Raw genomic sequence first — 109864 nt, 5'->3', positions numbered from 1 at the left:
TATACGATAGTCTTTCAGCTGATCATAGCCAAATGATCGAGTGGCATAGTCTATATGTTTCTTCAAAGGTATGCATATTGTATCCCTCGATTCTATTAAAGCACGTTGTAATTTCTTGTTGTGCATGGCCTGTTAGTTTCCGTTCTTAGACTGTAATTGATTGTATTCACTCGTATGAAATTTGGAACGATCTCTTCCACTGCTCATGGAAATCCTCATGCTTGATTTTCTTCAATTGGTATCAAAGCCAGGTTGTTCTGATATTCCAAATCCCATTTCATTTTTTAACTTCTTTTACAGTCGTAGTGGGTTTTAATGTTTTTGCCTCGCGTTTGAGAGTTAAATGCGTTCGTGGATGTGTTGATGAATGTTTATGGGAGAATTGCCTTTGTTTAAAGCTTTCTTTGAAATTACAAAGTGTTAATTTGTAAGGGCCCTTGTTTTTTGGCATAATTAACATGCAATTGAGTCTGTAATTCAAAGTGTTTGAGTTTGTTGAGTCGTCCGTGATGAAGTTTCGAAGCATGGAGATTCGGTTCTCATCGAGGAAGAAGACCAAAGGTTGGTCGTATCGTGTAGCCTAAGGTAAATGGACGTTGAGATTTGGCTAAACGATTGTGTTAAAAATTTCTGCCCGATCATGTAATATTTACTAAACAATTGTTTAGCTAATACTAAACGATGGGGTAAAGCGTTTACTCTATCGCATAATGTTGGTTGCCCGATCGCGTTGACGCAAGAGGTAAACGATCAATAGAGCATTTAATGCTCATCATTTAATAAAAGGTGCGCGTACTAAACGATCGTGTAGTTAGCATGCTTCATCGCATAGTCACTGACTACACGATCATGCGGTATACGATACCTTGCACTTGCTCAGTGATCCTTTAGATGGTCATGCTTCACCACATCGTTGTCATTAGTTGATCGCTCAAGGGTTGCACTGCACGATCATGTACCTCATGCTTCATTGCATAGTCAAAGGTACATGGTCATTGCTAAATGGTCGTTTAAGCTCAGGAAACGTTGGTCAACTATTGAGTAAAGAGTTTACTCTATCATGTAGGCGATCATTTGGATTTGGTACATGATCAAGGATACGCGTTTCTTTGCCCGGACGGTTCAAGACTCAGTTCACCTGTTTGAACCGACGACTCTTTGTGCTTCGAAATAATTAACTTAGTTTTTTTTTAGGATTTGAGGCTAATTATCCCTGTTCATCAACTTTTATTTAATGTACATGAGATGTATGTTGTTTATATGCCATAGTGTATGACATATAGATTTAAAACCCACCTTAGGTTATACAACTATTCATGCATCATATATTATAAGTGTTATAATATAGTCTTTGGCATGATGAAATTACAAGAGAGCATGCACATGCATCGTGAAATATAAGAGATCTTTATGCATGCAGTAAGCATATTCATGCATCATCTTTGTATTATAAGCATTATAGTATAAGGGTGTATGGGAGCATGTGTGCTTGGTTTGTTGCTTAGTTATATAATTGTTATATACAAGTAGCAATGAATGAACAATGCATGGAGCATGACACTTAGGCTAATTTATAAGCGTTATGAATGCCTTGTATGTGTAGCTTCGCATTGTATTGGTTTTAGTTGTTTCTTGTTATAAACGTTATAATGAAAATTAGAACTATAATCGATAAAGCATGTAAACTTAGGCGAACTCATGTTTTTAAAAGGGTTTTAAAATTGGATTGAGATAGACCTAAGTTCAAGGTTCTAATGGGATTAGCAACCTAAGTTTAATCTTTTGAATCAGTTTAATAGGATTAAATTGATTGGCATAAAAGATTAAATTGTATTAAATCTATCTATAAGGGACCTTTTATCTAAGGCAGGTTCTGTCTAGGTTGGGGTACTTAAGCTGAGGAAAATTGAACACCTCTACCTAGGAATCTACCTGGAAAGGTGAATTAGATAGATTTTCTGCAAGCATGCGAAAGTTGATCAAAGACTTCGTTAAAAAGTTTAATGAATGATGGTCAAAAGTTATTTCAACTTTCCAAGGTAAATGTTACTCTTGGGCAAACCTAAAAAGTCAATTAGTTAAAATCTATAGCCGTGTTTTTTCTAAGTAAACTAAACCTTAGGTTATAAAATACTCAGTGGGAGGAAGAAATATCTGATATCTCAATGATTCCACTCACGTTTCTCCCTGAATATTCACGCAGTGAGATTCATGTTTGGCTTCGTGGTGCCCTAGGAGCATCCCCCTTCGGATGGTGTTTGCATGAGTCAATATCAAAGTGGACGGAGAAAGTATTTATAGTAAGTGGGTGAAGGGTGTGTGTCAACATGTCCTGCGGTCTTCTTCATTGGATCGCACCGTGAGATCTTCTTACACTCTCTCGTGGCGCCCTGGGAGCTTCCCCCTTCGGATGAGTTTTGTGCAGTTGGTCACTATCAAGGTGAACTTCAGAAATGGATAGGGTCACTTTAGTTTTTGCCCCAATCGGATTTTTTTCCTTCGGATTGACTATTTGAGGCGAAACTTTGGGGCCTAAAATGACGGGTCACACTTACGAAAAATTGTTAAGCATGTTAATGATTTCTTGACCAAATCAATGATAGCTAGTCATTATAGGAACAAAAGTTGTTCTAGTATTAATGACTGGTTGAGAATGTCTTAATTTAGAGGAGGGATAAATTGACTACCCTTCGGTGGCTTTTGTCCTAAACCTTTAAAGTGTCATTGTGAAACTTGATGTCACACGGGGTTCATTTCAATTTTGCTAACCGTATTGGTTGGTATTTTTTCAAATGAGTATTTTCTAAACCCTAATGTAGGTCAATGTGTTTCTTTTTCAGCAACATGAAGATTTTTCGTTAGTTGCCTCTAGTTTGACCAATTACATACATTGGAAAGAGTCCATTAAAATATATTTCATGGTAAACGACCTCAAGTTTGTCATGATTGAGAAGTGTCCTCATGTCCCGACCCTTGATGCACCGCGTAGTGTTCGTAATGCATATGAGGTGTGGATGAAGGCTAACTCGTTGGCCCGACTTCACATTTTGGCTAGCATACCTGATGTTCTGGCCAAAAAGGTCGAGAACATGGTCATTGCACGTGAGATCATGGAGTCGTTGCAAAAATTGTTTGAACGCTAGTTTTCACTTTTCAAGCATAAAGGGATGGATGACAAAAAAACCAATAGTGTCAATTCCCAAGATAACCTCCAGTTAGAGAAAGCAAGTATTGCTGACTCTGATAAAGTTCATCGACGAGAAGTATTCTCTGAAATGGAATTTAGAGCTTATTTACGTTTTGATACTGATCCCACTCTCCATAAAAGGAAGAAGTCTAAAGACATTAAATGTGATTTATTGGTCTTAGAGACGTGTTTGGTAGAGAATGATGATTCTGTCTAGATACTTGATTCATGTGTTACTAACCACTTTAGTTCTTCTTACCAAGGATTTAGTTCTTGGCAAATGTTGGCACAGGAAGAGTTGACTCTTCGAGTCGATACTGTTGAGGTTGTTTTAGCTATTGTTGAAGGCAGGCTGAAGTTATTTTTGGACAAGAAACGTCATTTGTTACTGAATAATGTTTTTTTTATTTTCTCATATCAAGAGGAACTTAATATTGATTTCTTGTCTCATCGAACAAGGCTATATCATCTCCTTTTCTGAGAGTAAAGTGTTTATTTTCAAAAATGGTATAGAGATTGGTTTTGGTTTAATGGAAAATAACTTATATGTACTAAGACCGTTAGTCATAAAAGCCTTGTTTAATACTTAAATGTTCAGTACGGCGACAACAACCAAGAGACCAAAGATTTCTCGTAAAGAAAACATCCATTTTTGGCATCCACGATTAGGTCACGTCAACCTTAATAGGATTGAGAGTTTGGTGAAATGTGGACTTCTAAAGAGTTTAGAAGAAAACTCCTTGTCGGTATGTGAATCATGCCTTAAAGGAAAGATGACCAAACGACATTTTACTGGAAAAGGTTACAGAGCCGAGGCTTGGAGCTTATACATTCAGACCCCTGTGGTCCGATGAGTGTTAGAGCTCGAGGTGGGTATGAATATTTCATCTCTTTTATAGATGATTATTCAAGAAACGAGTATCTATACCTAATGCAACGTAAGTTTGAAGCCCTTGACAAGTTCAAGGAGTATAAGGCTGAAGTTGAAAACTTGTTAGGTAATAAGATAAAACACCAGATTTGATCGTGGTGGAGAGTATATGGATCTCGAATTCTATAACTATATGATAGAACATGGAATCACGTTCCAACTATCGGCCCCAGGTACACCTCAGCAGAATGGTGTATCAAAAAGGAGAAGCAAAACCATGTTGGATATGGTTTGGTCTATGATGAGTTATGCTCATCTTTCAGACTTGTTTTGGGGATTTGCAGTGGAGATTGCAGGTTATATTTTGAACAACGTTCCCTCGAAAAGTGTTTCTGAAACACCTTTTGAGCTGTGGAGAGGTCGTAAAAGTAGTTTACGCTACTTCAAGATTTTGGGATGTCTGGCCCATGTGCTTATGGCTATTCCAAATAAGTTGGAACCGTGTTTGAAAGTTTGCCTCTTTGTAGGCTACCTCAAGGAAACGGGGGGTGGATACTTTTATGATCCGAGTGAGAACAAAGTGTTTTTGTCGAAAAATGCTATCTTCTTGGAAGAATACCACATCAGGATCATAAACCACGAAGCAAGATTGTTTTATATGAGATTTCTAATGAGACTACTGAGGGTTCAACAAGAGTTGTTGGACAGACCGATATATCAACAAGAGTTGTTGATGTCGGCTCATCTAGTCAACCATCTCAAGAGTTGAGACTGCCTCGTTGTAATGGGAGGGTTATGAACCCACCAGAGCGCTACATGGATTTAACTGAAACCCAAAACATCATATCTGATGATGAGGTTGAAGATCCATTGTTTTATAAGTAAGCAATGGAGAATGTTGACAAGGATGAGTGGATTAAGGCCATGAACTAGGAAATGAAGTCTATGTACTTCAATAAAGTCTGGGAACTTGTGGATCAACCTGGGGTAAAACCTATAGGGTGTAAGTGGATCTACAAGTGAAAACGAGGTGTAGATGGAAAGGTGCAGACCTTTAAGGCTAGACTCGTGGCAAAGGGTTATACCCAGGTCGAGGGAGTGGACTATGAGGAAACTTTCTCATCTGTTGTCATGTTGAAGTCTATCAGGATACTCCTGTCCATATCCACATTTTATGATTATGAGATATGACAAATGGACATCAAGACCGCCTTTCTGAATGGTAATCTTGAGAAGACCATCTACATGGCTCAACCAGAGGGGTTCATTGTTTTAGATCAAGAGCAAAAAGTTTGCAAGATTTATAAGTCCATTTATGGGCTGAAACAAGCGTCTAGATCGTGGAATATTAGATTTGACAGTGTGATCAAATCGTTTGGCTTTGATAAGAACGTTGATCTCCTTGTGTTTAGAAGAATATCATCAACAACTCGGTAGCTTTCCTCGTACTGTATGTGGATGATATCCTACTTATTGGGAATGATGTAGGCTTTTCGACTGACATTAAGAACTGGCTAGCCACCTAATTCCAAATGAAATATTTGGGAGAGGTGCAGTATGTTCTAGGGATCTAGATTATTCCGGATCGTAAGAACAAGAGGTTGGCCTTGTCTCGAATATCGTACATTGATCAAATGTTGATCAGGTAAAGGATGCAGGATTCCAAGAGGGGTTTAATTACCCTTCAGGTATGGAATTGTTTTGTCTAAGTATCAATGTCCTAAGACACCTCAAGATGTTGAGGATATAAGACGGATTCCCTATGCTTCGACTGTTGGAAGCTTAATGTATGCAATGTATGTACTAGACTTGATATTTGCTATGCAGTAGGGATTTTCAGTCGTTATCAGTCCAATCTAAGATTAGATCACTTGACAGCGGTCAAAACGATCTTCAAGTATTTTCAGAGAACGAGAGACTACATGCTCGTGTATGGAGATAAGGATTTGATCCTTACAGGATACACAGACTCTGACTTTCAGACTGATCGAAATTCTCGAAAATCGACATCAGGGTCAGTGTTCACTTTGAATGGAGGGGCAATAGTTTGACGAAGCATAACAAATTTATTAGATAATTTAGTGCGATGGACAAAAATAGTCACCATCCAAGATGCACTTAAATATTTTTGTTATCAATATATCAAATATATGGTGAATAGTTTACTGACGGTAAATAATAATAAATAAATAAAATAATTTAATCATGGTACCAGTTTTGTGAGAACAGGTACCCTCGAGTTCGAATGGGATGAAAAATGAGAATAAATTAAGTAAATAAAATGCGTTTGGTTATGTTGTGAACGGTTCCCCAGGTGGCAGAGGAATGGCCAGCTGGCAGATACGGAAAGAGAGTGGGACCCACGAAAATGGAAAGGTAAGTTTTAATAACGTGACCGAGCTGTTACCCTAAAAAGAAACACACCATAGGCCAGGAGACATGTCATTACATCCAATTAAATACAAAACTCCGCCTTCAGTTAGTTATCCAAACACTGTTTAATAACATCACCTACCCAAAAATATGTCAATAAACGACACTTAAACTTTTATAACTATATTTTTATTTTTATTTTTATAAACTTCCATATCTTAATTATTTTCTCCTCTTTTTTTATGTTTTAAATTTCTTCCAACAGCGACATTAACGGCGTTAACTTCGCCGTCCAATGTACTATCAGGTTTTGGACAAGTCCTGGGACCCACCTAAATCAATCAGAAAATGTGTCAGAAATGAATAGACGGGACCAATTGACTTTCCCAATGTTATTTTTATTTTTTATTTTTTTACTTTTTCACTAATTTAAATCAATTTGGATTGCTTTTCTCTTTCTTCCGATTATTTTTCCTTTTTTTATTTTAAAAAAATTATTCATTTTCTCTTGTTTGAGTTGGACAATTAAAGATGGATGAATTTACTTTCGGTAAAATACCGTTTTCGTTTCTCTTACATCGAGGCCGGTTCAATTCATACTATTAAATGTTTATAGATATTTCGATATTTTCATTGATTATTTTCATATTTTTATAAATTTGATATCGATTCGATGAATGAATCGATATTTTCGTTATAACATAAGAAAATCTACGAAATATAATAATTAAGTAACAAAATATCACTAATGTAAATATGATATAAAATAGTAGACGTGTTAACTTATTTACAAGTCATAAAATGTTATTTACCTATTTAAATTTATGACCTTGATATTTTTATCAAAATTTTTCGTAAAATTAAAATTTTAATATTTTCATCGATATCGACATTTTAAACATTGGTTCAATTTAATTTATTTACTTTTAATTATATAATTTTAATTAATGTATTATTAATTAATCTGAAATTTAGTGTAAAAAAATGGTTGTTATATAGTAACCTTGTAAATACCAATTTTGAAAACAAATTCACTTATTTTGTTTTTTGAACAAAAAAAAAAAAAAGGAGTTGTGTACTTTTAAATATGTCTTGTAAATCAACGAAACGTTGAATATAATTTGAAAATTGAGAGGCTTATTATTATTTTTATTTACTTCTTTTTAATTTTTACAATTCAAATACATAGTAAGCATAACATTGAAAGTGTACATTGTTAGGAACTTTATAAAAAGATATATATGAAAAATATATACCAAACTAAACTCTACGAACCAACTTATGTGGGAGATTAAGTGAGGTTTTAATTGTTAAATTATATTTAGGTCCACATATTTGAAAAATGTTTATTCAACTAATTTTTAGGTCAAATTTTAAAAATAACTTGCATCTACGATTTTTCTTCCTTAGAGTTCAAGGTCAACAGTTGAAGGATCCTAACTTCTAACCTCTAAATTCAATAATATATATTAATTGATTATGTTTAAATTAAAGATATGTTTAGAATACATTTTTAAGTATTTAATTTAAAAATAAATCATTTCGAAATAAATTGAAGTGGTTAACAATCACTTAAAATAGTTTTTCAAGTATATCTTAATTGTTTTTTTTAATCAAAAGTATTATAATAAAAACGTTTTTTTTTTTAAAAACACTTTTTTCTAAAATCAATCCAAACGGACTCTGATATCACTTCAAATTGCTAATATAATCAACAATTGCCACAATTCTTATTCACATGACAAATATTAGAATATTGTTTTCTTTCCAATTTATGAGAGCACAAAATCATAACTTTTACATCAAGGGGCGTTTGGGTATAATTGAGTGATAATAATTTGTATTTCGAGTGTAGATTATTTTAGTTTGAATTATAATAGTATGTGTTTGAGGTGTAAACTACTTTAGTCTGAGAAAAAAAACACTGCAACAAATAATTAAAAAACCATGAAGATAAAATAGTAAAAACGCTAGAAAATAGTAAATATTATTAGTAAATAGAGGTTTCAAAATCATGTTAGTTGTAGCTAATTCAAAATTACAAAATAATATTTACTATAACAAGAGAGAGGATTGTTATAGTCTTACGAAAGCTACCAAATGGAACTAAAAGAAGTCATAATAGCTGAATTTCAAACTGAATGCTATATTTGTTTGGAAACAAAAATAAATAAATAAATAATATATTGAAGAAAAAAAATTACTATATTGGTAATTTAACCTAAAATAGATTGCTTTTCTATCTTCATGATGCTGATATAATCAATCAGGTTCTTGATGGGCCGTGGGCCCAGCTCTGGCAGATCCTCTGGCCATCCTTATCTAATGTTCCCATTTTACCCTCGTCTCTCTCTTACAATTACATGAATTAATTTTTATTTATTTTTTACTTGAAGTCAAATGTTTTTTTTTTTTTTTTTTTTTTTTTTTTTTTTTTTTTTTTTTTTTTTTTTCTGGAGTTACCATAAAATCTAAATGCTTGGTTTTGATTGGACCCTAAGTACCTCCTTAATTTAATAATAATTGTAGGCTTTTGGAAATAATTCTTTATCTTTAACTTTAGTTGATTGGAATAGAAACATCCTATTTGGTTCTTTATTATAATATTTATCTTGATTTTGACTCCATCCACTTTATTCATTCAATCAAGAAACATTTATCATATGCTCTGATTAATCAATTAAATATAATTATTGTGTTTTTTTCTACTTTAATTATTGTATACTACACAGTGCATGAGATGTTTTTCTTTGGAAAGACAAATGCTTTATTTTGCTAAAATTATATGTTTTTATAAGTGATTCATAAAAATAGTAGTAGTGTTTGAATGAATGGTATTTTTGTTTAAATGAGTTGTTTAAGGCAAATATTTGAAGTGTACCTGCAATACGAGATAAAACGCGTGTGTTTTTATTATTAGTGTTTAATCTAAGAACTGTTGTTATATGTTTTATGAATTTCAAGTCATATATGATATGTGCAACACGTCATTGGGTGTCCAAACAAAAAAACTAGCCATGGTAGATTCGAGAGATGACAATACAATGTAATGTGGGAGGTTCACTATGTTATCAATTGTGACAGATTGTTGTTTTGTGGGACTTTAAACGATGTTATTTGCATGCCATAGAGGAACATGCTTTATTTTTATCCAATAAATGAAGCAAATTGACATTCGTACGTTTTGTTGCAATGTAATCCACACAAAAACTTATAATCGGTCTAAATTTTGTATCAATAATCCATTAAAACAAAAGTGACAATTGATTCCTAGCCAATAGATTATCTTTCAACTTTTATCTAGAGATTTTTATTCATTCAAACACCCATCTCCAAATACCATAACCTTTTTAACCTAAAATACCCTACGCTTTAAAAACAAAAAAGCCAAAATATATATGGCTATTTCCAAATTAAAACATTTCATAGCATCGTACAATCTACTAACATAGCTTATAAGTTTATAATCACTAAAAAACGTATTACGTAAGTAGAAAATAGCTTAGAGATAGATATGGATAACTTTGAACCTTGTAAAAAGTAATGGACGACCTATTCATTAAACTACACTTAGATCACGAGACAATAAATCACATTAAAAAGTTGAATACATGCATGTCTACATGCACAATAAAATGCTAAAAAAGGAATAAACTTTAAAGCAATCAACGCAAAACAAGATTTCCCTCCATAATTATCATAATCTTCAAATCCTAAACTAATACAAAAGACTCTACTTTTTGGGGTATTACAAGTGGGAGGAGAGAAATAAAGAGAATTGGGACAGACAGGACAATGCAAGCAAGTAAATTCAGGTTCACTGTACAAACCATAAACTATGAACAGTGAAATAACAAAACTACAAATCATAATCATCTAATAATTTTCTTGAGTTTAAGGCTCAATTCTGCAGCGGAAGAACAGAATAGCGTCCTTGTCAGCAGCAGCACAAAAATGGGTTCCTTTCATTACCCATCTCTGCAAACAAGAAAGCGACCCCTTATTACTGAGAGCTCCCATTTGCAAATTTGTAACCAGAAACGAAGAGAGAGAGAGAGAAAGAGGAAATGGGTTTGAAGGGTTGCTGCGTAGTGTTGCAGGTTTTGTAACAGATTTATGGCAGATGGGTTTTTATCTTTATCTGCGAAATAATTCATTCCTTCATCCTCTGTAATTTCCCCAATTCTCTCTCCATTTGTCTACAGTCGTTTATTGCTCTGAGATGTGATTGAACGGCCATGGCTTTTTTCTTTCGTCTAACATAAGAATCCAGCTTACTCTAAAGGGGAATTCAAATATTTTTCCTCTTAAACTCAACAACGTCTCTCCCATTACAGCCTCTCAGCATTTTGATGTCCTTGAGATAAGAGGAGGGTTCTTTCTCTTTTTTCATTTTGGTGTTGGTTCAAAGGGGTTCTCAGGTTCTTGTTACTAGACAGCCATGGAAAGTGCAGAAGTGGTATAAAATGAAGTCTGTGAAGAAGGCAGCCATGGCATTTCCTGTTGAGCTTGTTATTTTGGCTTTTCTCGTCTGTGCTACCGTTGGTGTGGTGGATTCTGATGATGGTAAGTGACCGTTAACAAATGAGATGAAGAACTTTGAAATATGTTCTTGGTAATCAAATCAGGGTTGGATGGACATTCTTCTGTTCTCAACTCTCTGAGGGCGTGGTAGAAAGAAAAGAAGAGTATGCAAGAACATGCGTTTAATCAGAGAGTTTGGCGGTTGTTATGGACTTTTTCAAGCATTATTTGGATACCTTTTTTCAAGGAGGCTTGTGGTTTTTATAATGTTATTTCAACAGTTTCCATGCATTTCATTCATTTTTTAAAATCTAATCTTTGAAACTAGTGCTAAGGAATCTCTTGTTTTAAAACTATTGGGTTTTTCTGAAACGCTCTGCTATGTTTACATTGTCCTTTGTCTCTGATGGCTATGGAGAGTTAAGATCTTCAGTTACATGTTTTCATATGTTGAAGGGGCAACGTTGTTGGAGATAAAGAAATCATTCAGGGATGTGGATAATGTTCTTTATGATTGGACAAGCTCACCTTCATCAGACTACTGTATATGGAGAGGTGTTACCTGTGACAATGCCACTCTCAATGTTATCTCTCTGTAAGCTACATTTTCTTGTTCTTGTTAGAGTTTTTGTGGGTTGATTTCAAAATCCAGTGTAAAGGTTGTTCTAACTTGTTCATCTCCTTTTCTTCCAATGGTTTTCTTCTCTCAGTAATCTTTCAGGTCTCAGTCTGGATGGGGAAATTTCTCCTTTAATTGGGAACCTCAAGGGCCTGCAAGCTTTGTACTCCTCTCTTCTTTATACCTGTTGTCACTTTCTAAGCCTTCTAGAATTACTTCAGAACTTCTATTCCATTCTCATGAATTTCCTGGCAGAAGTAAGTTACTCAGAGAGACTCTGTCATATGATTTTGATCCCCCATTGGTAATCTTTGAACAGGGATTTGAGGGGGAATAGTCTTTCTGGGCAAATTCCAGATGAGATTGGTGACTGCTCTTCGTTAATAAATCTGTATGTCCCATTGAGTTAAAAAGTTGTTCAATATCTTTGACGTAAGCTAACTGATGGAATGCCGTTTGTAGGGATTTATCGTTTAATGAGATTTATGGAGACATACCATTTTCCATTTCAAAGTTGAAGCAACTCGAAATGCTGTAAGTTCAAATACATTTGTATAAGTTGTGTTTAACCAAAACCAAACGAAACACTAATTATCTTCTATGTTTTTCAGTGTTCTGAAAAACAATCGACTGATTGGGCCGATCCCGTCTACCTTATCTCAGATTCCAAACTTGAAGGTCTTGTAAGTTTTCATGTCATTCTTTTTCTCACTGCCTTAAAGTTCTTATTCAGATAAACTTACAACTGAAGGATTTCCATATCACACCACTGGTTCTAGAGATCTAGCACAGAATAATCTTAGTGGGGAAATACCGAGACTAATTTACTGGAATGAAGTGTTACAATATCTGTGAGTACTCTTTACTTCTATTCTTCCAGATATCAGCCAGCATTTGTTGATTCCAAATGCTTCATTTGTTATATTACTCCATCTCAGTGGTTTGCGTGGCAACAATTTGGTGGGCACACTCTCTCCAGATATGTGCCAGCTGACTGGTTTATGGTATTTGTAAGTGATCTTTACTTCCACCCAAAGACTATATCATTTTTTCCCTTTCTCCGTCTGAAACTATGTTCTCAGCCTAATAAAACTCTTTGCATTTGAAGTGATGTGAGAAACAACAGTTTAACTGGCAGCATTCCTCAAACAATAGGCAACTGCACAGCCTTCCAGGTCTTGTATGTATTATGTCCTTCTCATTGAATTCTATGTTTACTACTCTATGTGGATAACTAGCTAAAGTTTCTTTCTTATTACTTGGCAGGGACCTGTCATACAATCATCTCACTGGAGAGATACCATTTAACATTGGTTTCCTTCAAGTAGCCACACTGTACGTGTTCTTGAAGCGATTTTGCATTTTCATACTGTACCTGCTGCTATGCCTTGTGTGGGTTTCCATGAATAGTTGTTTCACTTTTGTATTGTTCCTTCAATTGTTATTGTTGTCATTTCCAGGTCCTTACAGGGTAATCAGCTATCAGGTCCCATTCCACCTGTAATTGGTTTGATGCAGGCGCTTGCTGTGCTGTAAGCAACTTTAGCTTCCTCACAACCAAGTTCATGGACTTTCTTTTCTAAGGAGGATATTTATCACATGATGTTTGCACTCTTTTCCAATTGTGGCTGTATTTCTAATTTCTTTCTCATATTGAAATCAGAGATTTGAGCTGCAACATGTTAACTGGTCCAATCCCCTCCATCTTAGGGAATCTGACTTATACTGAGAAGCTGTAAGTATACTTTTACTAGTCTCTCTCTCTGTCTGTCTGTTTTTCTCATTAGCAGCACCAAGTAAAATTCCTGTTACATAAATTTTAAAATGTGAAGTGAAGAACCTGCTAATACATATTATTAACTTGTGTTAAGTTATAACGGTACTGTAATCTAGATGGCAGCTTCTAGAATGCTTGATTCCATTGTTTTTGCTTTTTTTTTTTTTAAAAAAAATTAATTTTTAATTGTATTTTTTTGGTATCTGAGAATGTTTTACAACTTGCACATTTTATGAGATTTCTAATCCTGGTGAGTGGTCTCTGTTGGCATACAGGTACTTGCATAGTAACAAGCTCACTGGGTCCATTCCTGCAGAGCTCGGAAATATGACTAAGCTTCATTATCTGTAACATTTCTCTCCTTTGTCTTCCTATTTATGTGGAATATTGACATGCATTTAAGTATACTATTTCCTTGATGCAAAATGTAAGTCTCAGCTTTTCACTCATAAATTTGAGACATCATTTGATTATTGGTGTTTTTTTTTTTTCCTTTGCAGGGAACTGAATGATAATCATCTTACTGGGAATATTCCAGCTGAGCTTGGAAAACTCACTGATTTGTTCGATCTGTAAGCTTCGTCATCCTGTTCCACTATGAATGCCTTTTGCAAGCCCTTATTCTGTTACTTATGAAGCGTCCTTGCAGAAATGTTGCTAATAACAATCTCGGAGGACCTATCCCTGACAATCTTAGCTCTTGCACAAATCTCAACAGCCTGTAAGAAAATTAACCAAATTGTGATTCCATTTAGAAGTATATGCTATTCATAAAGACGGTTTTTGTTGGTTTCAGAAACGTGCATGGCAACAAGTTGAATGGAACTATTCCGCTGTCTTTCCAGAGGCTAGAGAGTATGACTTACTTGTAAGTTGAGTTGTTTTTGCTTCAGCATCACAATCCTAGTTGCTAAAGAGCTCTTCTCTGTTCATGAGAGTGGAAATCATATAATCTGCTTTGGCTGTCACATCTCAGGAGTAGTATATATATTTGCTTCTCATCGTATTGACCATCTGCAGGAATCTCTCATCAAATGATCTACGAGGTCCTATTCCAATCGAGCTGTCTCGTATTGGCAATTTAGATACGCTGTAAGTATATGAGATCTAATTTACACCCAGCTTTCACCATATTTCTCATGCTAACTCATAGTTTCGGCACAGAGACATTTCAAATAACAAAATTAGTGGCACAATTTCTTCATCCTTTGGCGATCTGGAACATCTCCTAAAGCTGTATGTATTGTCTTTTAACTCATTTTGGTTATCATCAATGGCACTTCTTTGGGCTGAAATCACTGTCTGACCTCTGTTTTGTAATGTCTATAGAAATTTAAGTAGGAATCATTTAACGGGATTTATTCCAGCTGAATTTGGCAATCTAAGGAGTGTAATGGAAATGTAAGTAGTTCTGAAATGTTTGTACCTTTCTTGGTTGGGGAGTGGAGATGTGTTGATCAGCAGATTTTCTTTGAATGCAGGAACTTCAGTTTTCTATTCTAATTCATTTGTCTTTATGTTGCTATACTGTAGAGATATTTCACACAACCAACTCTCTGGGTTCATTCCTCAAGAACTGAGTCAACTTCAAAATCTTCTCTCCTTGTAAGTTCTGAAACTTGTGGTGGAAATTTTCATCGATAGTTCTTACCAAAAGATAAAATGGAAACTATTATAGGTTAGTTTGTACTCATGACTTGTAGACGCCACATTTTCTCAAGTGGCTTGGTCATACCATGAAGCGATATCCTACCCCTTTTACCTTCATGTTGTTTTACTGACATTATGGCCTCAGTTCTGTCTGCTAAAATATTTGAAGTATTTAAGTATGTCTCCGACTGTCCCTTCATGGTATAACGATGAACTTGATCCAGGAGACTTGAAAACAACAATTTATCTGGGGACCTGACGTCACTGATTAGCTGCCTAAGTCTTACTGAATTGTAAGTTCGTCATCCTCCCAAACAAAGTGTTAGGATAATGTTGACTCGAGATGTCTAACTGAATCAATGTACTGGTCCTTGCAGAAACGTATCTTATAACAATCTAGCTGGTGACATTCCCACAAGCAACAACTTCTCTAGGTTTTCGTCTGACAGGTAAGAACTCTTAATTACTATACCCAGAATTTTGATCTCCCTCTCTGAATAGATTTTGAAACGAAAAGGCAGAAAAGAAATGCCGAAGGCATCCATTGGATACTCATTCATAGCTAAATCTTAGCATATATTTTCTTGTCTCCATAAACTGCACATACTTCTGATGTCAATTTACTTTTAGTTTCCTTGGAAATCTTGGCCTCTGTGGATATTGGAATAGCAACAACTACCCCTGTCATGAAGCTCATACAACTGAGCGAGGTAATTATGCTTTTTAAAAGGTTTTGATAGTTGTATTTGTAATTGTAGTAAAATTGGTCGGTTATTCTATGAGAACAGTTGAGATGCATGAATGTTGGTCCAGACATTTCCCGATATAAAAGATAGTTGTATCTGTAATGTGAGGGATTGAACAGAAAAATTTGCCATATTTTCTAATTTCCCTTTGTTGCTTTCAATGCAGTGACCATATCTAAAGCCGCTATCCTGGGAATTGCTCTTGGTGCCCTTGTAATCCTTCTAATGATCCTTCTAACAGTGTGCCGTCCGAACAACACAATACCTTTTCCAGATGGATCACTTGACAAACCAGGTACTTTTTGTTATAGTTTTTATATAAATGTAGGAGCTTATTAGTCTCGACTTTTATTGTAGTTCTACTATTCTTAGTTTAGGGCTTCCATGTATGCCTGTCGATATATGAAGCTTATCCATCGTTAGATTGTAGCTGGAGAGCATTTCTGAAAGTGGGCTATTTTGTGAGATATTTGACATGATAAATTGCTATGAATGTGGATTTTAATGTATTGAAGTTAAATAATTGAATACTAAAACATTCTATTTTGTGCCTGGTGAAAACTCAGTTACTTACTCAACTCCCAAGCTAGTGATCCTTCACATGAACATGGCCCTTCATGTTTATGAGGATATTATGAGGATGACTGAAAATTTGAGCGAAAAGTACATTATTGGATATGGAGCTTCAAGCACGGTCTACAAATGTGTACTGAAGAATTGTAAACCTGTGGCTGTTAAAAAGCTCTACTCTCACCAGCCCCATAGCATGAAGGGATTCGAGACGGAACTGGAAACCGTGGGTAGCATCAAGCACAGAAATCTAGTCAGCCTCCAAGGATACTCCTTATCCCCCTCTGGAAATCTCCTCTTCTATGACTACATGGAAAATGGCAGTCTTTGGGATCATCTACATGGTAAGATTAAGCACTCATTATTCTTAATATCGCCAATTGTATTTGCCTGTTCATATTCAGATATAGTGTTTCTGTTTTACCTTATTCTGCACTAGTGAAACTGCAGTAAGATTTATGAGTCGCCTGAACGTCCGTGACCCCTGACTATTTGAAAATCTGCATAAAATGACTGATTAATGAATTTAGATTTGTCACTAATTTAGATTATTTCAGGCTCTAGCTCTACCAAGAAAAAGAAGCTGGACTGGGACACTCGGCTCAATATTGCACATGGAGCAGCCCAGGGACTATCGTATCTACACCATGATTGTAGCCCTCGCATTATCCACAGGGATGTTAAGTCATCTAACATTCTATTAGACAAGGATTTTGAAGCCCATCTCACTGATTTCGGCATCGCCAAGAGCTTATGCACCTCAAAGTCATACACGTCCACTTACATCATGGGAACCATTGGATATATTGATCCAGAATATGCTCGGACTTCCCGACTTACTGAAAAGTCTGATGTTTACAGCTTTGGCATTGTGTTACTCGAATTGCTCACAGGAAGGAAAGCTGTGGACAATGAATCAAATCTCCACCAATTGGTCAGTACAACTTTATTGCATGATTTACTTTACTAACCGCAGTTCTTTTAAGTGCCATGACATCGAGTCATTAGTTGCGAGTTATTAATATCTCCAGTCGTAAAATACCAGGTTTCTGTATCTTTAGGTGATACCCAGTTGTGTAACATTGGTTTTTAACCCTTCCATCAATATCTTTCAGATCAATTACCAGGCGTTTTTCATTTTACTTGTTAGGTATTGGGTGACATTTTTCTAATTATTATTATTATTTTTATATTTCTCAGATCTTATCGAAAACAGCCAACAATGCTGTAATGGAGACAGTTGATCTTGAAATAACTGCAACTTGCAAGGACCTTGGAGCGGTAAAGAAGGCATTTCAGCTCGCTCTCCTTTGCACCAAGAGGCAGCCATCCGATCGACCAACAATGCACGAAGTGACACGCGTCATCGGGAGTCTTCTCCCCTCGGCCACAGCACCAAAGCAAACACCAAACATAACAGCCATGCCCCCATCTGCAAAATCCCCTTGCTACAAGGATGAATATGCAAATCTAAAGACGCCGCATGTGCTGAACTGTCCAACGATGAGCACCTCAGACGCCCAGCTCTTCCTCAAGTTTGGAGAGGTAATATCACAAAACAGTGAGTAACAAGCTAGGTAAACCTCTACAACTACGAAAAGAATGCCATCCAAGAAGGGTTGGCTTTGTGGGTAGACTTGAATTTCTGTATAAAAGATTTAACCACCACTTTGCTTTACTTTGTAGTGTAAGCTTATATAAAATTAGGGAAGCAACAAAGCATGGACATATGACATGTACTGGTAGATTTAGATGTGGAAAGTGATTTTGGGAAGGAAAGAAGTATTGTTTATCTATTAATGGGAGTGATTTTTGGGGTGTGGGACCTATTGAATTTGAAAGCATCTTGGGTCTGGCCTTTGTTTACTATGGGGTTTCATGTTCAGGGTTAGTAATTGATGAGTGAGAGGATGATGGCATTTAAAGTGTTAACAGCAAGGCAGCAATAATTCACTTGGTCTGGGCCTTGATGTTTTCCTGCAGTGTACGGTTTGTCAATTTACTTTAACTAAGGCAATGATTTCAGTGGTAATAAATCAACTTGCCAATGGTTTGGTTTCTGTGCCCTATCTTCAACTTAATCCTTTTCCCGCTTGTGAAAAGGGCAGTGTCGGTCGAGGAGTATGGTTCACCTACAGAAAAGAACATTACTTTTTGGTGTTACTTTACATGTTTTGACTTGTAGTTTTATCAGATTCAAAATTTGGAAATCTGTGAATTTTGAATGTAGATTATAGACAAGAATGTGAAATTTTAGTTCAATTTCTTCTTTGGCTTTTCAACTCTTATTTACCTCCTAAATCTTTACTCAAAGGAAATGTTGAAGGAATTAAAGGGGAAATAGCTAAGTCATCAGAGCATGTATATCTCATATCACAGGGGTTTGAACCAGAGGGACTGGTGGGGGAAAACCAAGCAAAATTGGGAAAGGGAAGACAAAAGGTATATTTTTCACAAAGACCCTTAAACAGACGAGAGAGAGCCTTTAATTGTGCCCTCCCATTGTATCTATATCCCCTCTTGAGATGTTACCGTATAAAATGGCATTCGATGTTCTAAATGAAGTTTTAAAAGGTTAATGTCTAATGCCATGAGAATACACGCTTTTGAGGTAGAGTAGTATTTTTTATAAAATTACAATTTTGATCAAGTAAGAACTAATTTAGTCCATATAGTTCTATAAAATCTTTATAGTTCAAGATTTTTATCAAACTAGAAGAACCGATTCAATTCCAATTTTATCGAGAAGCAAATTTGCAATCAAACCCCTTTTTGGGCAAGTTTAAGAGTTGAGACAAATAAATGGTTGTGTGCAGTTGGTAATAAATTGACTTAAATAGGTGGTCAAGTTCAGTATTTGTTTTTTTTAAGCGTTGAGTAGGTTGTTAACTAGGGCTAAATATAATTGTTAATCGTCCAATTGACAGATAAATAGGTCCCATCACTTCTTCCGATCTTATCTAATACTTTATACTGTACAAACGCGTCAACCGATATTAAATTTCTTGCAATATATTCTTCAAGGACGCAGTACTATTTGACTTCACCTATTGAAGATACTCGCACCTCGTGAATGAAACCAAAATAACTCCACCATGACCCAACACAAGAAAAATTCATATATACTGAACTGCAATCAGGAAAAGAAACTCATCAATGTCATTGGGAATGATGCTTACAAAATGCTCAAGCAAGGAGCAAATTACAGCACTGTGCACGTCTTACATTCTCAAGATCTAGAAGAAAGAAGCCGTAGTGAAATCCAATCATAAATGAACCTCATGGGAAAACATGAATATCAGGGAGCCAGATAGTGTCTCATACAGTATATGGGGAACCAATGTTAGGACTATAAAGTGCAGTTTAACAAATCAACTTAAGTTCTAAAGTCAATTACATGGGACTGTAGAAGGTCAGCCTATCCATTGAAGTAGTATCTTTGAAGTTACTCAACCAACCAGGGTTTTCAATCTTGGTGACCCGAAAAGAATTTGGAAGTTGTGGTTCATTGGTCAAACTAACCTTCAAGGTGGCTGTTTATGTGTAGGTGGGTAGTTGAGAATGAGATGGTTGTGTTGTCTTTGGCCAATACAGACAGGTGTTTCACAAATGTGACTCAAGTCTGCTACCTCAGCTTTCCTCTTAATTTCATATCCCCAATTTTCATTATAAACAACGAGACATGAAAGTTTTTGGATTTTAATATAGAGTACAGTAACGAGACCATAAGACCTAAAATCATATACTAGAAAAAACCTCCTATTTCAGGGTTCCTAGAATAGTTAAAAGACTCTTGCGTACCTATGCAAGAGAAGGAAATTTTCTGGGTCAGTTTAGATTGGTTAGGTTGGCCTTATTAGCAAAGGTGGCGCACTCTTGTAAATCAGCCAAGGAATATGAACGCCACGTGGAGAAAGTTCGTTGAGGTGGCGCCATGGAAGGGAAATTGCCGTTTGATGGTCTGGATTGTGGGTGTAGAGGTGGGCGAGGCGGGGGAGAGCTTGAATATGAGCTAGAATTTGAATCTTCACTGCTGTTACTTTCGGAGCTGCTCATAGCAACAGCCAAAGCCAAGGAGCTTCTGCTTGAGCTGATGGGTCTCTTTGATATACCACCACCGTTATTCTTGAGAGGAAAACTACGGTTCTTCTCCCACACAAGATTGTAAGCCATAAGATTCCTACGTTTCTTGGAATAGGCATTCTCTGGCTTTGCAATCTCCTTCATGGAGTTGACAGCGGAGGCATCGGCCAGACTTGTGAAAGACTTTGATTTTCCACTATAGAACTTTGAGATACCTTTTCTGCACGTTGTAATAATTCTTTATTAGATAAAGGAACAAATAGAATATGCGTGTGTGGGTGTGTTCTGCTGCACAATTGCATAAAAACTCGACTACATAATGGGTACTCAATCCTTTCTTCCAATCTCAGAAGTAGAGAAAGCGTTAGTGATATCATAAAAGCTAAAATCAAAAGTGGTCATTGGTCTTGCAGTGTCACAGAACAATTTTCATGACAATGCTCTATAAAGCAATGATTTCTTTCGGACTGAGCTTAAAAAGATCTCAGAAACACAATATCAACTATACAGATTGGCATGAAAGATGATAAAAGAATTCAACGATGAACTCACAATTAAAGTGCATTAAAGAAACGATGTCATTTGCTAATCTTCAGCTTCGAATTGTCTCTTCTCTCATTATTAAACCACCGAAAACATATAGTTATCTCATGTTTATCATTGCATTAATCTACAACAAATCAGCAGACATGTTTCTACAGGCCACGACTTGTTCATGCCTAAACTAATGACTCTTCCAAGAGTGGAATCTAAATATTTCATCAATTTGTCAGCAATAAATGCTAGTCACCGCCAGGATGTAAACGTAATCCCACAGTAATGAGTTCAAAATGAAGCAGAAGTAATTGATCAATAATCAAAGCATAGATCAAATGACTCCATCATTCTGCAGAGCAGATTAACTATCCACAATCCCTAATGCATTGCACTACAAGATAATTAAATTTTCAAGCTTAATCAAGCCTTCCCTAACAATTTCATCTTCTCTAAACTCATTCCAGATCATCCATCAAACTTATTTGCAATTCACAATTTCCAAACTAAGATCGCGCAAGAAAGTACGAGTTCACATCAACCAAAACAAACGAGAAACAAGATAATCAAATAGAAAGAACACCAACCTAACAGGCAAAACCTCCTCCAAGGAATCCATCATATCCAGCGGGCCTTTATAAGAGCTCTGAACCTCATCATTCTCGCCGCAATCCTCACCGTCGGACGATCTCGCGGACTGATCACTATTCCTCCCGATCGAAGAAGAGGAAGAAGTGGAAGCAGAGCTGCAAGTATTAGATTCATCAGCCTCCCCCTTTTGAAACCCTTCAACAGCGCGATCCACATCCTGAGTAACCAGCCTCTGAAACACCGATCCATAACCCAAATCCTCCGGCGAGAATCCAGAGCGTTTATCTTCAACCTGCCGAACCCTATCCAAAGTAATCGACATGACGACTTTGAATTTGAACAGTGACAACAAGGAGAGAGAGAGAGAAAAAACACAGACGAGAAGAAGAAGCAGAAGAAGGGAGAAGAAATGGGTTTTTATAAACGGAAAAATCGAGGGATTTTAGATTATAGAAAGGAAAAGAAATGGACGGACGAGATTGGAAGCACGTGGAAAACCGGCAAAGATCAGAAATTGGATGAAAGATATTAATTGGAAAAAAATTAAATAATGATGAGATTAGGAGAAAAAATGATAATAAATTGGAAAAAATAAAAGTATAAGGAGGAATAATTTAATGAGAAGGCAAGGTAAGGTGAGAGGGAAAAAAAAAAAAAAGAGCCTTATCCTCATCCACTTGCTGGTTATTTAATATTTATTATAATATTCGGATAACTTTAGTTAACATTTATGAGCTGTTTTTTATTTAAATGAAAATAAAAATCAAATGCCCACAGGATGGTGGCGACCACGGAAATTACGGTAGTTCTGGGAGCACCTGATTAAAGGGGCGATGACGTGGCGAGTCGGAAGCATAAAATCGGGTGTTGTGTTGCGAATGCTTATCCAAAAGAGAGGTGGGTGGGGACCACAGAGAGTAGATTTATAGAAATTCGGAGACGATCTTTGTCACTTCCAAATCCGGCTTCATTTGGCTCGGCTCGGCTCGGCTCGGCTGAGGAGTTTGTGGGGACAGCATCATAGGATTAATTAGGACAGGATAAGGTGATCATTTCCAACGTTAAATTGGATAGTGCCACGTCAGTAATCATCATGGGTTTTATTTTATTTTAATAAACGGGAAATTCCCAAGGGAGCACAGAGCAGCAGATTATGATGGATCAAGGAGCGACAAGTCGATCTTATCTAACAATGACTAAGACAAAACGACATGTAGTTGGGATGGAAGAGTCAGGAATCATGAATTTGGGCGTAGATTGTAGGGTGGAAATGAGGGAAAAAAAAAAGGGAAATGGATAAGAGCTTCTTTTAGGAAAATTTCGATTCTCTTAGTTTAGTTTACTACACTATATAAAATTTTCATTTAAAAAACTATTTAACGTTGTTAAACACTGCATAATTATTAAAAGAATATATTGACGACAATCTATTAATAAAAAAAAATATTGGTATACAATTGATTCAAAATCTTGTTCTAAAATAGAGTATGGACCACTTTTTACAATTTATAATTATTATTATTATTTTTTTTTTTATGTACGTAGGCTTGTCACTCTCACTCTCGTTAATATATGTTTTAGTTTTAAATTTTTTCTCTTGCCCATTCCTCTCGATATTTTTGCTCTTATTTTTGCTACTATACATTCTCACTCTCACTACTCGTACTATATTTTTCTCTTTTTGATGGAGCGAGAATAAAAAGAAAATATTAGAAATATGTTCTTGGCCAAATATATTTGTTTAAGTTTCTTGGCATTAACTCTTTGGGTTGTTTAGAAGTTGTCTCAGATTTTGTCTATGTGGGTACTTGTTTTAGAGATTGTTTTTCAAGGTGCAAACTCTGCATAATGTCTCTTTTCTTATTTAAATTATTCTGTAGAATATTTTATTTGAGATGTTTTCCTTTTTTGGTCAATCGCCGATATTATGTGAGGATTATTTCCATCATTTCGATGTGCTATTTAAGTCCAATAAATTCTCAAGCTAGGGTTGCCACACATATTATTTTGTGAGACTGTTTAGTGTATTTTACAGAAAACTTACTGCATTGAATTCAAGAAGGTTTTGTGCTTTGTTTTTTGTGGTGTATTCTCTATTGCTCTTACAATGAGGGTTTCACATTCATTCGATCTTAGGAGGAGCTTAAGACATTATTGATCAAGAAGGAGTTCTCACGCCTTAGGAGAAGCCTAAGACATTATTTATTGAGAAGGGAGTTCTCGAGACATAGAGGAGCCTAAGTTCTCACGTGAAGGAATTTATAAGCATAAGGAAAGATATCATCGAGTGAGAGGTCATCTCACGTTGGGGGAGTCTGGGTGTTACAACACTAATATAGATATACTTAGGAGGAGACTAAGATGGAGTAAGAGGGAGTCTTACATATAGGGGGACCTAGGTGTTTGGCTAAGTTGGGTTCTACACATGTTACTGTAATTTTTGTTATTTATAGATAAAAACAACGTTATAATTGCTTAGCTTTGATATATTAGTGGATTTTCTTTCTCAAACACACTGTTCCCAGACATAGGTGGTTCATCACCAAACTGGGGTTAACAATCTCTGTGTGTTTATTCTTGATCGACACTTTGTTGCTTTGTTGTTGTCTCTACCTTTGTTAGGATATATTGTATGACATCTGTATTTTGTGTGAGGAACCACATTCTAAAATTTTAACAAAGAAAAAAAGGTGAAACTCAATCCACATGCACAATATTAATTCCGATAATTTCACCACGGATATAAAAGGACTTACCCTAATGTCGTATGAATATTTTACGGCTTTGTTGAATGATTATTTCCTTGAATTTAAGAAAGGTGTGAAGAAAATTATAGAAAGAAAAAATAGGTTGTGGCAATGAAATGGTGTAAAGAAGTGGTAAAGATACGTGTAAAGTTTGTTACACTCATTTCTGCGTGCGCCCTTACTTTTCTAGGGGTGGGGGTGAATGGGTTGGATTCTTGTTTCTTGGCTCACCCTTTTCAAAAATACCATTTAAATTAATATTATATTATTACAACTTACAACTTTGCCAAAGATTTAATAAAATTATTTAGGTTTCAATTTCATTTTTAATCTCTTAAATTTTTGTTTTAATCCCGTAATTGTCGAAATGTATAGGATTCAAACCATTTTTTTATAAAGGCAAAATATATAGTGAAAACTGAACAAATAGATTAAGTACTCTTGGTTTGATATTTTTTCTTGTATATTCTTCGTCTAAAATTATATTTGATAAATTATTAAACCTTCAAATAATGTCTAATAAATCGTCTTTAAACTATAATTTATAATATATTCATAAGTTTTCTATCCGATATAAAGTAAAATTTCTGTCCGATAAAAAGTTGAGAATTTAGATTACTTTTTTTCTCTCTCTCTCTCCTTAAAGCTTTGATTAGGAATAAAAATTTCCCTTCACATTTGATGATGTTCGTTGAATTTTCGTAATAAAATAGATTGGTGAGAGAGACGTACCAAAAGATTTGAAATTCAACTCTCCTTAAAAACGGGTAATCCATTCTTCTCCGTTCAACCACCTGATTTGTATGGGTCCCACAATTATTATTTTTTTCTTCCCTGAAAAGTGGTCCCATAATCTCTTTGATAATTACTTTACAACTTTATCTATTCTCCCTCTTCAATTTCATCTCTAATATATAATGGAGAAGAAAATTTCTAATTAATTTTGATGGAACAGTTGAGATTTTGTTGAATAACGTAGCTAAAATTGAATCAAGAGACAAGGTATAAATAATGAACTATTTTCTATTATCCACACCATCCTTTGACTAAAAAATCATCAATTTTCCTTTATGTTCTTACATGGTAGACTTACATTTCATCCCAAATGCTCACTAATTATAGTTTCAGTTGAAGTTAATAATATCATTTTCTTAACTTCGAAGTAAAACTAAAGAAACTTTTAACACAGTAAGCTGAAGTATGATTTGAATTGGTAAACTCAATCAATACTCATTAAACCAAACTACAAAATTGTGTGAAAATCTAATTCATAAATAATCTAATTCTTTTTAAAAAAATAATTTTTTTAAAAAAGTAGCTAATAAGTCACTAAAATTTTTAATTGCGTAAGAATAAGTCTTAACTTTTAAAAATGTCAACAAAAAAAAAAAGAAAAGAAATCTTGAAATTTCATTTTTTTTTTTTTTGTCTAATAGGTCTCTAAATATTTAAATGTGCCTAAATAAATCATTGACAAATTCGACTTTAAAAAAAAAATTAACCAACTTACTAGAAACAAAATCGAAAATTTAAGAGTCCTATTGATTACTGAGAACTTAAATTCAAATACTTCAGACTAATTTGATTACTTGTAAAGTTTAGAGACAACCATACACTTAATAATAATAATAATAATAATTAATTTTAAACATGCCAGAAACCAAACTAGAAAAGTTGCCCAACCCAACCACAAAAACCTAAAACAAACATAAAAACATCCACATCCAACAGAAGTAAACTCTAAACATGGCCACCAATACATCAGCTAAAAAAATAATCATCATTAAATAAACTCACGCAACTACACGAATGGATCACAAAAATGCAAGCCACAGATATACTCATAAAAAAGTATATATTTGACCACTTATTCAAATAAAGAATATGGAAATTAAAATTTTATATTAAACATGACTCATAAAGCCGAGTACAATTATTTATATAAACAAAATCCTAAACTAAGTCTTCTTCGCCAACCATCTAAAAATTGTTCTAAATTTAAAACAAGAAAAAGAATAACTTTGTGTAACTCGAACTCCGACCCACTCTTTATATAACCACCATTTACTTAGGAACAAAGGCTGAGAGAAATTGATGAAAATAGATAACAAAATGAGAATAAATATAAGTGTAAAAAACCCAAAGAATGAATGCCAATCAATTTGATGCATATGCCCTAGTCGTAAAAAATTCAATGATAATTTGGTGTGGCACCTGTGTTTCCTTTTAGAATATGTACTAGATCTCAATAGCTATTGCCAGCTTGAGCGCAAAACCAAGGGATGGTCTTGTTAATGCTACAGCCTGTGCATGAAGTTCATCTCACAGCAACCGAATTGTCCGTATAAAATGGGGGACAATGGAAGCTGGAACTTTGGAACAGAGATGTTAATCAGCATCTACCAATAAGACCTGCCACATTTTTACCGATCTCTTTTTTCGTTTCCTCTGACACTGGAACATCTCCAAGGTACATATCAAAGAATGCCCCTGCAAATATGATTTTCAGGGTTGATATTTTCGAATTAATTTTTTATTGACTCAACATAAGTCTTCTGTTTTCATGTCAATTCTCGTAGAATCAGTTCAGATAGGGGATATTTCACTTACTACACAATTCCTTGCTATGAATTGCTCCAATCAGAGTGCCTCCCACTGTGCGAAAACAATCAGTTAGTTGTGCTCACAAAATGAAATCACTATAGTCTACATGAAATGAACGAATACTACTTCGAATATCAAGGCAGCAAAATGAGGTAAGTAAATGTGGAGGAAAGCAGAGGAGTTCCCAGAATAGAAGTCTCCCCCAGACTATGTTGGGAGTATTAGTGGGGTACACATACAGAATACAAAGTGCATTTTAGTTATAAATTAAGAAGTTTGCTAATGCAATGGTTGTAAATAGAGTTGGGTGGGGTGGGGTGGGGGGTTGAGGTAAGCATATTTTGAGATGAGAGGGAGGACCAAGCCTCTTTAAACGCTTGGCAATCCAACCCCTTTATAATTTCCTGATAGGGTTCCTTGCATAGTTACTAGTTATACAATAAAATGGAAGATGACATCTAGATTTCCATCAAATTCAATTCAAGAGTAAGTGGGCTGCACAATAGGATATCTACAGTACCAAACATTAATTGATCGTATAATGCTATAATTGTTCTCTCTGCTTACTTTCAGTGATTAATTGTCCATCAGCTGTCTGTCGGAAATCGATTGTTGTTCCCTACAATATTTCAATTCAAATTTTAACTATATGACACATATCAGTGTATGGAAAACAGAACACACAATAAACAAAGTACAGAATGATGCTTTCAATATAGACTTACCGCAGGTAATGGGATGTCTTTAGTGAAGAGAGAACCAAATGTCCTCACACAATGGTAATCAGTTTCTGGATTTGCCTAACCACGTATTAATTAAAAAAATTAGAAACAATAAAGAATGTTCAAAAGCAAAGATAACAGCCAGCTGTATCAGACATTTTACCTTCAACAGTCGTGCTCTAAGAGATTTCTCAAAAGCGCTGCAATAAAGAAATCAGAGGGCGATCGTCAATTAGCTTGAGCAACATATAAACATCGTGAAGATTAACCAACTAAAATATTACAATTAAGCTGTAGCATGCAAGGACACAATCCTGTCTAAATAACTCTAAATAAAATTACCACATCAAAATTACTGCTTAACAGTAAAACAAAAACTCCTTACAACCTTACTTGAACAGGATCTAGGTTGAACAACTATGTTCTTGAGTTCTAAGGAGACAAGAATCAAAGTCTCGTTGATGAATGCTACCTTGGGACTACTTCAAGAAAAGTAAAACTATAACTACTTATATACAAAACAAAGAAAATTCCAAAAGGACCTGGATGCCCTAATCCAGTCCAGTACATCCAATTATAGAACCTTCATATTGTTCAAAGACTATACTGAGAGTGGCAAATCTTCCTGTCATGTCTTTACTGAATTATATAAAGTCGGGTAGTTCACTTCTAATAATATAATTCCTATTGGAAAACCCAACTGTTAACTCATCATCTAAGAAATGAGAATCTGAAACAACTACAGTTAAGAGTCATTTATAGAAATGGTAAGCACCAAGTGGTATGGTAGTATAATCAAATTGGACATACTTAACTTAAAGTGCTAAACAAATATAATTTAAACTAGTAACGGACTTTTAAAAAGCGCAATACAGGATGTGAGACGATAAATTCTAATTAACTAAAAAAAAATATAATGTGCCCTCTATTTAAAGAAAACGGCGGCCAACATTATATGTATCCACTATCCAGCGTTCAATTCCAAAGAAAGAAACATACTCTCTTACAGTATTGATTTTAATCCCATTGCAATTAACCACGAGTCTGACAGTCATATTAATATCCTCCCTGCAGCACGGTAACATACAAAAACGAAATTAGAAACAAGGCACAAGTTAAAAGAACTCACAAGGAAAATTAAATCCAACTTTAAAAGTGGAAACAGAAAACTGTGTTTCATTCAGGCCAGGAACGTTGATAAGACAAGAAAATCCCTTGGCACAGTCTTCCCAAACATCTAAACAAGTTTCAAGTCTTTTTCACATTTCCCAGATTATTTTTTAAACTGGACCACATCTAATTGAAATGAAAAATCAAAGAAATTACATGTCAGAGCAAAAGAAAAAGTACCCCAGAAGGTCCTCATAAAAATCACGGCGCTCATTTAATTCACCTGCTGGACTAGAAGCATATTTTGGACCAAGCTTTTCACAGACAGAGTTTGGATGAACATCTATAAGGGGAAAAGGTCCAGATTTGATAGGTAAAAGATGAAGACAGGAACAAAAATATAGATTAACGATATACCCATAAACTTACAAAAGCCAAAAGCATAGACCTTCAGGGATTTAATTCTGACTATTTTCATTATTCTGGATCCAGTTCCAACAAGAACCTGCAGCAGCAGTTCATAATGATTGGCAATTAAACCCAGTGTTAGAGTAGAATAGTGTCCGAGGACAATGATAAGGACAGGTAAAAACTGGATGACAGAAATGTCAGAAAAGCATATAAACATTTAGAGGAATATTTTAAGGCTACAATCAATAAGCATTCACCTCTGAACTCAAGCTGGAATTATTTTCTGAAGATAAAATGTTATCCAGTATAATGGGAAATTCAATGCCAGTTTTGGGTTCAATTGCATGCCTTGTCCAGTTCACATCAGGAAACGTTAAGCCAGCATTTGTTCTATATGGAACTTCACAAGGTTTCTGATCCATGCATCCATACACTGGCAATTCGCTGTTTTCCAATGGAACAGCCATAATATCTTCTGATCTACTGGCCCTTGATCAAAGAAAAGGTTTGGTCAAATAATTGAAAGCAAGAGTAGAACAGAAAGGAAATTCATCCCACTCATCTCACGGAATTATAACAGCTTACAGGTTGTTAAGTGGAGGAACTAAAGCAGCTGCTACTGAGAGCAAAGGATGCAACTGCTGTCTTCCAGCTTCGTTACCCAGGAGTTTCGATGCAAAACGGCCAATCTTGCCAAGAAAAATTGGGTCGGAATATTCTTTATCCAAATTAAAGCTAAAGTGAAATCCTCTGGACCCAAGTCTACCAGAACGGATGCTTCTAACTTCAGTAAAGTTTTTAAAGCTTCTAGAATTCGAACCATGTAGATCATCTGCTATCTCCCGAGTCACGTTTGCAGTTGATGTACTCGAGCACCAGAGTAACAATGCGCCAGCTATCTTTGAAAAGCAATTAAAGGCTTCTTGAAGCGCTAAACTTCCAGCCATATACAAATTTCTGGACTGAAATAGAGAACTATCCATGAATGAACTAATATGTGAAAATAGATGACCACCTAATCCGTGAGATGTAAAGGGCTCAATCGGCAAGATATAAGGTGAGCCTCCATCAAGATCAATGAAAAACACCCAATTGTTCCTCATATTTCCTCCTTTCTAAAGTTATATGATACTAGAGACTTCAGGCTTTCTAAAGATACAAGAAACCTCCACAAATCAAATATAAATGTTGAGAACCAGCGCCAGGGAGATTCAATCAAGTTGTGAGTAACCTAAGAAAGGCACATCAACGTTCAATAGATATCAATACTCAAACCATGAATGGCACACTCTCATTTTCATTATTCCAGAGTAAACAGAAGACTGTATCAATCAGATAAAGCAAACACCAAGAAAAACAGTTCTATGGAGAAAGTTCACCAGAACAGCTCCTCAGCAATTTAAAATGAAAATCCACCAAAACGACGTCGATTCTTTCCAAAAAATCAGTTGATCACTTACACTCAGAAAATGAGAAAGAAAAAAACATGATACGATTCATACCTGATAGCAGCCTTTAATTACAACAATAAATAGTCATAAAAAACTTTCAATCGGAACCTAAGAGATCAACCATGGCAGTAAAATCACATGCAACGGCGTTAAGGTACAATGCGGAAAGAGAAGTTAATAGAATCACAATTTCGAATTCATCCGCAAGAAAAAGAAAAGGAAAAAGAAGGAGAAAACCTAACCCGAGCGAGATCCCGATGTTTAAGACGAAATGGGCTAGGGTCTGAAGGAGGTTAAAAGTCAGTAATCCATTGGGTGAGGGAAGAAGAAGGAGATGAATTGGAATGTGCGTAGAATGAGAAAAATCAAAGAAAGGGAACACGGCGATTTTGGGAGTGGTCTACGCCTTCACGGTTCCCTCGAACTCGGAGGAAATACGCGCGTAAAAAACGAGTACTTCTTTCTGTTGCTTTCTTCTACGTTTCTAATTTGGCGATCTTTGTCGTCTCCTCGTCTTTGCATGTGACGCATCCCACTTTGCCTTTTATATCTGCGTTTCCACCATTCACCGTCCCTTCTGTCGCCCACATTTTTTTATAAAAATTTTCCTCAATATACTGGCATCATAATCGGTTCATTACAAACTAAATTAAACCGATAATTGATCTTTTTATAAATAAGAAACATACATACATCATGATAATTAAAAGACTAAAAATAAAAGTCATTTGACTAGTTGGTTTTGATAATAAAAAAAAAAAAAAAAAAAAATGACGGTACCAATAGATCGCCCTCGTTTGGTTTGATTTTTCAGTTTTTAATTTTTGTTATTTTATTTCATTTTAGTCCTATACTCTCACTTTCCTAATTTTGTTTTCACAAAATGATATTTTAATGATAGGGACAAGATGTTGACAATTAGAGCTAAAAATAAACATTAAGATGCTGGTGTAGTTTGAAGAACTAAATATGTTCTAATTAAGTTGTTCAACAAAACTAATTTATTTTTTAAAGTGTAAAATATTTGAATGGTTAATTTTCAAAGTAAATTTTCATTGAATAGTTAAATTTTACTTATATCCCAAAAAACATCCCATTGATTTGACTAATGCAGAGAATGGAAGTGGTCCTTGAGAGAATCCAAAACAACTCAAAGAACGGAAAGAAAGGCTGTTGAAGCTTATGTAATTTCACAACCATTTGGAACATCGAATTACATATAGTTAAAAAGATTTCAACTTTGATAGATAGAATAGGCAAAATTTAATTTGACACAAAATGTTTTAAATCAATGAATCAGACTTGCAACTTCTTCAGCTTCAACTTTAATTACTCAAATGACAATCCAATATAAGTTTGTTCATCAAACAAGAGCAACCATTTTCCATTTTTTCTGTGTGAGGAAGATTGTTAACAAGGTCACAACAACCCAGCCTCGAAGAGATTTCGCCGCCTTAAAGTTTCATCTACGAGCTTGAATGTTTTCTTTACAAGTTTCTGATCGAGAGCAGTAGTTCTGTATACCTTAAACACCCGATCTACTCGATCTGGTGCCGTGCTCTTAAAATACAACTCCTCGAATTTTTTCTTCACAAACCTGAATTCATCAATTCTAAGGGGTCACTGTAAAGTTCTTTTAGAAAAAATGCAAACAGAGGAAAAGGCAGCAGCATTGTTCCTAGCATCCAGCTACAGAAAAGGCTCTGTTTAAGCATATTCAGAGCCAAGAACAATGCTGTTGTAATCAACAATAACGAGGGAGTGTTAGATACATACTCATAGGCATGCTCAATCTCCTGTTTTCCAGTCGAAACCGGCTGATAATCATTGAACCATTCACACACACTGAGAGGGACCTATCACAAGAAGCTAATACATGTTAATATCTCATCAATGACCTATCCAAGTGCTTTGTGATACTCTCCATCGACACTTACTTTTAGAACCTTTTTCTCGAAGATATCGAATTTGTTGAGAAAAAGCATAAATGATGTTTTCTGCACCCGGAATAGAACCAAAGAAAAATAACTATCAACTTGTGAAAAGAAAATTATCAAATTAAGTATACTCGATCATGTAAACGGTAACAATGCAGAAAGAAAACCTCAAAACACTCTTGTTTCAGAACCCACTCAAAAAGTTCCTTGGTCTCCATCATTCGGTTCTTCTGTTCATCCTCAAAAAGTGTTTGATCATACCTGAAACAGTTATCGGTTAATCCATTGCAGTAAACTTTATATAATACTTATTCTTCCAAGCAGAATAGAAGAGGGACCACAACTAACTTTATAATTTCAATTCTTTTTGTTCCATTCCAAAGAGTGAAACTGCTTAATAGCCTGACCATCCGAACAATAAGAGATATTGGAATAGGACGACGAGTCTTGTCCGTCACAACTATCTTCACATGGGTTGTTAGATCACCAGCTAGTTAAGATCTTCTTTTCCTCTATCAGTTCACACTTTTAAAATTATTATCCTTTCATTTCATTTGGACAATCAACTTAGATCACTACCTTCCAAAAGCTATTTTCCAACCTAGTCCCACCCACTCCAGAAGAAAACAAATTAAAAGAAAACAAGAGAAAAGCAGGTAGTAAAAAGCCTTTTTTCACAAAACTTTATTGCACAATTACATATTCCTAAATGGAATCCCATCAGCATCTGGGAAGCATACATGACAACCCAGTCGTTACTCCATAAACATCAATGAGAGTGCCATAGATTTTCAGATTCCAATGTCTAGACTTTTCTTTTATCATCTACGTTTATCAAGACTACCACAGGATCATAAATGGGTTAAAAGAGTGATGGTCTTACTCACTAATAGCAGCACAAAAGATTACTGCTGTAACACCTTCAAAAAGATGAATCCATTTTCTCCTCTCATTTCTCTGTCCACCAACATCAAAGAGTCTATACACTTCGCCGCTCTTTTTATTTTCACCAACGGGACTGCCAAAATCAAACCGATACCATAATTAATTACAATGCCAATATTTCATGATGAACGAAGTGTAACACACAAGAGCATTAACATGAAGACTTTTTAATACTTATCTTATAATTATGAATTATTATCATATATACATATGTATATAGACACATATGTATATTCTAACGAAAATGAACTATTTGTTCCTAGAAATAGAAACAAACTGTGAAGAGCCATGTAACAAAATATTTACCTAAACTGGATTTCAACAACACCTGTTGTACGAACTCTTGCGTAGAGCACGTCCTCCTGTGGTCGAAAGCACATAAGAAAAGGAGCCAACTGATATATATACACAAATGACTCGATCTCATTACTAATTACAGTGAAAGAGAATACTCAAACATAAGCATGATATACAATGGCAGAAGGGATATAGATTACACTAAAACTTCGTTTAGTGTAGTAAGAAAGTGAGAGATAATAATTCAATCCAAGGCAATCAAAGAGATTAATTATATTTTTAAAACACAAAATTATTTCGTCCGTAAAATAGTTGTCACAGACAATTTTTTAAGGCACCAAAATCTGTAAAGTTGGTTTTTTCCAAAATTTCAGCTCATACAATGAACTTAACTGATAAGAGCTTGCTTGAGAGCATTTTCTAACCCTTTAAGCTAGACATAACATTAAATCAAATACCTTAGTTGGAATATAATTTGCATCAGATAATCTTTGCAAATTTTCCATGAAATATTGTGTGCAATCTGGAACCTGAAGTTCATTACCACGAGCATACGTTTCCTACAAAGAGAATGTGAACACTGAGCTCACTTAATTCAGGCTTATTCAAGAAGAAAAAAAGCTGTTTTAAATAATAAGCATCATAACTGATTTCATTTTAAAGATGCCACTAGCAAATCCACATGGAGCAATGGCTACCTGAATTGCAGCATCTTTCCAAAGAGTCTCTATATCCTGTGCACGCTCCCTAGTCAATCGCGGGTAATCCAATCTACCTCCGATATCTGATAATTTCTCACCAATTTCCTGGTTTGAATCACATGGAGGGACAATAGTAAGCAGGAAAAAGTTCAGTACACGTCCCTCCAAGTGTACACATATAAGCTAGCAAAGTAAATCCAGGGGAAAAGTTCCATTTTACCCCATACTTAGCTTAGGACCTATTTTAATCCTAAGATTTCAATTTCATCAAATTAGACCCCCCAGCTTAACTAATTTCCATTTTCTATTGAAGATTGGTGGATGGATATAGGTGTTCTTCCAGCTGGACAAGGATCATGAGTATTCTTTCTTCTACCTGTGTTGGATATTTTTCAGCTTAGGTTTCAGCAATTGTTCTCCTAATTTGTGGTGTTGTGCTCTTTTACCTAATTCATTTCTTGGTTAAATGTGAGTAGTTTCATTGTTGGATTTAGGTGTTCTTTACCTGATTTTGAATATTTTGTAAATTAAAATGTATGTGATTTATCTGTTAGTTCATGGGAACTTTCCTATTTTAGACTTAGGAAGGTATTAATTACACTGCCCGATTCAAATTTAGGGTCTATGAAGTAGAAAGCTTAAAAGGTAAAAATGATCCTTGCCCCCATATTTATTATCTAATATTTCAGATAAACGGTAAGTGAAGTTCTACTACAAAAATAAAGCTGTCCCAATTTCTGTTCCTGAATCATGAACCAGAAGCCAGCTACACAATTTCTTTTTGTAACCATTGGCAATTAATTTTAAATCGTACAAGATAAAAGCTCAAGCTATGTAGGTGCCAGTTCAGCATTGAACAGATAGATACCTTATTTTCACTGGATAATACATACTTCGAGAACTCTTTGTCATTTTGAGCAAGCTCCTTCGAACCATCATGTAATACCTGAAACGTCAAGTTCAATAAGAGGTTACAGCTCTTGAATTAACAAAAAGTACAGTATCGACACACCTCACATCAAATGATCAGTACATTATGATTTAAATTTTTTGGCACTCAAAAACCAAAACACAGTATCAACATGCCTCTAATCAAAAGATTGGGGTATTATGTTTTAAAATTTTTTAACAAATTCATTTGCTCTTTAAATCATGCAGAAAGGGAAATAACCAACACACCCTTTCAAATATTGCATACTTTTATAGTCTGATACACATTTGCATGAATGACTGGAATATAGCTCTTTAGCTCTGCCTCATCAAACCCGGTTTGGAACAACAATTTTATCTGAAAAAAAAGAATGAAGCAAAAATGCAAGAAATGTTAGTGGACCAACTTCACTTCAGCATTGCAGATTATGACGGTAAAGAATAAGAGAGCTTGCCTGCTTAAAAATTGTGGATTTCCCAGACTCTCCAGCACCTAAACAATTGGGTAAATCTCAGCTTATTTGCATTGTCAAAGAAAAAATAGAAGGAATAAAAGAACCCAGCGGTCATTATCACTCAGTAGCAGACATACAGAATCTCCAATCCTTTCCACATCAGCTGTGGAGGAAATGATTGAATGTTAACTAATAAGGGAATTTTACTGTTAACTAGAAGGAATAACTAGAAGGAATAACTAATGTTAACTAATATGAAACTCACTAATTATACAACATACTAACTATTACAAATTACAAACAACCAAACATTCAATTCGCAAATCTAACTCAACGAAAGAAGGCATGAAAACATAAAACTGATGTATTTACCCTCTAAAGTTTGAAATGCTGTCTCCAACATTCAAGTACAGACAAGATTCCTCATCTATTATACCGAGAAAACAAAGGTAATGTGAGGCCAAAATACACTTACCAAGCAGAAGAAGTTTCTGTATATGTTTTTCAGCCTCTGTTTCTTGTTCAATCCGCCTCTCTATTTCCGCAGCCTGGAAAAGCAAGCACTACGATTATATCGAACTCAAGATTCAACAAATAACCCAAGATAACCAAAACACTTTATTTTTTCAACTAGTACTATTTGCAGAAGCAAAGAATCATATATTTCTGATGAAGCATGATTCACCTGCTCATTTTCTTCAGCATCTTGTTCGTTGTAATGACGATTTCTGCTGCAGAGTAAACCCATATTTCTACTCAAATGAGACAGCATAGAAGACGGCAGAACACTAGTTATACTCGCAAAGATTCATCGCAATCAAATTGGTTTCCAATTGCCTCAAAAAATGCTCGCTCATATTATAATCCTCAAAGCCAGCCTACAAATCAAAAACCCCATTTCAAGCATGCAGAAAACAAAATCAAAACCCATTTCCAATTAACTTCAAACTTGATTCAATCGCACTATTTCACTAACAACCCTCTCATTTTCACCTCCAATTCAAAGAAACAGTACACAAAGCACAAAGTACAGTAAGATAAAATGCAATCCAATCAAAACCCATGTAAAAGAAAGGCATAAAATTCCGTACAGAATACCTAAAAGAAAGAAGGAAAAAAAACTGTTGGATCAAATTGAAGAAACCCCACGAGACAGAAACACAGAAATCCCAGTTCAAAGTAAAGATCTAGAAGAAGGTTGAAAAGGGGTAGTGTGAAAAAAGAGTACCGTCGTAAAGGGGTGGCGGAATCGGAGGGTCTAGATTTGGCGGATTGGTAGAGTAGTGAAGAGAAACTCGTCGTGTTCTTGGAGTGAAGTGGGGTTTGATAAAAAAATCGTATTAAATTGATAGAAGGAATAAAAAAAAAATGAAAGGGGGGGTGGTTTGTGGGAAGAGATAAAAGTGTACGAAAAGAGAGTATAATTGAGAGCAGAAGAAGAAAAATGGGAAAATTTTGGTGAGAAAAAGAGGAAAAAATTGTACGTGTCGGCTAAATCAGGAATGAAAGAAGGAAGAAAGAACCGAAAGCTGAGAAACAAAATGCCTTTGCTTTGCTTTTGCTTCTCTTTCAATTTCAATTTCAATTTCAATTTCTCTCCTCGGTCAAAGAAAGGAAAAGACAGGATTCTGAGTTTTTTTTCTTTTTTTTTTTTGAATTCAAAGACAGAGTCTGATTAGAATAAAAAACTGTTTTTTTTTTCGGTATATGTTTTTTTAAAAATTCTTAGTAAGTATCTATAAGGTTGGTCTTGGGAAAATACTTTTTTTTTTTTTTTTTTTTGGTTTTGTTATGTATGACTGATGTGGTATGGACTGTGGACCGACGACCGTGGACCGTGGACTGTGGACTGAGCTGCCCTGTCCTTTTGTTGTGTCCCAAAGGCCAAAAGTTTTTTTTTTTTTCCCCCGATTATTTTCCTTCTAAAAGTATCATTTACTAGTTTAGAGGACGACGCACGATAAAAAGTAGAGAGTTGAGTTAGTAATTATTATTTAGAGAATTACATTGTCTGTATTCGATGTACAGAGTTGAGTTGGTAATTATTATCTGTGTTTGAGGACAAAGTTGAGTTAGTTGGGATAAGTGTGATTTTTGTAAATTAAATTTTAGTTTGTCGTCTTTTTTTTTTTTTGCTATTGTTGATTTTAATTTTCAGTTATACACACATTTTCCTAACTTTTCTAAAAAAAAAACTTCGAATTATTTTTTATTCTCAAAACATAACAAATTCTCTACAAAATATTCATATACATAACAAAATAATTTGAATTCAATTTTTTAAACACTCAAAAATCATTAATTACCGTAAAAGTTAAAAAAAAAAAAAAAAACTTAAAGAATTAGTGTCATCAAACGAAATTATTGGCATTATTTTAGATAGAAGGGATGATACTTAAATGTTACTCTTAAAAAAAACCAAAACCTTACGATTTAAATCATAAAATCAACTATTAAATAGTATTTTTAAATCAACTTGTGGAATATATATTTACTTTTTTCTAAAACTGGTGAAATGATTTTAGAAATATTTATGTCTATTTTTCTACTATTATGTTGCATCAGTGTACAAACTACCTTTAAAAAAAATTGAGCCATAATTTTAAATCTAACTATTTCGTTAGAATTATGTAATTTTTTAAAAAATCAAGAGATAGGTTGTTTAAACATATCATTGAACTTTTGTTTAATGAAATAATAATAGGACATCGTATGTAATATTTTTTAAATATAAGAAAAAATGAAATAGAGGAAAAGTAATTAAATCTAAAAAAACAACCATAGAAAGGGGAAAAAAAGAGAGAAAAGAGAATTTGAGAAATAAAAGGGAAAATAAAATCCATACGAGCCGGACAGAGAAAAAGAAGAGAGAAAGTGAGAAAGACGAATCAGAAGGCTAAAGAAGAGAGAAGATGAGAGAAATTGAGTAAATGTGAAGAGACGCATGAGAGAGATAAATGACAAAGCAATTGAGGGAGTTGGGAGAGTAATAAAAATGTGTGGGAAAATGGGTGAGAGTGAAAGTGATAAATGGTGGATAATTAAACCCACCATTTTTTCTATTAGTGGTCGTCGAAGTTGGGCACATGAATGTGGTAGTCAGAGTATGTCGTCGAAGTTGCTTATGTGAAGGTAGTCGTTGGAGTTAGTCGCTATAGTTGTCGTCGAAGGTAGTTGGTGGAGCCCAGAGTTCTTCATCAAAATTGGTCGTGCGAATGCGGAAGTCGAAATTATTTTGTACCAAGGTGGTTGTCAGAATTGATTGTTAGAATGTCGTCGGAGGTGGTTGCCGAAGCTCAGAGTTGGTCATCGGATTTGGCCATCCAAAGGTGGTCATCAGAGTATGTTGCTAGAGTGTGGTAGTGATAATCGCCAACGGAGACCAATGGGTGGAACCATTAAAAATATTAGAGGGAAAAAGAATTAGGGAGAGTTGAGGTGAGTTGGTAAAATAACCAACTTAACCCCACCAACATCTAAAGTTAGTTGTCAAATATTGAGTTGGTAAAATACCAACTCAACCCAACTTTCCTTGGGTTGTCAAACACACCCTTAGTGTGAAATGTTAGTTTTTTCAAAAAAATAATGACGATAAAGAAAATTCATAATTTGTAGATCTTATTTAGTAATTATTTGATTTTTTTTATTTTTTAAATTAAGTTTATAAACACGATAAAAATTAGATATATATTGTAACTTTTTCAAAATAATTAGGAAAACAATGTAGTTTTGAAAATAATTAGGAAAATATTGTAATTTTGGTGATTTGACGTGGAGGGAGTGTGATGACATAATGGATCGAGTGTTGAACACTCGACCTCTTTTTTTTTTTTTTTTTTTAAAATGGTCGATGTTCAACACTCTACCTCTTCTTTTTTAATTCTGTACTCTTCATTTCTTTTTTTAATTGAAAAAACATGTTTTTTTTTTTAATTTTATACTCTTTCTTTTCTTTTCCTTTTTTTTAATAAAAAAAATGTACTCTATACAAATTTATCATTCCATTTTTCAATAATAAAAAAAACTATTGTTGTTCATAATTGGAAAAATACTAAGATGTAAATTAAAATGTCATATCAATATAACAATTTAATGTCTCTTATTCATTTAAAATTAATAATAAGAAAACCAATGTGTTCTACAAGGCGGACGTCGTCGATTTCGAGCTGTTTGTCGTCTTCGACTTTGAACTCTAGGTTGCTCTAGTTCTTCTTGATGTTGCTCTGGTTCCTCTTGATCCTTCGGTGGCTCTAGTACCTCTGCAGTTGCTTCATAATATAAATATTCATTATGCTCTCTATGTCCACACCCATGTCCATGAATATATGAAGATGATGAACTGGTCTCTAAATCATAATATCTTAAACCACATGCTGACATCATCATCATCAAACTAGCATAACCAGTCTGGCTCTGCGTCTGCGTCATAGGAGGCAATTCTTCCACATTTTGGTCAACCATCAAACTCATCTTATTCTACTTTAGCATGTCCCCTAAGCCTAAGAACTAGTGAAGAAGCAATAGGTATATCATACATATAATGTATCTCTTCTATGTAGCTCTTATTATTACTACATATAGTAAAGACATGGTTTGGATCATTTACAACATCATGAAGGCTACTGTTGCTCGATCTATGAGAATTATAAAATAATTAGACAATATTTAAAATAAGTTTAAATTAAAAATATTTAAACAAAATCTAATAATGTATAAGATGACCTACAACTGCTCCCTGACGAGTAATAAAGCACCTTTAATATTATTATACCGATGGATCTAGTCTTGAGTTACATCCTTATTAAATTGCATAATTGAACCCCTGTTGCAATAAACCTTCCACGATAGTGCCATTGCACTATCAAATGTGCAACTTTTTCAAACCAGTTTGCAGTTCTTATGTCAATGTCATGTAGTAGGGGTTCGATATTGCATTCTGATGGGACATCATGTTGGAAACTAAATTGTCTGATCACCCTGTCAAGAAAAAGTCACTCGCCAATGTGAAAACATATGAAAGGACTTATCGTCCGTCATATGTCTTGGTTGTTTGTGTAGAAATTGGGAAAAGTATCCATGAAAGTTTTGTAAGACTCCCAGATAATCAGAAACATAAAATATTATATTAAAAACAAGCACATTAAAAATATGTATAAAAAATTCAATTGGGTTCAACATTCATGTACTTGATCAGGTTGAAGCAGATCAAACATGTATCTATATTGACTGATTTACACGTGTAGTTGACCTAGTTACACAAAATTGGTCTCCCCACCTATAATATTTTAGATTTTAAATTAACTATATAAGTCACATCAAAATATTTATTAAATTAAATTAAATTAAATTAAAATAACATATTGATAACCGTATGCTCGTCCAGCTAATTGATCATCATTGACATGTTAGAGTTGTGGAGCCATTGTTAGAAATCGTTCTCAAGCCTATGATTGCATAAGTATCAAATGCTTAGCGATTTCACAAACGTCAAATTTTGTTGCTTTGCATAATTGTCTATACAACCATGTCAAACATGCTCCACCCTAAGAATGTCGTTCCACTTCATAAAGGTTGGCTAACAATTGTAGAAACATCAAGTGCACGAAGTGACTTGATCTGTTAGAAAAAAGACTTCCACTCATCATTTATAGTATGTATGCTCGTGTATATCTTATGACAGCTTCCTCGTCTGCATAAGCAATAAGCTCATGAAATTGTATCTCTAACCATGTTAAACTTAATATTGATTCTTTAATTTTATCAGCAGATGGGGTCACATCGAATAACAATCAAGAAATATTCAGCCAATCATCATGCATTACTCTAGTAACAGGCTCGTTGTCATCAAGTAACCCAAACAATACTTTTATGTCCTATAAGATGATAGTGAACTCTCTAGTAGGCACATGAAACATATGCGTCTATGGCCTCCATCTCTCAATCGGTATAGTGATGAGATGGCAATCTAGCTGAATGAATCCCAATCTGGCCATTCCGTAAAATCTGGATGTACGAAGTATTGGTAGTATTCTACAGTGGAGTGGGATAATGCGATGAACAACCACCTCTCGACGTCAAAACTTCATGATCAATTGATCATGGGTTTAAAGCCATGATCTAGAGAAAAAATATATATTTCTCGAGTAAAACATACAAATAATGTAGAGCTTAATAAATTATAATAAAAATATCAATTATACAATAAAAAATTACTTACACAACAAAAATATTAATTACATAATGAGAATATTAATTACAGTATAAAAAGATTAACAATAAAATCTCTAATGGTTAGAAGCCTACCTTTATAATGAAGGACATTTCCTTCGATTGTGACCTAACTGGTTAAAAAATCCACATCGTACTTGAGCATTTGGTTCTATCCAATTCATCTCATTATGGCATCGTGAACTATTTGATCTACCAGGTTTCCTCAACAACTATGGGTCGGCATGTAAGACAAACATATTAGGATGTGATCCATTAATCTTTGTGCAGTATAGGTTGAAATTAAGAAGAGTAGCATGCAGCATACGTTGACGGTTTATAGTAGTCATAAATGAAATATTCGTAGTTCATGTTAAATCGCAAGCAACCCACCATGAAATGCGAGCATGGAATGCCAAAGCCTTTCCACTTGTTACATGAACAATACCGCCCATGCCCATTTAGCCTAAGTATTTGAACATTTTATCCATTACCATATGTTTTAAATCTTGTAGTCTGTGTAAATTTGTAAAAAAAAATTGTTTATAAATAAATAAAGTGTTTATTTAATAAAGTATTCGTACTTTATTTACATAATTCAAAATCCAATAAACTAAGATCAGAAGTTATTTATTGTAACCTAAACAGTATATAGTTGACATACAATTGGATTGTGTTCAATGAATAACCTAAAAGGTATATAGTATATGGATAAGGTTGAGTACCTTATCCTGATAACACCATGGATACGACCTACTTTGTAAATGTTAAAATAGTTGTAAGTGTTACAGAAGATTTGATCCAAATCGTTTGTGTGATAACATGCAAGTGGAGGTATTCTATACGGTGAGTCTATAAGACCGAACCACGAAATATAATCTCTTTTTATAACACCGTTAATTGAAGAGATTTATATTTCAAACAATAACCATGTAACTCGATCTCAATCCTAAATGAGTTATGAACTTCTGTTCATAAGGGTCGTTCTTTGATTTATATGGGTGAGAGTGGCCTTAGCTGTCGACTCAATATGCCTACCATTTTGGGAACGATACCGAGTGAGGAGCTGAGAACATAGCTTCGTGAGATGGAATTCACTTCCTCCCTACTTTAGGGAAAGTAGATAGATTATTCCCTTAAGTGCCAATTTCGGGGCTTGAACAACAAGGCTTCACTCTCTCACTGATTCGAGTGGGACTTTGTTTATGTTAGGACCATAAACATAATTGTTCATTAGATGACCAGTGATACTTAAGGTACAAAAGGTAACTACATAGGTAAAACGGTAAATTGATCCAGTTGTAATTATGAACAATTTTTGAATGGTTAACTTACAAAATATGTCTAATTCAATGGACACATAAATATATTGCAATTTATAGGAGTGCAACTATGAGTTTTTAGTAGAGTGCCCTATTATTAATGAATAATGATGGACTTAAGTAAAGAGTTTAATTAATTAACCATGAATCATTAGAGCTTATAACTGCAGGTCCATTAGGTCTCTCTACTAGCTCACAAACGGATTAAACAAGGATTTTAAGTAGAAAGTATTTGAAGAGTTCAAATTATTGAAAAGGGGATTGATTTTATATGATACAAAAAGATAATATAACGATTAATTGCATACGATACAATTAATATACATTATTAATTTTGAATTAGATTCAAAATTAAACGACATAATATGAGAGTATAAACATTTGACTAAGATTCAAATATTAACCTAATATAAATTAGATTTATATTAAAACTAGGTTATAATTGATATGAATAAGATTCATATTAAAACTATAGGTCATGTGAGAAATGCATATTTAGAATATGGTTGAAAGTAATTAAACTAAATATTGGATATTTAATTAATTAATTTTAATTTAATTTAATTTATTGATTAAATTCAATTTTAATTATCATGCATTACAAGAGAGTGGGAAGAGGGAAACCTTTACCCTCTCCCCCTTTGTCTATAATTTGTAGAATGGTCTGCACTTTGAAGAGCTTGACTTCACATGATTTTCTTGGGTTGTCCTCTCTCTCTCAGTCACAATCTCTCCAACCTTTATTCTCAGAGAAAGTGTTCTCTATTTTTTTTTCCTCTTTTCCACAAAGGTTCCTACCAACCTCTTTGTCCAAAGAGAATAGTAGAGAAGATCTCTTGATGGTGTCTTACTCAAGATTTCTTTTTCGTGTTATGCTGTGAAATACCAATTTCATTGGAGAGGAAGAAGAATTGGAAGAATGATCTTCAAAGATAACAATGCTTTCCTTTTCAGTTATGCAAGAGCATGTTAAATTCCTCTGTTTTATTGTTCGGTGTAAAAATTCATTCAATACGATTAAGGTAAACAACGATCACACGCTTTTGCACAATAAATTCGATTCCTACAATTGGTATCAGAGCCCAATTTTTACCTTAAATTGTTGTTCTGGATTTTACAGAATGATATGATGGGTTCTTTATGCATTTTGATATTTGAGACTGGTTTGCATAATAGATATTTCAAGATTGACACTTGTTTAAGAATTAATTTCATTGATTTGATCAATGTAAGGGTCTGATGTTTTGGACATTTATATTTTATTATCGAGTATGTAAGTCCGGGTCATGTTTTTGGTAAGAGTTGATGAAGATGGAGATCAAATTTTGAGCAAAATGGACAAAGGATCGAAGTAAAAACTTGCATTCTATGTTGGAGCGTAAGGTACGACTTAGCAATGTTGTGCTTTACGCTGCAGCATAGAACACCCAATATAGCGACGCTCGGCAGCAGCGTTGTAACACTACAAGGAGCGTAGTGTTACGCTATGAAAAACTCCTAGACCAACGTTGCTACACTCGGGAGGAACGTTGCAGCGCTTCGAACTTCTGACACGCGAGAGTAGGCGGTACCAAGATCGTGGGTTCGAGCCTTAAAGAGATTTTTTGTTGTTTTTTTTTAAATTTTGTATGATTATTTAAATTAATAATTAATTATTTAGGGGTGCCAATCTTGGTCTATTATTGTTTCACAATATAGTTTATTAATGTGCATGATATATATATATATATAACAGTATTTCATTAATTTGACATACAAGTTATATTATTTGATGAAGTAGCATGATCATGCATCATTTTGAACATAATTGTTGTATTTAATTTTGTATGTGCATGATATATGTGAGATAGTATGTATGTTATAATATTGTAATTATATTATATATATATATTTTAATATACGATTAAAATTTACATACTATATCGTTTTATTTTTTATTAATCTTTTATAATAGTTGTATTATGCTAGTTAATGAAAATAAAAGGATGCATGTTATAGACTTTTCTTCGATATAAAAAGTTATATGACATGGAATTTAAAAATCTATAATGAAGAGTTATATGTAAACATAGGATTTTAATCTACGTTTTAAATTGTTTTAAAATTGGAAATTAAAATCTTATGCTAAAATATTTCAAATAAGATTAGAAATAGGAAAATCTTTTACTTGTTTTAATAGAACTAAAATGAGTTAATAAAAGATTAAGTTTATAAATATTGGCTATAAGGGACCTTTGTCAAACGAAGGATATGCCTAAGGATTGGGGTATTTAAGTTGACGGAAACGAAAAACCCTACCTGAGAACTGACCTGGAAGGTAAATTAGTCAACATTTTATAAGCATGCAATAATGCATTAATCCATTAAAATATTTGGTGAATTAAAACATTATCTTAAACTATCCAATATAAGCGTTAGAGCAAACTTAAACATCACTCAGATAAACAGCTTAGTCTAAGTTTAATTAAGTAAAGAACTATTGGGTTGTATGTCCTAAAACTCGCAATTTGTGAAGTTAAACATATTCTGTTATCAATAAAGATGTTATTAAACATTTCTTAAATAAAGTTATTATTTAATTTGTAGATTGCACTTGTAAAGACTAAATCCAATAAACTAAGATCCATGACTATTATATGAATATTTGAACTTTATTAGAGACATAAAGATGGATCAAGTTTGAGTAAATAGCCAAAACGGTCTATAGTATACGAATAAGGTTGGGTGCTTTATTCTGGTAACACTATCGGATGCGGCCCACTCTGTAGTTGTTATAATTTGTTGTAAGGTGCTACAAACGAAGTGATCCTGATCCATTCATGCATTGGTATAAGGAGTAGGGGCGTCCTATACAATGAGTTTGCATAAGATCAGATCAAGAAATAAGTCATTCTTACTTTATAACGTTGTTTACTGTTTAAGACTGACTATTTCGCTTAGATGACCTAGATAACTCGATCTTAATCCTAAGCTAACTATGAACTCCTATTTATTCGGGATTATCTTTAGATTTGCATAGGTGAAGGTTGGCTCAACAGCGCCGACTTAATAAGCCTCCCATTTCAGGGGTAAGACCAGGTAGATAGCTGAGGACATAGGGTGCAAGACGAAATTCACGCTACCCGATTTAGGGATAGAAGGAAGGTTATTCTCTTAAGTGCTAAATCTAGGTTTTAAACAAGGAATCCCACCCTCTCATTGCCCTGAGAGGGATCCGGTTTAGTGATTGGATCACAAACCAATTATTCATTAGAGGATCAGTGGAATTTTAGAAGCAAGACGTAATTTCGGGGGTAAAACAACATATTGACCCAACTGTTATTACGAACAACTTGTGAAGGGTCGACTTACTGATTATGATTAAAGCAAGTTGACAAAAATATATCTATAATGTGGAGAGTGCAACTATCGAGCTATAGTGGTGTGATTCGATAGTTAACGAATATTGATTAATTTTGTCTAAAGAGTTTTAGCCAATTAATCTCAAATTGTTGGAGCTCATGATCTGTAGGTCCATAAGGTCCCTCTACTAGTTTGTAAAATATTAACACCTTGAATTAGTAAATTGAGTGATTTTAGAATGATTTCAATTTGAAGTGTTCAAATTGGTTTAAATTTGAATAGTTTAAATTCAAATTAGGGTTTGTATAATTATATTCGATATAATTAATTAACATTTAATTTATTGAAATTAAACAAAATTTGAGAGTTTATAATATTTAAATATTGATTTAAATATTAATCACATGAATAGGATTCATGTTTAAAATTAGGTGTGTGATTAATTTAATAATTGATATTAAATTAATTAAATTTTCTTAATTAATTAAAATCAAATAAATTTTTAAAATTCAAAATCAATTTTAGAAATTGAATATTTAATTTTATTTAATTTTGAATTAAATAAAATGAAAATTTGGAAATTAAAAGGATAGTGGATAGTGGAGTTTTCCACATTTTTGAATGGATTAACCTCCATACTTCCACCTATCCCATTAAATTAATCCAGTTGAAGTGTCAATTGGATTTTCCTTTAGTGCCTACATGTAGAAGAAGGTTAAAACCACTTTAATTTCTCAGATTATTGGGTTTGGAGTTGCTGAAAGTCAGTTTCTGTACAAAAGCTCTTCTTCACCTGAAACCCACCTGATTTCCTTCACAAATTCACTCCATTTTTTTAGTTCCACCACTCAAATTTAAGGTTGGAAATAATAAAGAAGATCTCTTGGTGGTTCATTGTAGATTTGAAGCTGAAATTATGTGAAAAGCAGCTTGGATTGGAGGAATTCTTCAAAGGTATGTGTTGTTTGAAACCCTATTTTGTAAAATATGTTTTTGCATGCTTTTAGACACTACAAGAAATAATAGATACATAGCTAACGAAAAAAACTATAATAGATCTTTTATAGCATTTTTCAAAGGTCTTGACAGTCCATGTTATTAAAAGTTGAGGACTTTTGATAGCATTTTTTGTTAGCTATGCCAAATGCTATTAAAAACTTAAAAATTATAGCATATTTACCTTGCTATGAAAATATATTATAGAGTTACTAATTAAAGCTATAAAAAGTTTCTATAGCTTATAAAGTGAGCTATTATAACTTTGCAATGACTATTTATTTATGTTATTATAAGTTTTTAGAAGCCTTTTGTATGTACTATTATGAAGATTGTATAGCCATTTCTTAATGTTATTAAACAAATTTATAGCATTTTCTCGTCAATGATAAATTACCAATTGTCATAATGGCTATTTTTAGCCAATTTTCATTATTTATAACCACATGGAAAACCATTTCACTAATATTCATCAAATTTTATGTAAATGATAACTAGAAAATATACATGGATTATATATAATAAAGTCTCGTGACACGTAAAATATTACAAGTCTCGTCTCATAATTGAAATTTTGTAATCCCTTATATGACACATTTAATTAATGTAGTACAATAAAAGAAAGTTACAAAGTAATTAATACAAAATGATTAGTAAAATATAAGATTCACCAACTTTTGAATATTTCCGTAATGAGTACAAAATTTAAGAGTTAAGTGAGTTGTCATCTTCATTCTTCCTTAATATGCAAAAATTCATTCCATCCACCTACAAAAAAATTCCAAAAAAAAAAAAAAAAAAAACATAGACACTAGTTTACTAAGGGAAGAAGACCATCAACCATCATTTCGAAGTCGCCAACCTCTTACTTTGAGTCTTAAACCACTTAAAGAGCGAATAATGTTTCAACTTTTGTAGTTGCCAAAATTTACCATTAAGAACTAAGAAACCTTCTCATTATTTGATTCAATTCCTCGATTGATATACATACATAATGTCACACCCCGCCCCAGACCACCCTTTTAGACCAGGAAAGGGCGTGACTGCAGCAGTTATCAACCCTTTGGTTGACACTTATTGCCTAATAACTCTTGCGAAAATAATTCTGATATCAATGAACAAATTCAACAACCAACTGATTAAGTCAAGGAGGCAAATTATAGCGGATTAAGTAGGCCCATCTTATATTACAATGATATAACATTCATACAACTCGAAGACTTATCTACAAAATTTACAACAAGAACTGTAAAATCCTCCGGAAGTGTAACTGTGGCATGTGGCAGACCTTGATCTTAGCAGCACCCTGGAACTCCTTACCTTTCCGCTACCTAGGAAGAAAAACATGAAATAACAGAATGAGCTTTTACAAAGCTCAGTGAGTGGTACGCAACTTCTAGAGTCTATTTCAACTCATAAATAACAAGAATATCACGAATACGAGGTTACATTCCAAACTTCCGCCTTGAGTGAGTCTATTCTCACTTCTATCTACACGCACGGTAGATAGCTAAACCGATAACTACTTAGAATAAGTATGTTGTCTACCTACACACACGGTAGATAGATAACTGCTACTAGCTACAACGCTTACTCTTTACGTTCCCTCAGTCTCCTATGTGCATATGGCTCCCTGCTTATGGGATCAGAAGCTAGGCCTGTCGGCCCTCTGACCATCCCATACGAGGATCCTCCCACAGGCTCAGGAACTAGACTTCTCGTGTCCCCTGACCATCCCGTGAGGTTTTGCTTATGGGCTCAGGCACTAGGTCTATTAACCCCCTGACCACCCCGATCACATAATCTCATTCTCACGCTAAATACTCATTCATAGCCTAAACATATACAATTTACTCTAAAAGATATGCTTTAAGACTTAAAGGAAAGTACCACTCACTTTGGTCATTTAGGAACTTTTCTCTCTAGAAATTCCTTGGTCTTCTCGGGCTTCTCTTTTGAACCCTAAATTCCAGATTCAACTTAAAGCTCAAACTACTCATAGTTCTAGGCTTTATCTCGAGTTGCTTCCTTCTACAAATATGCTCTAAAATGTCTCAGAAAGTTTACCTTAAAATATTAGCTCATAACTTCTTGTTATTTGGCCGAAAACATCAAAATATCAAGACTGGTCTAGCTTATCCGACCGCTCGACCCTTCTGTCTTTTCTTCATTCTCCAACCCGATTCCTTGGAGATTCTTCTCCAGAAACCCCATCATGAAAACTATACTCTTTTAGATTTTAGATGACATTGGAATCACATCAAACGCACGAGTATTCTAGGAGAACTTCTCGTCCCAAATTGATGCTACTTTCTGACCTTTCGTTCCGATAACATCTCCCCTTTTGGAATCTCTTGACCAACGCATGGTCTTACCATCAACGCATAGCCTCTTCCCAAAACACTCTTCCTTATGTTCTTTGAAGAGAATTGAGTTCCCATCTGAAGTCCTTAGCCTTATTTATAGGCATCTAAAGGCTCTCCAAGGTTGACACTTCCTCATCCAAGTGTTACTCTTAAAGATTGCCAACCTTCAACCCCTTCCACCTCTTGCTTGAGGTGTCTACCAACGCAAGGTTTGATCCATGCAAGTGCTGGATGTCTTTCTTCTACATTGCCAATGCATGAGGTCAAATTTTCATGTCCTTTTATGCAACCACCTCAAATGCTTAAGGCCTAAGGTTTCCTCCCAAGAAGATACATGTTTGATGTCTTCCTTTAGGTGAGCTCATCTTTCATAGGCGTCCACAACCCTTGGATGCTTAACGCATAGTGTCATCAACGCATAGTCTATAATCAACGCATAGCAAGTCTTTGTCCCACTTGGTTTTCCACTCACTACCATCGCAACCCAACTTAGCCATCGCAAGAGCCAGCCATCACCAATGCATAGGATGGCCGCTCATCCTCGACGCATGGCTCACTAGGTATCACTGCACGGCTTGCTCGGCATGGGCACTGGCCACCAATGCATGGGCGTGCTGCATAGGCGCTGGCCATCGCTCGTTTGCTCGGTCGTTCGACGCATGGACATGGGCGCTTGGCATGGCTGCTTGACGCATGGGTAGGGGCGCTTGGCTGGCAGCTTGGCATCAACGCATCGCTTGGCAGGGCTTGCTTGTTCGCTCGACGAGTGGGCGCTTCCATCGACACATGGCTGGGCGTCTGGCCGAGCCTGCTCGATGCATGGCTGGGCATTTGGCCGAGCCTGCTCGACATATGGCACCCTCCAGCACTTGTGCCATCCCAATGCCTCATCCTCAGTTGCCATCCTTCAACCGCCTACCATCCTTCAACGCATCCTTCCATTTTTCTTCCTTCACCAACGCATCCAACACATCTAACACATCCAATGCATCCATCATCCAACACATCCAATGCATCCAACGTATCCATCATCCAACGCATCCAACGCATCCAATGCATCCATTCAGCCTAATGCATTGGCTAATCTCCAAGGCATGCGTCACTCCCACTTCAACTTCTCCCTTGGCCCAAATAATCTCTCCAAGATCTTATGGCCAACGCATGGCAATGCCTAGTCTAACACTTAATCAATTTCCACCAGTTAAAGCTTAACTTAAAGCTACTCAAGGAAAATCTATTCAACACTTATAAATTTCCTTCCCTTCAACATAGAATTTAACTTTCTCCTAGTAAATCCCTTAATCACCTATTTAAGTAAGGCAAATGGAAATCCGGGTTTCACACATAAAGTATAATTGATTAGTTTTTTTGCTGAATCTAAAGTCTAAGATCGTAAGGTTTATTATATTCCAATGGTAGCAACAAACACAAAGTTGTCTACAATCAAACAACTCACATGAACCTTTCCTAAAGGCTTTCAAAGTGGTAGAAAATAGACAATCTATTCAATACATTTCTAGTATTACTTCAATTAGTAAAACAAATTGAAACCACCCCCCACACACACTAATTCGAGTATCTTCCAAGTGATATCTACCTCCACCCCCTCCAAATCTACTTTAATTTGAAGTTTCTTAATTTGGAATTTCCCACTTAAAGAACCTAAAAAATCCAAATAAAATCTCTCACTTCTATGTAAGCCATGGTTGAGAAAAAAAAAAGTTCATATTTAGAAACTTCTATAATTAACTATACCAATAGAACTTTCCATCTAAAAAAACAATGAACGATTTCTGAGTTTAAGGAACCATAGCGGCAGTCTCCTTCAAATTTTATAATATTTAAAAGTAAAAATAAAGACGAAGTGGAAGTTAAACTCCAAGACTTACAAATTAAGTGTAGTGTACAATAGAGGACCTCCATATCGCACTTAACTCTGATGCACCTCCACATCATACTTAACTCTGAGACAAGATAGCCAATGGAGATAAATTTTGATAAATAAAATATATTATGAATTATGTTTATCTCCTAAACTTAAAGAAAACATTACACAAGATGCAAAATAAAAAAATCAAAACAATGAAGGTGGCAAAAACAAATAGAAAAGAAGAAGACAACAAGGTGAAGTTAGGTTGTAATGGAGCCCATTTGGAATCTAAAAATTGTAGATGGCTAAAATGACAACATTTTTTCTTAAGTAATAAATCTGAGCATCGAATGGGGGAGCATCAAGTGGGTGAGCATCGAGTAGGTGAACATCAAGTGGGGGATCGAGGATCGAGTTCTAGACCAGATCAAGACTTGGATCGAGTTCGATCGAGGATTCAGTTCTGAACCGGATCGAGTTCTAGACTGGATCGAGTTTTGGACTAGATCAAGACTTGGATTGTAACGACCTGACACCCTAGGACTTAAGTTAGGCCATTATTAAACACATGCATGCATGCACTCGATGTTCACTTACTCGATGCTCCCCCACTCAATGTTTAGATTTATTGCTTAAGAAAAATTGGATCGAGTTCTGGACCGGATCAAGACTTGGATCGAGTTCGATCGAGGATTCAGTTCTGAACCGAATCGAGTTCTAGACTGGATTGAGTTTTGGACTAGATCAAGACTTGGATTTTGACCTGACACCCTAGGACTTAAGTTAGGCCATTATTAAACACATGCATGCATGAAACTTAAAACGACATCCTTTTTATAGAAAAATAAATGCTAAATAAATAAGGTAACTTAAAAGATCTTCATTAAATCCAAATAATAAATTCAAATATTTAAAGTCAAAGGATAAGGTACCCATAAATCACAAATGATAATAAATAGGTCTGAAAACAAATCTTAACAGTAAGTTTCAAACGTCAAAACTGAAAGTAAAAAATGAAATGAAATCTAAATATCATGAGCGGAAGAATAAAATAGGTCCCAATGGCTCGTTCATGGATTTCTCTTGTCATTCGTCGGTGCGTCCCTGCCCTTACCTAAAACAAAAACATGAGAAAGGGTGAGTATAAAATACTCAGTAAGTAACCCTACTATTGGGGTCAGGCTAGGCATCTATGTCCTCTAGATGCCTACCTCTGGTGGAACATATAAACTTCTCTAGTCCTCATAGGACATATACATACATGAATAGCTGAAGTTCATCCTAATGTAGTTAAGTATACCCACTACCTCTAGTAAGTCCCGTAGGACCCACAACCTCTGGTGAACCCCGAAGGAGGCACCACCTTTAGTGAATCCCGAAGGAAACATAACCTCTGGTGAATCCCTAAGGAAGGCACCACCTCTATTGAATCCCGGAGGAAACACAATCTCTGGTGAATCCTGAAGGAAAGCACCACCTCTAGTGAATCCCGAGGAAACACAACCTCTGGTGGATCTTGAAAAAAACCACTACCTCTAGTGAATCCCGAAGGACACACAACCTCTAGTGGACATCTAATCAGTGAGGATACTATCATGATCCCAACATCACAAGTATCATAACATGGTTCTATAACATACATATACATCTCATCATCATGGTTCTATAACATACATATAGATTTCATCATCATAGCTTTATAACATACATATACATCTCATCATCCTCAGATTCAGCAGGATCTCCAAGAATAATAATATACTCAATCATCCTAGCATTCAAACATCTCTATGTGCATCGAGTCTTTTAAATCCTCATGCCAGCAAGACATACATAAACATTAAACCATCAATATATCCTCAGTAAACCATAATTATCAATACCCGACTCTAGTCTTTTCAAACCTCAGTCAATGAAGACTTACATAAATATCATGCTAACTAATAATCCTCAATAAATCATAGTTCTCATTTTCTGGCAATAGGACAGTCTTAGTAGTAAGATTACTTACCTCGAATTACACGACGAAATTATCTCAAGAAATTTCTCCCGCCTTAGACAAGCCCAAGATTTAACTTAAGGACAACATAATTTTAACATCAGTCTTTACCAACACTTCCAAACTAAAATCCATTACTCTACTCCAAAACTCTTACCCAAACGTCTAAAGAAACGACCTCGAACGAGTTGGACAAGGAACCAAAATTCTCGAAACTTGATTCTAGCATCAAGAGATCAGGAACAAGCCAAATCTTAAATCAAAATTCAATGGTTTTTCAGAACCTCCAAAAAACCCATAAAAAGTAGCACAATCTTACCTAAGGCCCAAAATTCTTGCGACTGGCCACGGGTTCCGATTGCTGTGATGGGCTGAAGAAGAGATCACTAGCCAGGTGTGACAAGCGAAGCGAGGACGGCTGAAGTGGTGGTGTGCTTCGACGGAGATGGCAAAGACTGATAGCGCCACACGGTTGGGGCGGAGTAGATCTGGGCAGCAGCTACGGTGGATGGTCGACGAGCATAAATGGACGACCCAGTCGGCGACTGGATCTCGCAAGGACAGACGAGCGGCGAAGGTCTCTTGCGCGGCACGACTAGGTAGACAAAACAACACGAATGTGAGCGGCTGGGTGTCACGACTATGCAGATGCGAGCGATTGGGTTTCTGCAGAGGCGCGACACACGATCGGCGTTTAGCTTCCGATCAGGGCGGCGGCTGAAGGCTAGGCGGTGTGGTGGAGGCATACGGCGGCTAGGGTCTCGGCTGGAGAGAAAACACGAGGGGAGGGGGGGTTTCAGTGGAAGAAGAAAGTGGGAAGGGATGAGAAAATAAATAAAAATAAATAAACTAAAACAATATAATATATTTATTTTATTTTATTCTATTATATTGTATTTCTTCCCTTCAACACTTATTCATTTTTTCTTTTTTTTTTTTCCCCCAATAACTTCCAATTCAAAACTCAGCAACTTTTCCCCAAAATGACTTCAATTTTTGACAATAACTCCAAAATTAAGTTCAGGTGAAAAAAGTATAAATTTCACAATTTTCTCTAATTAAACAATTAAATTAAAACATCCTTTTATTAGTGATTACAACTTAGTAATCCAATTAAATTTCCAAAATTCAAAAAATGTTCTTGAATATTACAAAAATACTGAAATTACATTACAAACAAAATTCAGGATATTACATGGATCGAGTTCTAGCATAAAATTTTTAGACTAGAGTTACAGAATCATCAACCATCAGAGGAAACAAAACCCAATACATAATTGCATTCCATTTAATTAGCTCAATCTCCTTCAAGTAAAGAAACTATTATCGAATAGCAACCAAACACAAACAGTAATAAATTGCCAATGGAAAAATGCAAAAAGAAAAATACAAAATCAAATAAAAAAGAAAATGAAAATGGATCTAAGGATGAATAACAATAGTAACAATGAAAATGGATTTAAGGATGAGTAACAGTAGTAACAAAATTAAATGATATTCAAGATCAACTAACAAGACTCAAAGGAAACCAAAACCTTACCCATTGCTTAACACTGGAACTGGCGACGATTGTGACCTCTGTGAAAGGGCGGTGCGGAGAGTCAGCCGATGAAGAGTCACTGGCAACGATGAAGTGTGACAGAGGTGATGAAGAGTCAACCAATAGACTATGCACATTTTAGGGCATAAAGATAAGAGAGGTGAGAACGATAGAAATTAAAGAGAGGATCGAGAGTATATGAGAAAAAAAAATAAAACCACACTCACCAAAGTTGCTGCATCGACGGAGACGAAGGAAAATCAGCCATCGACGGTAAAATGCGGGCATACATTTTAGGGCATTGTGCGGAGTTGAGAATGATAAAGAGAGGAGTGAGAACGATATGGGTTTTAAGTGCTAAAATTTATTATTTGAGAAAATAAGGGTTGAGATTTGAGAGAAAGAAGATTGGGATTTTGTGTAGAGAGACGAAGAGAGGAAAGAAGAGAAATAGAGAAAAGGAAAATATGGGTTTTATGTGTTTGAAGAAGGGGTTAAGTGCGCGACCCCCAAAATTTTGTGTATTTGGGCGAATAACTACAAATTTTGAGCGCACCACCAACATTTGATTTTTAACATTTTCCTTTTTTTTTCCTTTCTTTCTTTTTTAGAGTTTTTATAGCTTATTTTTAAAAAGGCTATGTCTAAGAGCTATAATAAGTCATATTTGTTGTAGTGAAAATTCAAATTAAATGTAATTAGAGTGTTTATTAATGCTGATTTCTTCAGTTGCTTGCTTTTTTATCCTATCACGAACCCTAATTTGTAAAATACTCAATGGGAGGAAAATTATATTTGATATACATTTACTCTCACGTTCTTCGTTAAGAGTTTAAACCATGAGATCCATACTCGGTCTCATGGTTCCCAGGTGTATCCTCCCTTCGGAAGATGTTTGTATGGGTCAATATCAAAGTGAATCGAGAGAGTGTTTATAGTAAGTGGGAGAAGGATATGTGTCACCCTTTAAACCTACAAGGAGGTGTGACCATAGTAGTTACCAACCCTCTTTCTGGTACTTTGTGCCTACTGACCTGCTTAACCTGACTTAGAACCTTAAAATGCACAGACACATAGACACACACACACACACATATATATATATGTATGTATGCTCAATCATCAACTTGAGAACAAATGACACTCATTAAAACGAGTTATACATTACTCTTCAATAATACAACTTATACACTTTACATAAGCAGAAAGCCCACCAAACTGAATTAGTCCCTACAAGACATAATACATATACTTATTACAAAACATTCACATAAACTTCTAATATTTTGGTCTTGAGTGGCAGAGCAACAACAGAGTCGTCTTCTGGGGAGTGACCGCTACCTGTGGAGAAAACATTTAAACAGGGTAAGCTGAAAGCCCAATGAGTGACTAACCATTGAACATAAAAGACATATACATCAATTATGTCTAACAAGGAGATCATGAAATGAAAAGCGTTGCTAAGAATGAGAAATTAACCAAGCAAGTAATTACATAACACTCTTCCTACTAGAGTTTAACCATAACAAGGTGTCATAAGCCTAAACTCTGGGAGACCCATAGGCCTCATCTTCCACATTAAATATCTTTACAAGAAAGTGACTCCTATGGTCTGCTCTTATACATAACCTTACTAAACCTCAACCTGGTTGGGGGAGGGACCCTCCGACCTAACTACCACTATTACCTTAGTTGAGGTGTGTCACTTATGACCATCACTTAAACCATTAACTGTAGCTTATCGTACAGCTTCATAACACTTGAAGCATAGGCATGATAACATTCTGTGGATACTTCCTGAACCTTAGTTGAGAATGAGCATTCATCGCTCAAGCCTTAATGTCTATATCACTCTAAGAGACCCATAATTTGGCTTCTGTTACTAAAACATGGCCTGAGAGACTCACACATCGACCTCTCACTTATGGCCCAAGAGACCCATACTTGGGCCTCTTTTTCCAAACCTTTTATGTGCATGTGGAGTCATTAAGTATCGACAACACCGTAGGTACTTCCTGGACACCTTCCATGCCTTCATTGTTTGACTAACTAAAGACATATCCTTTATAAACCATCCAAAACATAGCCTTACACTTAGTATTTTGGGAAACTTAGCTACAGTCCTTAGAATGCATGCTTCACATAGGATACCTTATACAATAAGGCTATCATGTCACCTCGGCATGTGATCAACCAAACACATACTTGAGGAAGATGCTAAGCAACCTCATGTGGCTTATTTGCTTGGGACCTATGAACTTATCAACAATTATCCACGAGAGACATAGTTCATCCCCCCTTATAGTCCATGCTAACACAAAGCTAGCTCAACACATAACATTCTTCATTAATAAGTTTTACTAAAACTTGACTTCATCTCTTGGGATGTGGATCCTCTATCCATCACTTTCCTAGTCATATTGACCCTACGTGTACATAGTTAGGATTCTATCGTCAATCGTCTCTAAGCTCGGTTACCACTTCGAGGTATTGAGCTAAATATACTTTACTAGGAGTCCTTAACCTAGACCCCTCACTTAGCTTGTCTTATAGACCCAACTTTCCCTTAGCCTACGTTAACCATTCAGATTCTGTCTAGGGCAACGTACCTCATAAGCATTAGACACTAATTATTTAGAACATCTTGCCCGAACCATAACTGTCCATACTCTATAAGTTATTAATCTATAAAACATTCATAAACATAAGCAAGGTAAATAGCTAGGTGAACATTTGAGGTCGACTACCAATAAGTGACTTTTCATAAAGCATGACTTGCTAAATCATCCACAACGTTTGTAAGCATTAGAGTCATTCACTAATCCTTGGGCTTGGTTCTTCCTAAGCTTTGTAGGCCTTTCCAATGGATGTAGTTCCTACACATAAAAGAATAAGAGTTTAGTTGTTACTTGACTTCCCTTTTGAGACTACTCTTTAACTAAGCTCATACTGGGCAATGGATTGCTCAATTGTCCACATTTTTCAGATTCATCTTCTAACGTAAATAACTTGAAAACTAGAACCTATTTCATGAAAGTTCCTTTTCCAAACATGTCCATAATTTCGTTACCAACATTACCTCAAATTTTTAGCATGAAACTTCTTGTGGTTTAACCTAGGCCCTCAAATTTTTCCCGATGGCCCTAACTCTAACTTTCTGCTTGAGTAAAGATTTTAGGGTTACTTCCCAATATATATATATATAACTTGAAACCTAGACCTTTTCTTGCCAAGGTTCCTTCTACAAACTTACTTGAAAAGAAGTCCATGAGATTACCTTAAAGTTTCTTTGTCGAGTGCCTGGAAAAGCTCAAAAAATAACCTCCGACTTCTTGTTCCTTCTCTGACCTTCTTTTCGGTGAGATCTCCCTTCCAAAGGCTCGATTTCAGCAACTAGACTCGACAAGCTTTCTAATGGTTCCAAGTTCGCCTGGTTTTCTCGAGTGGAACGTCTAAAACGAACTCTTGAAGTCCTCTTTCTTTTTATACTAATGTTCAACCCTTCAACTGAAATCTCCTTAAGCTACCTCACCCATTAATAAAGATCAAGGGTTGAGATTAAGCCATCTGTCCATATAACTAAAAGAGAGGTTTGAAACTAAATGTTTAAATATGAGTGTTTTGAGCAACTCGTTACTCGCTGGGGAAACTTGATGGAAAGATGTCCTTACTTGACAGACAATTCCAGGGCTCTCTGTCAAATACTCGATGGGAGGACTCGCTACTCAATGGGGAACTCGACGCTGGGAGCTCGCTCGGCACGCACCCTTACTCGATGCTCGAACTCGATACGTGAGCCTTCCTCACTCATCGTCAACACTCGCCTCTTTCCTCGCTCACATATACTTGACACTCGGCAACATCTACTCGATGCTCGACCCTTCTTAATTACTCATACTCGAAGCTCGCCTTCTTTTCGCTCACTTATCCTTGACGCTCGGCAACATCTACTTGATGCTTACTTGGCGCTTACTCTATGTTCAAGTATCCTTCAGTTCCTTCAACACTTAGCCAAAAATTCCCCTTGTAAAGCCCGTATGATATGTAATGAGAGCTAGGTTCCCTTACTTAACCATTTTTCTCCTGTTTGCCAAAATTCATCTTTTACTTTGGGATGTACAAATCCAATCTAACTTAGATGCTTAACCCAACATTTTTCTTAACTTAACGATAAACATAGTATAAAAGGGAAAAGTAAGGTGCAGGTCTTACAATATGTGTCAACATTCCTATGGTTTCCTTCATTAGTTTGCAAAGTGAGATTTCATACTTGGCCTCGTGATGCACTGAGCGCATCTTCCCTACGGAAGGTGTTTGTACCAATATGATAGGGTCGCCTTAGTTTTTGCACCAATGTAAAGCCCGTATGATAGGGTCGCCTTAGTTTTTGCACCAATATGAGCTTTTTTGGTTGAGGTTGATACCCTAAATCTCGTGGTCTTGTAGTTTGTAATTGTATTGTACAAAAAATTTATTTATCTAATAAAATAAGAAGTATTTTATTCAACATTTAGTTGCATCAACCCACAAAAACCAATAAACTAAGATCCAAAGCTATCTTCTGCAACTTAAATATGTATGTGGAGACATGTAGGTGGATCATGTTTAAGTGATAACTTAAATGGTCTGTAGTAGATGGATAAGGCTGGGTACCTTATCCTAGTGACACTATGAATACAGTCTGCATTGTAGTTGTTACAGTTGTTATAAAGTGCTACAAATGATCTGATCCTAATCATTCATGTGGAGACATGTGAGCGAAGGTATTGTATAAAAGAGTTCGTACAATACCAGAATATGAAATGAATAGTCTCTCTATATAACACAGTTGCTAGAGGAGACTTACATTTCACTAGCATGACCATAAGTGACTTGACATGAATCCCGAGTGAGTTGTGAAATCCTACCTATGAAGGCGGTCCTTTGATCTGCATGGGTGAGAGTGACCTATTTCACTGACTCAATATGTCTACTATTTTAGGGATTTGTTTGATTGGGTAGCTGGGAATACAGCTACATAAGAAGGAATTCCCTCATTCCCTATTGCTAGAGTAAATAGAGAAATTGCACCCTTAGGGGCTGATTTTGGGGCTTAAACAATGTGACATCATATAGTGCGAAGAGTACAATCATAGTGGTACTTAAGGAGTAACTTATTGTTCATTAAAGGGATTGGTGGTACTTAAGGAGTTAAATGTAACTATAGGGGCAAAACGATAATTTTGGCCTAACTATACTTACAAGCAATTTGTGAAGGGTCAACGCACTGTCAATTAGTTATATCCAATGAAAATAGAAATATATCTATAGTGCGAAGAGTACAATCATCGGTCTTTAGTGGAGTGACTGATAGTTAATAGAAGTTGGTTAATTTAATTAAGGAGTTTAATTAATTAATCAAATATCATTGGAGTTTCAATCTACAGGTTCATAAAGTCCTCTCATTAACACAATTGGGATTAATGAGAATCGATTGTTCAAATTAATAGAGAAAATTAATTAGATAAGATATAATTAATATAAAATTAATTATATGAGATATAATTAATAGAATGTATATGATACATTATAATATAACGTTTTGTTTGAGAGAAAATAAATATTTGAATATGATTCAAATATTAATTATATAAATGTGATTCATATAGACACTATAGGTTAAAATTAATATGAATGTAAACCATATTAAATACTATAGGTTAAATGAGAGAATATTAAACAATAGATTATATTATATGTGATATAATATAAATTATAGCTTATATGTTATATATATATATATATATATATATATATATATGTATGTATATATATTGTTGGGAATGATGTCCTAAATCTCCTTATAATCATGTAGTTTGTAAACGTTGTATAAACATATTGTTGTTAATAAAATAAATGTTATTTTATCAACATATACTCAATCCAATAAACTAAGATCCGAGGTTATTTCATGTAATTTAAACAAGTATATAGAGAGACACAAGTGGAGCTTGTTTAAACAATAACCTAAACGATCTGTAGTAGATGGATAAGACTTGGATAAGGCTGAGTACCTTATCCTGGTGACACTACAGATATAACCCAGGTATTACAGGTGTTGTAAAGTGCTGCAAATGATCTGATCTTGATCATTCACGTGGAGATATGCGAGTGAGGGTATCCTATACAAAGAGTTTGTATAAGACTGGACCACGAAATGATTAGTCTCTTTATATAGCATCGTTAATAATAGAGACTTACATTTCACTAAGATGATCATAGGTGACATGACCTGAATCCTGAGTGAGTTGTGAACTCCTGCTCATGAAGGCGATCCTTTGATTGGTGAGAATGGCCAGATTGCCAACTCAACAAGCTTACCATTTTGGGGATTCGTCTGACTAGAGAGTTGGGAACACAACTACATAAGACAAAATTCACTCCTTCCCCGATGGAGAGGCAAGTAGATAAATTGTTCCCTTAAAGGCTGATTCCGGGTTTTGAACATAATGGCCATATCCTCTCCTGGCCCGAGAGAGACTTGGTCATATTGAGACTATGACTTATTGTTCATTTGAGCAATCAATGGTACTTTAGGAGTTAAATGTAGCTATAGGAGCAAAACGGTATTTTGGCCCAACTATACTTACGAGCAATTTGTGAAGGATAATTGTGCTGTTGATTGGTTATATCCAATGGACATAGAAATTTATCCATAGTGCGAAAAGTGCAGCTATCGATCTTTAGTGGAGTGACCAACAATTAACGGATGTTAGGTAATTTAATTAAAGAGTTTAATTAATTATCCGAGTACTCTTGGAGCTTCAATCAATATGTCCATAAGGTCTCATTTGTAGCTCAACAAGGATTTAATTGAGATTTAGTCTTTGGATTAATTTGAAGTGTTCAAATTAATTGAGGGAATTAATTATATATGATATAATTAATTCTAATATATTCGATACATTATAATTGAAAGAAATTTAAATATGATTCACATATCAATTATATGAATAAGATTCATGTAATTAAATATAAATATGATTTATATTGAGTTGAATTAAATATTTGGATATGATTTAAATATCATTTATATGGATGAGATTCATATGAGTGGATTAAATATAAATGTAATTTATATTAAATGCCATGTATAGTTGAGAGAATAAAATCTATAGTTTATGTTGTATTTGATGCAATATAAAACTATAGGTTATATGTTATATTTGATATAACATATAGTATATATATTTATAATAAAGTAGTTATTATATATTTATTCTATTTTATTAATTTGATTGAAAATCATAAAAGGGGAAGGAGTTATAACTCCTTCCCCCCATTCTCTCAAGTTAACTTACATGGGATTCAAGAAGTTGAATTAATCATCATCTTCCTTAATTCTCTAAGAGGAGAAGTGATCTCTCTAAGAAAAAACTCATAGAGAAAAAAAATTCTTCTCTTCTCTCTCCCTCTCTCCATTTACTTTCTCTCTTCCAAGGATTCAAACAAATCCCATAACTCTTGCTTGAATCCTCTATCCCAAGAGAATACAGAGGGTTCTCGAGTGGTGGTGTCTGTTCTTGAAGAAGAAGATCTGCGTAGAGAAGGGGTTCCATTCTTGGCTTGTATGAGGGATTTCTTGAAGAAAGGATTCTTCAAAGGTAAGGGTTTCTGAAACCCTTGGTATTTATTTTATAGCATGCTGTAATTTTAAGTAAATGGATATCTTGTTGTTTTACTGTAAAACTTTATATTCAATAAAAAAAAATTGAATTTGGGACGATCTTTGGATTCGTTCAAAGGATTTATATATATATATATAAAATTAATTAAACTGTTTTTTAATTAATCAATTATAAGGGAGGGAGCTATTTGATAACTCCCCTCCCCCCCCCCCCCCCCCCCCCCCCCTATTTCTCTCTTTTACGTGTGTAAGTGGGATGGAGAGGTTGGAGATTTTATTCTTTTCTTCTTGCATTCTCACGTGAACACAAAATACGAAAGAAGAACTCTCTATGCAATTGTTACTCTCAAGCAAAATCAATTCCCTTCCACCCTTCCAAAGATTAATATCTTAAGCCTACATACTCTCAAAGATTCTCTACCCTTCGAGAATAACAAGGTTTCCAAGTGGGTGTGTCCAGTTTTGGTTGCTGTGATCATGAGTTCGTGGGAGAAGGATCTGTACGTGAATTAGAAAGTAACGTGAAGAGATTTGGTCTTCAAGGGTGAGTATTCTTCATCATGTATTTCCTCTTCAATTTATGTATTACCTCTTCAATTTATGTATTAATAGCATGCTTAATTAGATTGTAAAAATCCTTGTTTCCGTCCTCTGTATAATTGTATGTTCTGTAAAATTGAAATTGGGACTTTGATGCTTCCACGATGCGTATTCGCATACTCTTTCAGTTGGCATCAGAGCAAGGTTTGAGTCCCAGTTTTAATTTTTGAACAAAATTCAGAGTACTGGTGGATTTATGATTCTATATTGATGAATGTTGAATTGACTTTAGATGTTTCGATGTTTTTGGGACTGACCGTTTAGAATTATATTGCATTTTATGATTTGATATGTAAACGACCCGTTGTTTTGGGCGTAATTAATTGATATTGAATATGTAATTCAAAGTTCGGGTCGTTTGTGATTGTTTTTTGACATCGGTTTGGTGGAAAACGGAGCAAAATTGGAGATTTTTGGCTGATCGGGTGAGTAGAGTAGGCTTATTACCTTAGAGCGTAAGGCTGCAACGTAACGACGCTTACCTTACGCTGCAAGGTAGTAAGCATAGCTTCGTTACACTCCAACCGCAACATAGTATTATGTTACAACTAGCAAAAAGCTAGCGTAACGATGCTGCTATCGTGCGTCATTATGCTCTGGACATGGGCATGCATGCGCGAGACTGGTCCAGAATGGCAGTTCGTGGCTTTTAGTGGTTCGAGCGACGATTCTTCTTCTTCTTCTTTTTTTAAAAATTTATTATTTGTAATGATTATGGATTTTATTTTTTTGTTTGATTAATTAAATTAATATAATTGTTATATTAATTTAATTAATGTCTTAGGAAGCCAATTCTAGTCCAAATTGTGGCTTTTAATTATGCATGTGATGTATGGTTATTTTTATTGTTATATATGCCATAATGTATGTCATATAGAAAAATCCCACCATAGGATATATATTTGTTCATACATCATTTTTAATATAAATGTTACATAATAAAATTGCATGATACATTAAGCATACTTATGCATCATATTGTATAAATGTTATAAAGTATGATTGTATGCATAAATAATATTTTCATGCATCATTTATATTATAAATGTTATAATATATAGTTTAGATGTATCATGTATGGATGAATGTTGTTTATTTTTTCATTACTCAATGCACTGTTGATTGGTTATATCCAATGAACACATAAATTTATCTATAGTGCAAAGGTGCAGTTGTTATTCTTTAGTGGAGTAACCGACAGTTAATGGAAGTTGATTAATTCAATTAAAAAGTTAACTGATTAATCAAGTACCATTGGAGCTTTAATCTATAGGTTCATAAATCCCCTCATTAGCTCAATTGAGATTATTGAGAATCAAATTAATTCTAGATTAATTTGAATTGTTCAAATTAATAGAGGAAATTAATTATATGAGAGACAATAAATATTTAAACATGATTCAAATATCAATTATATGAATGTGATTCATGTAAACATTATAGTTTAAAATTAATATGAATGTGATTCATATAGATATTATAGGTTAAATGAGAAAATATTAAACTATAGATTATATGTTATATTAGATATAACAAATGGTTTTATTATATATATATATATTAGCCAAGTTATTTTTCTAATTAATTAGTTATAATGGAAGGAATTATTTGATAACTCCCCCCCTACATGTTGAGTGGGATGGAGAGATTGAGAATTTTATTCTCTTCTTCTTGCATTGTCACGTATAACACAGAATACGAAGGAAGAATCTTTATACAATTTTTACTCTCAAGTAAAATCAATTCTCTTCTTCCCTTCCAAAGATTAATACCTTAAGCCTACACACTCTAAGAGATTCTCTACCCTTTAAGAATAATGAGGTTTTCGAGTTGTGGTGTTCGGTTTTGGGTTGTTGTGATCGTGAGTTCGTGGGAGAAGGAACTGTACGTAATTATATCTTATGTAATTAATTATTAATTTGAACAATTTAAATTAATCCAAATTAATTCGATTCTCTTTAATCCCAATTGAGCTAACGAAGGGACCTTATGGACCTATAGGTTGAAGGTCCAATGGTACTTGATTAATTAATTAAACTTTTTAATTGAATTAATCAACTTTCATTAATTGTCGATTACTCCATTAAAGACTGACAACTGCACATTCTCACTATAGATAAATTTATGTGTTCATTGGATATAACCAATCAACAGTGCATTGACCATTCACAAATTGCTCGTAATTATAGTTGGGACAAAATTACCGTTTTGTCCCTATAGTTACATCTATCTCTTTAATTACCACTGATCTCTCTAATGAACAATAAGTTATAATCTAACTATAATTGCCTCTTGGGCTAGGCGAGGGTGTGGTTCCACATTGTTCACGCCCCAAAATCAGCCCTTAAGAGAGCAATTTCTCTACTTATCCTAAGAATAGGGAATAAGTGAATTCCTTCTTGTAAAGCCGCGTTCTCAGCTCCCCAATTAGACAAATCCCTAAAATGATAGACATATTGAGTCGGCGAAATTGGTTATTCTCAACCATACAAATCAAAGGATTACCTTCATATGCAAGAGTTAACAACTCAATTAGGATTTAGGTCAAGTCACCTATGGTCATCTTGATGAAATGTAATTCTCTACTAACAATAGTGTTATATAGAGAGACTATTCATTTTGTGGTCTGGTCTTATAAAAACTTTTTGTATAGAATACCTTCGCTCCCATGTCTCCATATGAATGATCAAGATTAGATTATTTATAGCACTTTACAACAACTGTAACAACTACAAAGCGGGTCGTCTTCGTAGTGTCACTACCCAACTTTATCCATCTACTACAAACCGTTTAGGTTATTACTTAAATCTGATCCACCTATATGTCTCTACATACATGTTTACGTTACAAAAGGTAACTCTGGATCTTAGTTTATTGGTTTTCCTGGGTTGATGCAACTAAATGTCAAATAAAATACCTTTTATATTATAAGATAAATAAAGTATTTGAATAATACAATTACAAACTATAAAACCACGAGATTTAGGGCATTAACCCAACAATCTCCCACTTATCCTAAAGCTAGTGGAGTGTACATAATAAAAGTACAAACCAATACATAATATAAAAAAATAATAATAATAAATTAGGGCATATAATACACGCCTAATAAAATCTTCCACTTGCCTTAGATTAGGTATGACTTGTTTCATAGACCCAAACTCTCTAGAATAACCCTAAACACCTTAGCCATGAGAACCTTTGTAATCGGATCAACAATATTATGCTCTGAAGCGATCTTGTCACATCCCTTCGATGCACAATCTCCCAAATTAGGTGATACTTGCGCTCAATATGCTTTCCACGCTTGTGGCTCTTGGGCTCCTTGGAATTAACCACGATACCACTATTATCATAATAAATAGTGATGGACCTTGACATATTTGGAACAACTTCCAGGTCAGTTAAGAATTTCCTGAGCCAAACAGCCTCATTGGCAGCATTACAAGCTGCTACATATTCCGCCTCTATGGTGGAGTCAGTGATACACCCCTGCTTGGTTCTTCTCTAGACTATAACTTCTCCATTAAGAATAAACACTAATCTTGAAGTGGATTTCCTAAAGTTCTATTAGTCTGAAAATCAGAGTCAGTGTATCCTATAAGGATCAAATCCTTAAACCTATACACGAGCATGTAGTCCTTCGTTATCCTAAGATACTTGAGGATGGTTTTAACAACGGTCCAGTGATCTCTTAATTAGACTAATACCTATTGACTGTCTCTATTACAGAGCAAATATTAGTTTAGTACTTAACATTGCATATATCATACTGCCAACAGCCGAGGCATAGGGGATTCGTCTCATCTCCTCAACTTATTGAGGTGTCTTAAGACAATATTCCTTGGACAAGACAACTCCATACCTGAAAGTAGTAAACCTTTTTTAAAAATTTTGTATCGAATACTTGGCAAGCAGCTTGTTATGACAATGAGTCAAAGCCAACGATTTGCTCTTACTATCCTTAAAGATCTTAATACTAAGTACAAACTGCACCTCTCCCAAAATTTTCATTTGGAATTGGGGCACTAACCACCATTTTATGTTAGTTAGTGGACCTACATCATTCCTACTGAGTAGAATATCGTCTACATATAACACTAAAAAAGCCACTAAATTTTTGATGATTTTCTTGTATACACAAGGTTCATCAACATTGTGATCAAAGCCATAAGACTTGGTTGTAGTATCAAACTTAATATTCCAGGATCGAGAAGCTTGTTTCAGTCTATAAATGAACCAATTGAGCTTGAAAACCTTTTTCTCTTGACCTTGGGTTATGAATCCCTCTAGTTGTTACATATAGATGGTATCCTCAAGATTTCCTTTCTGAAAGGCAGTTTTGACATCCATTTTCCAAATTTCATAGTTATAATACGCGACAATGGACAGGAGTATCCAAATAGACTTTAACATGGTAACAGGTGAGAAAGTATCTTCATAGTCAACTTCCTCAACCTGGGTATAACCCTTTGCCACTGGTCTAGCCTTGAAGGTTTGCACCTTACCATCCACCCCCTTTTTTCTCTTATAGATCCATCTGCAATCTATAGGCTTTACTCCATCAGGTTGGTCCATAAGAACCCAGACTAAATTGAAGTACATGGACTCCATTTTGAGATCCATAGCTTTGATTCATTCATCTATATCTACCTCATCCATTGTCTGTTTATAAGACAATGGATTCTAAACTTCCCCATCAAATATGACGATTAGGGTTTCTGTTAAACCCATATAACAAACAAGTGGGTTGGTAACCCTCCCACTATGTCAAGGCTCCCTCAAAAGTTGAGGTGAATGTGACCTACTAGATGAACCAACATCAACAACTTTTGTTAATGTATTAGTCTATTTAACAACTCTTCTTGAAGTTTCAATGGTTTCACCGAAGAGTTTATTTAATGCTATCTTACTTTGTGCTCTTTGATGTGGCACTCTTCTAAAAATGTAGCATTTGTCGATACCAACACTTTATTATCTTTAGGATCCTAGAAGTAACCACCTCTCGTTCCTTTGGGTAGCCTACAAATAGGCATAATTTTGAACGTGGTTCTAATTTCTTAGGATTAGCCACAAACACTTGTGTTGGGCAACCCCAAATCTTGAAATTGCGTGAACTACCTTTGCGACCATTCTGTAATTTCAAAGGTGTTTCATAAACACTTTTGGATGGAACACAATTCAAAATATAGGTTGTAGTCTGTAGTGTATAACCCGAAAACAAATCAGGTGCGTGAGTGTAACTCATTATAGACCGAACCATATCCAACAAAGTTCGATTTCTCTGTTCTGATACACCATTCTGTTGAAGTGTACCAGGTACTGAGAGTTGGAATACAATTCCATATTCCATCAAATAGGCTTGGAATTTCAAATCTATATACTTTCTACCTCGATCAGACTGAAAGCTATTTATTGTTTTACCTAATAAATTTTCAACTTCGGCCTTATACTCCTTGAACTTTTTAAGGGCTTCAGACTTATGTTGCATTAAGTAAACATACCCATATCTTCAATAATCATAAAAAAAGGTGATGAAATATTCAAACCCTCCCTTGCCTTAACATTCATAAGACCACAGAGATCCAAATATACAAGTTCTAAGGGTTCTTTGGCCCTGTGGTATTTTCTAATAAAAAGTCTCTTAGTCATTTTTTCTTCAAGGCATGATTCACATACTGGTATTAAATTTTCTTCTAACTCACTTAAAAGTTCATTCTTAACCAACCTCTCAATCCTATTGAGATTTATGTTACCTATTCTTAGCCTCCAAAGTTGGGCATTTTCTTTAGGAGAAACTTTGTGTCTTTTGTTTTGAGTTACAACAGTTCTAAACAATTCAATATGAAGGAGGACCTTTGATGCTAATGGCCTTAACACATAAAAGTTACTCTTTAACTTTGCAGAACAAATTTCAACACCATTTTTGTAAATAAATGCTTTATTCACATTAAAACTCAAAGTGTACGATTGCATTAATAAACATTTTACAAAAATTAAGTTCCTTTTTAAATTAGAAACTACATAAACATTATCTAATAAAAGATAAGATTTCTGTAAACAAAGATGGAGTCCCCCCACTGCCACAGTTGAGACGACATGTTCTAACCCACAACGTCATCTCATCAGTCTCCAGCTACCTCCAGGAACTAATTCCCTGAAATGAAGAACAAACATGGTTAGTGGCTCTTGAATCATTTATCTAGGCAGAATCATCATTCTTTAATAAACAAGTTTTCAACATGAGTAAATTATACTTACCTTGCTTGACCTTCTTCATTTCTGCCAAATATTTGGGACAACTCCTCATCCAGTGTTCTTCCTGGTTCTAATGGAAACAGATTCCTTTTGAAGCCCTAGCCTTCTTGCCTTTTGGAGTAGTAGCGAGTTAGTTTTCCCTTGATCTCCTTTCTCATTCTTCCACTTTTTGGTGCCGGAAGAAGATAGTGCAGACTTCATTTCAGAGGTCAAATCTGATGGAATACACAAACATGTAGCGGAAACAAACAGAATCAATAAGCACTCTAATTACATTTAATTTGAGTTCTAAAGCATGAATATTCAAGTGGGTTTCAAGTTACATACCTTTCTTGATGAAATCTTCAAATCTAAGTTGCTCTTCACTCCAATTCAGCTCCAAATTAGTCCGTGAACTACTAAGAGGTCTTCTCTACTATTCTCAACCTTAAATTTGAATGATGGAACTCAAATTTGAGTGAATTTTTGTAAGTGTTTTTGTGGGTTTGAAGAGGAAGAAGAAGATGAACCAGAAACTAATTTTCCAGCCTTCAATCAAATTACTTCATCTTAGAGAAATGGAGGTGTTTTATTACTAATCAACATGCAGGCAATCTTTAAAACTTCAATGCCAGCAGCTCCTTCAATTAATTAGTAATTAAAATCAATTATTAAATTTGGTGTGATTGTGCATGAAAAACACCTCATGTTTGGAGGTGAAAGTGGGAAAAACCCACTTTGTTATTATTCCATTTAATTTCAAATTGCCAATTTTTTTAATTAATTAAAATTTGATTTAATCAATTCACAATTTGATTAAACCAAAATCCAATTTCTCAAATTGAATTAAAATTGGAATTAGAATTTATAATTAATTAAACATATTTAATTAATTAGTAATTAAAATCAATTATTAAATTAATCACACACCTAATTTTCAATATGAATCTTATTTATGTAATTAATATTTAAATATTATAAACTCTCCAATTTTGTTTAATTTCAAAAAATTAAAATTTAATTATATCAAACATAATTATGCAATTCCTAATTTGATTTTTAATTAATTCAAACTCAAAACCCTAATTTCAATTTGAACATTGTTCGAATTGAAATTCAATTTAAACAATTAAAATTGATATCATTCCAAATTCAATCAATTTAATAATTCAAGGATTTCATATTTTACGAGCTAGTAGAGGGACCTTATGAACCTACAGATCATGAACTACAAGAATTAAGATTAATTGGCTAAACTCTTTAGACCGAATTAATTAGTATTCGTTAACTATCGAGTTACACCACTATAGCTCGATAGTTTCACTCTCCTCACTGTAGATATATTTGTGTCCACATGATTTAAACATCACCAGTAAGTCGACGCTTCACAAGTTGTTCGTAATATCGAATGGGCCTATGTGTTATTTTACCCTCGATATTACATTTTGTTCCTTAAGTTACAACTGATTCTCCAATGAACAATTGGTTATGATCTAATCACTAAACTGGATCCCTCTCGAGTTACGAGAAGGTGGGGCTCTTGTTCAAGACTTGGATTCAGTACTTAAGAGAACAACCTTTCTCCTATCCCTAAATCGGGTAGGCATGAATTCCGTCTTGCATCCCGTGTCCCCAGCTATCTATCCAATCTTACCCCTGAAATGAGAAACTTATTGAACCGACGTTGTTGAGCCAACCCTCCCCCATGCAAATCTAAGGATAATCCCGAATAAACAGGAGTTCATAGTTAGCTCAGGATTAAGATTGAGGTACCTGAGTTATCTAAGTGAAATAGTCAGTCTTAAATAGTAAACAACGTTATAAAGTAAGAGTGACTTATTTCTTAGTCCAATCTTATGCAAACTCATTACATAGGACGCCCCCACTTCTCATATCCCTACATGAACGAATTAGGATCACTTCGTTTGTAGTATCCTTACAACAACTTGTAACAACTACAGAGTAGGCCGCATCCAATAGTGTTATCAAAATAAGGTACCCAACCTTAATCATATACTAGTGTAACTATAAAGGCAAAATAGTAATTTGGCCCAACTATACTTACGAGCGATTTGTGAAGGGTCATCATACTGTTGATTGATTATATCCAATAGACATAGAAATATATCTGTAGTGCGAAGAGTGCAGCTGTCAGTCTTTAGTGGAGTGTCCAACAATTAACAAATGGTGGATATTGTAATTAAAGAGTTTAATTAATTATTCACGTACAATTAGAGCTTCAAGCTACAGGTCCATAAGTTCCCTTGGTAGCTCAAAAGGATTTAGTTGAGAATTAGTTTTTGTGTTAATTCCAATTGTTTAAATTAATAAGAGGGAATTTAATTGTATATGATATAATCAAATTGATTCAATTATATATGATATAATTGACATAATGTATTTAATACATTATTGTTTAATTGGATGAATAAATATTTGAATGAGATTCAAATAGTTGTTAAATTTAATATAAATATGATTTAGATTAAATACTATAAAATAGAGAAAAAGAACTATAGTTTATATTGTATATGAAGCAATATTAAAACTATAGGTTATAAATATAATATGATAAGTTGGTTATCATATTTATTTATATTATTAATTATTCTGGATAATTAATCCATTTTTTCTCTCTAGCCACCTTAGTGGTTAGTTGGTTTTTATGGCATAATGAAATAAATGAAATATGATTTTATTATTCCAAAAGAGAGTTAAACGATTAACGCAGACCCTATATGATAGAGCTTGAACTCTACACGATTGAAAAACTTCTCTATACGATAGTGTGCTTTTTCTTCAATCGTCTTCCTCTTCCAATCTCATAAACTCCCTCATAACCAAAATAGTCAGAGCCCACCACTCCTGGGTTCTCATCCATAGAATACTGAGGTCACCAATTGGTTGTGTCTTCCTCTTTTGGTTTGTTCTTGTTGCTATTCGAAGAGTTTTTGATAGTTCGAGGGATTTACACAAACAAGAGTTCTTCAAAGATATAATCACTTAAACTCTATTTATTGGTTAAAAGCATGCTGTAATTTTACTTAGAATGCATAATCTAGTTGTTTACTGTAAATGTTTATTTTCAATCTAAATGGGATTTAGATGATCCGCTTCCGCTCAAAGGTTCTCTGTAGAACGAGTTGCTTCAATTGGTGTCAGAGCCAGGTTGTAGTTCTGATTCCAAATTCCAATTTCTGTATTGAAATCATTTATAGTTTTTTATGGGTTTTATTTTCTGCATTGTGTTTAATCATTAAATCTATGTGGATGGTTTGTTGATGGATTTTTCAGGATAGTTGTCTATGTTTTGGCTTTTTGTTTAAGTTACAAAAGTTAATTTGTAAGGGCCCCTGCGTTTCTGGACACTAATTCTTGCAATCGAGTCTATATTCATTTTGTTTTTTAAGTCGTTCGTGAAGCTTCAGCTGTGAAGATAGCAGTGCATTTCGATGGAGAAGACGAAATGATGGTCGCATCATGTAGCTACAGCTAAACAATCATTTAGATTTGGCTATGCGTTCGTGTAGAGTTTTCTACACGATTGTGTAGCATCTGCTAAACGATCGCACGGTATTTGATACTCGATGCAAGGCATGCGTGCTAAACAATCGTGTAGACTATCATGCTCATCGCATAGTTAATAGCAACACGATCGCATAGTATATGATACCTGTCACACGTTACTTGATCGTGTAGACTATCATACTCATTGCATAGTCTTTAGCTACACAATCTTATGGTATGCATTACTCGATACACGTTGCATGATCATGTAGACTTTCATGCTCATTGCATAGTTAAAAGTTACGCGATCTTATATATACGATTATTTATACTCAACGCACGTTACTCAACGATCGGGAGATTTGCTACACGATCAAGCTGTAAGGGTTCTTGGTGGAGCAGTCCAAGGCGAGTGGTTCAAGACCCAGTTCACTTGTTCCGAACCGGTGGACTTAACTTTTGTAATAGTTTAGCTATTTAATTTTCGTTTTTTAGATTAACTATCACAGTCCATCAACTTTAATTAAATGTGCATGTAATATATGTTTATGATATATGCCATAATGTATGTCATATAGTTTTAAAACCCACCATAAGTTATGCATTTAATTTCATGCATCATTTTATATTATGTGTGTTATAATAATATATTAGTATGCATGATTAAATTACATAAAGCATGCTCATGCATCATATATTAAAACCTAATATTGCATCATATACAATATAAACTATACTTATTTTTCTCTATTTTATGGCATTTAATATAAATCATATTTATATTAAAATTAACAACTATGAATCTCATTCATAGAAAATATATTTGAATCACATTCAAATATTTATCCTCCAATTAAACTGTAATGTATCAAATACATTATGTCAATTATATCATATATAAGTGAATCAATTTAATTATATCATATATAATTAAATTTTGTCTTATTAATTTGAACAATTCAAATTAACCCAAAAAATGATTCTCAACTAAATCCTTTTGAGCTACCAAGGGGACATTATGGACCTATAGCTTGAAGCTCCAACGATACGTGAACAATTAATAAACTCTTTAATCACATTATTCACCATTCATTAACTGTCAGGCACTCCTCTAAAGACCGATGGTTGCACTTTTCACACTACAAATATATTTCTATGTCCATTAGATATAACCAATCAACAGTACGATGACCCTTCATTAATTACTCATAAGTACAGCTGGGCCAAATTACCGTTTTGCCCCTATAGTTGTCTCTAACTCCTTAAGTACCATTAATTCTTCTAATGAACAATAGATCATAGTCCCACTATGACAAAACCCCTTAAGAGAGCAATTTATCTACTTATTCAAAACGAGGAGAGGGTGTGGCACCACATTATTCAAGGCCCGGAATCAACCCTTAAGAGAGCAATTTATCTACTTACCCCTGCTTCGGGGAATGAGTAAATTTGATCTTGTGTAGTTGAGTTCCTAACTCTCCAATCAGACGAATCCCTAAAATGGTAGGCTTGTTGAGTCGCCGATCTAACTACTCTCACCCATACAAATCAAATGATCGTCCTCATAGGCAAGAGTTCACAACTCACTTAGAATTAAGGTCATGTTACCTATGGTTATCCTAGTGAAATGAAAGTCTCTATTATGAATGATGTTATATAATGAGACTAAGAATTTCGTGGTCTGGTCTTATATAAACTTCTTTGTATAGAATATCCCCGCTCACATGTCTAATACATGAATAATCAGGATCAGTTTATTTGTAGCACTTTACAATATTTGTAACACCTACAAAGTGGGTCATACTCGTAATGTTACTAGGATAAGGTACCCAACCTTATTCATATACTATAGACCATTTAGGTTATCACTTAAACATGATCCATCTATATGTCTCCACATACATGTTTAAGTTACAACGATAACCAATGATGTTAGTTTATTGGTTTATGGTTAATGCAACTAAAATATCATATATTTCATAGACAAAGTGAATAAAATATCAAATATTATTAATCACATATATGTTTGTTCATACAAGGTTTACAAACTATAGGACCCTATGAGATTTAGGGCATCGACCCCAACAATCTCCCACTTGTCCTAAAGCTAGTGGGATGTACAAGATAATAAAATACTAGTACACAAAACAATAAACTAGGGCATAACATGCCCAGTACAAGATCTCCCATTTGCTCTAGTCCAGCCGTGGTCTGTCCCATAGACCCATACTCTGCAGGTGACCCTCAAACACTGTAGTTGTGAGGGCCTTCGTAAACAGATCAGCAACGTGGTGCACTGGAGCTATCTTCGTGACATCACATCTTCTCGATGCAAAATCTCTCAGACGAGATGATACTTTTGCTCTATGTGCTTGCCGCGCTTATGACTCCTAGGCTCACGGGAATTAGCCACAGTACCACTATTATCACAATAAAGTGTGATGAGCTTTGACATGTCTGGAACAACTTCCAAATAAGGCAAGAATTTCTTGAGCCAAACGGCCTCCTTGAAAGAGTTAAATAACATGCAGCGAAAGTATCAGGGTTCCATAGGCATTCAAATTCACTAATTTTGGCAGAAACTAAAGCATGCTTTTCTAAAAAGAGGATTTTAAGATCATACCTTTGAAGAACTCTCCAAGATTTTGATTGTACAGCAACAGTCTTCACAAAAGATCACAGTGAACCACCTCAAGGTCTTGCCTATTATCCTCTTGGAGCTTTAGACAGAGTTGTGGGACTCAATAATAGCTTTAATTGATGTAGAACAGTGAAGAACACACAATAGCCCAAATGGAAGAACTCTTTCTTCTCACAGAGACTCTCTCAAAATTTCTGCATTAGCTCTCCTCAAATCACTCCAAACTTCTTTATTTATTGCAGATGAACATGCAAAGAAGTGAATTGCATGGCTTGCAGCTCATGCTTGAAGTATCAATGGAGAGAATGAGATGGAGTTTGTGTGAGCATAATCAAGATGATAATGAAAATACAGTATTTTCCATTTTTGTCTGGCATGCAAAACTCATTTTTCATTTTTCTTTTAAAATCACAAAATTATTTAAAAACCATTTTGATTAATAAAATTGAAAAATGATTTTCTAAAATTAATTTCATAAATTATCATCTTCATATATTTAAATCATATTTAAATATATATTCTCTTGTTCCATTTAATTTGAACGTTTCAAATTAATTTCTCGAGCTGCTCTAAAGCTTATCCATTTACGAGCTAGTAGGTGGACCTCATGGACCTACAAATCATGGGCTCCAATGATTCGAGATTAATCGACTAAACTCATTAGTTTGATCTAACCCCCATTCGTTAACTAATGGGACACTCTTCTATAGCCCATAGTTGAACTCCCCTCACTGTAGATATATTATATCCACTTAATAACCATAATCAGTAAGTCGATCCTTCACAGGTTATTTGTAATAACAGCTAGGTCAAAAATACCATTTTATCCCTGTGAATACATCTTGTTCCTTAAGTTTCTACTGATCCTCTAATGAACAATTCTGATTCATAATCTCTATGAATAATTTTTTTTCTCTATCATGAGAAGGCGGGGCCCTGATTGTTCAAGACCTAGAATCAGTACTTAAGTGAACAACCTATCTACTAACCCTAAATAAGGTAGGAGTGAATTCCATCTTGCAAGGCTATGTCCCCAGCTATTCATCCGGTCTTATCCCCAAATTGGTAAGCTTATTGAGGAGTGCTGTTGGACTACTCTCACCGTTTGCAGATCAAAGGATAATCCCAAACAAACAAGAGTTTATAGCAAGCTCAATATTAAGATCAAGTTAACTTAGATTATATGATAAATGAAATAGTCAGTTTTAACAGTAAACAGTCGTTATAAAGAAAAGTGACTATTTTCGTGGTCCAGTTTATATGCAAACTCATTACATAGTATGCTCCCACTCACATGTCTCAACATGAACGATTTGTGGATCACATCGTTTGTAGCCCCTTACAACTTCTTATAACAACTACAGAATGGGTTGCATCCAATAGTGTTACCAGGATGAGATACCCAATTTCATCCATATACTTATTAGACCATTTAGGCTATGTCAACTCTATCTTGTTTATGTCACTACATAAAGTTACAACATCTAGACTATAGCCAATGATGCGTTTATTGGATTTCCATAATAAGATGCAAAATCAACAAGTCATTATTATTGATAAAATAGAATGTTTAACATGAACTGCAAGTTCTAAGACATTCCCAACACTCCTTACAGCTTCACAAGCCGCTACATACTCAACCTCTATGGTGGAGTCCACGATGGACTCCTGCTTGGTGCTTCGTTTTACTACAGCCCCCCTGTTAAGAGTGAACACTGATCCTGAAGTGGATTTCCAAGAATTCTTATCAGTCTGAAAATCAAAGTCCATGTATCCTATAAGGATGAAATCCTTAGAACCATACACAAACATGTAGTCCCTTGTTCTTCGTAGATACTTGTGGATGTTCTTAACGGCTGTCTAATGATCATATCCTGGATTAGATTGATATCTATTGAGTATCCCCACTACATAGTAGATGTTAGGTCTAGTACATAACATCGCGTACATCAAACTGCCCACGACATATGCATAGGGGACCTGCCTCATTTCCTCAACCTCTTGAGGTGTTTTAGGACACTGTTCCTTAGACAAAGTAACTCCGTGCCTGAACCGGAAAAGCCCCTCTTGGAGTTCTGCATCGAATACTTGATCAACATCTTGTCAATATACGATGCCTGAGACAGTGCTAGCATTTTGTTCTTTCGATCTCGAAAGATCTGAATACTAAGAAAGAAATAAACCTCTCCCAAATCTTTCATCTAGAATTGGGTCACTAGCCAGTTCTTAACTGTAGTCAGTAAAGCCTACATCATTCTCAATGAGTAGGATATCATCTACATACAACACTAGGAAAACTACTAAACTGTTGATGATCTTCTTGTAGACACAAGGCTCATCAACGGTTTGACTAAAGCCATAAGATTTGATCGTAGTATCAAACCTTATATTCCAAGATCGAGATGATTGTTTCAATCCGTAAATGGTCTCCTCAAGATTGCCATTTAGAAAACCTTTTTCTCTTGACCTTAGACTATGAATCCCTCGGTTTACACCATATAAATGGTATCCTCAAGATTGCCATTCAGAAAAGAAATCTTAACATCCATTTGCCATATCTGATAGTCATAATATAAGGCAATGGATAGGACGATCCGGATAGACTTCAGCATGGTAACAGGCGAGAAAGTCTCCTTATAGTCGACTCCCTTTACCTGGGTATAACTCTTTGTCACCAGTCTAACCTTGAACGTTTGCACCCTCTCATCAACACCTTGTTTCCTCTTGTAGATCCATTACCTATAGGTTTAACCCCATCAGGTTGATCTACAAGATCCCAAACTAAATTGAAGTACATAGACTTCATTTTGAGATCCATGGCTTTGATCCATTCATCTATGTCAACATCCTCCATTGTCTTGCTTTTCCTTCCGCTGGATTGAAAAATCATCCTTATTTCCTGGTCCACACCCGCACTCGCAGTCAAAGAACTTACTTAAACTTAGTGCTTGCTTATCCAATTTTTGGGCCAATTCCCCCTTCGTACTACCAAAAAATGAGATTCTTGCCGAATCCGAGTTTGCTGCTCCAACCATTACCAAACTAATACCTATTCTGTTTAGTACTTCAGGTGCTTCTGTTGCCCATTCTTCTTCTGGTCCAATTCCATCTGCTTGCGAACCGGAGACTGGAATCTTTTTTTTAATGAAGAATACTAGAATAAGGAGTTTGCTTAATCCAGGGGGAGTTCCCTGTAAGCTTCTTCACTATATGGAGATGAAGATGGAGAGAAATACAACTATTTACAGTGTTTTCATAAGTAACTCAGCGCATGTGTGTCAAGTAGTCCAGAGGGAAAACAAGATAAAAGGAAAGATCATGCAAGCAATGAGCCAACATAAAGAACCGCGCGTACGTACCAACCGGGGGTGCTGGATTTTTCCCATTCTGACTTGTTCCCTAGCATGTTTTTTCGGACGAAAAGTAATTATCACGGGTGGTCCAATTCTGACCGGTAATAGATACCGGGGTTGCCTAAGGCGGCAAAGATCGAAGATGATCCGAAGTAGGAAAGAAAGACCGAGCAAGTAGTATTGACTTAGACGGCCTACCTTCATACTCCTCTTAGGGGTGGTTTCAACCACTGAAGACTGTTAAACTCGGGATAAATAAAAAAAAAGTATATACCCCAGACTCGCGATTCGGGGATTTCCCTGGCTAGGATGGATGCAAAAGTCTGTCCCTGCTCAATGAATCCTCAACCTCGCCATCAACTACCATAGCTAGGATTTTAGTTAAACCCATATAGCGAACAAGTGAATCCACAACCCTCCCACTACGTCGAGGTTCCCTCAACACATAAGGTGGATTTGAGCTACTAGATGAACCTACTTCAACAACTTTTGATGAGGTATTAGACTATTCAACAACTATATTGAAGACTCGGTAGTTTCTTGGGAAAGTTCATTCAACACGATTTTGCTTCTAGGTCTGTGCTCCTTTATATGATCCTCCTTAAGAAAAGTAACATTTGTCGATACAAACACTTTGTTTATTTTAGGATCATAGAAATAACCACCTCTCGTTCCCTTGGGTAGCCTACAAATAGGCATAACCTTGAACTTGGTTCCAGTTTTTTAGGATTAGCCTCAAGCACATTGCTGGGGAACCCCAGATCCAGAATTGACGTAAACTAGCTTTACCATCATTCCATAACTCAAAAGGTGTTCTGGCAACACTTTTAGAGGGAACGCAGTTCAAGATATAAGTTGCAGTCTCTACTGTATAACCCCAAAACAAGTCAGTAAGGAAGTGTAACTCATCATAGACCGAACCATGTCCAACAGGGTTCGATTTCTCCTCTCTAGTACACCGTTCTACTGAGGTGTACCATGTGTTGAGAGTTGGGAAACTATTCCATATTCTATCAAATATTTCTAGAAAGATGAAGCCAAAAACTCTCCACCTCGATTTGATCGAAGTGTTTTAATCGTTCTATTTAATACATTTTCAACTTCAGCCTTGAATTCTTTGAACTTTTCACCCATACCTTGAATAATCATCATAAAAGTGATGAAATATTCATAAGCTCCCCTAGCTCGTACATTCATCGAACCACAAAGGTCTAAATGCACTAGCTCTAGAGGTTCTTTGGTCCTATGACCTTTTCCATTAAAAGGCCTTTTAGTCATTTTGCCTTCAAAGCATGACTCACACACAGGAAAAGAAATTTTCTTCTAACTTGTTTAAAAGTCCATTCTTCACCAACCTCTCAATCCTATTGAGATTAATGTGTCCTAATCTTAGGTGCCAAAGTTGGGCATTTTTCTTAGGAGAAATTTTAAGTCGCTTATTTTGAATTATGACAGTCTTAAACAACTTTATGTTATGGAGGGCATTTGTTGCTAACGGCCTTAATAGTTACAAATTACTTTCTAGTTGTGCAGAACATACATCAACACTAATCTTAGTAATAAATATTTTATCAAAAGAAAAATGTAGTTGATATTTACATTCTAGCAAATACTTTACAGAAACTAAGTTCCTCTTTAAATCGAGAACTACAAATACATCATTCAGAATGAGAAATTTATTCTGTAAAGTTAATCGGAGACTTCCCACTGCCACAGTTGAGACGATGTGCCCGGTTATAACTTGCATCGTCATTTCATCAGCACCAAGCTGCCGCTAGGAACTAATTCCCTGAAATGAAGAACAAACATGGTTAGTGGCACCAGAGTCAATAATACAGGCAGAATCATCATTCTCCACTAAACAAGTCTCCAAAACTAGTAAATCACATTTACCTTGTTTGGCCTTTTTCTTTTCTACCAAATATCTGAGGCAGTTTCTCTTCAAGTGCTCTTCCAGTTGCAATGGAAACATTTTTCCTTGTCAACCCTCACTGTTGCCTACCCCTTGGAGCAGCAGGTTGTGGGTTAGCAGGCGCCTTCCCCTTACCACCTTTCTTCTTCTTCCACTTTTGGTGTCGAAGGAAGAAGGTGCAGACATAGTTCTAGAGGTCGAACCTTTGTGGAACATTTTAGATGATGAAACTGAAGGAACTCTTGACGAAGAGCATCCATGAGCACGTTCGGATCTTTCTAATTTCACCATGACCAAAATACAACATAAAATTTTAACATACATGTATGCAAATTAACAGTAATTAAAGGCATGCTTTGAACAATAAAAATACAAGGAAAGAGTTCTCATATCAGTTGAAGACGCTCTTCAAGCTTTGGAACTCAAATGCAGCAAAACATCTCTATGCAATCTCTATCGCCCAGCAAACAAGTTGGCTGCAACAGCACGAACTATCATGAACAAGTGAATGCAGCGGGGACGATACCACCAACAGGAGCCCTTGGTATTCTCAGAGTGAGAATCCAAAGTGTGGTCTTTGGTGAGTTTGGTAAAGGTAGGAAGAAGAACTAATCGTGTAGACGATAAGCAAGTGGGAGAGAAAAAGAAGATATCATATAGCTAAGTGTTTATCGTTTAGAAGAAGCTACACGATCGTATAGGTTTTACTAAGCGATCGTTTAGAAAAAGGTGGACGATTGTTTAGAAAACACGACACACTATGCGATTGTTTAGGAAAGCTAAGCGATCATTTAGGGACTAGCGTGCGATCGTTTAGGCACGAGGTGTGCGATCGTTTAGGCGCTGAGCGACTATCGTATAGACTCTTGATTTATGTGATCATTTACGTTTCCACACCGATGCCAAATTTTTCGAACCTATGCAAAAATGAAACTAATTTTCATTTTATTCTTCGGTTAGCATAACCGAAGGGGCTGCTCCCACTAATGCATGTCTGAGAGGAATTTTAGGCCAATTATCATATAATTAACCAATTAAATAATTAATAAATATAATCATATTATATTCTTATCCTATAGTTTGATATCACATATCTACTATAGTAATTTCTCCTCCACATGATATAAATCATATTTATATCTAATTTTCTCTAAAATAACGTATCTCATACATTTAGTCAATTATATCATATATAATTAACCAGTCAAATTATATCATATATAATTGAACTCCCTCTTATCAATTTAAACATTTCAAACTGACCCAAACATTGATTCTCGACTTTACCCAAGCTACCCAGAGGACTTAATGGACTTATGGCTCGAAGCTCCAATGGTCTGTGAATAGCTGATTAAACTCTTTAGCCACGAGATCTACCATCCGTTAACTGTCAGGCATTCCACTAAAGACCAATAGCTGAACTCTTCTTACCATAGATATATTTCTGTGTCCATCGGATATAACCAATCATGAGTATGATGACCCTTCATAGATGCTCGTAAGTACAGTTGGGCCAAATTATCGTTTTGCCCCTATAGTGAATTCCTTCTTGTGTAGCTGAGTTCCCAGCTCCCAAATCAGATGAATCCTCAAAATGGTAGGTTTGAATTGGAGACTTGGCCACTCGCACCCATACAAATCAAAGGACCGCCCTCAATGGCAGGAGTTCCCAACACACTCAGGATTGAGGTCATGTTACCTATGGTCATCCTAGTGAAATGAAGTATCTGTCATGAACGGTGTTATATAACGAGATGTTAACACTTCGTGGTCAGATCTTATACAAACTCTTTGTATAGGATGCCCCCGGTCGCATGTCTCCAACACGAATGATCAGGATCAGATCATTTGTGACAAGTTACAACACTTGTGACCATTCCACAAAGCAGGCCACATCCGTAGCATTACCAGGATAAGGTTTCCCTCCTATATCCATATACTACAAACTATTTTGGTTATCACTCAAGACATGATCCACTTGTATGTCACCACATACATGCTTAAGTTACATACAAATAACTAGGGATTTTATATTTATTGGTTTGTGATAAAGCAAATAAAACATGCAATTGAGCAAAAAACAAGATGTGAAGTAAATATCATATATTATACAACACAAGTGTTTGTACAAGCTATTTACAAACTACAGGACACGAGACTTTAGGGCATCAACCTCAACCGAAGCAACATTTACTTCACCATTCTTCTCCTTGCTTTTTAGCAAGGATTGGAAAGTCTGCAACTCGTTGAGTAGAGTTGTAAGTTTAGAATAATGCTAACCTGGCTGGCCTCATCCATGCATGACCTATTCATCTCTATCACGTTGAAGTGGACCATCATATTGAGAATATGTTCCCGAACAGATGACCCTTTTTTCATCCGTGAGTTAAAGATGTACTTAAGAGCGTTGTGCTTGGGCTGTGCGAACAGTTTTCCGGACATCCCCCTCAAGAACTCCATGATCTCATGTGTAGTGACCATAGACTCATGCTTCTTGGCCAAAATTTTGTTAAGGTTGGCCAAGATGTACATTCGGTCCTTCTTATTCACCCGTGTCTAACGCTTATATGCTTCTTGAACATTTCGAACAGTAGTAGGAGGTGAAATAGGAGGACATTCCTCCGTAAGGACGAACCGAAGATCATTGATAATCAAAATCGTGTTAATGGTGTTTTTCCAACTAACGTAAGTTTTGCCAGTTAATTTATCAGCGACAAGCAAACTAATAGTCGCGGTAGCCATATTTAAATTGCTAGAAAAAGAACAAACTTAATTAAGTCTACTTGCATTAAACCACTTTTAGAAAACCAATCAAGTTTTAGCAAAATAGTCTAGTGTACCCTAAATGACATCTATTTTACAATGATGCTTTAGTGAAGTAGGACAAAAGTCACCATAGGGTGATCAAGTTCCCTTTCACTAAAATGAGACAATCTCAACCATTAGACAGAAACAACTCCTTGTAACTAAATTTAATAGTCATCATTTTTCGGACCAAAATTTGTTAACATCCTTAACAATTTTGTGTAAATGTAACTCCTCATTTTAGGTCCTAAGGTACCGCCCTAATAAGCCTGAAGGAAATCTAAACATAGAGATCCAGTAAGCGAAAGTGAATCGTTCTAAATCCCATTGAGAGTGAACACAAACAATTACAGTCTAAATGGAAACGATTATACATCAACTATAAATTACTACATGCTACTTATAAAAGAACAAACAAGGGATAGAGTATGCAAACCTTTTAAGAACCTTTCTTCAAGTATCCCTCGATCGTTCAACAACTCGATCAGTACATGATCTAAATGAACGGAACAACCAACAACACGAACTAATGAATCCTTGATCATTATCAAGTCCAACTTGATCCTCGAACCCTCGAACGGAACAAGAACACCACCACAAGTGTTACCTTGGTATTCTCGGTGTGAGAATCTAGGAGTTGTGGGCTCTGTGTGACTTTGGATAGAGGAAAGGAGGATCTAGACGATCTAATAAGTGGGAGATATATGAAGTCTATCATATAGACTAGATAGTCGATTGTTTAGTAAGAAGAAACCAATTGTATAGACTTTACTACTGGATTGTTTAGCAACGAATAATCAAGTAACTATCGTATAGTCACTATCGTGTAGGCTACGAGACATTGTCATTTAGTAAAATGTTTTTACTCGATAGTCCTTTCTTTTGTCAAACGACATAAAATGAATGATCCAATTATTTTGGAAAACGATTTTCCTTTTATCTCAGAATTACCATAACCTCCAATAACCTTCCACTCAATCGGTTATTAAAGAAAAATAATAATGATCATATACTTAATATATTATAAATAAATATGATAACCAATTTATCTTATTTTATTTATAACCTATAGTTTTAATATTTCATCATATAAACCATAGTACTTTTTCTATGTTATGGTATTTAATATAAATCATATTTATATTAATTCCTCCAATTAATGTATCAAATACATCATATCAATTATATCACATATAATTGAATTAATTTAATTATATCACATATAATTAAACTTCCTCTTGTTAATTTAAACACTTCAAACTAACCCAAAATCTGATTCTCAGCTTGAACTCATTGAGCTACCAAGGGGACCTTATGGACCGTAGCTTGAAGCTCCAACAGTATGTGAATAACTGACTAAACTCTTTAATCACGAGATCCACCATCCGTTAACTGTTGGTCACTCCACTAAAGACCGACAGTTTCACTCTTCACATTACAGATATATTTTTGTGTCAATTGGATATAACCAGTCAACAGTGCGATGACCCTTCACAAATCGCTCGTAAGTATAACTGAGCTAATTTACCGTTTTGCTCCTATAGTTACATCTAACTCCTTAAGTACCACTGATTCCTCTAATGAACAATAAGTCATAATCCTACTATGACTGAGTCGTCTCTTCCCAAGAGAGGGTGTGACCACTATATTTAAGACCCGAAATCAGCCCTTAAGGGAGCAATTTATCTACTTGCCTTTGCTTCGGGGAAGGAGTGAATTCCGTATTGTATAGCTGAGTTCCCAGTTCCCCAATCAGAAGAATCCCCAAAATGGTAGGCATGTTGAGTTGGCAAGCTAGCCACTCTCACCCATACAAATCAAAGGACCACCCTCACGAGCAGGAGTTCCCAACTCAACCAGGATTAAGGTTATGTCACCTATGGTCATCCTAGTGAAATGTAAGTCTCAATTATCAACGGTGTTATATAAAAAGACTAATCATTTCGTGGTCCGGTCTTATACAAACTCTTTGTATAGGATACCCTCGCTCGCATGTCTCCATATGAATGGTCTGGATTAGACCATTTGTAGTATTTTACAACACTTGTAACATCTACAAAGCGGGTAGTATCCGTAGTGTCACCAGGATAAGGAAGGTATAATCCACTTGTATGTCTCACATACATACTTAAGTTACATGAAATAACCACGGATCTTGATTTATATGATTGAGGAAATGCTTATAAAAGAACACTTATTTTATTAATAACAATATATTCACAAAGTGCTTACAAACTAGAAGAACAACATGAGAATTAGGACACTAATCCCAAGCGACAAACCTTAGGGAAAAGCTGATTAGGTCAAGAGACTAAAACAACCCTATCCAAATTTAGAGATCAAATAGAGTTGTGCAAAAATGTTGTTCTTTAGGGAGACATCCATGATTCCACAAGGCGATGCACAGAAAATTTATCCAACCTAATGAGAGAGATCAAAAAATATGTTATCACATGTCCCACTCTAACTTACTATGAACATTCTCTCAATTCACCTTGGTATTGACCTACCCAAATGCCACCCGTAGGGGGAAACTCCCATGGTGCCTCGAGACCGATGATAGATCTTACGATGTGAACTTTTAGGGAGAAACGTGTAGAGGATAAAGTAAAGTATTATATACCCCATTTACCTCTCACTGAATGTTCTACCTAAGGCTCATTAACTTAGAATATTCGGCTACTAATTTTATCTTAATGATTTGTTTAATTTGCTAAAAAAACACTTGTTTTTTATGATTAAACAACTTTAATTCAAGTCTTATTAAACTCTTTAACAATTAAGATATGTTCAGCTAAACTGGAAAATAATTTGTATGTGCTAAGCCCATTAGCAAAAAATTCCCTCCATAACATTGAGATGTTTAAAACTTCTATAACTAAAAACAAATGACTTAAAGTTTCTCCTAAAGAAAATGCCCAAATTTGGCACCTCCATTTGGAGAACATCAATCTCAATAGGATTGAGAGATTGGTGAAGAATGGACTTCTAAATGAGTTAGAGGACAATTCTTTAACTGTGTGCAAGTCATGCCTTAAAGAAAAGATGACTAAAAGACCTTTTATTGGAAAAGATTATAGAGCCAAAAAGCCTCTAAAGTTAGTGCAATCAGACCTTTGTGGTCATTTGAATGTGCGGTCCAGGGGAGGCTACGAGTATTTCATCACTTTTACTGATGATTATTCGAGGTATGGGTACGTTTATTTAATGAAACATAAGTCAGAATCATTTGAAAATTTCAAAGAGTTCAAGGCCGAAGTTGAAAATGCATTAGATAAATGGATTAAAACACTTCGATCTGATCGGGGTGGAGAGTTTTTGGATTATGAGATCTAGAACTATTTGATAAAACATGGAATCGTTTCCCAACTTTCAGCACCTGGTACACCTCAGTAGAATGGTGTATCGGAGAGGAGAAACAGAACTCTGTTGGACATGGTTTGGTCAACGATGAGTTATGCTTCCTTACTGGACTTGTTTTGGGATTTTGCAGTAAAGACTACAGCTTATATCCTCAACTGTGTTCCCTCCAAGAGTATTGTCAGAATACCTTTGGAGTTGTGGAACGAGCGTAAAGCTAGTTTGCGTCACTTCCACATCTGAGGTTACCCAACACATGTACTTGAGGCTAATACTAAGAAATTGGAACCACGTTCGAGGCTGTGCCTTTTTGTAGGCAACCCCAAAGGGACATTAGTGGGTTACTTTTATGATCCTAAGGAAAATAGGTGTTTGTGTTGACAAATGCTACGTTCCTTGAGAGGGATCAGATAAGGGAGCACAGTCCAAGAAGTAAAATCGTGTTGCGTGAGCTTTCCAAAGAAACTACTGAAACTTCAACAAGAGTTGTTGAAGAGTCTGCTACATCAACAAAAGTTATTGATGAGAGTTCATCTAGCAGGTCAAATCCACCTCAAGAGTTGAGGGAACCTCAACGTAGTGGGAGGGTTGCAAACCCACCTGTTCGCTATATGGGTTTAACTGAAATCTTGGCTATGGTAGTTGATGGCGAGGTTGAGGATTTGTTGTCTTATAAGAAGGCAATGGAGGATGTTGACAGAGATGAATAGGTCAAAGCCATGGATCACGAGATGAAGTCTATGTACTTTAACTCAGTTTGGGATCTTATAGATCAACCTGATAGGGTTAAACCTATAGGTTGTAAGTGGATCTACAAGAGAAAACAGGGTGCTGATGGAAAGGTGTAAACCTTCAAGGTTAGACTTGTGGTAAAGGGTTATACCCAGGTGGAAGGACTTGACTATGAAGAGACTTTCTCGCCTGTTGCTATGTTGAAGTCTATTTGCATCCTCCTATCCATTACCTCATATTATGACTATGAGATATGATGAATGGATGTCAAGATTGCCTTTCTGAATGGTAATCTTAAGGAGGCCATTTATATGATGCAACTCGATGGATTCATAGCCCAAGGTCAAGAGAAAAAGGTTTGCAAACTGAATCGGTCCATTTATGGACTGAAACAGGCATCTCGATCTTGGAACATAATGTTTGATACTGCGATCAAATCTCATGGCTTTGACCAAAATGTTGATGAACCTTGTGTCTACAAGAAGATAATCAACAGTTCAGTAGTTTTCCTAGTGTTGTATGTAAACGATATCCTACTCATTGGGAATGATGTAGGTTTACTGACTTAGTTAAGAATTGGCTAGCGAACCAATTCCAAATTAAATATTTGGGAGAGGCTCATTTTATTCTTGGGTTTCAGATCTTTCGGGATCGAAAGAACAAAGTGCTAGCACTGTCTTAGGTATCGTATATTGACAAGATGTTGATCAAGTACTCGTTGCAGACTTTGTAGATGTTACAAGTGTTGTAAAGTACTATAAATGGTCTTATCCTGACCATTCATGTATTAGACATGCGAGCAGGAATGCTCTATACAAAGGAGTTTGTATAAGACTGGACTACGAAATGTTTAGTTTTATTATACAACGCCGTTCATGACAGAGACTTTCATTTCACTTGGATGACCATAGGTAACATGACTTTAATCCTGAGTGAGTTGTGAACTCCTGCTTATGAGGGCGATCCTTTGATTTGCATGAGTGCGAGTGGCCAGATCGCCGACTCAAACCTACCACTTTGGGGATTCATCTGATTGGAGAGCTGGGAACTCAGCAACACAAGACGAAATTCACTTCTTCCTCGAAGCAGGGGTAAATAGATAAATTGTTCCCTTAAGGGTTGATTCCAAGGCTTGAACAATGTGGCTCCACACCTTCTATTGGCTCGAAAAGGGTTTACTTATAGTGGGATTATAGCATATTGTTCATTAGAGGAATCAGTGGTACTTAAGGAGTTAGATGTAACTACAGGGGGAAAATGGTAAATTGGTCCAACTGTACTTACAAGCGATTTGTGAAGGGTCATCGTACTATTGATTGGTTATATCTGATGGACATAGAAATATATCTGTAGTGCGAAGAGTGCAGCTATCGGTCTTTAGTGGAGTGCCCGACTGTTAACAGATAATGGATGTCGTGATTAAAGAGTTTAGTCAGTTGTTCATGTATCGTTGGAGCTTCAAGCTATAGGTCCATAAGGCCCCTTGGTAGCTCAATGAATTCATGTTGAAAATCAGTTTTTGGGTTAGTTTGAAGTGTTCAAATTAACAAGAGGATATTTGATTATATATGATATAATTAAATTGATTCAATTATATGTGATATAATTGATTTGACGTATTAGATACATTAATTGGAGGAATTAATATAAATATGATTTATATTATATGCAATAAAGGAGAAAAAGAACTATGGTTTATATGTTGCATATAATGTGATATTAAAACTATAGGTTATAAATATAATATGATAATTAGTTATTATATTTATTTATAATAAAATTAATTATGGGATAATTGATTTCGGTTATTTCTCCTAATAACCGACTTAGTGGGAAGTTGTAATCAGGTAACTATTAGATAAAATGAAAATCGTTTTCATTTTTTCATAATTGAATGCGCAAGAAGAAGCAAAAGTTACACAATAGCTTTTGAGAGAGTAAACGATCAAGGAACGAGTATCATATACGATAGCTACTCGCTACTAAACGATCAAATACCCAAGTCTATTAGATAGACTTCTTCATTCTCCCACTTATTCGATCTTCTACCAAATCATTAAGTTTCTTCTTCCCTCTACCAAATCCATACAGAGCCCATACCTCCTGGATTCTCACATCGAGAATACCAAGGTAGCCTCATGGTAGTGTCGAGTTTGCATTCAAGGGTCTAGTATCGAATTTAACTCGATTGTGATTAAGGATCTTACAACTCGTGCCGCTTACTGGTTTGCTTATGTTGCGTTCATGTTGTTCGCTTTGCTGTTGGATCGAGGAAATATTAGAAGAAGAGGTTCTTCAAGGTTATGTTCACTCGATCTCTTGTATTTTCTTTTTGAAGCATGTTGTAATTTAGTTTTAATGCATAACCGTTCTGTTGGATTTTACATGTTCATGTTCTTTCACAATGGGGTTTGGAACGATCTGCTTCCGCTCATTGGTTCTCTATTTTAAGAGTTCCTTCACTATTGACTATGCGATGAGCATGATAGTCACACGATCGTTTAACACGCATGCCTTACGTCGAATATCAAATACCGTGCAATCGTTTACTCCTCGAATGCCTACGCGATCTTATAGCCAACACAACACTATCGAGTAGACAACTCAACACGATAGTGAAGCATTAACTATGTGTTCATTTAGTATATGTTACACAATCGTATAGCAAATTCTACACGAACGCATAGCAAAATCTAAACGATTGTTTAGCTTTAGCTACACAATGCGCCTACCATTTCATCATCTCCATCAAAAGGCACTGCAACCTTCACGTCTGAAGCTTCACGAATGACTAAAAAACAAAACGAGTACAAACTCGATTGTAAGAATTAATGCCCAAAAACGTAGGGGTCCTTACAAATTAACTTTTGTAATTTAAACAGAAAGCCAAAATAGAGACAACTATCCCGAAATATCCATCAACAAAACATCCACATGCCTTTAACAGTTAAACGCAATGCAGAACTTAAAACCCACCAACTGTAAAAGATTTCAATACAGAAAATGGAATTTCTAATCAGAACTACAACTTGTCTCTGATGCCAATTGAAGGAACTCGTTTTACAGAGAATCTATGAGCGAAAGCGGATCGTTCAAATCTCATTTTCATTGAAAACAAACGTTTACAGTAAAAAAAACAAATTATGCATCTTAACTAAAAATTACAGCATGTTTTTGAATAAGAAATAGAGTTCAAAGATTATACCTTTGAAGAATACTTCTTCACGTTAATCCCTCAAACAAACACGAACTCCTTGAACAACAATGAACTCTCCAACAGGAACAAATTCAAACCAAAAGGGGAAGACACAACTACTTGGTTTCCTTAGTATTCTCAGGGTGAGAACCCAAGAGTGGTGGGCTCTGGATATTTTGGTTAGGAGGGAGTTTGTGAGTTTACAGAAGAAAGACGATTGAGGAAGAAGAAGACTATCGTATAGCTTTTTACTTCAATCGTGTTGACAAAGAGTCTATCGTATAAGCTCTCTCTCAATCTATCGTATAGAATCTACACAATTCGTGTGTCTTAGGATATGAAATAATAAAATCATATTTGAACAAAAATCAACTAACCTCCCACTAAGGTGGTTAGAAAGAAAAAGAGATTAATTATCCAAATAATTAAATAATATAAATAAATATGATAACCAACTTATCATATTATATTTATAACCTATAGTTTAAATATTACATCATATACAATATAAACTATAGTTCTTTTTCTCTATTTTATGGCATTTAATATAAATCATATTTATATTAAAATTAACAACTATGAATCTCATTCGTGGAAAATATATTTCAATCACATTCAAATATTTATTCCTCTAATTAAACTATAATGTATCAAATACATTATGTCAATTATATCATATATAATTAAATCAATTTAATTATATCATATATAATTAAATTTTGTTTTATTAATTTGAATAATTTAAATTAACCCAAAAACTGATTCTCAACTAAATCCTTCTGAGCGACTAAGGGGACTTTATAGACCTATAGCTTGAAGCTCCAACGGTACGTGAATAATTAATTAAACTCTTTAATCACATTATCCACCATCCGTTAACTATCGGGCACTCCACTAAAGACTGACAGCTGCACTCTTCGCACTATAGATATATTTATGTGTCCATTGGATATAACCAATCAACAATACGATGACCTTTCACAAATTACTCATAAGTACAACTAGGGAAAATTATCGTTTTACCCTTATAGTTACCTCTAACTTCTTAAGTACCACTGATCACTTTAATGAATAATAGATCATAGTCCCACTATGACTAAACCCCTCTCTGGCCAAGAGAAGGAGTGGCGTCACATTGTTCAAGACCCGGAATCAACCCTTAAGGGAACAATTTATCTACTTACCCCTACTTCGAGGAAGAAGTGAATTCCATAGGGAAGAAGTGAATTCCATCTTGTGTAGCTGAGTTTCAAGCTCCTTAATCCGAAAAATCCCCAAAATGGTAGGCTTGTTGAGTCGAGGATCTGGCCACTCTCACCCATACAAATCAAAGGACCGCCCTCATAGGCAAGAGTTCACAACTCACTCAGATTAAGGTCATGTTACCTATGGTCATCCTAGTGAAATGAAAGTCTCTATTATGAATGGTGTTATATAATGAGACTAAACATTTCTTGGTCTAGTCTTATACAAACTTCTTTATATAGAATATCCCCAATTGCATGTCTAATATATGAATAATCAGGATTAGATTATTTGTAGCACTTTACAATATTTGTAACACCTACAAAGCGAGCCATACTCGTAGTGTTACCAGGATAAGGTACCCAGCCTTATCCATATACTACTGACCATTTAGGTTATCACATAAACATGATCCACCTGTATGTCTCCACATACATGTTTAAGTTATAACAAGAACCATGGATGTTTGTTTATTGGTTTGCGGTTAATGCAACTAAAATATCATATATTTCATAGACAAAGTGAATAAAATATCAATTATTATTAGTCACATATATGTTTGTTCATACAAGGTTTATAAAATATAGGGCGCTACGAGATTTAGAGCATCAACCCCAATAATAAGTTGGTTATCATATTTATTTATATTATTTATTATTTTGAATAATAATCCATTTTTCTCTCTAACCACCTTAATGGGTGGTTGATTGGTTTTTTATGGCAAAAGAAATAAAAAGAAAATATTTTTCTTCTTCTTCTTAAGAGATCTACATGAAAGATAATGAGACTAAATGATTGAGAACCTTTTCTAAACAATAGAGAGCTTCTTCAATATTCTTCCTCCTCCAAACTCAACACCTTTCTTACCAAGATAGTTAGAGCCTACAACTCTCGGGTTCTAACCCCGAGTATATCGAAGGTTCCAAGTGGTGGTGTCTTCTTTTTGGTTCATGAGATTCTTGAAGAAAGTCTTCAAGGTTGCTGTGTTTGAAGTTCGTGATAGTTCGAGGGGTTTACATAAAGAAACGTTCTTCAAAGGTATAATCTCTTGAACCATTTTTCTTATTGAAAAAGCATGTTGTAATTTTAATTAGATTGCATAATCTCTATGTTTGCTGTAAATCCATATTTTCAATCTAAATGGAATTTAGACGATCTGCTTCCGCTCAAGGATCACATTAAATAGAGTTTCTATATAAATGATAACCTAAATGGTCTGTAGTAGATGGATAAGGCTAGATATCTTATCCTTGTGACACTATGAGTATGGTCCGCTTTGTAAATGTTACAATTATTATAAAGTGCTACAAATAATTTGATCCTAATTATTCATGTGGAGACATGTGAGCGGGGATATTTTATACAAAGGAGTTTGTATAAGATCGGGCCACAAAATGTTTAGTCTCATTATATAACACCGTTCATAATAGAGACTTACATTTTACCAGAATGACAATACGTAACATGACCTGAATCGTGAGTGAGTTATGAACTCCCGCCTATGAAGGCGATCCTTTGATTTGTATGGGTGAGAGCGACCAGTTCGTCGACTCCACAATCTTACCATTTCGAGGATTCGTCTGATTAGGGAGCTGGAAATACAGCTATACAAGAAAGAATTCACTTCTTCCCCAATGTCGGGGCAAGTAGATAAATTGCTCCCTTAAGGGCTGATTCCGGGGCTTGAACAATGTGATGCCACACACCCTTCTGGCCCGAGAGGGGTACTTGTCACACCCCCTCCCAGATTACCCTCTTAATCTGTAAGAAGATGTGACAGTAGTAGTTACTAGCCCTATTGCTAGCATTTACCTTAGCTCTCTAACCTGAATACCAACCTGATAAACATTAATAATGAACACAAGTAGCACGCCTCCATAAGGTTCTACATAAGTTTATATAATCACATGCAAATAGTTAAGATATGACATCCACAGGTAAAATATTTACAGTTGGGCCCAAACTTCACTAACGAATCCCTAATCCCTCTTAAAACATGTGTACATAGATGGACCATCAACCTAAATTTTTCTTAACAAGCCGGGCCTTTCAGTGGCAAGCAGCAGCAGGATCAACTTGGAAAAGGAAAACATAGAAAATCTGTGAGCCAGTAGCCCAGTGAGTGACTATAAAATCATGTTACACCACGCATTACATTATTATAAACATGTAAATATATTGATGAGCATCTCAAAACTTCCTCTAAACATAAACATTGATAAACATTCTTAAACATCATTACTCCTTAGTTGAGAACGAGCATACATTGCTCTAGCTTCCAACGTCTGTCACCAGCCAATAGACCCATATTTCGATCTCTCTTTGTTGGTATATGGCCTAGGAGACCCATACTTCGGCCTCTCATTCAAAACTACCTACGTGCACATGGAGTTTTCTAAGTACCGTCAACACCTTAGGTACTATTAAGCAGATACCTTCTCCGTGTTCTTTAGTACCGGGTTATTTCCTAGCATAAAATTAAGCTTAATTGCATACCATTTACACAAAGACTCATTCTATCATAGCCTTCCTCCAAAAACGCATGTTTCATCATAGGAACTTACTTTTGTAATGAATTCACAATATACCTTGACATGCGTTTAAACATATACAAGTTGGAAAAGAAAAACTATGCAATTCATTAAATATTTGTTACTTAAGAAAGTATAAATACATAAACTTTTAAAGCATTTAGTTCATTTTAGTCACTCACATCTCGTCGGGACTCTTAACGGGTTATATGCCTCTCCTAGCTCCTCTTGGCCTGAAAGGACATAATTCCCGGTTAGATTCCTTAGAATTCTCATCAAAATGCTTCAAACAGTTTGCTTACTAATAAAACTTTGGTCAACAAAATCTACATTACTAGCGAGATGATCATCATGAGCGAGATCATCCTCATGACCGAGATCATTCATTTCACTAGCAAGACTTCATCACAGCGAAATTTACCACTTTCTAGCGAGATTTGCCACTTTCCAGCGAGAATCTCTTCTTCAGCGAGATTTAGCACAATATCAATGAGATTTTCATCCTTAGCGAGATCCACCTCTTCCTTCTCATTCATTTCCTTATCTCGCTCTCGCTCTCACTCATTTCCTTATCTCGCTCACTATGGTGAGTTGCTTGCTTAATCTTTCCAAGCAGCTGCCTATTTACGCATAAATTTCCTATTTCAATTTCAAAAATTCATAACTCAAAATCATAACTTTTTTCAAGAAGCTTTCTTCTAAACACTTGTTTAGAATTGAGTTACCTTTCTTACCTTAAAATCTCAGCCAAAAATTTCTTGTTGTTTGGCCTGGAGCTTCCAATCTTCACTTATGGCCTTGCTTAATCCGAGAATCTGCCTCTTCTGCAAATTCTTCATTTTTTGCTCTTTTCCTGGTGAGATATTTCTCTGGAAAAACAATCTCAAAAACTAAATTCTCCCAGCTTTCAAATGGCACCAATCTTACTTAATTTGCTTGAGTTATTTGCCAAAACCGAGCTTCTGAAGTTACTCTTTCTTTTATACTTCCTGCCATCTCCCATGTTCAAAGGTCAAACCGCCACCTCATCCAACACTTAGTGCTTCCGGTCAAACCCAACTACTTCCTCTTTAGTCCTTTCTTTCTTATTCTTTCTTCTTTTTTTCCTTCATTTGTAATTTTCCTGTAACTACACTGTAAATTTTCCGCTTATCAAATAATTAATATAATATCCTCAACTAAATATACTTATATAGGAAACATAAAATTCGGGGTTTACAGTTTGGTCATAGCTAGGCTATGATTTACTGTTCATTAGAGGGATCAGTGATACTTAAGAAGTTGATTGTAACTATATGGATAAAATGGAAATTTTGGCTTAGCTGTACTTTCGAGCAATTTGTGAAGGGTCATTATACCGTTGATTGGTTATATCCAATAGACACAGAAATATATCTGTAGTGCAAAGAGTGCAGCTGTCGATCTTTAGTGGAGTGCCCGACAGTTAAAGTGTTGATCGTTTTATATACGCTAACACTGAGATGTATGATTGATGATGTTCTATGCTCGAAATGATGCGATAGTACCGCTAGATATGCGTTAATTATTGATGTTCACGTAGTATGCCATGCGTTGTCACAAGTTTCCTTATGATGGAACCAAGTGTAATTCCACCGCAAGTTTCTCGGTGTGATCCGAGGTCGAACACGGGGACTGATTTAGGTTATTGTGGTATGTTCATGATATATGCAACCAGGTTTTCAATCTTTAAAAGTTTGGTTTGTACAGGTATATAAATTGCAATAAAGTAGAGTAAAGCAGTAAAGGTGCGATAATAAAATAAAAATACAATAAACTTAAGCTAGATGATACAAGATACAAGCTTCATGTTACAAGATGCTGGGGTCAAGCTGGCTGTGAAAGTTATGCAAAGAACGTGGAATACAGCGGCAAGTCTTATGAACACAATAGAAAGACAAAGATAAAGACAAAGAATATAACAATGCAAGTTCTAAATTGCGTTGAAGATACAAATGTTGTTCTGCTCTTCTCTTGGCGTACCCTTTCAGTGATCGACCGCGCTTCTTCTATTTCTTTGATCGCAATTTCCTCTTCTTTTCTTCTTGAAGGTTCTTCATAAATTTCTGCGATGATAGTTGCCTCCTGAGTCCCAGGGACCAGAACATCATTCTCCGTTTCTTCTTCTTCAACCACCACTTCTTCCACCACTACTACTTCATACTTCACTACTTCATCCGCCGCTACCGCCACCTCCTCCTCCGTAGGCAGTGGTTGGTTTACAACCCCTGCCTCGAGCAGTCCACCTCCTTGCTGAAAGGTACTTAGGATGTTGACAAACACCTTCGTATCATCGCGTCTCTTCCTTTTGCTTCTAGTGGAGACGGCAGGTGTTGGCATAGGCATGCTCTCGGTGCTTCCTCCTCTCTTGAACATAGGAGGCCTAACAGTCAAGGGATTTCTTTGGGATCCTCCAGCAAGTTTGGGGATGGTGTGGGCTTGGGCGGTAAGCCTGCGACTGGCAGCCAGGAATGCTGCCTCTCGCATGGCTACTTGATCAAAGGTGAAAGGTGAAGCGGATTGGTTTGGGGTTTGGTCAGCCATGGATACGAGTTTGGAAAGGTATGGTAAAAACTCGAGCTGCTGGGAGAAAGAAAGGTTTGGGATGCAAGACGCTTAGGGTTTCTGGTTTGCCAAAGTGAGGTAAAGGGTTTCCAATGAATAAGGAGGTCGTATTTATAGGTTGGGCCGTGGTGGGGCCCAATGCGATTTTTGCAGCGATTGGCCTCGAGCAGCTCAACAGGCACGTCGTTCCACCTCCCTCATTTATGGAATTTCAGAAAAAGTGTCCTTTCATCTGCCAAGTCATAATTGCTTGGGGATACAAATCAATTGGACTTCTTCACAAATTGCCAAACAAATTTTTCTTTAATATTTTATTTGAATGGACACATGAAAAAGAATAAAACATTGTGCTCACCAACGAAATTGTATCTTTGCAGAGGACGGGCAACAACGCATATATCCCCGCAGCACACCCCTTAACCAACGTATTTATGGAGGATACCTCAACATAGTGCATTTGGCTAAGGACGAGGAAAGGACATATGCGAGCGCAACACACCCCTCAACTCAATACAGTTGAGTTAGGTGAACGCAAAGCATTCCTAATTGGTTTGATATGCATTCATTGCCGCCTTGCATATTTGATAGATTTTTTGTTATTATTTTTATTATATCTTTTTCATCAACGCAAGTGTTGTGGCTTGTGACAATAGATTTTCCTTTATTACTCAATCATTTACCATTTAAAGCACAACGCATTGATTACAAAAAAGTCAAAGAATTAAAGACGAGACAGAATTAAATGCAGAGAAGTGAATGAGGAAATAAATTCATAAAGTCAAAATTGAATTAAATGAAGAATTGAAGACATAATTCAGAATTTAAAGAGATAGAAATTCAATAAAGCATTAAACATAGTATTGAGATATGGACCGAAAATTACGTTGTCCTAAGTGATCGCAATCAAAATCTCCATAGGCGGTTAGGCTTACCTACTCAATGTCTTAAGGATATTGCTCCTTCCTTGTAGATCCCAGGGCTTCTGAATTGCTGGGAAATATTCCCGATGTTCGACTTCTTAGCTCAGAGGCCAGCTGGCCCACTTGGATCTCCAGATTCCTTATAGAAGACAATTGTGCTTACATCACTGCATCATTTTTATCCATATACTACTTCAGCAGTGTCTCTAACGAGCCTCCCGAGGTGTTAGACGATGATGGTTGCTGGTTATGCGGTCTTGATTTCCCTTGATTGTGGTGAAAAGGGGGATTTCCTCTACTGCCACCTTGATGGTTCACTGGCCCCCCAGGTTGGGATTGCCTCCCCAACCAAAGTTAGGATGGCTTCTTTAGCCCAGATTATAGGTGTTGCTGAAGGGGTTGTTCTGGATAGCACATACTTACTAAAGGTTCAATGGACACACGTCAGCTCCATGAGCCCCTCGACAATTGACACAATTGATTGCGGCCACTTAAGCTGGTGCCACGGGTCGTGCTAATTGTGGGGCAATGGCTCCTTGGTTAATTGCCATTGATTGGAGGATCGACGTCACCGTGGCTATCTGTGCGGCCAACGTGGTCATTGTCTCCGCAGGGACAATGGTTGTTTCAGTTTTCCTTCTATCGGCGCCTCGGCCTCCATAACCATCGTCGATCCAGTCATCCATATTCTGCGAGATGCGGTCGAGGATGACTTTGGCCTCCGTGTCTGTCTTATCCATAAAACCTCCTGCCGCGGAGGCATCAGCAACAGCCTATGTTGCTCTGTTTAGGCCATTATAAAATGTTTCCATCAAGATGCAATCGGGAATCCCGTTATGTGGGCATTTTTTCACCAATCTCCTGAATCGCACCCAGGCAATGCTCAGGGTCTCATTCTTCTTCTGTTCAAAGTTCAACACATCCTTTCGTCGCCTTGAGTTGACGGTAGGTGGGAAGAACTTCTTCACGAATCGTTCCACCAATTGCTCCCATAAAGTGATCTCATTTGGCTCCAGTGAGTAAGCCCATCTCTTAGTCTCATCCCTCAAGGTGTAAGGGAACAGATACAATCTTATTTTTTTTTGGGTCACGCCAGGTAAGGAAAAATTGCCGCACATCTCGACAAAATTGGTCAGATGGGCATTTGGGTCTTCACCTTGCAGACCCCTGAACTGCCTAGCATTTTGAATCATCTGCAACATGACTGGCTTAATCTCAAAATGTGCATTCTCCTCCACAGTCGGCCTTAAGATTCCAGGTGAAAAATAATACAAATTGGGTGCTGCATAATTATGTATCGAGATGTTGCGATCAGCTGCCAGAAAGACAGGATCCTGAGCCGATCGAACAGCTCCTTGGTTCATAGTCGGTACCGCATTATCGTTATTGTCCGCCATTCTGGCTGCCTTCTTTCACTTAATTCGGTTCTGATATATCCTTGCGCGGAAAGTTCGCTCGATCTCAAGGTCAGCTACGAATTCCGGTTCAGCACCAGGACTCATAAACCATCAGGCTGCTCTCCACGTTGAACAGTCAGTACAATAAGATCTGTCCTGCAAAATATCAAAAACACACTCAAATAATAAACCGTTAATCAATTCCCCGGCAACGGCGCCATAAACTTGTTGACCATTTTATATACACTAACACTGAGATGTATGATTGATGATGTTCCATGCTCGAAATGATGCGATACTACCACTAGATATGCATTAATTATGGATGTTCACGTAGTATGCCATGCATTGTCACAAGTTTCCTTACAATGGAACCAAGTGAAATTCACTGCAAGTTTCTTGGTGTGATCCAAGGTCAAACACGAGGACTGATTTAGGTTATTGTGGTATGTTCATGATATATGCAACCAGGTTTTCAATCTTTAAAAGTTTGGTTTGTACAGGTATATAAATTGCAATAAAGTAGAGTAAAGCAGTAAAGGTGCGATAATAAAATAAAAATACAATAAACCTAAGCTAGATGATACAAGATACAGGCTTCAGTTACAAGATGTTGGGGTCAAGCTGGCTGTGAAAGTTATGCAACGAACGTGGAATGCAGTGGCAAGTCTTATGAACAGAATAGAAAGAGAAAGACAGAGAATATAACAACGAAAGTTCTCAATTGCGTTGAAGATACAAATGTTGTTCTGCTCTTTTCTTGGCGTACACCTTTCAGTGATCGGTCGCGCTCCCACATGTCTGTGGTGAAACAGAGACTAACGTAATGAATGCAAGGTTGCTTCCATGTCTGGAAGTACTGCTCGCTTTAGTTAACACATTCTTCTGACCTTCTCTCGATAGGTTGGAATGGCATCTTCACTTCTGCTCTCACAGGTGAAGATGTCGTCTAGCATGCCTTAGCTAAACGTATTTTATATCTTTAACACAGATTAAGTACTTGGTTAATTCATATTGCTTATCAGGGAATTAAGAAGACATCACGAAGAAAGTGATTGACGGGTGAACGGAAATAGACAGAAAGCGGTAAATGAAAGCTATTGAAACATTTAATATCTCTATTAAACGTTTGATACATGGTGTGAATGTAGAGGTAAAGAAACAGTGAAATACAATGATGAAAGAGATAGAACAGATACGAACAAGTGCCAATGTCTTGGCACTAATTCAATAGAGATCTGCTTGCCATATAGGATGGATTTGATGGCAGGAAGAGCTTCCCTCTCAGGCTTGCTCCACTGGTAGCAGGGATCTTTGCACAGAGCTTTCAATCGAGTGTTTGGCAGATTAGATATGAGATTCACCTCTCGGCCTTATCTCGTCTTCTTCCCGGATTTCTTCACTTAAGCACTCAGCTCAGCCTTTTCTCTCAACATTTTAGCAGCACTTACCCCATATCAAGTAGCCTTTTCTTTCTCTAAAATCTATGGGGTATTCATAGGTGCAAGTCTTTGACTTCGGCCTTGTGGTCCCCACTGATTGTTATGGCAGTTTCGCAGATTAAGGGATATTATTCCTTCTGTTATGCAATCAGACCGTCAATTCTGCACAACCGTTAGTTGTACACTTGTCTCAATCCTCCGCTTTTGCGTTGCTCAGCTGCATCTTTCGATCATGGGTTCGTATGCGGTGTTGTTTTCTTTACTGCATGCGGTTACAACACAGCTCTGGATCGACTGTCGCATTGCGCCGTCATTGCGGTAATCGTCTCTTCATTGTTGATTGACGGGCGTAATGTGACAGAGATGCATTGATCAGTTTCTCATGAGCCTCGAGCGCAAGCGGTGACTTGGTCTCCTGCAAAACAGAGTAAAATTCAGCTTGTCTTCCATCTTTATAGTGTTAGTGGGTGTAATTGCAAACATTTATAATTATTGTAATACTAGGCTAATTTTCATATAATAGGTGCATATTTACTATCTTCTGGCCGCAATATCCAGATAAGGAGGCATAAATAACTTGTATTTCTACAAGTTATCACAAAGATGTTGAGTTATTTAATTAAAGAGTTTAATTAATTATTCACATACTGTTGAAGCTTCAAGTACAAGTCCATAAGGTCCCCTCGGTAGCACAACACGGTTTTATGATAATCAGTTTTTTGATTAATTTGAACTATTCAAATTAATTGAGGTAATTAATTATATATGATATAATTACTATAATGTATTTGATACATTATAATATTAAGTACTTATTTGAGAGAAATTAAATAATTAAATATGATTCAAATATTAATTATGTGAATTGTATTCATATAATTAAATTTAATATAAATTAGATTTATATTGAATATCTTTGTTGAGAGAACTAAACTATAGGTTATATTGTATTGGATACAATATTGAACTACAGATTATATGTTATATTTGATATAACATATAGTTTAATATATATTATATGATTATATATATAAAAAAAAAGTTTATTATTAAAATTAAATTTTTTAATTAAAAATAATAATAAATGGTTTTAGGGAGGGAGTTGTAACTCCTTCCCCCCTATTCTCTCCACAACATGCAGGAGTGAGAATGCACACTTCGGTCTTCTTCTTCCTAAAACAAAGACACAGGTAAATGTGATTTCAAGTTCTTTTTCTTGTACTCTCTCTCAATTAATTCTATCCCTCTCAAAAACCAAAATAGCCAGAGCCCCACTCCTCTTAGGTTCTCATCCCAGAGAATAACGTGGTAGTCTTTGTGGTGCTGCCCATTTGTTCGAGAAAATTTCATTTGAAGAATCGTTCTTCAAAGATAAGGGTTTTCAAACCCATGTTATTTTTCTAGTAATTGTTAAAAGCATGTTGTAGTATTTGTTAAATGGATATTTATTGTTCTTTCTTCTGTAAAATTCTATTATGTGAAATTTTGAGAATTAGGACGTTCCGCTTTAGCTCAAGAACCCTAACAAGGTTTCTTCATAAACACGCTTAACGAAAAAAATCCCGAGCCGATGATGTGGCAAAATTTTTCTCATCAAAGTGGACCAATTGAAATGTATCACTTGGACCAATGGAGAAGTGACACATGGTGGGATTTTTTATTTTTGGATTGATTTAAAAAAAATTAATTTAATATTATTTTATGTTTATGTCTAACAGCTAATTTTGGACACATGGTAGGCATTGCTTTTTATTAGGTTTTAAAAGAAATGATTTTAAAATATATATATATTATTATATTATTTTTTGTTTGTGTCTAACGGCTAGTTAAATTTAAAATCTTCATCATTGATTTTTATTTCCCAAGATCCAATGGTACAAACTAAATGTGGTTTTCAACAACTTTTCCTCTTTATTTAAACTCATCTTCTTCTCCAAGTCATGATAACATTTTTATTATTTTGAATCCTCAATAACTCATCAATCTACCATTGTTGCTCTCTTTCCATGCTTCAATTTTCTTATTTTTGTCTTCTTGAAAGAGATATTTTATTTGCGAGGATTGATTCATTGAGTGCTAAATTTGTAAATCCACTCTTTTAGAGATTTTTTTTAGTGTGATATTTATTTTTCCGAACTATTATAAGGTTGCTCTTGATTCTGTGAAAAGAGTCATTGTAATGATTTGATCCTCAACCATGAAAAGATCGGGTTTGTTCTTGTGTCTGAAAAAAAAACGTTGTAGCAATTCGACTCTAATCCGTGGAAAGAGTCAAAGACTTCTAGTGATGTACCCAAGAGGAGCTTGGGAAGTGGACGTAGGCCAGTTGTGCCGAATCACTATGAAATTCCTGGTGTTAATTTCTCTATCCCTCCCCTATTTAATTTTGCAATTAATTTGTTAATATATTTCTTTACATAGAATTAATTGCTATAGTTTGTTCTTGAATTTGTTTATACTAATTTATTCATCTTTTTGAATCTAATGTATTTGCATAAAATTCTTGTTTAAATTACTAATTAACATAATTTGTTTAATTGGACCCACATTAGTAAAAGGTTTTTCACTAGTTTAAATAAACTATATCACCCTCCTCTAGGATTGCCATACCAATCCTACAATCGGTATTAGAGCCGGTTGCTCTCTTGTTTTTGATAAAAAATACTTCATAAATCATTTTGGATTGATACCTATTATTTGAGTTTTTCACTCCTACAATTGGTATCAGAGCAAGGAGCTCTTCCACATAAATTATTTTTAAAATATTATTAATATCTTGAAAAGTTTAATAGCCAGAGCTATGACAACTTTAAATGGTGATTTTATCAATAGATCCTCATACTTGGATGGAAATGGAAATTATGATGTATGGAAAAATAAAATGAAAATATGTATGCTACTATGGATTTTAACATTTTGTATGTCTGTGAGCATGATGAATTGTATGATGCTTTTGAAGATATGTAACGACATTTAGATAAACTTGGCTCTAAATATTTTAAATTATCAAAGAAGCATAAGATATTCATTATTGAGAATAAAACTTTGATCGTTGAAAATGCAAGCTTGAAAAATGGAGCTAATAATGTGTTGCATAATAAGGTTGATATTTGTTGTGATGAGAAAAACGACTTGAATGATAGAGTCAAGTTTCTTGAGAAAGAAAATGTTGAGCTCAAATCTTTGTCATGTGATTTGAAAATTGAAGTAAATAATTTGAAAGATAAAAATGAGAAAATTGAACATTTCTCTTTGAAAATAAATGAAGAAATTGCTATTTTGAAGAATATAATTAATGAGTTAGAAATTAGTAATAATTCTCTAGAAAAGGATAATTTTTCTCTTGTTGATAAAATTAAATTTCTTGAATACAATTGTTGAACGAGAAATTTTGGACCAATCACAAACTGCCACATCATTTACTAAATTAATGACGAAATTTCAAATCATCAAATTTGGGACCAACTAGGAAGTGACATGTGTCCCAAATTGAAGTTGAAGACAAATTTTGATGACGCCATGTGGTTTCATCATGTCCGTTGAATTGGATAAAATTAACTCGGTCTAATTTAATATTATTATTCGAGTTAAAGTCTCTAAGCCCGAAAATAGGTTAAATTGGATCCAAATCTCAAATCAAGTCCAAAACTAACTAATTGGGCCTAAAAGCCAGACCCATTGATCAACCAAGCCCAAGTCTAACTAATTGGGTCGCGCCAAGCCCATGAACCAACCAAACTCAAGTCCATGAGGCCCACCTGAGAACTCTATAAATAGAGAAGTGCTCTTCATTTGTAAGAGGTTAGCAATTCTACACTCCAAAGAGCTGAGAGAGAATTCTCTACAATCAAATGACTCATTGACTCCTAAAGTTGACCACCCTTGAAGACTGAAATCCTTTGAAGATTCAAACATTTTGAAGACCGAAGTCCTTTGAAGATATAAGCATTCTGACCGCGCTTGAAAACTGAAATCCTTTGAAGATACAAGCATTCTGAAGACTGAAGTCCTTTGAAGATACAAGCATCTTGGCCACGCTTGAAGAGTGAAGTCCTTTGAAGATACAAGCATTCTTCCAAGACTCCACGCTAAAGAACATCCACACGCTCTGCTTCTTTACATCAAGCGTACGCATTCAACCGAGAGAGAATCAAAGGATCAAGTACTAGAAATCGAACAATATCGCATCAAATCAACATCAACTTCAACACCAACTCAAGTTCAACTCCACGAAACAAGTTTCTCCGTAAGCCTCTTGTGAGCACTAATCATCCAAGAAGATCGACAAGCCCAAAGGCTAATCATTCAAGAAGATCAACAAGCCCAAAGGCCGATCATCCAAAAAGATCAACAAGCCCACAGGCTGATCGTTTAAGAAGATCAACAAGCCTAAAGGCCGATCATCCAAGAAGATCATTAAGCCCAAACGTCGATCATCCAAGAAGATCATCAAGCCCAAAGGTTGATCATCCAAGAAGATCATCAAACCCAAAGGTCGATCCTCCAAGAAGATCAACAAGACCAAAGGCCGATCGTCCAAGAAGATCATCAAACCCAAAATCTGATCCTCCAAGAAGATCGACAGGCTCAAAGGTCGATCCACCAAGAAGATCAACAGGCTCAAAGGCCGATCATTCAAGAAGATCAACCAGCTTAAAGACTATAGTTTATTGTGAAAACATCAAATATTATGCATTAGAGATTGTACTCACTTTTCCACAAAATTAATACAAGTACAAAGTTCAAGAGAAAGAATTGCTTGCTACTAAAGAGCTTGATTTTGATAACAAAGTCTATTAAGAAATTGACTATGGGTACGCAAAATTTAGATAAGATAATGACATCGGTAAATCTTGTAACAACAAAAGGGGATTAGGCTATGTAAAGCAAAATTGATCATCTACTTTTTAAGGTACTATTTTTGTTAAGCCACGCGTAATATGTCTCAAGATGGTTTATATAATGTTGAATCTAAATTAGGGACAAAACTTATAATTATTTTAGAAAAATAGGAATATAGCATAGTAAATACAAACCTCACAACTTGAGGAACCCAACTAAGAGAGAAGATTTGGGACAAAATTTATAATTATTTTAGAAAAATAGGAATATAGCAGAGCAAATGCAAACCTCACAACTTGAGCAATTCAACTAAAACAGAAGATTTATGGAGTGGAGAGGTTAAGCTATTTCGAAATAAAGAAAAAATGGAAAGACAAGTCAATAAGGAGTAAATAAAAAACCAGAAGAGAAGTTCAACAGAAAACAAAAATAGGAAGAGAAGGCAATAAGGAGTAAAGAAAAAATTGGAAGATAAATTCAACGGAAGACGCTGTTGAAAGAAAGTGTTGAAAGAGAGTTGAAAGCGTGTTGAAAAGTAGTGGGAGCGGGGGATAAAAAGGAAGTAGTCGAGAGTTCAAAACTCGACCTCCTATTGTTGGATGTGACAAGACATTAGGCAGTGGCACATGCAGGTTTCGATCAGTGTGTCTTCGATTAATGTAGTCAAACGCATAATTGGTGGGACAGAAAGTCGAGGGTTGAAGCCTCTGAAGGAACTCGTATGAGGAAAACCTTGAGCGGAAGCAGATTGACCAATTTCCATTAATTATTGAATACAAAGTTTACAACAAACATACAAATAGATATGCATGATGACACGCAAAAATGTATATCATCTTAGGCTTTTTATTTAGAATTATGAAGGCTATTAAGCAGAATGTGCAGCAATTATGTTAGGAATTCATGAGAAAAGAAGCTTGCGGCGTTCAACAAGCCCATTATTATGGGTTCAATTGTCTATTTTTGTAGCTAATGCAGGAAGTGGACGCAAACGCGGAAGCTGGACTACTGCATAGAGGACCGCATGCGGAGAAACTCTCCACCGCAAAGGAAAACGCATTCGATCAATACATGGGTGTTGCAGTAATCAGCCACATGTGTCCATCACATAGAAGTTGCGATCGTGAAGCGATTGCGATCATCGTGTAGAAGTTGTAGTATTAAGCGAATGCAGTCACTGCATGATTACGGCTACACGATAACGCATAATAGAGGGATCAACGCAAGGTTGGTGGAATGAACGCATCAACGCATCTCTCGGGAAAATCAAAAGATGATGTTGACATTTCACCTACCACGCTGTTAGCAGTAGAGATTCAGAAAAGGACTAACGCGCCGCGAATTTCAGAATCAGAGCAGTCCATTAATGTTGTCAGCAATCCAAGCTCTATAAATAGAAGCCGCTGAGCAGAATTTCAACTTATCCAGGGTTATCCCTGCGATCCAGACAAATGCATGAGAAGGAAGCTTGAGAGTTCTTCACCTTCTTCTTCCATTCCGAGCGACGATCGGAGCCTTCGACCGGAGTTAAATCTCAAGAGAGTCAGCTCCACCATCCTTCTATGGCATCACCGGAAGCCTTGACACACATCTGCTGGAAGAGAGACATTGCTTCCAGCTGGTCATTTCATTTTCTCTTCTTTTCTTATATTGTATTGTATTAAATTTTATGGTTAAGGAATTAATACATTATGTGTTCAATGTATTTCTGTGTCTCCTTCGATTCCATCTCCATCTTCTTTACTTAGTATCCTTAACTTTCATTGCATCATTTAGTGAGATTTCTAAAGTATAGCATACTTAGTCATGTGGATTAGAGATATGAAGCATGTAGCAAACCACCGAGAGGTGTGCGTTGCATGAGTGTGTGAGAAAACCTTATTTTCTTAGTGTGAAGTTGTGGCAACGCCTGTCTATAGGCGGACGCAATGCTTGTCTATGAATAAAGTCAGCAACAACTAACTGCCCAGGAGGGTAAGTAGTTGGTCGCATTAAGCAATGTAAGCTATTGTTCACTAGAAATAGGAATAAATCTTGCGTCAGCCAAGTTCATGCGGTTACCTTGTTCTATGAGCGCATCATTCATCATTTAGGCATACTTGAGAGAGTTGTCTAAAATCCAAATCTAAGACTCGAGAGAGCGGATTGGAACACATAAGCAAGAATGGGAACTTAGAGATAAGCTCAGTTTGCTATAACACAGCGTATGCACCCTACGGATAGGATATTGCATGTGTCCAGGAAGTAGGATATGGTGGTATGCGGCCATCACGCTCATGCGGCGAGAGCACGTGAGTGGGTTATGGAGGTTTAGACAGGCGTAGGCTTCTCGGCACTATCGCATATACATTGCATATGTCCTAGAATTAGGCTCAAATGTGTGTAGCATGACAGCATAGCTTGCATTAGCTGAGGTTGCCCTTGCAGTCAAGCTCAGTGTTGCAGTGAAGACATCTCCACATTTTATCTATTTTTCCATCCACTTACTTCCCGTTAATAGTTGTCATGTCTCTACCTCTCATTCATATTCTCATTGCATTGTCTGTTAGTTAGAAGTAGGAGTAGGTTAACTTAACAACCCTTCAATCATTCTTTTATTCAACCGCCGCATGCACATTACCGCATACATCTAGCTACAAGTCCCTGAGTTCGACCTCGGATCACCCGAGAAACTTGCGTTCGCGTTATACTTGGCGTGAGCGCAAAAAAACTTGTGACAGGAATGCACGGTCATCGCATACATTTGTTAATGCATAGTTCATTCCAACGCATGACCACCGACTCATGATAATCAACCCATACTTTAAGAATATGCATTGCATATTGCGTCCACAAAATTTTAGTTACCAAGTCCTTGACGATTTGGTAATCTAAATTTCCATCATCAAATTTTTGGCGTCATTGTCGGGGACTTGGCAGCTAATTGTTTGTTGAGTTTTGTGTCTCTGCAAGAAACCTTTTTATCTTGGGAGTATTGTAGCTTGTGCGACCAAGTTACAACCAATATTGAAGTGTAGATGATGTGCCGAAAGCTAGTATTGACCCCAAGGTAGAAGGGTAATCAATCACACGAGCTGAAGGTAATTCTAAGCATATAGTGGCCAACATGCGCCCAACAATTGTCGGAAGTTCCAATGGACAAGGCATCTTGACCTAAGCAGTTGAGAGAAATCTCCTACATGGAAAACTCCTTGCGGTGACAACACTTTAATTTCTCTAGGGACGTCTTCTACTCTATCTTTATCTTGCTTTCATAGTTTAGTTTATTTTTATTGTTATTTTGGATATGCGGTTGCTTCCTTGGTTGTGGTGTCTTTATTCCTTGTAGGTGCAACAATAAGTCTCCTCAATGCACAGTTCAACGGAAGAATTCCCTCCATCCTCCAACGTTATGGCTTCGATCGCGTGGATTCTAACA

General features: G+C 35.5%; 4 protein-coding genes and 1 long non-coding RNA gene across 9 annotated transcripts; 1 reads left to right on the top strand and 4 right to left on the bottom strand.

The window, feature by feature from the left end:
- Positions 1-10195: 10195 nt before the first annotated feature.
- On the top strand, positions 10196-18377 carry LOC120085086 (Leucine-rich receptor-like protein kinase family protein). The gene is made up of 27 exons (XM_039040939.2): positions 10196-10997; positions 11412-11550; positions 11666-11737; positions 11894-11965; positions 12037-12108; positions 12186-12257; positions 12354-12425; positions 12513-12584; positions 12683-12754; positions 12841-12909; positions 13035-13106; positions 13238-13309; positions 13627-13698; positions 13852-13923; positions 14001-14072; positions 14148-14219; positions 14372-14443; positions 14516-14587; positions 14681-14752; positions 14885-14956; positions 15226-15294; positions 15379-15450; positions 15632-15711; positions 15914-16042; positions 16314-16661; positions 16875-17251; positions 17518-18377. Exons 1-27 carry the CDS (start codon positions 10898-10900, stop codon positions 17884-17886), a joined length of 2976 nt encoding a protein of 991 aa, XP_038896867.1. The 5' UTR covers positions 10196-10897; the 3' UTR covers positions 17887-18377.
- A 1036-nt stretch (positions 18378-19413) lies between these two features.
- On the bottom strand, positions 19414-22162 carry LOC120085087 (hybrid signal transduction histidine kinase M-like protein). Its single transcript, XM_039040940.2, has 2 exons — positions 21522-22162; positions 19414-20620 (listed from the first exon to the last, which is right to left on the bottom strand). Exons 1-2 carry the CDS (start codon positions 21845-21847, stop codon positions 20146-20148), a joined length of 801 nt encoding a protein of 266 aa, XP_038896868.1. The 5' UTR covers positions 21848-22162; the 3' UTR covers positions 19414-20145.
- Positions 22163-26148: 3986 nt separating this feature from the next.
- On the bottom strand, positions 26149-31211 carry FAP2 (Chalcone-flavanone isomerase family protein). Of its 4 annotated transcripts, none has more exons than XM_039043958.2 (11): positions 30813-31211; positions 29705-30350; positions 29377-29608; positions 29138-29213; positions 28949-29051; positions 28598-28666; positions 27762-27798; positions 27602-27676; positions 27444-27495; positions 26883-26927; positions 26149-26762 (listed from the first exon to the last, which is right to left on the bottom strand). In XM_039043958.2, the coding sequence occupies exons 2-11, from the start codon at positions 30220-30222 to the stop codon at positions 26665-26667; spliced, it is 1305 nt and encodes a 434-aa protein (XP_038899886.1). In that variant the 5' UTR covers positions 30223-30350; positions 30813-31211; the 3' UTR covers positions 26149-26664. The 4 variants fall into 4 exon arrangements, with proteins under 4 accessions (XP_038899886.1, XP_038899888.1, XP_090174522.1 ...); XM_039043960.2 differs by having other exon boundaries at positions 29377-29602; XM_090318396.1 differs by lacking the exon at positions 28598-28666.
- Positions 31212-31730: 519 nt separating this feature from the next.
- LOC120087204 (G protein alpha subunit 1) lies at positions 31731-37521 on the bottom strand. Of its 2 annotated transcripts, none has more exons than XM_090318397.1 (14): positions 37064-37521; positions 36521-36713; positions 36311-36383; positions 35836-35873; positions 35649-35738; positions 35319-35396; positions 34448-34555; positions 34208-34309; positions 33759-33814; positions 33391-33525; positions 32675-32768; positions 32508-32567; positions 32347-32426; positions 31731-32167 (listed from the first exon to the last, which is right to left on the bottom strand). In XM_090318397.1, the coding sequence occupies exons 2-14, from the start codon at positions 36605-36607 to the stop codon at positions 31990-31992; spliced, it is 1179 nt and encodes a 392-aa protein (XP_090174523.1). In that variant the 5' UTR covers positions 36608-36713; positions 37064-37521; the 3' UTR covers positions 31731-31989. The 2 variants fall into 2 exon arrangements, with proteins under 2 accessions (XP_090174523.1, XP_038900042.1); XM_039044114.2 differs by having other exon boundaries at positions 36934-37163.
- A 14824-nt stretch (positions 37522-52345) lies between these two features.
- Positions 52346-54776, bottom strand: LOC150034143 (uncharacterized). Its single transcript, XR_016531845.1, has 2 exons — positions 54257-54776; positions 52346-54159 (listed from the first exon to the last, which is right to left on the bottom strand). It is a non-coding gene; the product is annotated as an uncharacterized LOC150034143 (long non-coding RNA).
- Between the last annotated feature and the right edge of the window lie 55088 nt (positions 54777-109864).

This window comes from Benincasa hispida, chromosome 9 (assembly GCF_027475165.1).
Source record: "Benincasa hispida cultivar pf3 chromosome 9, pf3_genome.v1.1, whole genome shotgun sequence".
NCBI lineage: Eukaryota > Viridiplantae > Streptophyta > Magnoliopsida > Cucurbitales > Cucurbitaceae > Benincasa > Benincasa hispida.
The sequence above is the reverse complement of the archived record's forward strand: the minus strand, read 5'-3'. Positions and strand labels throughout refer to the sequence as shown.

What these genes read in the sequence shown, in the direction of transcription:
- LOC120085087 (XM_039040940.2), bottom strand. Translation starts at nt 21,847, where the DNA reads ATGTCGATTACTTTGGATAGGGTTCGGCAGGTTGAAGATAAACGCTCT. An exon ending in GAGGAGGTTTTGCCTGTTAG is followed by an intron (nt 20,621 to 21,521) that starts GTTGGTGTTCTT and finishes TACAACGTGCAG; the next exon opens with AAAAGGTATCTCAAAGTTCT.
- FAP2 (XM_039043958.2), bottom strand. Translation starts at nt 30,222, where the DNA reads ATGAGGAACAATTGGGTGTTTTTCATTGATCTTGATGGAGGCTCACCT. An exon ending in GTTCCTCCACTTAACAACCT is followed by an intron (nt 29,609 to 29,704) that starts GTAAGCTGTTAT and finishes TCTTTGATCAAG; the next exon opens with GGCCAGTAGATCAGAAGATA. An exon ending in AAGACATCCCATTACCTGCG is followed by an intron (nt 27,496 to 27,601) that starts GTAAGTCTATAT and finishes GAAATATTGTAG; the next exon opens with GGAACAACAATCGATTTCCG.
- LOC120087204 (XM_090318397.1), bottom strand. Translation starts at nt 36,607, where the DNA reads ATGCTGTCTCATTTGAGTAGAAATATGGGTTTACTCTGCAGCAGAAAT. An exon ending in TATTATCCAGTGAAAATAAG is followed by an intron (nt 34,556 to 35,318) that starts GTATCTATCTGT and finishes GATTCAAACCAG; the next exon opens with GAAATTGGTGAGAAATTATC. An exon ending in TGAAACAAGAGTGTTTTGAG is followed by an intron (nt 32,568 to 32,674) that starts GTTTTCTTTCTG and finishes TTCCGGGTGCAG; the next exon opens with AAAACATCATTTATGCTTTT.
- LOC120085086 (XM_039040939.2), top strand. Translation starts at nt 10,898, where the DNA reads ATGAAGTCTGTGAAGAAGGCAGCCATGGCATTTCCTGTTGAGCTTGTT. An exon ending in CTCAAGGGCCTGCAAGCTTT is followed by an intron (nt 11,738 to 11,893) that starts GTACTCCTCTCT and finishes ATCTTTGAACAG; the next exon opens with GGATTTGAGGGGGAATAGTC. An exon ending in CTGGAACATCTCCTAAAGCT is followed by an intron (nt 14,588 to 14,680) that starts GTATGTATTGTC and finishes TAATGTCTATAG; the next exon opens with AAATTTAAGTAGGAATCATT.